Source organism: Sylvia atricapilla, chromosome Z (assembly GCF_009819655.1).
Source record: "Sylvia atricapilla isolate bSylAtr1 chromosome Z, bSylAtr1.pri, whole genome shotgun sequence".
NCBI classification, from domain to species: domain Eukaryota; kingdom Metazoa; phylum Chordata; class Aves; order Passeriformes; family Sylviidae; genus Sylvia; species Sylvia atricapilla.
In genome coordinates, this window is record NC_089174.1 from 52,075,651 (window position 1) to 52,219,829 (window position 144,179).

Here is a 144,179-nt window from a genome sequence, read left to right on the forward strand (position 1 = left end):
ACAAATGATTATTCAAAATGCATGTTCACAGCCTGGTTAAACTGCTCCTTTTAAGAGCGTCAGACACTAGGAAATGCTGCTTTCAGCATTTTTTATCTTCTGTTCCTTAGTGTAAATGGCAAACTGCAACAGGCACCTGAAAAATAGCGTTAAAATGCACTGCAATATTGGCATGACACTGATAAATGCAAACAGCCTGTTGGAAGGCATATCACCTTCATTTAAGTAATCTGTTTGAAAATGCAGAAAAATTTAAATTAAATATTAAATGCCTGTTGATATCTTAAGAAGAAAAACACTCCTGGAGATGATTCTGTAATTAAGAGTCCAAAAACCTCAACTTTTTATCATATTATAAGGGAATTGTGGAAAATTCTTCTTGTGGATTGAGTTACTTTTTTTCCAAAATTTTATACAAAAATAAGGCAATGTATATTTCTTCCTTTTATTAAACAATTTGATTTTATTAAATGCAAACTCAATTGTAAAATTGACACCATATTAACTGATTCAAAATTGTGCTTTAGCCATTTTGTGGATTTTCTTTCTTACAAGTCTCTCTGTCCATTTCTGGGGCTATATGATTCAGCCAGGTTGGATTTTATACCCATGTTTTTAAATATGAGACTCTGTTCTTCCACTTTTTCTCTTCCTCTGTATACACAAGTCTGCACTCTTACATGCATTCACACAAACAAATACATCACATATTAAAAGATGCTTCATGAATATGAAGATGCAAACCCACTGGGACTTGTGATCAGTTTATGCAGAATAGAAGAAATTACAAAAAGATTTTGGTTGTGTTTTGGTGAAAAGGATTTTTTAGTTGATATATACACTTGGTCCTTTAGCTTATTAGATGGGAGGACATGACGGTTTACGTTTATAAATAGGAAGCAAACAAGCTGTGAACTTATTTTCATCCTTGAATCTGGTTAAAGGAGAGCATGAGAATAGTTAAGACCATGTAGAGATATCTTATGTATGGTTCACGCTGGCTCTAGTCACAAAGAGCAAAGCTATACTCAGCACAAGACTAAGATTTTTGTACAGTGTTGGAGCTCATATAGGATGGTGATAAGTCTGTACTTTCTATTTTAATACAAAATTCTGCATCACTGTTTTTAGAACACAAGATATTCTTTTTACGCACAATTCTCTCTTTTCCCATTTCAATTACTCCTGCTGCCTATTTACTGGTGAGAGGAGGTAAAGATGTGTCTTTCAGGGCTGCAGAAAATCATGGCAGCACATACTCAGAAGTTTCATCTTGCTCTTCAGCTGATGCACAACAAAATGAAAGAGTCAGTGGTTCATTAAGGGAATACAAATCTTCCAGTTTGATGTAGTCCTCAGCTTTTATGAAAGAACACCAGAGCCAATAAATTCAGATATTCCTACACCACTTCACGTGTATAGTGGTGTTCATTTGGTCACACAAGATAATCACTGGTTGGCTTTTTTTTTTTTTTAACATACCAAGTAACACCCTCAGGTTTCAGGGTAAAAACAGCCATAAATATGAAACCTTGTTTCATCCAGTCTTGTAATTCCAGATTGGGAAAAAAAAAAGGCTGGCTTGATGTCTATCCCATTTACTTTAAAGGGAAGTCAGAATGTTTTTGTGAAGCTAAGAATAAATTAGTCAAAGAATTTTTTTGTTATATTAAAAATATTCTAATTCAAAATTTTGTTTCAGTCAGTCCAGATCAAAGAGTCTGTTGTTGTGTTACCACTTAAAACTACTCTTTTACATAAATCTGCTGAATATTCATGTGTCAGAGGTATTTTAAGAAAAAGGGTTTAGTCAACTGGAGCTATTATTTTGTTGCAAGTAGGTTTTGCTCAGTCATTTCTCTGCTATTTGTAAGCCCAACGTTTTACCCATGGGTATCTGAAGGACTAGGGGGGTGGTTCTGTCACTGAGGATAGGGCTGGTTATGTATCTAGTGATGCTTTCCAGTTCAGTAAGAACTTAAAGATCCGGCTACAGCTCCATGCTAAAAGACCTGTCCTTTTAGTTCAAAAAGAAGTCTGTAGTCTTCTATAAAAAGAGTCTTACAATAAACAGGTTGGATAAAACCCCCTGAGTACTTATTTTAAAGTACTTTTAAAATAATTGCTTTGGAATATTTTGGAAAGTGCCTAGATTTTAGGTTCAATTACCTGATTATTATGTGGTCTTTGTAGGAACATATTTATATTTTTCTTTCATGTCATCAAAGATGTGCTCTTAAGGGGGAAAAACAAAATTCATGTAACCAAACTGTTCTCCACAAACACTACTTAAGATTCTTCTTCAAAATATATGGGTCTATGCTCATATTGGTTGTGGAAAAGATTTAAGATGGAACTGGAACTGGAAACATGCCAAAATACAACAAAGAGGCACAAACCTGCTTTGCAATTAGTGGTCACAGCTAGGTCACTTCCAGTGTCCATTCTATCTCATTTAGAGATATGTTATCAACTGTGTGCTGAGTATTTTGGTGAAAACTGGTCCTTGAAGCACTTCTGCAATGAAAAAACTATTGTGTGATTGCTTGTAGTTTTGCTGACTTCCCTTCTGGAATAAGGGTGTAGTAGTTCAACCCATTGCAATGGGAGACTTGCTCTAATAACCACAAAACAACCTTGAAGAACTGAAGAAATATAATTGGGTGCTAATGATATATTAGTACATTTTTCAACGAGCACACTTAGACCTCCACTGGAAAAAAAGCAACTGTGAAAACATTGAATTTTTCATGTAGTTGAATTTTTCATTTTCCATTTACAACTCCTGAAGTACAGGAATAGAAACCATACTTTATTGATTGATGCAAACTGCTAAAATGGCACTAGCATGACAAGATAAAGTACCAACATGAGAGAAGACCAACAGCAGCCATTGGGAACACTCTTAGTTTTCCACAAAATACAGGGATAGCCAATAGGTACACCAAGAACAGAAGCTTGCTTTTTCAGAAGAAAGTGGTGTTGACATTCATCTTAAAGGAACACTGCCAGTGGTTGCCTTCTCCTTGGGGTCAAGGGGGATGCTATTATCAGATACTTTAACCTGGCAACTGCATTACAGTGCTTTTGATGTAGAACAGCTCTGTGCATGTTCCTCTGTACTGGCCCAATTCATCTACTTCATGAAAAATTTGGGGTGTGTAGTCAGGTGTAACCACAAAGATACCTTTTGGTTATATCAGGGTTTTAGTCAGAAATTCATAAAAGAGGTGCAACTGAAAAAATAGTAAGAGGCATCTGGTGTACCCAGAGATCTAGCAAGTAAGCTATTATGAGAAGACAGAACTCCAAGCAATATGAGGCACAGATTTGTGCTCTTAAATATATCTAATAGTGCTGCAGTAACTCCAAAGGAAAGGAGCGATATCCACAGACAAATGGATTTCATGCTAGCCACCAAGAGCTAAATTGATAATGTGTGGTCATAAGCCATGTCTTCTATCTGGTGGAGTTTTTCCTAACCTTTAGCAAACAAAACCCCCAAACTTCAAAACAATCTTTTGCTGGAAGCCATAGCAGTTTGGGGAATATAAGCAGACATGTCTATACAGAGTGCATGGTTTGGTTTATGTGTAGTAAAAAGCTCAGTTTTAGCTATACTTAAGTGATAAAAATGATGGAAAGTATGAAAAATTGATCAGTCTACATTTAAAATCAAATATATGTTGAGCTTTCTCATAAACAGTAAGTCACAAGCATTTCTACATGTTTATATGTATATTTGAAATAATAAAACTCATTTAATGTGATTCTCTTTATGCTGTAGTTCAGGTCCTACATTACTTACAAAAGTAACTTCTGGATTTTTTTTTTCATGGTAGCCATTTTATAAATCCTGACTCAGGTTCCTAAGACCGGTGATGTATCTTAGTGAGAATTAATTAACTTTTCTTAAATAACAACAAAATCCAGTGAGTTGCTGTTATATGGTAGAAGTCAGACTAAATTATCTTTCACTTGAACAGTACTTTATCTACCATGACACTCTTTTGAATTTCTACCTGTTGTCCTTCTTCATCTAGCTTCTAACATCTGAAATGCAGTATACTGGGGAAAAGCAAAGACCTAGTCTGTCCCTAAGAAATCTGACTCTTTTTGGTGGGCAAAAAACCCTCCTCTACCAATCACATATAATACTTCCTTAGGACCTTTTTATAGTAGTCTTGACTGGAGTTAGTAAATTGGTCAACAAATGGTCACAGCTTTCAGCATTCAAAAATCTTGACTGTGTTTCCTGCTATATTATTGGTGTTATCTCAGATTTACTACCTCATCTTTCAGAAATTAACTTTCACCCTCTTTATTAAAAAAAAAAAAAAAAGAAAAAGAAAAAAAAAACCCGACAAACAGAAAACTGAACAATACCAAATCAACCAGTCAAACCAAAACCAAGAAAACCCCCCACCAAAACCCAACAAAATGGCTTAAAGGAGTTAAAGGAGTGCAAGTGCCTCCAAATTGATAAGACACATTGAAGTTCTGCATCTTTGTAATGTCGTTGCTTCTTTTTAACCATGCTCCCATGATACCTACCAGCATATATTAACATTGTGAATCAAAAGCACTTATAATTGAAAAAAGTATTCTAAAAATATCTCTTCTCCTTAAGAAATTTTTTATTATTATTAAAGTGGTTTGGTAAATGTCTCTGAAATTTTTTATATTACTTTGAGTTATCATTGCATGTAAGAACCATTGATGCACATTCATACGAGGAAATACCCAGGAATGTCTTAATAGCACAGAAAAGTTGTGAAATCTACTATGCAGTAGCCCAAGAAGAACACTAAACTGTTGAAAGATCTACAGAATTTCAGAGGCTAAGTCTTCTGGAAATAAATATCTTGATTGGAAACACAGGTTACTTCTGTGTCTTCCATACATTCTTGAAGGGTTTTTTTGCCATTGTTCAAGGTTTCCAGTTGAAAGATCTGCTTGCTTGAAGCTTGGAAAAGAAAGCTCTTTCTCTGATTTTTCCCCCTTCTTATTATGAGAGGAAGGAATTATTAAAAAGCAACAAAATAGCAAAGCAAGGTATTTCTGAGAAAGAACGCCATACTTCTTTTGTAGCATGCTATATTCCTGCCTAGTAAATAAGGGTAAGACTGTGGATGTAGTCCACCTGGATTTCAATAAGTCTTTCAATTCTGTGACCCAGAATATTCTCCTGTAGAACAGGCAGTCCATGTCTTGGATGAGTGCACTCTTTGCTGGATAAAAACTGACTGGATGGCCCACATGATGGGCCCAGAGTGTTGGTGAATGGGGTCACATCCAGCTGACAGCCAGACACTAGTGGGGCTCCCCAGGGCTCAGTGTTGAAGCCAGTTCTGTTTAATATCTTTATTGATTATCTGATGTCATCAAGAAGATGTCAGGTCCATCATCAAAATAAAAAATAATCGATAGTTTTTTATAGTGCTGGAGACTATTTAAGAGCAGTATGTACTCAGGCACATGGCTAGCAGAAAAACAGCCTCCGTTTTTTGTGGTAGATCTATCAGATTGCAACTACTGACCAAGGTGATGAAGTGGTCTCTCATTCAGTTTGCAGACAACTCCATATCAGGTGGGAGTGTTGATCTGCTGGAGGAAGGAAAGCTGCAGGCTAGAATGGATTCATGGGCTGAGGCCAATGGTATTAGGTTCCTAGCTTACATCCATAGTAACATAGTGTGGCCATTAGGGCTAGGTAAGGGTTCATCAAGGTAAGGGTTCAACACAGGATTCAAGGGTGAGGCACACCTTGAATCCTGTGTTCAGTTCTGGGCCCCTCATGACAAGAAACATGGAGGAGCTGGAGCACATCCGTGAAAGGGCAATGGAGCTGGTGAAGGGTCTGGAGAACAAGTCTTGTGATTAGGCAAAATTGCTTATTTGGAGGTTTTGTACCTGAAATTTCTGGTCTAAACTGTTTGCTAGAGCAAGGAAAATAATTATATCTCAACTAAAAGAGAAATATCCACAAGTGGACAAACAGGTGCATGATTGCTCGTTCAAAACTTGGAGCATGGATCACATTCCTTTTTAATCAGTAGTGTACCTAAAACAATATGGGTTATTATCCAGATTGTCAGCTTTTATCCTTTGTTTGTGGAATGTGTGATTTGAAGTTTAAATAGAATATTTTCTTTCAGATTTTCAGATGGTGATAACTAAGGTATAATTTATCTTACTAATCCTTTCAGGTGGCTCTGTTTACATGCCTAGTGTTCCTGCACCATACATATCTGATGTCAACTCATGGCTCTGTTGTCTCTTTGTCTTCTCAACTAAGCTTAAAATCAATAAAGAGCTTTTCTATCTTTTCAGTTTTGCATTTCACCTTACATGCTATTCAGCTTTTAGAGGGTGTGTGAAACTCCTTTGGAAACAAAGTATAATTCATGTTTACCACTCAGTGAAAGAATTACCTGTCTCTCATTTCCAGTAATCACTTCTGAAAGTAAACACTGTTTTACTGCCTTCATACAAAAAGAATTAACTTTCTTGCTGCTCAAAGATTTTTATTAGTTATAATATCTCTCTGTTTGGAGAGGAGAGGAGAGGAGAGGAGAGGAGAGGAGAGGAGAGGAGAGGAGAGGAGAGGAGAGGAGAGGAGAGGAGAGGAGAGGAGAGGAGAGGAGAGGAGAGGAGAGGAGAGGAGAGGAGAGGAGAGGAGAGGAGAGGAGAGGAGAGGAGAGGAGAGGAGAGGAGAGGAGAGGAGAGGAGAGGAGAGGAGAGGAGAGGAGAGGAGAGGAGAGGAGAGGAGAGGAGAGGAGAGGAGAGGAGAGGAGATGTCACTTGCAGATGCGAAAAGAATTGATACAAGTCCTCTTGTATTGTCCCACCTTCAGAAGACTAATAATGTACCCCTTCCATTTATATGAAACACCTTATTCAAAAACAAAATATAGGAAATATAAGAATACTTACTTCAGTGTATTATAATGCTAAATGCTACATGTGCACGTCTATTCCTGTATGCCTTGTGCTGCTTACTCTATGCTTTTTTTGGTTTATATGGCTGAGATTTGCAAATATTTTATTGCAAAATTATTTAAGATATAACGGTTTTAATAATGAGATTCAGTCTGTTCCCAAAGTACAATCTACTGCCAGTTTTAGGGCATAGACACTCTCCTGAGTTATGCTCTAGGGTCATGTTGCATTGAGATTTTCTTCTGCATTGATGCTACTTAACTCAGACAGCTGAGCACCTGAGCATGCATAAGCACATTAACAGACAAGTAAAACTACAGCAGAAAATGGTAGAGGCTAGGTAGAAAATGTCTTATTACCAAGCATTGATATATAATATACTATACAGTAGTAAATTAGGACTATGTGCCCACTTTTAATTGCTTTTGAACTCAGGCAGATAGATGGAAAATCCTTCTTGTGCAAAAGACATACACAAACCAAACCAAACCAAACAACAACAATAACAACAAAAACCAACAGAGACCTGAAACAATGAAACACAATCCATCCCTGCCCGCAACATCCCCTCCACACCCAAGCAATGTTCAACATTGTTCACTATTTCTCTTGTTTTCAAAAGGTATCCTCTAAATGATGATGGCTGCTCTCTCCCCAACAAGAAGTATTAACTCTTCAGTATACTTTCTTACTGCCCTATATTCATATATTTGAACTGTTAACCATGATTATTCTACCGTCTGTGTAATTATGATGTGGTTTTCTGCAATGGAAGATATATCTGTATTTTAGAGGCAGTAATATGTAAGTAGAATTGAACAGCATAGATCTAATTCTTCATTACCTTCCTAAAACTTTTTACTGGGTGATGCCAATGATTACAAGCATACCAGAATATCAGAATAGATGGATAGTTCCAAGACACGCCTTTTTGATTGGATGCTTCGTGTGGTCAATCACTTGAGGACTGAGTAGATGATACAAATTAGTGATAATTCTATTTGTATGTCTAATGGTAGAATTTATTATTTCATATTTGGAAAATGGATATACTCTATTAACAATCACAGTCATTACACGTTAGCCCCTCAGAATATTAACTGAGATTCCTGCATAGAATGTAGTGGAAGGGCAGTGTAAGTAGAAAAACACAGAGATGGACAGTGCTGGATGATTCAGACAGTTAATTAGTTTCTTTTTATACTGTGAGCAAATGTTAGTGTTTACAATCTTACCTGAAGTTCAGTGGTGTTTTACTAAGGAAAATTCCATATTTCTTAAGAACTGCATCACACTGGTACTGAAATGTTCCCTCCTGATTTAATTCCTCTCCACAGTTCTCCTTCCCTATCACTACCATCACTATCCTTATGCACCAACTTCTTTCACATAATTTCTCCACTTCTCATTGGGTCCTAAAAGATGTATTTTTTTAATTCCATTCCCACAAGAATACAGGACTCCAGAGCTTTCAGAGCATAGGAAAAGTTGGAAATAGATTTAATGCCTTTTTGCCACCACTGCTGGAAGAGCATCTCCATAGACATTGCAGCTGTAGCACCCCAATGTATTACAGCATCTGCATTATGAAGAGACAGCAGGACAGGACAATCTGTTCCCATCCAGACTCTACCAGACTGAAACCTGGGGTCGGGAGTAGGGGGTTGATAGAAGAGTAGCCCATACAGTGATTATAACCTCAGTAGGCAAGAACCTCTTCTAAAGGACTGAGAGGCAGAGGTATTACAGGGAACAGCTGCCAAACTCCAGCCAATTTTCAGCTGAATCTGCTTCCTATGAGAGCCATGGTTTCATACACAATATTTCTGTACCACATCTGTACTTTAAAGACTCCTAAAGGCTGCTGTTTTCATACATGGAGAACAGAAACTAGGGTAAAGGATAGGACTTCATGTACCTTAGCAGTAGCAAGTTGCTGTTCCTAATCCTGAAATGCCAGAGCACTTGGAGCCAATCTCTTCCTCTCAGCCAATTCCTTTCTTTGTACAATGAAACTTCCATCAGACATTTCAACAAAGGTTTTGGAAGATAATTCCACAAAAGCATTTGCCTCAGCTATTTCCCCTGTGATTTTAAGTCTAAGGGTCTTTGGTGATCTGTGCACTCTTTCTAATGTTATTGACAGCTTAGAGAAAAAAACCCTCCTATTAATCCTGTCAAAAGACTATATATATGGAATCAAAAGAGGATGGAAAAGTTTTAGTATTTTGCCAGGCAAGCAAAACTAGTATACTATAACTAGTCCACTGAAGTGCAGTGATTAACTGTACGTTTGTGGCAACCTTCCCTTTTAGGTAGCTCCAGAAAAGGGTGATAAAACTTCTACACTTGCATGGCATCATTGGTAAAAATACATGTGTTTTGCACATGTATGTCACACACAAACTACTATTCTGTGTGCTTGGCCCTGATCTGGTGAAATCTACATAAAGACATCTTTTTTCAAGCAAGTATTGTCACAGACTTCAAAGGGACTATTTCCAGGAGTAAAACTTTGTCGTGTGTGATGACAGGATCAGGGAGCTGGTATGATCATGCCCTCTCATTTACTGTACAAAATATACACACACTGCTCCTTTAGTTGTCACCTCCTGCAATGGAGGCCTCATTCTGCTGTGGGCTGAAGTGTGATACACTGGCAAGTGGTCTTTATTAGAAAGGTCATTGACACTGTCAAGCATCCTTTGAAAGGTGACATTGCACCTAGAAGGTTATCAGGCCAGAGCCATGAAGTCTACAACATTTTCACTGTCAATATTGTAAACAGGTAATACATCTGACCTCTTTTTGCACCTAACAAAACACAGATGATTAAAGTTCTTCTGCTTCTCTTTTACCCTTCTGTCATCCATGTATACACATTCCCCAAGCTTTGTCTTGAAGTACCCTGCAGAAGTACAGAAGTTGAGAAAAAGCTACTTTAATTATAAGTACCTCAGTAATGAATTCAAGTACACTTATTTATCATAAAGGGCTTCCCCATCTGTCTCTAAAGTATGCTCAAAAATGCTGTGTATTTGATAACATGAATGCTGAGAACTTAACACATTTTAGTTTTAAGCATTACATTTTGGCTGGCTTTCTGTAAGATTGTACAACTGAATTTTGACTAAAGGAGCAGATTGGGGGCGGGGGGGGAAGTGTGTGTGGGGAGTGTCTGTGTGTGTGCGTGCGTACATGCGTGTGTGTGGTCTCTTCCTAATTTATTTGCACTTCAACCCACTGGGATCAAGCTGCAATCCCTGTAGGCAAAAGAAGATTAGGGAAAGCGACTGACTGTTTTTTCCCAGACACAGAGGGAAAAGCGACTTCTCAAGTACCGCAAGTTTTTCTGGCCACTGTACAAATTGTTCCTTAGTATGGAGAGTTTCCAAAAGACCTAATTAGCAACTCGCTACAAACATTTCTTTGCATTAGCTAATGATCCGGCTACACTTGTAAGCAAACAGTACCAACATATCTAATCAATGCAGAAAACCAACAGAATGCCTATTAAACATCTGGATGTAATTTTCTAGTTAGACTTAGACCAAAATGAAAACATATGCAGGTTTCTTTGATCTATGCCTCAACAAAGAAATTGTTGATAAAAAAACCCCACACTGGCCAGTCAATGTGTCATTTTCATAAAGCCTGGTCATTTCTTTTCAAATGTTCCCAGTTTAATTTTTTTTGGTTTCCTGCAATCTCTAATTTTACCATATTGTGTGAAGGCAAAAGGGATTCTTTGGATCAGATTCTATTTGAGGTTTTACTGCTGCATGATCTGCTACTGACTTGTTTTTTTTTTTTAATTCAGCTCAGGGACTTTTTAAGGGTGAAGGAATGGGGGAAGTGAATACAGTCATGATGGCAAAATGACCTAGTGCAACTTTTTGAACATTCTTGCCTGCAAAGAAAGCTACTAATTAAAAAGAAATCAAATTACTTAGAGGGTATATGATGGCTATTAGCCAAAAGACAGCAAATAATTAGAAATGTAATTGCTTTACTCTGCTCACATCATCTGCACTTCACAAATAAATTAATATTTTAGAAGTGATATTGTTTTGTATGCCCTTATAATAATCATTATTTTTTCAACTGTATAGACAGTCACTAGAATACCACATGTACTGTATCATTCAGGGTTATTTTTTTCTATTTCACCTGCACCACACTGGCATTAAAAACAAACCAACCAAACCCCAAAACAAACAAACTAAATAGAACAACCCCTACGCCCAATAACACATACATGTTTCTCTTTCAGTTGAAAATCCAGTAATCTATCTAGAACTTTTAAAGTATAAACTCTATTGAATACTAGAATTACTTCCTCCATTGACTTGCTCTCACTGTATAGAGAGTAGAAGAGTGGGACAAGTAACATTGAATTGCTTAATGCCCACCTGCAGCTAACACCTAGTGATTAACATCATCAACATCTTTGTTTTATGTGCAAGTTTCCACAAAGTTAAAAAATATTGCTTGTAAATAGTACTGTGAACAGTGAAGGGGAAAAAAATGAACAGTGCATTAAACAGAACATCATACAATACATAGTTTCACTAAAGAATGGGTTCTACATCTGAAACCCTTCTGAAACCCTTTCAGTATAATTAACGTACATTTTGGACTCAAGAGTGGTTGGTTTTGTTTGTTTGTTTGTTTTTGGGGTTTTGTTTGTTTGTTTGTTTGTTTCTCTCTTTCTCAAAGCTCCAGTTGCTTCCAGTGTGAATTTTCAGTACATAGCCAGTTTAGGATTAGGCCCTTTGCTTTATGAGGTAGGAAGACAACACTAAAATTTTTACAGTTAAAAAAAACTGATTTCAAACAACAGAGTAAAATGGATGACTGGACAGAACAGTTGAGGGGGTTAATGCTGAAGTAAATATATTTATTTTTGAAACATGAGACAGACATTTTTAATCTAGTTGGAGAACTGTTTAGACTATATACAGCATTGTGGCAGAATGACCTGGTATAAAATGCTACCTACTAGAATGCAACATGATTAGCCATATCTTGCTGCCTTTCTGTGGTGTAAATAGTGAATATTGCTATGGAATGTGAATTTTCAGTTTCCTGGAATAAATCCAGATTTTTACCCATCCAACAAAAAGAAATTTTTTATGCTTTAAAGAGCCAATGGTGATGCATTATAAATTAGTTAAACATCAGATCATGTTGGTTATTATTTCTGCTATGTAATGTCAGTAGGCCTCATTTGAAAAAAAGCCAGCACATTTGATTCTGTTTCTGCTTGTACAGCTCTTCTATCTCAAATATAATGGATAAGATTCAAAATGCCCTTAAGTCTCTGATTCCAGATTCAAAGAAGGTTAAAAGCATTTGCTAATAATAACCAGGAAAACAGAGCTTTTCTCTTTCTGTTAAAACATGTTTTAGACGTTTTAATGTTGACAAATACAGGTAACAAGACATTTCAACTTTCATGTAGGTGAGCAATTAAGAAAAAACCAAACCCTTTTTGTTTATGTTCCAAAACACAGTGTTGTTTTAATGTCATATCTATCAATATCTCATTAACAGTTTGTGCCAGCAGGTTAAGCAAAGTACAGCGAAAGTTAGGTAAGTGTTACATTATTATAGACTCCATAGCTACTAGGTACACACACACAAAGTATATAATCACAGTTTGTATTTTTATGGCACCTTTCATCTGAAGATCTAAGTACTTTAATAAGCATTAAGTAATTAAGCTTTCCATTGCCATGAACAGAGCAGTAAGTTGGCTTGTCCAAGACAAGAAGGGAAGAGCTGGGAACAGAACACAAGATTTTTAGCTTTGCTTATGCAGGTGGAACACCAGACAAGTCTTCACTCCTGTCCTGGGAACCACAATCTATCAAAGCTCACTATCAAGGGTATTTTGCCTCATCTCTTAAAAACCATTAAAAGCCCCCATATTTATTTATGTGTTCCCCAGGATGTATGCACATATGCACCATATACATGAACACACATACATATGTACACCTACAGGCACAGAAACTATTACATGCAGTACACAGACATGCACATAGCTACAAATACATCAGTGCTCACTGACAAAACTCTGTAGTCATGAAGTCCAAACTTTTCACTGCAGAAGACAGAGACAGTTTCACTCCGTTTCATGTTGGATGTTTCTTAAGTAGAACTGGGAATACAGAATATTCTGAGAATAACAATGGAAAATTATCACTCTGAAGGAGTAAAGCTTTATCTTGATATTGCAAAACATTAAATTTCCTATAAAATTTTTAACACAGACTGCTTTCTTTAGGATACAAGATGAAGCACAATCCACTTCTAAGAAGCAATCAGCATCTAGTAAAGTTAGTGAGGAATTTTAAGAAAATGCAGTCTGTAACATTACCCTTACTGTGCTTAAATAATGCGATTCAACATTCTAAGAACTATTTTGAGGTAGCACACAACTGAACACCAACAGCAAAAGTGTGTGTTAAGGCACTGTTTTAAGCCCAAAGGTATTTCACACTTCATTGTGGAATTCTGCTATGAATAAGGTGCCTGCTAATAGAGGATATATTTTGAAGTTTACTTCCCACTGCAAGCTATGTCACCATTTGTCATCTCCTCAGCAAGTACACACAGCCACTGGAATTTGTTTGGCCCTCGCCTATCTGAAGTGGGCCTATAAAGCAAAGTTACTGACAGCTTTCCTCTATCAGACCCCTCTAAGGGTCTTTCCCCAAAGGACAACTTCCGTCTGATCAGAGGGTCACTCCAGTCAACACAGCAGTTGGCCTGTCCCGGGCCCTGCAAGCACGCGGGAGGGCTTATATCCTTCTCGGTGTTTTCTGTGGCGCGGTGTCAGCCGGTGCCCCGGCCCCGCCGCTGTCGATCGGCGAACGGTGCTAGCACGGGTGGCCGGGCGGTGCGGGGCGCGGTGGGGCGGTATGGGGCACGGTGCGGGGAGCGGTGTGGCGCGGTAGCGCGCTGCGTTGTGGGGCGCCGCGGGGCGCGGTGTGGGGCGCCGCGGGGTGCAGTGTGGGGCGCCGCGGGGCGCGGTGTGGGGCGGTGCGAGGTGCAGTGTGGGGCGCCGCGGGGCGCGGTGTGGGGCGGTGCGAGGCGCGGTGTGGGGCGCCGCGGGGCGCGGTGTGGGGCGCCGCGGGGCGCGGTGTGGGGCGGTGCGAGGTGCAGCGTGGGGCGCCGCGGGGCGCGGTGTGGGGCGGTGCGAGGTGCAGTGTGGGGCGCCGCGGGGCGCGGTGTGGGGCGGTGCGAGGCGCGGTGTGGGGCGATGCGGGGCGCGGTGTGGGGCGCCGCGGGGCGCGGTGTGGGGCGGTGCGAGGTGCAGCGTGGGGCGGTGCGGGGCGCGGTGTGGGGCGGTGCGAGGTGCAGCGTGGGGCGCCGCGGGGCGCGGTGTGGGGCGCCGCGGGGCGCGGTGTGGGGCGGTGCGAGGTGCAGCGTGGGGCGGTGCGGGGCGCGGTGTGGGGCGGTGCGAGGTGCAGCGTGGGGCGCCGCGGGGCGCGGCACTGCCCGCACCGACCGAAGCCGCCCCGCGCGCCCGGGCCCTGGCGGAGGCGAGGCGCGCGCAGGCGCCGCGCGCTCGCTGCCGCAGCCCCGCCCACCGGCGCGGCGGCCCCACGTTACTTTGATGGACAGCTCGGCCTCCCCGCTCTCCTTCCCGCCGACCTTCCCTGCCCCCCCGCGGCGCCGCGCGCCCCGCGCCCTCCCATTGGCCAGCTCCGAGCGCTCCCGCCGCTCCTCCACAAAAACGCTTCCCAGCGAAAGTCGAGAGGCGGCGCGACTCCGGCTCTCGCCATTGGTCCGCTGAGCCGCTGCGCGTCACGGGCCCACGTTGGCTACGGGGTCGGCGATTGGGCGGCCGCCCCCCTCGCGACGGGGTGGGCGGGGCCGCGCGGCTGGTTAGCCGGCGGAGTGTGAAACCGCGTGCTAATGTAAGCGGCGCGGGCGAGCTCGGCGTGTCCATCTCGGCCACGGCCGCGCTCAAGTCACGCCGAGCGCCGCCCGCCAGGCCGCCGCCTCGGCTTCCCCTTGCCCTTGTCCAACGCGGAGGGGACGGGGCCAAGGAAGCCGGCGGTCCGCTCGGGTTCGGATTTTTCATCTGAGGAGAACTTTATCTCGGGTCGGCGAGGAACGGCGGGCCACCGCGGAGGAGAGCGAGGATAAGGATGCTGCTGCTGCTGCTGTCGCCGCGATTTATCGCGCTCGGTGGGCTCTGGTGAGACGCGCAGCTCCCAGATACGCGCCTGCCTGTAGGAGGCTGTAGTGGTGCCGTTGCACGAAGGAGCTTCCCGTCTGATTTAAACCTAAAACGGACGCTTTTTTTTTTTTTTTTTTTTTTTTTTTTTTTTTTTTTTTTTTTTAATTTTCCTCAACGGGGCTGGTTGCTTGGACGCTAACGCCAGCGAACATCTTGAGGGGTTTGCTTTCTTTTTGTCCTAGGGACGTCTCTGCAACTAACGGAAGAGTCTGTGCTGCGTGTGTGGTACCCTTTTTCCTCTGCCCTCCAGCGTTTTGTGCATGTGCTATTGGAGCTGCTTCGATCGGGGACGGCTGTGTAAGAGCCCCCGCCCGCCTCCTTCCTCCTCCTCCTCCTGCTCTCCTCCCTTGTTCATAGCTCTGTGTCTTGCTGGTGGTTTGGCCCCTGCGCCGACGCCTGGGAGCAACGCGTCCCTCCCTGGAGACTTTCTTTCGTCCCGTCGGCTTGCGACGGCCCCGCCGCGGACACTGCGAGCCGCTCGCTCAAGCTGGATTTCCCCCTTTTGACAAAGCGCAGAAGTGGAGAGAGGATTCACCTCTGCTCGAGGTTTCCGGCCCTACAATCGCATCGACCACTTGCGAGTCCGTGAAAGGGATTATTCGCTCCCGCTCAGGGGCGGCCGTTGCCTCCCCCCTGCGCCCCGTCGGGTCCCGTCCCGCCGCGCCCGGGCGTTGCGGGCGCCGCCCGCCGGTGGAAGCGCCGGCGAACGAGCGCTGGTGACCGTCCCAAGCGCGGCCCGTCCGCCTTTCCCGGCCACCTTCAGCCCTCCTTGGAACGACAGCAACAAAGGACGCCGCGGTTGGGGGATGTCCCCGCGGCGGGGTCACTGAGTCGCGCCTCGCCCCGCTGCTGCCCGCGGCGGCGGAGGGAAGGCGGCCGCCGGGTGTCGTCGCTCCTGTCCCCTTGGCGCACCGGGTGTGAAGCCGGGGCAGGGCGGGGAGTCTCGCCGCGAGAACCGCGCTGCGAGAGAGACCCGCCGCGGCTGGAGCCATGTTCCCCCAGAGCCGGCACCCCGTAAGTACGGCTTGAGCCGCGGGTCCGGGGAGCGCACCTCCGGCTCGCTTGCTCGGCTGGAGCTCGGGGGAGGGAGAGGGAAAACACCCTGAACTTCAGTCCCTCCGCGGTGGAGCGGCTGATCCTGCCTGCCGGAGCGGCCTCCGGTACTTTTTGTTGCGTGGGCAACTTACTTGCCTTGGGAAGGACGGCGGGGGGGTCGCCGCCGGACCAGGCAGCATTCGCCGAACACAGCTCCCGGAATGGGACAGGCTGCGCCTCCGCGATGGGGGTCGGCGGGGAGGAGCCGGCACGCCCCGCTTTCGTGTAAGACGGCGGCTGTAGGAGCGGGTGGGTCGGAGCCAGAGCACGGTTAACCTCGGCTCCGCCGCAGATGAGGGACGGGAAGGTGGGTAACAAGTGCGCAGCGCCCCGGGGCGGGGACCGATCGGGCTGGGCGCTGTCTCCATCCCTCCGGGCCGGCCGCGATAGGCAGCGCAGTCTCCTTTTCCCCGCGGGGCGGCCGCGCAGTGTCTGAACGTGCATCTCTCTCTCGTGCCGCCACCGCGCCAGACCCCGCACCAGGCTGCGGGCCAGCCTTTCAAATTCACCATCCCGGAGTCCCTGGACCGCATCAAAGAAGAGTTCCAGTTCCTCCAGGCGCAGTACCACAGGTGAGCGCCGGCGAGTCGCCCCGGGACCAAGGAGTAGCTCACGGTCCCCGCCCGGGCGCGGGGGGCTGCAGCGAACGGGCCCGCCCAGGCGGTGGCGTGCGGCGTCGCGGCAGAGCCCCGCCGAAGGACCGCGGGAGCTCGGGGCAGCCCCGCTCCGCGGCCGGGCGGGGGCTTACGCGGGGGGACGGGGCGCGTACAGGGAGACTGCCTGGGCAGCTGCCAAAGCTGAACTGTCGAAACTGGAGCGTTCGGCGCCTCTGTGCATTTGAAAAAACACGGTGTGTCTGGGGAGTCCGTATGTGGAGGGCTCAGTGTATCAAGAGAAAACCTGCTCCAATTCTGTGGCACGGTCCGTTAAGGAGGCTACTTCTGATGTTTGCTCATTTGTGTGTGGCGTTAATGCAAAAGTTAATAAAACTCCAGTGTCCTGTGGTTAAGAGCCAGGGAGGACGGTTAAAACACACAAGTACTTAAAGTAGCAACACAAAGTTTACCAGAATCCATGGAAGTTGTGGAACGTGCTCCTCGTTGCTACTCTGCCCTTCAGAAGTTTTTTGCGGTTGTGTAGTTGCTGTTGAAGTCCGTTTCAGAGATTTAGGGTACAGGTTTTTTCTGACCGTGGGTATCTGGTCTTCTTTGATTTTGTACTTATGTGCACGTGGAATATTTGGAGGGAAGTGAAAGCTTTACAGGTTTCCCAGTCAGAAATCGCTTCGTTTTAGTTATGCTTCCTCTTCCTTTACCTATGATTCTGTAGTCTTACAAAAAAATTATTAACTTGCTTAAGCTGTTTATTGCTTAAGAAATACAATGTAAACTGTAAAGATCCGTTTTTGTAGTTTTAAGTGAAAAATACCATTTGTGCATTAACTGTTCCATAGGATGCTCACAAGTATCATTAAAAAAAATCATTTTGATGGAAAACAAACGGAACATTGAAGCTCTTTGTGAAAGTAGTCAGTATTGTATCGCTGTGATGCAAGTTTGTGCAAGTGACAAATGCAATTTATTTTTGTTTATGAAAACAAAAATGGAAAAAAAAAACCTTGCCAGTAAATGATTGTCAGAATTACCAGTTTTCAAGCGCTGGGCAAGGTAACATTTGCTAGAATGTACTTAAGGTAAGAATTATAGTCAAGTTGTAACTGTAAAAGTGAGTGATAGTACTTAGCAGTCATTTACTAAATGGTGTATAGAAAGAAATGCCTTTATTTTAATCTTTTTTTGCTCCTGAAAAGTACTTCAGGAAAATTCAGATCCTATTCTAACTTACAAGTTGTAGCACTTAACAGCAGTTCTTTGTCAAAGTATGAAGAGTGGATATGTTTAGGTTCTGTAGACAGTTCAGGCCTCACAGAGCACCCAAGAAATGTTCTGTAAATTTCTTCTTTGGCCTTTTTATTTCAAGTATGAATTAAATCTTTCTATATTGCAAGTTAGTTTTTGAGATTTTTTAAAATTGGCAGCTTCTGTTGCAATACAGATAGGGAGGGTAGATGTCAAAAAAATGTCGTGTTACATTAAAACATGATCTATTTTGTAGCCTTAAATTGGAATGTGAGAAACTGGCAAGCGAAAAGACAGAAATGCAGAGGCATTATGTGATGGTGAGTATATTTGTTTTTATCTTTATTTCAGTAAATATCTCCTAATACAGTGTAAGTCAGCATAAGAAAATAATGTATGCTCATTTATTTGCAGTACTATGAAATGTCGTATGGATTAAACATTGAAATGCACAAACAGGTAAGACACTTTGTTTTCTAAGCCGCAAAATCTGCAGTCTGTCTGGTGCATTTAAATGTAGCTGTGCTGTTTATGCTCGGAGGACTGTTTTGTGTCTGCATCAATAGTCTGATTTGTAGCCTGATTAGTAGACCTTTGCCTACCTCCTGTCAGATGAGGTGTAGATTAGGTTAAACAGCAATGCCTTTTTTGGAGTTGGTCCTGAAAGACTGTGGCATAAATAGGAAAGATCTTGTTATCTGTGGTTTTAAAAATGCAGTTCAGTACTTTACAAGTTTGGAGTTTTTTGCATTCGGTTTTTTGTTTGTTACTGGTAGGGGCTCTGACATGTAGAACTGATCCTATGTCTGTGTAGCATATGTAGTCATAGTTACTCAAATCTCTGCCTTATAAAGGTATGAAGAGATTAGTGATCTGGAAAACTCTAGTTATGGCTATGAGTTTGCAAGTTCCCATAAAATTCACACTTATGGCCACTATAATGGTGAATAAAAAGAGTATTGAACTGGAACAAGACACTGAGGACCTCATGAGAGAAGAAAAGCTAAATGATTGCACAGCCCAGAGGACCCTCAATTGAGTAGTCATTGTCTGCCAAATAAAGCATTAATGACAGGGTGTAAGTATTCTGTAGATATGCTGACATTCAGTTTTTCATCAAGATGCTGGTACAATAAGTCTTTCAGAAATCGATGGCCTCTTAAAAAAATTATCATTAGATGAAGTTGCACAGTTGGACACATTTCAAAGTGCAACAATACAATTCTTTCTTGATGTGTATGTGCTATTTCATCTAAAACTCTTGTTTCATTAAATTAAAGAGCATGGCTGACCGGTTAGGGCACAGTGAAGAAATTGATTAGTTCAGGCTTCAGATCTTCAGTATATTCAAAGACATTCATTAAGCAAGAGAATTACGGAGCTGAATTTTGCTTTTGTAACTCTGAATCCTTTGAATTTTTTTTTTTTTGTTGTTTGTTTTGTTTTCCCCTAAAAATATCATAGTTGGTAAGGTGGCATTGTAATTCCATGATAGCTTTCTATCTGCAAATCTGGGTAGGTATTCTTTAGGGCTTTGGAAGTATGCTTGTTTCAATTCAAAATGCCATTAAAAGGAGCTGTATTATGGCAACCTTTTTCAAATTTTTTTTTAAAATAATGCACCAAATAATGAGATGGAACAAGAAGCTTAGTATTTGACTTGTTCTGTACTGTAGCTTAACTAATTTTCTTGTGGCTTGTGCTTTAGGTTTTCTGTGAGGTGACTTAACATAGCTTTATGATTTTGGAATTTTTTCTTGTATTTTTTTCTCTTCAACAACTTCTTGGCGTACTGTAACCTGTGATGAAGTCAGTATTTGTGTATAAAGCTCATTTGTTGCAACGTAGATGTTATTTTCAGGACATCTTTAAAGAGAATGTATGATTTTACTTAGTGTACTAGGAATTAACTTTAGGTAAAATCAATTAAACCCACAGGATTAAAGTGGGTGAGAGCTAAGGTTTCCACTTTGACCTTAACATATGTATAAAGGTTTAATGTTCTGAATCTATGGCAATTAGAATTATGTACCCAGTAGGCAGTGATACTTCAGAAGCTTTTAAGATTCACGACAGAGCATTATATCTGTGTTAGCTGTAGTTGGGGAGGGTAGTGCGCACTTGCTCTGTGTGTGCTGTTAAGAAAAGAATAGGCTTTTGAAGGTATAAATACAATTTCTCTGTATGTGAGTCTCAGATACTATGCTTTTACATATTAAGTAATTCTAATTTCTGGTAAAAGTAGCACCTTCATGTTCAAGTCTATTGATTCAGATGCCTGCAGTGATGGTGCCAAATGGTATTGCAGTTCAGTATGTAGGTGGCCTTAGATTACAGGAAGAAAAAAAAAAGCCTAACAATAACATTCTTCTTAATTTCTACTGCTAATGATAAGTTCTGAGGAGGCTTTTGACAGATAGTAATCATAATTCTTATTAACTGGTGACGTCTACCCTCAAGGGTGTAGCCAGGCTCAAATTGATGCTTTTTGCTGGCTGATCACCAGCATGGCCTAAGTGCTCATTATGTTGTAGAAAGGGCCTTTGGAGCTCTCATTACGTTTGACAGGAATTCTCTCTAGGGGGAAACTGGGCAGTAGCTAGACTCCTGACAGGCTGAAATTATTCCTGCTTTATGGCTTATAACGAAATGCTAGCAAGGCATCATCAGGGGACATGAAAAATTGTCATTTCTGACAACATCTTTGTTACTGGAAAATGCAGTGATGGGGAAACTTTCCAGTGAACAAGCTTTAACATTTTTAAGGTCTTCCTCCTGTTTGGATGCTGTACTTGCTGTGTGAAACTCTTCAGACTGCTTGGGCTGCTGTTAGAAAAACAAAATTACACTGCAGCAGAGCTTGTTTATGGAGTGTGGTGTGTACATCACTGTTAAGGTAAAGTCACTTAGATAAAATGAAGTAATTGCAGTTAGCCTGAATGTAAATGAGTTTGAGTTCTTTTACTGATGGATTTGTGTCAGCAGTTCTGTCTTCATTTAATTTAGTAATCTGTTATAATTTAACTAAAATAAAGTTAGTCAAGACTTGAATGTTGTTATAAATAGACTTAACTGAAGTAAACTTTGCATACACAAACAGCTGTATTGGCAGAGCTTTTCACTTGAATATGTTGCATTTAGGTCCAGAAATGGCCATGGTAAGGCTTCCCTCACAAATCTAGCTTTGGCCCTTCGCAGTGTTTAACTGCATGATGTGTGCTTAAATCAAGGTGTAGCTGCATTTCAGCCTGCTGGCTGAATAGGGGTTGGGAAATAATCTTTTTGACACATTTGTGTCTGGTTTAGATTTGGTTTTATTTGTTTCCTTCTTTTTTTTGTGTGTAGGTTTTTAAACTTCTCTAACTTAAGAATCCCTAGTATTTTTTCTTAAGAGCATGTTTTATGTAAACACTTACGCCATAGTCTTAATAACTATTTTAAGGTGAATAGTTACTGACCAAATTTTGCGTTCCTGAAACAGAAACAACCACCTGAGGATTTGTTTAGGTAGATGTGGGTTGATTTAGATGTTGTTTTCATATGTGTCAAAACAGAATGAATAAGAACGTTGTGTGGTCTTCAGTTTCTTTTCTGTGTTATACTGTCCAAGTGACATTTTCCTCAGTGTGACATCTATGGCTGGCAAGGCAGATGAATCAACTGCTAGTGCCAAGATGAAGAGTTGGTTGGGTGTTAAAAATCCTGCTGTACTTACAGTTGCTGCCTTTGGCTCCTAGGGCACTGTGTCTTTATTTTTGCCAGCTCTGCTTGTCATCTTCGTAAGTCCGAAAATAAGGTTTCCTGTGCATTTAATGTCTAGATTGGTGAGGTGCAAGATTATCTTTTGTTCATTGGCAGGCAGCCACAGGAAAAAAAATATTCGTCAGTGCTGAATCAAGTGCTAGATTTATAAATTACAGTATCTGGGTTTCTGCTATCCCAACAGTTATGTCAAGGTTTCCTTCTCTTTGGGTGGGTCTTTTTGATCTCTGTGAATTGCCTGGAGGCAGACCTGTCATTCAGTAGCTTTCCTGGTATAGAAAAGTATACAGACTCCAAAGCTGCACTGTGTTAACCAGTTGTTACATGTTACAGAAGGTACATGTCCGTTTTATCCTGGACTGTTCTGTGGAATAATTTCTAATGTTCCATGGCAAAGGACAGTCTTCTAATGATGTCTCATTAGAACATCAGTCTTCAGGAGAGGGTTAAACAGGAGGGAATTAAGGAGCTTAGTTAGCTCTCTGCAGCTCTTGATTAGGATGGCTTTGCTGTTGAAAGGGGTTTAAAGATAAATTAATTTTCTTCATTTTCCCTACATTTTAATTATTGGAATGAAAAACTCTTTAAGGTTTTGGTGGTGTGCAGTGAATATTTCAAGAGCATTTTACAGTTGGCACAGCCACAAAAGACATGTTAAAATTGTTTTTCTTTAAAAGAGAAAATGGTAGGATTGATTGTGACAGTACTTTTCTCTCAAAAAAAAAATTGTACTTATTCTGAAATATTTGATTTCTAAATGAGTACAAATGTGTCAGCAGCTTAGCCATTTCAACCACAAATAGAGTTGCCAGTTTGAAAGAGGGGAAAAGACTAGAGTAATTACCTCAACTTTAGTGACTTTTGAACCATGTTGCAAGCTTGAGGCCAACATTATTGTGAAGGAGTTATCTGACAGATTCAGGGCACTGTGAAGTACATCTCCATGTGGCTTTCACATAACCATGTTGTCAGATGCCATCTATTATGTTAGCTCCATATAGAACTTAATTCAAAAGTGTGTCACAGTGTAAACAGTGTACATACGTTAAATAAATAGTGCCTGATTGTATCTCATTTTAGACTCCAGCTCTGTGAGGAACCTGAAATCTGGTAGACTGAGTGAGGACCAGTATTCCTACCAGCTACATCGTTAAACTTCCCTTGCATTGCTGGAACTCGCATTGCCACATCTGTTGTGTACCTGTTCAGTTAAAAGGAAGGAAAAAAGTCCTGGTAACTTTTGAGGTAGGGGGAAGAGTAAGAGGGGAGATGCTTTGTGAGTGTGCAACATTATTTTGTCATAACAGATTCTATGGGGAAAGCTTAATGGTTTTCCTCCTTCTGCTGGTCGTTAGACCAAATCAAACTGAGCATTTGAATTACCTTTCATCCCTCTCTACTTAAGTTTTTGCAGCAAAGGGCTAAAATTGCAGTGTCTCCTGTGCAGAATGGAAAATTAAGATCGTTTAGGTTTGATAGATCACCACTGGCATAGAGTAAAAGCCTTTAAAACCAATTTTGGATAAACTTGCACTTATCAGAAGACTGCACAGTACCTACTATAAAAATAATAACAGCTTTGAATGGAACTGAATGAATGAATGAATGAAAAATGAAAATATTTTTCCACTTGGGGTAAGATTTAGGGATATCTAATGGCAGTTTTGTCTAACAGTATTATTGTCATTTTTTGCATCACACTTTTTGGTTGGATTCTTAAGTGTAAGTAATTGAGCAATAGTTGCTAACATAATTCCTCTCAGAACGGATAAAAACAAAGACAGGGAGAATTAATAATTTTATCAGCATTCAACTGTCAAAAGAGCTAATTTAATAGATTAATCCTTATGATTACTTGAAGGCTATGGCTTTTAAAGTTCTTGCAAGTTGATTCCATAGTGAAGCTGAATTTCCAACCTGTGTTCTTCTAAGTATCAAGTTTCTACTTAAAACAGTTTTCTGGAGTTAATATTGCATGACATGTCGGGGCAACACTTTCTGGTGTTTGACCTGCCCTTATTGTGGAGAATTTTATCCTTCACCAACTGGGAGTTTGCCTTTCCGCACTGGTAACCATTGTGTGCCTTTTGTTCTTCTATTGTGCACCTCCAAGAAGGAGCTGAGATTGTCCTCTCTGTAATCACTTCTTTGTCAGAAATGAGGTCTTCTCTCCCATTAATTTCTTCTTGAAGCTGATCAAGCTTATTTTCTCCCTGGTATGATGTGTGCTCTGATTGCTCGATCATCTTACTGGTGACACTGAGAGACTTGCTCTGGTTTAGCAATATCTTCCTTCTTGCAAGACAAGGGAGCAGGAAGGGGAATAATTTCAAACAGCCAGTCAGTTGCAGTCATTCTCCTGTGTCTTGCATGAGTGTAGCCTTCATCAGCGTGTGACTGTGGGGCTGATGCATATTCAGCTTGTTCTCCAGAGCCTTTCTCTGCAAAACTGCTTTCTAGTGTGTTTCCACCATTGCTGTGCTGTTGTGGGGAGAAAGTTGTTCCTGGTTTAGGACGACCTCCTACCTTTGTTTGCTTTGGACCTGGTTTCCACTGTCTTTATTTGATGGCCACAGCTTCTCAGAAGCTGTTGATACCTAGCTGCATTTTCAGTGGAGTCAAAATGTTATATACCTCATGCAGACCATCTTGGCTCCTTTTCAGGTTGGGCAGTCCCAGCTTAAACAGTTGAATAGCTTTCTTCGATCACTTTCCTTGCTTTTCACTCAACCTTTTTAATTTTTAACTCAGACTTTTGGAATAAGGAAACTAGAACTATATGCAGTTCTCAGGATGCTGGTGAACCACCTTTTTCTGTTTTCTGGATGTTATTTGTTTCTTTTCTTAATTTTTATTTCTTCTTTGGTAAAATTTCCAAGTTTTTCCTTTTGACTGCCATGAAATGCTGAACTACTGGAGACATTTCACATTTGAGCTCTTGCTTGTGAATGATAATTGTAAGCTCAGAAACCATCATTTTATGTGGCTAGAGATGTCTGCTCCTAGTGTGGGTAAATTTTGTTTATGGACAATTGTTTCATTGCCCATTTACTCCTGTAAAGTCTCATTGCAATTCTTTAGCTGTTGCTTTTACTGTCTTATGGACAAAATGTATTTCTATTTCCTTTCAGGCTTTGTATTTACTTTCTTTCTAATTTTTTTATGGAGCAAGTTCTCTTACTTGCCGCTTGCTGTCTTTTCCAGGCTGTGCTGCTGATCATATTAGTAAAACAGATTGCAGCAAAGGCCCCTGTGAAACTCCACCAGTGAACTGTTTCTGGCATGTGCTGGAGGTGACAGAAAAGTGGATTAGAGCTTGCTGAAATTGAGTTTAATCTTAGCTGAACTCTAGTTAAATCAGGTTAGACCTAAAAATCAGTTATTTCCTGAGATTGTCTCTTTTAAGAAAGAAGCCCTAGTGCTGCACAAACAAAAACCTCCAACAAAACAAGAACTTAAAATATTACATCCCTGTGAAATAATGCTATAAGCCTTTTTTTGTTCCAATTTTACTTGAAAGTATTGTGATTGTATTTTCAAGTTAAGAGATTTTAGTATTGTTTCCATAGGTTTGTATGAATCTTGACAGCACCAAGGTGGGCTGTTCAGGTTTCTTTTGTTTTAAGTGTTGAGTCTTATTTCAGTTGTTAGCAAGCCTACTTATAAAATACACTTAATTTGATGAAATCGGTTTAGGAAATTAATATGTTTGGTGAGTATCCCTGAACTTTTTTATAATGATAATATTCTGTGTCTAATGAGAAATTGCAGAGTGTATTAGATGAATGCAGTGACTAATTGGGGATTGCCTAAATCACTCCCACCTTTTCTTTATGTTCTTCAGAACATTTGCTCTTTGTGAACAAATTAGCACTGATGTTTAAATTACAGCTTGAAGTTCTTTGAGGGCTGAAAGGTAAGCTTTGTGTCAGGGCTGCCTGTCTGAAAGTATTTTGTACTTCTTACATGATCTGAGGAGCTAACTAGCCTTTTTGGCTAGGTGAAAACAAAACAGAAAACTTGGGCTAATTTATGTTTTGGTTTAAGACTTCTTAGTTTGTTTGGGTTTTTGGAATTTTCTTTTTTTTTTTTTTTTTGGTCCCACTCCCTCAGCAACATGGATGTTCTCTTTTTTCTGTTTGGTCTTTATTTCTTTGTTTTGAAGCTTTTTGATGTTTGTGTAAACGGTTGGTCAAAGCAGCTTACTTGTAAGGTGACCAGTCACTGCATTGACAAGAACAGACACAATAGAAAACTGCATTAGGAGGCAAGCTGTTGGGATTTGCAGTAAATATATTACAGAACACAAGTGCATTGCCGATACTGCTTGTTTAGCAGTTTGCAAGGGCAGTGGTAGTATGGATTTTTGAATTAGAAGGGAAGGACTGATCTTTCTGTGTGCTGGAACATCTAGTTGATGGCTGAGGATAAAATTGATTTAGAGAACAAAATGCTGCCATCTCTATTTGTGCCATTTTAAAGGCTTCTATGGATTAGCAAGTAAAAACAAAAGATAGCTTTCATTTTGGAGAACGGGAGCAAGAATGGGTATGCTTACTGAGCTGCATCTTGATAAGATATTAAGTCTATGAGAACCTGCTTTTCTTAGATCAAGAAAAAGAAAGGGCATCTGAAACTGGGTGGGTTTTATGAACTGTGAAAATCTGCCTATTTATGGATTTTTTTTTTTAAGTGTTCTAAATGCCCTTGAAATGCCATGCTCTCTGCTTCAAGACATGATAATCTCAACTTCAGGTACAGAAATTTGAATTAAGCTGGGGAGAAGGGATGAAAACCCTACACTTTTTTGGGAAAAATGACTTACAGAAAGGTCCTTCTTTTGTACTTTTGTTCCAACAGTTTCTATTTACAACAAAGTTTTTTGTTCTGTTAAAAAAAGGTAAAACATTCTTCTTTCTTTAAGGTGTAAGAGTGTAAGGACATTCTGAATTTCTATTGTTGTAAGGTTATAAGATTTCCAGCCATTACATTTCAGACAGTAAACTTGGCTAGCTGTCTGTGGCCTCAAACAGTGACTATAAATTGTCAGTTAAACAAATGCAAAATTTTCAACAAGATTTTGGGTTGCTTCAGGTTGTTTTTTCAAACTGAAATATGAGCTGAAATATCACATCACTAGCAGGGACCTAGTGCATCCCTGTGTCCTCCTAGTAGGATCAGCTATACCAATGTCATTGCTGATAGGATGCTTGTTCTATCTGTTAGCAAAGACTTCGACAGTAGTGGCAACCCTCAAGCTCTTCAGATAGCAGATTGCTTTTATGTCCTTGCTGTTGAAGTGCTTCTTCAGTTACAATTTCAGTATTTTCTGTTGTAACTTCAGCTCTTTACTATACATTTTCTTCACCCTGAATAAGGAGAGGAAATCATTCCCGTGCTTTCCAGAACCATGCTGCATACCTCTGAAGTCGAGTGCTCATTCTCTGAATGGTGTTGCCCAGCTGAAGTACAGTACTCCAGGAGAGGAAATGCCATGCTGAGTAGCATAGAAGGTTTGCTTAGAATACGGCTTACTGTGGTGGCAGCCTTTTCTGAAACAGCCTGCTATTGACTTATGTTCAACTTCTGATCCTCTGTGACAGAGGGATTCATTCCTAAGGCCCATTATTTCCTTTTCTTTTATGTTCCTGTCTAGGCATGCTATGGGCCTTTATCCTTGTCCTTTTTACTTTTCAGTCCATTTTTCCATTCACTGTAAAGTGAGTTCTGAAGCTATTCTCCAGAATATTCTGTATTTCTCAGCTTGAAACTCTTTGCAAATTGAGGATTAGGGTAAATGAGGAGATCTTTATGCTTGTTAGTGGGAAATACTAAAAAATACTGGGCCTACCATGAATGCAGAACTTCTTGGTTAAAAAAAAAAACCAACTGATTTTATCCATACATGGTTTAATAATAAAGCACTTTTGTCCTTGTTGCCATTAAGTTTCTCCTGTGCTGCTAGTGTTGTTCCTAATAATGCTATGACTGTGACATTCTTAGCAAAGATGTTAGCATCATCTGCCTCTCTTATCTATAATTACTTCACCTTTTTGGACTTTGCATAATTCTGATGTTTTTCTGCTGAAAAAATTTTCTGAGCTGTGGCTTTTTTATGTTTCACTTCAGTTTTTGTGGGTAAGAGGCTTTTTAATGCCTAAAGTTAAGTAATTAAGCTGGAGTTCTTTGCTCTTTCACTTGCTCTGTTTTGTTAGGCACTGTCCTCACAGTTTCCTGTCCATTTGACTTTTGAGGTTGTGCAAGGTGTCCACTAGCTGCTCAGTCTTGGTGAACTGCTTTTTGTATTTCATCAGATCTAGTCAATATGAAGATATTTTACTTGGAAATCTGTCTCACATTTCTTTGCTTTTTTTGATGCCTTGGAGTGGCTACCTAGAATAGGGGCTAGACAAGATTAAGAGAATAAAAGTGGATATTTATTAAAGGCCTTCAATAGGTGGACAGCTTCGGCAGTCAGAAGCCTCCCAGAGGGTCTACAGCTAAGGGGGACTATGGTCATGTGTTTTTCAGAGAGGTTTGGCCCATTTATATAGCAGGGGTTAATTGTCCAATTACAGCTTCAGGAAATGAAGTCATATATCTCCAGTTTTCTCCCACCCCCCCAGCTCACTTTTGTTTGTACTTTTCAGAGCCTGAGGCAGTAGGGTGTCCTTGAGTTTCAGGCCTAGAGGAATTGTTTTGTCTGACCAAAATGTGAAGGCAGTAACTAACACTTCATATGAGATTTAGAGTTATACACTAAAGTAGTACAGGATTTGAATAATATAAAAGCTGAAATCCTAAGGCATCAGTTTAAGCTACACTGTTGACCTTACATAACTAGCAATTTATAATAAATATTTTGTAATGATTCTAATATAGTTGAGATACATGCAACAAAGCTTGGACTTTCTGGCCTTCTTGATGTGCCTTGACCATATATTCTCTTGTCTAAATGAGAGGCTCAAACCTAACTATTCCAATATGTAAGCAGAAGCTTTACTTTAGCTGTTTCTTACTACTGGCATATACGCTTTTGTGCTGTATATGTTTACACTGCCTCGCTGGGTTTAATTTTCACTTCATGTATGCTTTCCTGTTTGCGTGAAGTCAGTGAAGAATCTGGGATTTAGTCTCTTGGCACAATTCCATCCTTCTCGGTTTTCCTCCATGTCCTCAATATTGTTTCAAAAAGAAAATGTCATCTCTCCATAATGCCATTTGATCTCCCTCATCAGTAGCAGGTCCTATAAAGCTGATCTTACTGATTGGGATGTGCTTTTCTGAAGTTTTACTTAGTTTTAATTTCCTTCCTTTCCCAGTCATTATAAATTGCAGTGATTTCAGTCTTAATAAAATTTGTTTCTATTTGGACTATTTCGATGCATCTTGTCTATTAGAATGCAATTTATATGGTCTTTTTGCCATTGTTTCTTTTCTGTAAGCAACAGAATATATTTTAAAAAAATAATAAAATGGTAAGGAGTTTACTGTTGCTTTCCCAGAGTTTTGCTGAAAGATTTGCTAACCTTTTTCCCCACACAGTGAAAATATCCATTATGTTCACCTTCTTTGCAAATCCTATGTGGTGGGTAGTTCCTCTAGTTACTATCAAAGGAGTTGTCAATCCCTCTTTTTATTCATTAGTGAGTCACCTGATGGCACCTGAGGTGTGTATATGAATGAGTGTTTAAATCGTTTTTCTGACTTGATAGATTTTTGAAACTGAGCTGTGAATATACTAAGTATTTGAAAATGGTGAAACTGCATTTAAAGTAGAGTAGTACATGTGACTTACTTGGTATGCTTAATTTGGTTATTTCTAAAGTATGATTTAAACGTAGTGATTAGCTCCCCCCCTAATAGTTCAGACCCTTGTCTTAATATTTCTCTTTTGCTGGAGGCATGCTCATTCTTCTAGTAGATAAATTCTAGTCCTACTGCTGTTACAGTCTTACTTGAATGTTGATAAGGACAGAACCCAGACTGGGAGCTTTGTTACTGACTTGCAGAGTATAAGTGTATGTGCTTGGTTTGAGGAACTTTATGCTCTAATTTTTTAGAAACTGTTATTCCAGGTACTTCTCAAGCTGTGTAAGAGCTTTTGACTTTATACTGCCGTCCCAATCAAGTGGCTCAGTGTGACAAGTATTGAAAAGATGTTTGCAGAAATTCCAACATGGCTTATGGGAGTGAGAGCAAAATAGAAAGTAGATTTAAAGTAACATCTAAACTAAATGAAGAGCCATTGGTGCTCTTTCCTGGTAGAAGTGTAGCAGTTAGAGATAAACTTTTTATGCTCTTTTATCTTTCTGTTCTCTTTGTCTCCTCCTTGTTACTGTGTGGTGCAGTGTTGCTGAGTTGTCCAGAGTGAATCAAGTTCTTAGTGACCTTAAAGATAAAACTGCAAAGTCTGTTGGATAATTTTGGAGACCATACTGCTCATAGAGCACCATAACAACTTGTTAAGAGTGTGGTCAGATGAGAAGGGGGGAGCTCATTGATAGCTTACATTTCTCCCAAAAACCTCTGCTCTCATCTTTGTTCTCATGATACTTAGGGCCGTTCTACTGGATGGATGCCTCCTGTGAGTTTGTTTAGCTCCCTGATGTAATGGTCTGCTGAGCTGGCCCTTTCCCACTTTGTATTATAAGTAATGTTTTCTGCCTGACTAGTTGTTGAGATATTTGGCAGGTCTCTAGATGTCTGCAGTATGGTTCAAAGAAATTGTGTCCCTGGAGGCAAAGGTGGCAAAGACCTCTTCTGGATTGGAGTCAGCCTTTGATTCGCTCAGCATCTCTTGGAATCTAAATAAAAGTGGGAACTCTGTGTCCTGGAAAACAGCTTGAAAGTAGAACAAAGCTGTGTGCTCACTTAAGAGATTTAAATACTTCTGTATGTATTTAAGGTTAGCTTAGGCTTGGAAACTAAACAATGGAACTAAAATTTAGATAAACACACCTTTTGTAGTTGTGAGTGCTTAAGCAACATGGGCTGAAGTTAGATTAAAGGAGAAATGTGGTAACTGCCCTCTTTAGCCAAGTTTAAGAAGAGTCTTGACATAGTGAAGATATGTGAAAGGAGCACTTTGACATCCTGACAACAGATTCATTGTTGCCAGTTGGCTTTGTTTCAACAGGATTTACAGCTGTAAATGGGATGGGCAGTTGTGTACAGTGGTTCATTGAGAGTTACACAGAGCCTCTCTCTATTATTATAAAACATTGAAATTACACATCTGAAATATATCCAGTCACTTTACAATTGAGTGGGATCCAAATCTGTGGTAGATATTTGGCAAGTGTAGCTGTTGTCTTGTGCATCATATGTAGCTTATGTTTAAATTAATGTGATCTTTCTGTAATTTAAACGAACATCAAAGAGGATTCAGATGAAAGTAGTTTAGGTACTGAATTAAAGCCCTCTAATTTCACTTTGGAAACTGTGTAGGATTCTGTGGCTTTATAATTTTGAATTTTTATTCTGTTAATATTTCTGCTACTTCCTCCTTTCCTCACTCCCACTTATGATAGGATGGTATTTTGGTTTTTTCATTTCTTAAAATTTTTCATCCCAGTCTTCTGGGATTTTAATATGATCTTGTGGGTGACTGATCTCACAATTAAAATGTGGGGCAGAAGGAAAACTGTATTTATGATTTGTTTGTCATGCTAAACTGAAGTTTATGCCCAAAATACAGAGATTATTTCTGTTGCTGAAATGAATACTACCCATTGCTTCTTGTCAGATTGAATATCAAGTATCTGTTGAGAATAAACCTTCCCATTCCTTCCTGTTGGTGAGAGTATTAGTGATGACAGTGTTTATAATTTAAAATACAGTTGGAAGGCCAGCTTCCACAGTTTGTCACAGGTTGGTTAATACGGCAGTAGAGGGGAGATGGATGTGGCTACTTGTGCAAGTCTATTACTCAGGAGGCCTGTAAATTTGATTGGCTGCTGCAGTTCTTCCAGAATCATTGGATTTGAGAGCAATAGAAAGATAAGATATCCAATTACCCAAATGATTTGCAGGGTTAGCCAACGTTGTCTTGGAAACGCAAGTTGGAACAAATTAAATTTTAAGCAATAAAATAATCTTAAAGCACGTCTGGGAACAAGAAAATTTGGCAGTGGCACTTACCTGAATTGAATCTTAGCTTGACATGCTGTTGTTTGACATTGATATACTATGGGGGCCTAAACTTTTAAATGGCATGTTGCCTTTATTTTTTTTTTTCTTTTGCAGCCATTGCCAAAATGGAATGTAGTGTATTAATTTTAAATAAAAGGGCATTCATAATATATGCATATCTCTGTGCTCAACCTGGATTCAATAACTCATGAATAGCAAAGTTCACAGAATGCTAGCCTTAATCATTTGAAGCTTTTGAATGTTTAAGTTTTGAGATTTAATTATAACTCCAACATCCCCTCATCTCCTGAACTCTTAGCAACAGAGTTTTGGAGGTGCTAGAGTCTTGCAATAGCAAGTACTAACAAAGCATGCAGAAAGCTAAGCACAGTGAAACATGTCTTGTTCTGTAATTACTCTCTGAATATGTGTGTTTTCTGTTGTTTTTGAAGATCTTGATCACAAAAAGAATAGAAGCTTTGTCATTTAACTGCACTGCTTGTTTCAATGATGCTGTTGGAAAAATTAAAATATTAAATGGATATTAAACTTCAATACAAGACTAAAATATACAGTTTCTAACTGTGTTTCACAAGTATTTGGGTATTTGAGTTCTGGCTTGCAGCATGGATTAAAAAAGTGTGGTTAAGCCTGTCCCATAAAGAGGGCTTTTAGTCATATGCCTTATAGACAGGTAGAGATGAAAACTGGGCTGAGGTCAAGCCATTTGCAGTATTCTCATATGCTTCGATTTTCTTCTCATTCCTACCACAGATAATCTCAAATGATTCAGTAATGACCAAAAGTGCAACACTGACCTTTCCTCCCCAGTGGATTACTGTGTTACATGTTGTAAATGGCAGGAAGTCCATTTTGTCCTTCCAGGAGGAATTCAGTATTTTACTTGGCTTTCTAAGTCTCGGAAGTGTGAGGAGAGGCAGAGTGCTTAAGAATTACCTTCTTAAGCTTTTGTGAATCTGTTTTAACAGTATATTCCTTTCTGCACAGTAAAGGTTGATTCTCTTATTCTTTTGCTTGAAGGGCATGAATTAGGTCATGCTTCTTTGGTATTATCAGAACTTTGGAATTTTTTGCTTTAATCATGTTGTTCCTAAGCTGCATTTTTCTGAATTTATTATAATTTTTATTTTCAAAATAGGATCAAAATAATAGCTTAAATAAAAATTTAATAATTGAGAATACATAAAGCCATCCTTCAGAACAGGCGATAGAGTGCTTTCAGGTCTGATCTAACTGTGTGATTCTGGAAGTTCAGTGCAGGTAGAGTAACAACCTTCTGACATAAAATGGACATTTTTAGCTAACCATTGCTTTGTAAAATAAAGTCTGGACAGTTTTGACGAGTCTCAGCAATAATAATGGAGCAGCTGTTGCAGCACAAATGATTGGTAAAACTAATGTGTTGTAAAATTTAATTTTTGTCTTAAATCACCATGGATGCTATAACTGAAGTTAGTACTGGGATATGTATCGGTAGAGACTGGTTGGAGCAAACCCAAAATTGCTTGCATTGAAACCTCTGAAGCTGAAAGAGGAAGTCTGGGTTCTTCACTTAGAAGTTAAACTGCTGGTTCCCATAAGCTAGGGCTTCTTACATTAGAAACTAAAATGCACATGGGTGTTTGTTATGCTGTGAAATAAAATTTTGATACTTGTATTATATTTCCTTTTAATTTCATGTAGTTTTCAAGAAATTATGGTGATTTAGGTATGATACCTTATGTGGAGTTTTGGAAAGTAACAGGCTATCAAAGGGCAAAATTACCTGGAATAACTATTGTAAAAGAAAACAGAAAAAACCTTTTTTCTACCAAGGCAGAAGTGAAAAAAATTCCATTATACAGACAAGCTTAATTAAGTCTGTAGTAAAATGCCTTATTTAAATAAGTATTATATTTAGTAAGTAGTCTGGCTGCTTCGTTCTTTGTCATTATGTTGAGAATTCACTTTAACAAGTGAGCAAGACAAACTTAAGTACAAACACTTGAGTTTGGAAATAGTTAGGTCAAAACATTAAGTCCTTAACTAAATGGAACAGAGGCAAAAAAATTACACAAGAGAAAAAATCCATTGGATTTAATTTTACCAAATGCAGCTGAATTCCTTCATGTTAATTTTTAATGATACTTCAGAAGAGAGGGTAGCACTTCAGTGAGGGGTCTGACAAGCTAGTCATTTGCAAATAAATCAAAAGACAATCATTACAGCAGCAAGAACCAGTGAATGATGTAGTTTTGTTATTCTTTGATGGGCCTCACACTCAAGTTCTCTATTAAAAAATGAATGTATTCAAGAGGCTCTGCATTAAGAACACAAACAATTAGGGGTACTTCAGATGCTTTGCTAAGAGCTGCCATAGAGCTCAGAGGACTTTGATGAGAGATGCAGGCTTCTGTAGCCTGCTTTAGCAAGGAGCCACAGGACATGGGCAATTAGTCGTGTTTGTCTATGTTTGAGCAGTTTTCTGCGAAGTTACCTTTGTTTATTCATCCTTAGGACCTCTCTATATCTCTCAAGATTAGCAATCAGGTAATAGTTATATTATATTCGAAGGCCTCTAGAAACAGGAGATAAGTACCTTTATTTTAAGAGTTAGAAATTCATGACCCCCAGGTCAGGGGGCTTACTCTAATGACACCAGTTACTGAAACTGTCCTTGACCCATTCAGAAGGGGGTTTTGCCATCCAGAATGAGTGTGTATACACTTTTGGCACACGTGCATGCATAGTCAAGGGTCATTCACCTTAAAAAGCAAACGCACATTGTCTGTTGGACTGTTGCAGTTACATTTAAAGCAACGAATGTCTCTTTTTCTCAGTTCTGAAAACAACCACTTGCAACTCTTGATAAGCAAAATTACGTGAATTGTGCTTTAAAACCTAACTTTCACAACTTGCTAGAAAATGAAAGTTTTTTAACTTGTTTGTGAATGAAAATATTTTTTACTTAATATTATATGGCAGCAAACAGGAGGTGCATGAAATTGCGTAGTAGATAAATAATTTAAGTATTTCAAATGTATGAAAACTTAGACAAACCGCATATTAAATGCAAGCAGATTTTTTGTGATTATATAGAATAGGTATTTCAGTTTTCAGTGTAGATATCTCTTAATTGTCACTCATAACAACAGCAAGAAATCTCAAAATAAGCTTATTTCATGGCATGTACATTTAAGTTTATCTACCACTGTAACTGCCTTAAGGTTGCTGTTTATATATCGTCATCAATGATGCCTAGCTTTGGTAAAGACAAACTAAGAATAATACACTTTTGTTCTTTTTTTTGTTCTGACACTAAATCAGGTGTGATAGTACTGGGACAATAATTTTAACAGAAGACTGATGTGGAAAGGATGAAAGCTGATAATTTTAGAAAAAGAATAATTTTTTAGAAAATAAAGAAAACATCTAGCGAACAATCCACCTTCATTGGAAGGCGATTATAACCTGATGCATGTGAGACTGCATTCTTTTATTTTACTGCTTGATATCATGCATGCTAGGTTTTTACAGGGTAGCTCAGATATTTTCGACAGAAAAATTAATAATATGGACAACTTGCATGTTTCACGGACTCTACTAAAAATAGGATTGCATTTTGTTTCATTATAGCAACAATAAGGACATTTGCCTCAGAATAGGGAGACTCCTGTGTAGACCATACAGGCCAAAGAACTTTTCAGTAGACACTGAGTGAGTTCCTTATTTTACTCTTACTCTATCCTCTCTTGTCACCTGCTATGATTCATACTTGCCTAAAAAACAAAGTTAATCCCATTGGTCTAGGCAATTAAATCTTTGGATCTTAAACATCTTAGCTAAACATTAGCCAAACAGATTGTTCTGCAATAGAATACCTTTCCATGATGTGTCCTGCTTTCTGGGGAGCTATACTAGGTATGTGGAAAAATGCCCATTAGTACATGTGTGGTTGTTTTTGGTTTTGTTTTTTGTTTGTTTGTGTTTGGTTTTGTTGGTTTTTTTGTTTGTTTGTTTTGTTTTAATTGGTTTTTTTCTTTGTTTGTTTGTTTTTTCCTTTAACAGAGAAATGCCAACAGTTTTGGTAACAGTTAAGTCTGATAACCAGTAATAGTTAAGCTGGTAACTTCCAATTGTTGTCTTTGCTATTCTGTATGTAGTACCAGTACTAAAGGCTAAATGTGGAATTATAGATGTTTTATGGTTGTGGCCCAGACAGAATGGAAAAAACCATTGTGGTACTCCGTGAAATTATAGCTGTTTCGGTTGAGAATATTTTACCACCTTGTTGCAAGGAGTAAAGATTTCCTGTAAAGTAGCTGTCACTTCTTTGCCCTTATTTTGGAGAAACCTTTTAATCCTAGGCAGAAACCAGCCCAGAACTTCCTTGGAGGCATCTGCAAAACTTTATAGAGTGAGTGTGTCAAATACCAGGCTTTGGTCAGATGGAGTGCTTCTTGTGGAGAGAGAAAAAATATTTTACAGGTCTAGATGCCATAATGAATTTTCTCTGTGTCTGACAGAGGTTGGGAAGGAGGTGTTAAACTTGCTAATTATATGTAGATCCCAAATTGCTTGCGTCCTGAGACATAAAACTAGCCCGGTGGGTTTTGTATCCCAACTGTTATGTGACTGATGTATAAAGATCAAAGTATCCCAGTGTCTTCTTAAAAAAACCTCAGAATTATGGGAAGATTCAGGAAAGGACTTGGCAGAGAGTTAACAGTTTTAGGGTGACTTAAGTGATTATTTTATTTTTGCTCAGCTTTAATATGTGTCATTTCATAGAAGGCCTAATGATTCACAGTAGTGACCACTTCTTTCTTGTGTCTTGAAACATAAACACCCCCACGCCCCCTCCCCCCACCCCCAACTAATCAAGAAATATCTTTAGGGGTTAATTGTATGACAGATTTACAGGAGCTGTTTAGTGTCTTTTACATAAGCTGTGTTCTTGTCTTGTTGCTGATTTTGGTTTTGTGCAACTGTGCTACAGTGACTGAAATAGCTGTTTTTGAAGACTGAGGAAATTCTATAGGGACCTTGAGGGTTAATTATAATAGTGGTTCTGAATTACAGGCAGATGTATAGGTCTGAAATGCTGTAAACACAGGTAATACTGAGTAATGAGAGAAAAAAATCCCTTTACCACACCAGGAATTCAGTGTTTAGGATGACATGCCAAAATGGGGGATACAGAAGTATAAGATAAATGAAACTGTTGAAAAGTGGGACTCAAATTCTTTGTACTGCTGTAATCTCTGTTGATCTCATTGAAGGATTGTTCTGCTCTTTACTGATTCCTAATTTTTCTGCCTTGTTCTCCTGCTGCTCATGGTTTCACAAATTTACTGTTATAGACTATCACATTTTCTCATACGATTTTTTCCACATTTGCATTATTTTAATTATCTTTCAATATGGATTTTAGAAGTCTGTACTTTTTGTCTTCTTTCTTCCTCGCTTCTGTTTTAGTATTTCTTTTGTATTCCCGATGGTATGTTTCTGTCGTTTTACCTTCTAATAGGCAGATCAAATTGATCACGAAAAAACATTCTTCTTCTATGCCTGTTGCCTTCATGTTATGCTGCTTGATAATTTGAGTAATAATAAATCTACCTTTTAAAAGGCTTCATCTTGGGAGTTAATGGATTTAAAAAATGCTCTGCTTATTAAAGAACTATATACAAGGACCAGATTTGTGCCTAAATGTGTATACAGATTAGGTACTTTAGACATGGCAGATGTCTTAGAATAACTAACAAAATCTCCTTCCTTGTCTGGGCTTACATATTAAGTATTTATATTTGCAGTTGTATGAAAAACGGGTAATTTTTTTGTTACTTGCTTCACTCTCTGAACATAATATGATCTTGTGTACTAGTTAATGTATGTCAAACCGCCTAAAATGCAGTTTTTAATAAAAATACTTTTTCCTCTGTAGACAGAAATTGCCAAGAGATTGAATACAATTTGTGCACAAGTCATCCCGTTTTTGTCTCAGGAAGTAAGTAAAACTGTTCAGCTGTTAAAGTGCAATTATGTTGTTTTTCTGTTTGCAAATTAGCTAGTTTTAAGATGTTAATTTTATCACAATACACAAGTGTAAGGAACATCTGTTGTAGCTGAAGTGTGCAAACCCCCTGCTAATTGATCTAACAAATCTGAGTTCAAACTAGTGACAACGGCTCAGCTTCATTCTTTGCCTGAGGAGAGTGGGAGTCTGTAAAATAGTAGTGGTACAAGAAAATTCTTTCATTTCTAATCACAGTGATTGTTTATTAGATACTCAGTTGTCGAGTGCAGATCTAGTGAAATAAGCATGCTTATATTCCCCACATACTTTATATCAAAGGTGAAGGTTTTAGCTGATATGCAGAACATTATTTAAGTTTGTAGACCTACATTCAGTCAGAATGACTGATTTTACCATGTTGTGGGCAACTGGTATTCTGTTTTGAAACTTAGTATTTTCAAACCCTACATTTGTACAAAGAGTATTTGTAATTCTTGATTTCAGTTGGTTTTGCTATCTGGGCATAGAGTCTATAAATGTTAAAATTGAAACTAATGTAAAGTTGACATTATTATCCTGTCAGCTCAATTAAAAATTATTATTCATTTGCCAGAAAACTAATAATGAAGGGATGTAGTGTAAGAGATAGCTGCCTTCAGGTCTCTTCTTTCCTTTTGAGCAGCTGAAAAATAGGGCATTGTTACCTTTTATCTGCATGAGATGTCTTGTAATGGATAGCTGTGGGCTTCTGCAGACAAACTGGTTATTCAAGTATTTGTGATCCTGGTTTGATATGATGTGCTAATACCTTAACACAGATTCCTCCTTATACCTCTTCTTCTTTCAATAGCATCAGCAACAAGTGGCCCAAGCTGTAGAACGTGCCAAACAAGTGACCATGGCTGAATTGAATGCCATCATCGGGGTACGTGGCCTTCCAGGTCTACCTCCTACAGTGTGTATAACTTGCTTTCATATCTTACTGCTTTGCTATTTTTAAAATAAACATAATGTTTTTATATCTAACACTGTTTTTTATGCCCAGTGTTGCTGAAGTGTTTTTGGTTTGCACATATTTTAGCAGAGATAAAGGTAGTAGTTCACTTTGTTAGAACATAATTTTGTCCAGCAGTGCTGCATGTAACAAATTTTTTTTTCTGCAAGAAATATAGTTTTAGGAGAGTTGCTTGTTTATTTATAAGTACTGTATGTCAGTTGAGCTAGTTACTTTTTCCTCATGCTTTTTGTGACACTTGAGTTCTTGGACCTTATACAACTATTCATTCTTCTTTCTTTTCCTTTCTTGTGAATCTTTCATGAATTTTAAATTAGCAAGCTACTGAATAGAAACTTCACTTGCTTTTGAAGTAGTATTAATTGTCTGACACAGTGTTCTAATAGCCTTTCACCAAGAATGTGCTTTTAAATATGCTAAAAAAGTTAATACTACTTGCTTGTGACTGGTTGTCAATCACAAGTCATTTGCTTTGTATTAATGAACTTTTTGAACCATACATTCCTTCCACTGTATGAGTTCATTTCCCCTGCCACTAAGTCTGGAATATTTCTCATGTTTTCTGCCCTTCCGACTAAGTGAAAGAAGTAGCTGAAACAAGAACCTGTCTTTTCTGATTTTATTCATATGTGAGCGCCTTGAGCGGATTCAAATTACTCATTTATCAATTTATGTTAATTGCTTGTGAGAAGATGCCCTGCTGGTCTTTATAGTTCCCTCAGACACTTTGTAATGATAATTAGACATGCTGCTGTACGGATTAACAGTGCCATAGTCCAATGACGTCTACAGACAATGGAACCAGTTAATCCATCTGTGCTTAAAATTACATCCCAACTGGAGATGGAAAAAAAAAAATAGGAGTGAGGGAGGATTAAAAGAATGAGCCTCAGCTTGAAAATGCTCCTTTCATCAGTTTCTCAATTGCAGATCTGCAGTCGGGTTGCCTGTGGTAAGCTATTGGCAGTCAATTAGGTGAAATAAACTGGGAGGGTGACCTTCATTTCCTTTTAATAGCTTTTCCTCCCTGAAATGGGGAGCTTCAGTGGATTTTCAGCTTAAATTTTATTCAAGCTGCTTTATTACACTTGACAGATTAGCTTTGCATAAACATACTCCCCCTTCAAATCTGTGCTGTTTTTCCTTCGTATGAAATTTTGACTGTTATTTAGTTGATTTGCTAATCACATCTTAGAAACCCACACAATTACATCTGTATTTGTCAGAATCTCCTCTATGCTTTGCTTGTGTAATGAATTAGTTTATGAATACCTGATTTGATCTTTGAAATACACCACATGTGCATTTGTGGTATTTGATTAGCAAAGATTAGAGAACCGTACTTTCTTGCATTTTTTAAAACAAATTGCTTCTTAAGGATAAAAATGGTATGAAAAGCCCTTCGTTATGAACTAGTTTTAACGAAGAGTTTATGCAGTAAAAGGAAACACATTAAAACAGATTTTGGAAGATTCTTACTTGCCTAAAAATAGTGCTACTTAGACAAACCAAATTTTGCCATCTCAGGCATATGATCTGCTGCTTTTTAAAGTCTGCACAGTACAGTCTTAAAAGCTATAGGATCTGCAAGTACCACATGCAATTAAGAACTTGAGGATTTTTGGGCTAGCAGGGAGGGAAGCTCTTTGGAAGCAGGAATAGTAGGCTCTACTGTTCTTGTTTTATAATTACCTAAGATTTACCTGAAGAAATACTTTCATGTGTCCCATGAAAGACTTCTGAATGATGCCATACAAATCCAAAACGGTGAATGTGCCCAGCATGTTAATTGTCTCAAAATTTGTTTGACCACATAGATGCATGCATTTACATAATGCCAAAATCAGATGTATGTCCCAGTGATCTTTTACAGTCTTATTAATCAATAGTTTGTGCATGTGCTGCACAATAAGTTTCATGCTCTGACATATGCTTGGTATTGTTTGAAAGAGATGGTGTATGTCCTGGAAAATCTGAATAGCATAAAATCAGGCTGACAATTCAGTAGACCTTTGCTCCCCCTCACTGAGCACTCAGGGTGTCAGGCCCTTTCCCCAGAGGGGAGGACACATCAAAAGCCTGTCTGTTCCTACAAACGGCAGCTGCACTGAGGGTGAGCACGGCGCAGTTTGATAGCAGCTGTCAGTATTGTTCAGGGGCCCGACTTAGTGTAAAGAACAATGGAAGGGCCATGCTGCTGAAGTGCAATGTCTTTCAAGATAAGAAAAGATATAGTAATTTAACGGTTTAGACACCTTTTATGGGCATGAAAGATCATCAAACTTCTTTTCAGGCTGCAAGTAGGCTGGACCAATCTCTTAACAGGAGAAGATACAATCAACAAGCTTCTGGTATCACGCAACCTAAAATGCATGCATATGATAGTTCTTGAGGATAGGAGAGAAATTTCATTTTCCTAGCTGGTACTGACGTGCCTGGTTTTTCTTGAATAAATAAAACTTGCATTTTTGCCAAGATTTGCCTTTTTTCCCCCCTCTTCCTTTCTGTCCTTAAGCAACATTGCTTCCTGACACCAGATGATTCAAGAGTTTCCCAACTGGCTTCCTTTAATTGGAGAAATTCCTGTTTCTCCAGTGCAATGTGTGAATTCTGGAAGGGAACAAAGACTTTTTAATTACTGGGAATAATGCTTTGAAATACAAAGTGTTTTTGAGCTATATTTAGTTCATACTTTTTATTTCCAGTTGAAAAGAGGGAGGCCTATTAGTGGACAGACTATGAGGATAGAGACTTACGGTCTCACAGGAGTGGTATTTTTCAGAGAATTTGCCTGCAAAATCAAAAACTGGGCTTTAGAATAGGTGTATATTAAGCATGTACAAAACAGAATGATTAAATTGACACATTTTTTAAAGAAAGTAATATAGTTGGACTCAGTGAGCTTTTAAGCAGTGCTAATCCTCTGTGTTCATTAAAAATTCTTACTTCAGGAAAAAACCTTGAATGGTTATTAACAGTCATACTCCTGGCCTTATCCTACATGTTTGTGAAGGTTTTTACTTTCAGCCATGGGATAGCAGTATGGCTAAACAATATTCCTTAATATTTTTTAAAATAGCACCATTTAATATTTGTTATATTAGAGTAGGATGAAGTAGCAATTTTGCTAGGTAAATAATGGGCAAAGCAGAAACCCTAATAAAAAGGATAAGTGCCCCCATTAACTCCTTGGCATTGCTGTAGGCAGTGTCCACTTCTGCAGTTAAAGAAGAATCTAGACCATGGTATGAAAGACTTAGGTAGATTATTATGGTTTAACTTAAAGGGTTGTTTAGACTTCTTTTTGGGTGGATTGTTGGGGGTTTTTTGGGTTTTTTGTGTTTCATTGTTTGCTTGGTTTTTGTGGAGTTGTTTTCATGAGATATGTCTAGAAAATAAAAGGTTTGTGTTAGGGAGTAAAAGGAGCAGTTAAATTGGCATGTGTAAATACGAACAATGCGAGATTAGATTTACTTTCTAATCAGTAAACTAATTTTATGAGTAGAATATTCAAATATCTGAATGAGAAATACAAGCAGCAAACTGGAAACTCTTCAGCACTGTGTTTTTGATGCATGATTTCAGCATATTACTGAGAAGCCAGGCATGTCTAATTTTTCCTGTTGAGGTGAGTTGCTAATGTTTTAGTGAAATATATGTCTTTTGGACTGACAGTGCTCCTGAGACAGATTGAGTTGTTAGCCTCTGAGAGGCCTCTCCACTGTTGCATGAGGTGATTGGCTAAAGGATTAGCAAGATGTGGGATTATTTTTTCTCTCTTGGCTGTGGTTGCCAGCTATCTCTGGGATTGTAGTGTGTGAAGCTTAAGAGGATGAGGTTAACCTCTTGAGGGTTTATTCTTATGAGTGTGTAGTTAATCCTTAGAAAGCCTATAAATAACTAGGCTGTATGTTTCATTATAAAATAGAAATACAGACTAGAGCAGAAATGAATGCAGAATTTAGTGCAAGGGAAGAGCTAAGCAGCTGTAGCATTACTTAAAATCCTTCTCAGCCATGATCTGCATTATGTGCTGAGGGAGGGGAAATTGCCTAGTGCTTTTAAATTAAATAAAATGAGATCTAGTGAGCACAAGACACTCTCCTTACTTTTAACATTAACTCCCAGTAACTCTAGGTCTAAATTACTGAGCTCTGGCATTAGGAGCTCTGTTGTGTAGCAACATCCTGGGTTATTCTTAATATTTTAGAACATATAGAAATTTTGCTTTTATCCTAGGATTCATGGTAACTACTTCTAGAATACAAAGTCTCCCGACGTAATTTACCAATTTAAAGTAGATAGCAAGGGAGGAAGGTATTTGTCAGCATTATAGTCAGTATTCTCAAAATACCAGTCCCCCAACAATGGTCAGAGTTTTATTGTTAGTGCCACTAAGCTTGGAGGAAAAAATAAGAAAGTGGTATTGATGTGTATTGGTGACTTGGTCTACTCAAAAGAAAAAATCTGGGAGAAGGTGTGCAAAATATGAAAGAGTGGTGTTAACCAAACTTGATTTAATCTTGACATTGCACCCCCACACACCCACTCTCTGTGGACTGGTGGGAAATGAAGAATCTTGGAGCAGCAATATAGAGGAAGGTAGTATTGAAACAAGACAATTTTCAGTAGAAGAAAGTGTTCTCAGTCATTCTGGAGAGGGCAAAATAGCATCCAAAAGTCAAATGAAATTGAATTGCAGGCCAGACCTCCGTTGTCTTGCAAGGCTTCATGTGGGGTGGGTGGAAAAAGCTTCACCTTGGATCTTGCCCAAAAAAAAGAGCAAAGGAACTTCAGGTGGCTCTCATCAAGATCTAGTATCTAAACTACAAGTCAAAGGTGAGACCAAGTATGCAGTTACAAATCTGTGAAGCCTAAGAGCTTTCAGGAAAGGAGTGGAAGTATGACAATTGAGCAAAAATATTGTTAGCTAGTGCTAAAACATAAAGATAAGCAGCTGAACTGTGAATACAGAGAGAAGGTAGATTCTTATGAGATAGCATGTGAAGTACCAAATGTGAGTTGGTACCTCTTACTAGATTCCTTTTTGCTGAGAGGATGTTGGGAATACAGCATGTACACTTAGAATGCTGTAGATTTCAGCAGATGTTTGCAGCAGAGGTGAATGGTAAGTTTGGAAAAATGTGTGTATGATAACAGTGAACAAAAAAATTCTAACTGGAGTGTGGTTTCAGGAGGGGTTAGAAGGATTTGATAGAGTTAATTGATTTGATTTGGATTTATTGAAGAGTTGATTGATCTGGTTTGGACTGGTTTAGATAGAATTGTTTTGGTTGAATATAAGAAACTGAAGTTGAATACAAATGCTAAAATAGTGCAGTTGAAAGCAAGCATTTGCAGAATGTGGTTGGAGCAGTATGTGTCTGTACTCATATATGAAATTGTCACAGAGACTAATTTATCCTAGAGGAAAGTATTACTTCCTCTAAGAAGTGATTCAGCTCGCCTCTCTTGATTCAAGTGTATAGGCAGAATAGCTTACCTTGTTTGAAGATAGTGATAAAGTGGATAGTAGTCATAAAAGAAAGTTAAGTAAAAGGAGACAAAATGAAGAGATGTACCTATTTTTTGTCTTACAGGTGTCTACTTTGCTTTCATATATAGTAAGATATGTGGGGGAATAGGAGTAGAAAAGTCAGTAGGGTGAGATAAAATGTGATGTAACCTTCAGTACTTGGAAGCTACTGGAAAGTAGTTGGAAATATGGTACGTGGAATATTTCCATATGGTATGGAAATATGTTTGGAGGAGGAAGGAGTTGGATGGGAGAGGTGAATTGGTTGATGCAGATGGAAGAAAGATTCTGTTTGGATTGCATATGAGGAGAAATGAAATGTAAAGAAGTTCACTAACTTTACTTGAGGAAGGACAAAGGATGCTTATGTTCATGGAGTTGTCTCAGCCCAGCTTGAGTAGGAGTAGAGAAAGTTGTTGGGAGTTAGTATATTGAATGATATAGAGTTGCAGGTTGGCCTAATTTACAACGAAAGTGCTGCAAAGTATGAACCATACAGATTTTGAGAAGGAAATGCTGATAAGCTGATGTGAACCAGTTGCCACTGTGCAGGTGGGAATGATGCAGACTGCACAGGCAAAATACACCTCTAACTAGGTGCCAGTGTCAGCAGTGGAGTCACTGAGAGGAGGCAGATGCTGGTGGAAGAAGATACAGGGGGACACAAGTAGTATTGTTCTGAGGTGACTTCATAATATTTGTACCCCATTCATCTGTTTAGCCCTAGAGGGACCCCATTTGAAGGTTTCCTCCCAAAATTTGCCCTAAACCAGGACAACTGTAAATATAAACATTGGAAACGTACCAGAAAACAGCAAGCTGCTTGCCGTGTTTTTCATGGAGGAAGAGCAAGACAGACTTGAGATAAGGACTGTGTGGGAGGACAAACAAGAAGCTTGCCTTCCTTACTCTTTCATAGAGAGAGGCTAGCATAGGCAGTTAAGATAACTTCAGGAAATAGTAAAGACACAGTTTTCACAGTATTTTGCTGTAACTCTTCAATATGCATAAGAGTTTGTTTCAATTGCAGGGTTTCTGTTATCTACTAACTGCATTATTTTTGAATTTTCAGAGTACTTGCTGAAGTATCAAGTTTGCTATCTTGTATAATGGTTAATTGCCTGAACTTAATATTCAACTGCCTGAAGCAGTATTTAGTACTATTTAGAAAGGTGCTGCCTAGCTAGCTCTTTAGATTGAGTACTTACAAGCAGCAGTAGTGAGAAAGTAAAGGCAAGAATTAGAAAAAGTGCTTAAATGCATGATCAGAAATAATTATCATTTGGTGTGTCAAAGTCGTTATGGAATGTAGAAAAAATGTGTAAGATTCTGGTCCTGGCTTGGAACACTAAATAATGATTGGTGTAATGCTTTTCTTATGACTGTCATATTTATCATTTTTTGGTGCCTCTGAAATATTTTTGTAGTTAGTAGTAGCTGGGACAAAAGGGTAGTGAGTATAATTTCAAATCCTCTATTTAAGTTCTGGATTTTAATTTACCAAAAAGCCTTGCTACTTAATAATTTCGGTCATGTTCAGCAAGAGTTAAAATTCTGGAGACTAAAAGAGCCTGGAAGGAAAATAAATACTTTTTAAGATAATCATACGTCAGTAATAAAACCCTCTAGAGTAATATCTGTAAGTCATTTCCAAATTGGTGCATGCTTAAACTAGTTGTTTTTGGCAGCTGTGCAGTAGGAGCATACTTTTGAAGTGTTGTTGGACGGTGGTGGTATGCTAACAGTAGCTAAAAAGGCAAATACATAGATTAGGGGTTAGAAGGTGAGTAATAGCAGGAATTTATGGTTGCCACAGAAATGAAATGTGCTGACAGTTTCTGCAGAGCAGAAGCAGTGTGTGCTGACAGCTTCATTCTAGGGACTTAAGGCTTGCATCTGAGTCTTCAGAGAAGGTGGTATGTACTTGTCTAAAATTAAAGAAAAGCTTGTTCTTGAACTGACTTTGGCAGTGATAGAGAAATGTGAATGTTTTCAGAAAACCAGCCTTTGTCTTGTCTGGACTGGGAGATTTTAGGGTCATCTTCTGTGACTTTTATACTGTGGTTCTGGATTTGTTACTTTCTTAGAGAATCTGGGAAATCCTTTGGTGGAGACATGTTTTCCTGAGCGAGGATCATTTTTTCTGTGGTGACTCTGACTCTACCCTTCCTGTCCTGTGGCATCTGTTTTTCACAAATTCTTGTTTGGCTCTTCCATTGTGGCTGTCCTTTTCTCCCAGTTGCCTTCAGCTTTGCTGTTTATCTCTTATTTCTTCAGAATAAAGCTTAAGAAAAGAAAAAATGATTTTATCTAAGTTAAAAACAAGGTAAATAACATAAATAATGCAAGGCCCCATAAAAACATGATCTTCTGAATAATTTCTGCTTGGTTTTGTTGTTTCTTTTGCTATGAAGTGTTTGAGACAGGAATTGTTCTTAAACAGGTCCTGGAGTACACATTTTTTATTTTTACAAACACACCAAAGATCTATATTTTTATGTAGAACTATAAGCAGTCAATATATAGATAACATACACAGAACAATAATATATATATATATAAAATATGTATATATAATATATAGTATATGTTGTATTTAATGATATATTAGTGACACATTAAGATTTAAAATGTTGTGTATATGTCATATAAAATCTGGTGTGTTTGTACATACATAAAAGGTTTTATTACCAAAAGGGCTTCTTTAGTTTGTGGGCTGCTTTTTTGTGTTTTTCTACTCATGCTTCAGTGGGCCTGCACGTGGTACAACCTACAGAGTTTTAGGTTGATTTGCATTGCCTAAAAGCACAGAGGAAGAAAGAAAACCCTTTTCTGTCGGCACAAGCCTTTGCGTGGATGCATCTGTAGTAGTGGAGTGTTTAATGCACCTTGGGGAGAAGATGTCACTGAACTGGAAGAATTCCATCTGCTGGCCAGTGCCGTGCATCTTCACTGCAGGGCTCTGCCTGCATGAGGTTACTTAATCCGTAGAGGTTCCACAGCGTAGAGAGGCTGTGAGAGCAGATCTACTCTGGTGAAAACATCAGTCCTGCTGGCAATGCTGTATAATTACTCTGTCTATGATAGTGGGAAATACTGCCATTTAAGAACCATTACTAAAAATTTGTTAAATACTTAATTGCTGATCGCTTTACTGGAAAAACAGCTGATGGGCTTATTCGTAGGGTGCGGTGGCAAATCATTTGGGTGGGGTCACCCACACCAGTCATGTACTGCTTACAAAAGTGATCTGAAGCGTATTATCTCTTATCTAATTCTGGTGCTTGTGCTTGCCCTGGAAGATGCCAGAAGAAAAGGCAGTGAAACCTAGCTTTTTTACAGTAAGACAGAAAGACACAGTGAAGATAAGAAATTTTGCTTCTCAGATTTGTACTAAGGGAAAGATAAGAGTCCTTTCTCCCTTGAAATGTATAGTGATAATGTGGAAACAAATCAATGGTTAATAAGTTAGCCTTGATTATTAATTTTTAAATGCTTTTTGAATTTTATTGGGAACCACTGAACACCTGTTTTTTAGTTCTGTAGGTGTAAAACTAACTACAGTATTAAAATTTAAGAGTGGGATCTCATGATTCAGAAAAAGTACTGGGTGTGTATTGGTACTGCCCATGTAATTAAGAGTAGCCCAAGCCTGTCTGGCATTGGAAGACTTTTTTTCTCTTCTCATTGAAAAAGTTCAAAATTTCTCATAAAAGTGGAAAATACTTTAGAATGCAAGCCAAAGAATACATGTACAGAATCCTAATCAAAGAATGAATAAGGTTGGAAGGGACCACAGGGGGACATCTGGTCCAACCTCCCTGCTCAAGCCGAGTCATCCTAGAGCACCTGGCACAGGATTGTGTCCAGATGGTTCTTGAATATCTCACTTGAGGGAGATTCCAAAATCTTTCTTGGCAGACTGTGCCAGTGCTCAGTCACCTGCACAGTAAAGAAGTTCTTCCTCGTGTCCAAGTGGAACTTCCCTGCACATCAGTTTGTGCCCACTGCCTCTTGTCCTATTGCTCAGCAACCCCGAGCAGATCAGATCAGTAGATCAGATGACCTCCAGTGGTCTCTTCCAGGGTTATCAATTTCATGATTCATGAACAGCAGAATCACAGAATGCCTGAGGCTTTGAGGGACCACAGAAGGACATCTGATCCAACCTCCTTGCCTAAGCCAGGTCATCCCAGAGCACATGGCACAGGATTGTGTCCATGTGATTCTTGAATATTTCCAGTTGAGTGAGACTCCACAACCTCTTTGGAAGATTTGTTCCAGCACTTGGTTGCCCACAAAGCAACCTCGTGTTCCTCGTGTTCCAGTGGAACTTCTGTGCATCAGTTTGTGACAGTGGCCTCTTGTCCTATTGCTCGGCACCTCTGAGCAGAGCCTGGATCCATCCTCTGACATCGTCCCTTCAGATATTCAGAGACACTCATGAGGACTACTCTCAGTCATCTTTTCTTGAGGCTGAACAGGCCCAACTCTGTCAGCCTTTCCTCATACATGAGGTGCTCCATCTCCCTAATCACCTTAACTCCATTAGGTGAAGGCTTCACTTGAGCTGAATAGAAGGACAGGATCACACCCCTTGTCTTGCTGGTAATGTTCTTTGTGATGCAGCCCAGGACACCATTGGCATTTTTGGACACACTGCTGGCTCATGGACAGCTTGTTGTCCACCAGAACCCCCAGGTCCTTTTTCACAGAGTTGCTTTCCAGCAGATCAGATCCCAGCCTGTGCTGGTGCTTGCGATGATTGCTCCTCAGTGCAGGACCCTGTATTTGCCCTTGTCAGATTTCAGAAGGTTCCCCTCAGCCCATCTCCAACCTGTTGAGGTCCCTCTGAAAGGCTGCACTCTAGGGTATTGGCTCTTACTCCCAGCTCTGTGTCATCAGTGACCTGCTGAGGAGACATCTGTCTCTTTATCTGAGTCACTGAAACAATACTGCGGTATTTTGAACCTTGGGGTACAGGCTTCCTTCCAGCTAGACTTCATGCTGTTTTGAAGTAGCTTTGTGATTACTTTGAGCAGATTGCTGGACCTTCTGTATCTTATTTTTTTCTTTTAGTAGTTAGAGTGACACAAGGGTTTACTGTACTTAGATTCATTGTATCAGTGGATCACTGAAATGCAACTCCTTAGTTACCTTAGAGCTGAAATTAATTTGTGAAAAAAGGACTGTTTGGGGAATATGTGTGGCCAGCTGCCTTTATCCCAGTATAGCATCAGTTTTCTGTTTTATGAGAGGCAATTTATGCAACCCTTTATTGCTTAAAAATGTTGTTGTGCAATTGATACTTATTAGTGTGGTTTCTGTTGTCTGAACAAGCAAAAACAGGAAATGGGAAAAACTTTGAAGATCTTTCTGTTTAGAAATTTAACAGACTTGACTTAGATATTCTTTCTGTCTTTACTTGGAAAATTCTCTTCCCGGTAGAGTTGTGGGGTTTAATTTGCTTTTTTCGTGGGAGTGGAAAATCTGTGTGAAGACTCCAAGACACTAGTCTATACATCTCCTTTAATATGCTTTAATAAAGCTTGAAAAAGGAACAGGATTTTACCCATGGCACAGCTGAGCTTTTAAATAATCATGCCACACAAATTCTGTATGTGTGAAATACATGACTTTGAATAGCTTTTGCCAATGTTGTCCTTTTATGGATTTAAATTTCTGTAGTACAATGATATTTCATGTGGTTTATAGATGGAAGATACTTGCTGAAGATACTGTTCTTTGTTTCTGAAGGGATATCTCTCCCCACATTAAGCACTGTGGCTTGTTCACTTAAGGGTAATTTTCAAACGATTTCTACAAACCCACATTCTTGGCTCATTGGCTAGACATGCAGCGGTGGGCACTTTAAAATTAGTTTATTGTCATAGAGTGTGCATTTCTTCCTTGTCAGAATGAAGGATTTAGAAGACAAGGAAGCAAGGAAACCAGATTGACCAAAATTCAACAAATATTTCAAAGGAAGTAGTTAGAAAATTAAAAAATTATAATAGTACCTGCCTCATTTTTCTAAAACTTGTTTAAACAGGGGAAGCAACTGTAAGCAGTAAGAATTAGCACATGGCATAGTGGCAGGCCTGTCACTAGCAGGGAGGCTACAAAGATGATTAAGGAACTGCAGTATCTCACTTATGAGGAAAGGCTTACAAACTTGGGCCTGTTCAGCCTCAAGAAAAAATGACTGAGAGTAGTCCTCATGAGTGTCTCTGAATATCTGAAGGGAGGATGTCAGAGGATGGATCCAGGCTCTGCTCAGTGGTGCCGAGCAATAGGACAAGAGGCCACTGTCACAAACTGATGCACAGAAGTTCCATTTGAATATGAGGAATACAAGGTTGCTTTGTGGGCAACCAAGTGCTGGAACAAATCTTCCAGAGAGGTTGTGGAGTCTCACTCAACTGGAAATATTCAAGAATCACATGGACACAATCCTGTGCCATGTGCTCTGGGATGACCTGGCTTAGGCAAGGAGGTTGGATCAGATGTCCTTCTGTGGTCCCTCAAAGCCTCAGGCATTCTGTGATTCTGCTGTTCATGAATCATGAAATTGATAAGGCTGGAAGAGACCACTGGAGGTCATCTGATCTACTTGCCCCTCCTCAAACAGGACCACCTAGCGCCAGTTATGCAGGACCATGTCCATACATGTACATGTCCACGTACATACAGCTTTGGAATGTGTATAAGGATGAAAACTGCAAAGCTCCCTGGGTAGCCTGTGCAAGAGCTCGGTCAAAAAATGAGTGTGTTGTAATGTCCAGGAGGAACCTCCCATATTTTAGTCTGCATCTATTGCCTCTTGTCTTACGGTTGGGCCATACAGTGATGGGCTATAAAGGTAAGGGTCTGGGGTATGTCATAAGAGGTGGGGTTGAGAGACCTGGGACTATTTAGCCATCTCTAGACATATTGCTGGATGCTGTCTGTCTTTGTTCATGTTTCTTGTAAGGAGAAACCCAGAACTGGATATAGTAATCCAGCTACAGTTTCAACAGGAATAAGTAGAGAAGGATACCCTAGAAGGAGGATCCCCCCTCTCGACACCTGTTGGCAAATACTTTCTCTAATGCCGTTGGCAAATACTTTGTCCAATGCCGCTCAAAATGTCATTCACCTGCTTTTCCACAAGGGAACATTGCTGCTGGCTCATGCACAATTTGGTATGGAAGGACCTTTTCTGTAAATTGACTTTCTAGCTGTCTGGACCCATATATGAGTTTATGGCATTGTTCTGCATGGTGTAGGGTGTTGCACTTGGCCTTGTTGAGGTGTCAATGCAATGTCATGAGATTCCTGTGAGTCCATTTTTCCAGCCTGTTGAGTTCTCTGTGAAGGTTATTGCAGTGGTCTAGTATATCAGCCACTCTTCACAGTTGTGTACTGTCAGCAAAAGAAAGCAAACTCAGACCTTCGTTTTGTAAATTGATGCAGTAGTAATGAAGATAAGAGTTGAAATAAGTCAGAAGGGAGTGTTTCATGGGTCTCCTAACACGCTTTGTGTGATGATATTATCAAGTAAAAGGAAACATGTAGAAGCATTGTCTACATATTTTATTTTAAGAAAAAAACCCGAACGCTTTATATATAAAGATCACAGTAAGATGTCCTTGGAGACTACAGGCTGAACAACCCCAGCTTTGTCTTTTTTCTTAGGAAAGGTGTTACAACCCTCTTGTGGGCCGTTACTGAACATGCTGTAGCAGGTTAATATCTCTTGCACTGTGGAGCCCAGAGAAGGGCATGGTACTCCAGTAGGCATCTCATGATGTCAAGGGAAAAAGAGGGACACAATCGCTTTGTTTGACCTGCTGGCTGAATTCTTTTGATGCATGCCAGGATACCATTGGCGTTCTAGGCTGCTGATGCAATAATCAAATTATTTATCTTTTAACACCCGCCAGTCGTTTTCAGCAGGGCCATTCCCAAGCCCTTCATCCCCCAGTCTAGGAGTTGTCACAGCTCAGGTGCCAGACATTGCATTTGGCATTGTGGAACTTCATGAGAACCTTATGAGATGGTCCCACTTCTCAAGCATGTCAAAATCCATCTAGATGCCAGCCTTTCCCTTAAGTGTACCAATTGCACTGTGCCGCTTGGTGTCATCTGCAAACTTGCAGGGGGCACAGTCAGACTGGGTGAGTGTGTTACTGATGAAAAGGTTGAGTAGTGTTGGTTACATTTTGCATTCCCGAGGGACACTGCTAGTTACTGTTTTCCACAGAGGTGTGAAGCCATTGGCTCTTTTTGGGTTAAAGTTTCATTCAGTCTTTAGATGCAATCATCCATCCAGTTCATACATCCGTGTTATAATCCATCCCTCAATTCGTTATTTCTTTGATTGGCAAGAATTTTGTGAGGGATCATATCAAAGACATGCCAGGAGTCTTAAGTAGATGGTATCTGTTGCTCTTCCTGTGTCCATGGATGCAGTCACTTTTGCAGAAGAATTGTGGATATATTCTTCCATGCAATTGTTTGTTGTACTGAAATATGTTCTTCCCTGTAGCTGAAATACTCTTTGGAAATTACTCTTTATAGAGATTTAAATATAAGTGTTAATTAACATCTTAGAATCTCTATTGAGTTTCCCCCTGCTAAATTTGACTACTGGTACAGTAGGTTGTATATGCAGGGGTTTTGGGTTTTTTAGGATGAGGGAAAAAATTGGATCTGACAGAAGCATAGTCTTAAGTTACTTCCTTTTTTATAAGGTTGTATTTGCAATACTGGTTTTAAGAATATTTCTAAACAGTAAGGGAAAAGGTTATTCCTTGATGAACTCCCTGTATGTACTCAGGCAGTGGCCCTCTTGTGTTCATTGGCTGCAGATATTTGATGCAGGCTCTCACTTCCTTATGAAATTCAAGGAAGCAAATGAAAAACCAGATAATGTCCCTTTAGAAAGGAAGTGAATGTGATAATGAAACTGAGCACAGTAGTACATGTTTGTCTCTCATGTCTTTCTGTCTGCTTGAGTTGAACAAAATCACATTTCTTCTGTTTCACAAAAGTGGACATGAAATAGCATCCTTAACATTTTAGCTCTCTAAATGACTAGTGTTTTCCAGATATTTTTTCAGAACACATCTATGGAGCTTGGAGGCAACTGTTGATTGTATTACTGATGCTAGTGTTGATAAGATTTTGGAAATTTTTTTCTGTGGTTTTTTTTCCAAATGTTTATTTAGAGAGGCACAAGAGTGGACAACTATTGTAGTTTGGGACAAAGCATAACCTTTTTTCCACTATTCATTTACAATCACATCTGAATTTTTAATTCAGTGCTTTTCAGGAGATATAGAAGAGTACATCATACATCTGTTTAAAAACAGAATTCTCTTAAGTGCTTAATAGTAAGGATTAAAAAATATATTTAAGTGAAAAAGGTATTAAAGCAACTCTGTTGAGATCTCAAACACCTGATTTTATTTTAAGGTGAGAAGTGGGGTTGTAGGAGCTTGTTGTCTATGAGCAGAGTGCCTAAGGGAGACCTGTCACTGTTTAATTATAGGAACTCTGTTTCACAGAGACATACTGTCTCTGTCCTTTGAAGTCTTTGTCAGAGATTGGAAATATAATTCCATGTTTTAAGTCTTGATTAAAAATCTCTTCATAGCTGGACTTTGCTTAAAAAGTGGGAGATAAAACGCTGTACTGCCTTTAAAGTTGTTAGGAGATGCTTGATTGGAGCATTTTGAACAATTTGAAACATTTTGAACAATTTTGAACAATTTGAAACAGCATACATGAAACAATTTGTTTCTTGTATGCTGAGTTTTGGGTATTTATGGTTTGGTTATGGAGATGCTGGGAAATAAAAATCTGAGGCAGTAAAACCTACATCCAAACAGTACAGTAATATGAGTTTGTAGTTCCTTTTCTCCCTTTGCAAATATGAAGAACAACTGGGTTTGCAACAAAATGGTGGGTGAACTACCGATACTTTTAAAATCACTGCTGTGGCTAATTATCTTAGTGCAGTCACTTAAGAATGCATCATTGCACTCTTCTCTACCTTCCCACTTTCCTCTCAAAGTGGACACAGCCTTTGCTCTCCAAGTAATGATAATAATTGGTACTAAGGCAGACCTGTTACTCATCCTTTTTTGAGCACATTTCTTATGGCAGATGTCTAGTTTTTAATTAACTGCTAATGAACATGCCTAGTAGACCATGATACTGCTGCCAACCTACTCCGTTTTATATCTCACTGCTGCTAAGCACTTGAAAGGTTACAGAGCAGGCATTAGTGTCTTTGAAGTGATGGGAAAGTGATTATATGCATAACATAATTGTTTGTAGGATCTACTGTGGCAAATGTTTAGTTACTAAATGCATCTGGAGAACATTGCTGTTATCTCTCTCTGGTCTTTATTTTCTTCCTTTGTGTGCAGCACATTTTATCCCTTCTACAAAGATAATACAATATGCTTTTAAAAACTGAAGTTTTTTAAATAAAAAGAATATGAACTTCTGGAAAGGATCATCTTTATGGATGATTCCTCATCTCCTAGGGAGAACTTCAAACCTATTATGAATAAATAACATATAAGCAATAAATCAGTATATTAAAGTCCTAAACAGCAGTGAACATCACATAATAAGCATGAAATCATGACATAACGTTGGTGGCTTAAAAGACTGTGATCAGGATTTCCGTCTTTAATCAGTTTCATGTAGTGCTATATTTACATATCTTTGTGTACCATGCCTGTAAGTAACCTTTTGCAAAGCTACAAAAATGTGCAGAGCAGCTTTGCAATGCACTTGCAGCTCTCACACTGCACCTTTTCAATTGCTCCTCACTGTCTGTGTGCAATACCACCAGCGAACACACAACTTTTCCACTCACAGCTTCAGAACCTTTTATAGAGCATTAATTTGTTCCTCATTTCTTGGACTTTCATGATGCGTGGTATGCAGGCTACAAACCAGAGCCTGGTTTGGCCAGGTAATGTGCCCCTAACATTTCTTAAAACTTTAACCTATGCTTCCTGAAATCAAGTGAGTTAACTTGCTTGTTAATTAAACCAAGCAGGAGAGGGATGAATAAGGGTTGTCTTTGTACACTTCCCAAATGGTAGGGACAAGAATGGAAACAATTTAACTCCTGTTCCCTGTTTCGACCTTCCTGTGATCACACTGCAAAATAAGCTAATTTGAGCTAGCTTGTTGGAAAAAGGAAGAGGTTTTTCTCCATGAAACCAGTTCAGAAAGAATAAATTGCTTTTTATTCTTAGGCAGTTGCAGACCAAAACTAGGTAATGTGGGGTGATAGTGCAGCTGGGGACAGGTAAGACCAGTGCCAACAATGCTGCACAGTTCTGCTGATTCATGTTGCCTCAGGGTTAGAATGCAGATGACTGACCTGGCTGAAGTAGTCAATGGGGAAGGAGGTGACTAAATTATCATCTCTGAGGGAGGCTGCCAAAATATCAGGTTTTGAGGGAATGTGCTGGAAACTGCTGAAGTTGTGTTAAAGTCTGTGTGGAGAGGAATATCATATGGTTCTTTAGAGAGAGGCTGGATCCAAAAAAACAAACAAAAGCCCCCAAACAAACCTATGTAGTCCTGTCAGACCTTACAGTGCACCTAACTGATAGTTCTTCAGTTAACTGAAGCTTCATTAGGAAAAACTGATTGATGTTGTAGAAAGTGGTCTACTGTGTTAACTACTTAAAAATCAATGATTCCTAATACTTCCTTCAAAATGTTGCCTTTTGTGTTGTTGTAAACTCATTAAATTAGAAGAATAGGAAGTGCTTATCTTTTACCTTGTTTTCTAAACGTACTAAAAAGGGTGGTGGTCAGATGCATGTTTTGGAGTGTGGACTAGCATGGCTTTTTTATGCAGCACTCAAAACTAAATTCCTGATACATGGTGTGAGAAAGACTTGGTAAATGTGTGGCTTTATAGAATTGAGTAATGTATTGTGGTAAATTTAAAGATTGTCTTGTATATCAAAATAAGTAAATGATTGCTGCATAATAGTTGGGACAGCAGAAAAGTGAAAAATTAGCAAGTGCAGTCCAGAGTTCTTGAAAGTCAGCCCTGGTGTCTGCATAATTTTATAAACAGATCAAGGCATGCCTTTGGGGGGGGTTATGAGAACAAAACTGTAGGACTTGAGTAGTTATATATATAAATAATAATAAATAAATTCATTCATATGCCAGTAGATGTTATACAGGTATTGTTGACAGTTTGTCTTGAAAAGTCTCCACACCTAAAGAAACAGATAAAGTATTTCTGCATTATTTTGAGTTGAGGTTTTTTTTTTTGAGCAATTGGTGAAATATTGTAAGCTGCAGTCCAGGTATGATTTCAGTAGCTGCCAGCAGTACTGTAACAATTTTACATGCTATTACAGGACTACTAGCATTCACCTGGTGAAACTTGAGTTCATCCAGTTCAGATATATGTTTGTTTCCTTTTTGACCCATGAATTAGATGGCACTCTAGCTTTTTCCTGGTATATGCTTTGAGCAGAGGGACAGTGGGGAGTCGCCAGGGTGGAAAGGATTGTTGTGTCTTCTATTCATGTACCCAGACACAAGGAAGCAGGAGAGAGAGGCAAAATATCTGTTAACTTGGAGCAGATTATGGGAGCTATGACTAATCTAAAGGTGCTTTTGAAACTTCATTTTCAAAAAAACCCTGTGTTGAGCATTTTGGACAAATTAAATGGATAGCTGAACTTGGTAAACAATAGTAAAACTATGAAAGTTTTAACTAGAAAATATCTTAATATTTAAACTATGGGGAAGACATTCTAATGGAAAAAATTCTGTTTCTAAAATTGTTTATTGATTATTTTAGCATGTTAGTTACAGGGTTGCGTAGCAGAATTTCTTAGAGAGTGAGGGCATGAATTATATTTATAATAAGGTTTGAACTACCCCAGCCTGGGCCTCAGATTCAAGCTTGTGAAGCCTGTGGTGCAGTTAGAAATTATTTTAAGGTATGGGCATGGGACTGTGTTTTTTCTAGGTATTAATAGGTACAGTTTGTATGTAAACACTTTAGCCATCTTAAGAATAAGATAAACAATATTTATTTGCATTTTTCTTATGCTGTATACCAATGAGAGAATACTTGTAACTGTAAACTATACTGCAGTGTACAAAACCTGCCATTTCAGACAGAATAAATGGAGAACGTGCGTTAACTGTATTGGTTGGATCTGCGTTGCTCTGTTTAGCCTTCCCATGTTTTAAGGGGTTCCCAGTTTATCGGGTTGTATGTCCACTCGTGATTTTGATCTTGCAAGCTCCTTTCAAAACAGATGGAGGTATTCATTAATACCATGCTTCTTGTTGAGAATTCCATGATGTTTAAAATACCTAGGTTTTCAGCTCAAATCTGGTTCCTGAACAGAGTGTTAAGTCATGAATAATTTCCCCTCTTCCTCTGAAAACCTTGGCCAGAATAAAATGCAAATTAAATTTTACTAAATATAAAATTCAGCATATCTTTTACATTTTTTATTATTCAAGGTTTATTGAATGCACTTGCTGCTTTCAAATTGAGGAAGGAGAGGGATATGAGTTTAAATCATTCTTGCTGCTGAAGCTTTTTTTTCAGGGCAATGATAAGGCTTTCTATAGAAAAGGAAAGGTGTTTGATTCTTCCGCTGCTGTTCTTTGTTTCCAGAGATGCTGTGGCAGGCAGTAGCTGCCCAAAACAACTTAGAGTTGCTTAACTTACTCGTTGGGTTGCAGAATAAGTATCCGGCTAACTTTCTTGGGACATGAGAAGAATTGTCCTCTGACAGCATGATATAATGCAGTGTATATAGTGTAGTGGGTTAAAGGAGAGGGGTTAGATTAAGAAGAAACAAATAAATGTCAAAATCCACTATAGATTCTCAATAATTTACCAAACTTCTGCCTTATCTTTCCCAAACTATGTGCTACACGTTGTTCTTCTGGGGATGATGGTACCTCTGGGAACAGCAGCAACAGTTGCAGGCTCAGCATCTCTCCCATGGCCATGGACCTCCAGTGCCTCTAACGCCGCATCCATCGGGACTTCAGCCTCCAGGAATCCCTCCACTTGGAAGCAGTGCTGGCCTTCTTGCCCTCTCCAGTGCTTTGGGTGGGCAGTCTCACTTGGCAATAAAAGATGACAAGAAGCATCACGATGCAGACCACCACAGAGGTGAGAGGCATGGCAGGCCTGATTAGGACATTGTCAGATTTTCGCATTGCTGCAAATTGTGCGCATCTCTAAAGAATTCAAGTTATATAGAATGAGAAAAAACTGTTGGCAAACTTTAAAATGTCTGCATATAAACTACTGAAGCAAAATTCAGCTTGGAATTTTTCAATACTTTAAAGGGGATCACTAGGTGTCACCTGCTCTACATTTTGCAGGGCCTCTTGACATCCTGGTAAATGCTTAGTTGTAATAGCAATGGCTTGCACCATATTGTGGAAAATTGTTTAACTGCATAACGGTGATTTTTTTCAAAATGAGTAATGTTGTGAAATGGGTGGGTGGGAAGGTAGGGGGAACAAGCTAAATTTTGAAGTGAATGTGTTCAAACAAAAGTTTTAAATAATTGCATCTGTTACTTTAGTTTCATAACCTTAAATTCTAGTACTCAGTTAAGTATTGGGCAAAATTGCACTTGACTAATTTTGAAAAGAAAATTATTTATTCTGTCATGAAATAAAACCAGGCTTTGTGTACGGTTAAACTGTAAATCATGTTTACAGAATACTGTAATTTTCAGGAAATCACTGTATTAGGAATGTGCAATGACATATATAAATAAAAGCCATTTTAAAACTGTTTGTGGCTTCTGTTCTAATTTTTTTCCCCCCTTTTTTATTTCTGTTCTTGCCTCTGTGTCTGAACGGGCATGTCTGTCCATTTCTTGGTTACTGCGGGAGCAGACAGAGAGCCAGGCACAGTAAGTACCAACATTCCTGCTAATGTTTCCATTTCCAGTAATGTGATAATCGATATTGTGCTGTTTGTCTGTTTTGTCTTCCTTTTAGTTATTTTCATAATACAAGACATGTGTTTTCTGTTAAGATATGTCTTGGTTTATGCAGAACACCATATAATTTCTTTAATGGGCTGTATTTTTTTCTGAGCAGAATGCTTTTAGGTAAACTTGAATTTTAGTTTGCTTATTTGAGGCAGGAAGGGGGCATGAAGCTGCAAATCACAAAGAATATTGCAAGTACAGAATTTTTAATATTCAAATGTTTTAGTTTCTAGTATTTTAAACTAAGATTTTTAGTCTGTAGGATGTTCAGGAATTAAGAGTTGGAGACCAGGTGAGAATTTTAAATGTGAGAACTTTAATTGTCTCAAGATGGTGTTTGGCCCTAAGAGTTGTTGTTTTTTTAACTGCACCTCTTTAGGCCATACTAATGTCATTATTGCTTAATTTGTGCTTCAGGTATAACTCCTACAGCATTACTTTTTCCCTGTAGGCATAAGCCGTACTAGAACTAGCCTTGTCCGAAAAGGCCTCTAAAGAGCTACTTGCTGCTTTTCATGCTGTTTTGTTTTGAATGGTACTGCTGTATCAATCTGTTAGACATGGTCATAGGCAACTTAATGTCAATTCAAGTAACAAAGCTCATTCTGCTTGTTTATGTCAGAGGTGAATCTGGGCCTTATTTTGTTCCTTTTCTCAGTTAAAAAAGACAAGAACTAGGAAAAGTTATTTAACAGGTAGTTGTACAGTAGTAAACTTCTGACTTTTATTGCTGCCTATTTAATAAATATACAAGGCTTCCTTAACAGTTTTTACTGGAAACTATCTGCATATCTTTTGCAGCAGTGTTTTAGTTTTGGGTTACTAAGCAAGAAGCATGTATTTCAGCTTGCTTACTGTTATTGACAGTGTATGTGCAGAAATAAATGTAAGCTGGGTTTTTATGAAGTCTCTGACTTATTAGGGCCTTCTTCCTCTGTGTGGGACATAGTTTGACAGCTGTTAGTTGACTGCAGGAATCCCTGGCTAGTGATTAGTCTGTGTTTTGATTTGATGTTTTCTGTCCTTGCCCTGGTCCTTGCTTCCCCTGCCCTGTCTGTCATGTCATGTGGTCAAGAGTTTGAATTTAAAATATGATGCTTAGCATTGTGAAGTTTGAACTCTGAATTCATCTTGTAGCTGAGAATAGTTTTTGCCTATGGAAGGAGAACTATCAAAAATCAAACCTGGCATTTGTGTTGTGGGAGAGTTGCAGAATCACTTGCTTAGTTTACTGTAGATGTAAATTTTACTAAAACTGTAAAATTGTTGCTGCAGTTTCTTCTGTATCCATTCATCTAACTGAGAATTACTTGCTTGTTACCTGAAGCAGACTGTTTTTATGCTGGGTTTATCAGTAATTAACCTTTAAATAACCTGAGACTTTATATCATGAGGGAATTTTGCCATGTGGATATATCGAGTTTTGGATACTACACTATGGTAATTTTAGTGGTGTGTTTTTTTTTTTTTTTTTGGTTTTTTTGTTTGTTTGTTTGTTTTTGTTTGTTTGTGGGGTTTTTTGTTGTTTGTTTTTGGGGTTTTTTTGTTTGTTTGTTTTGGTTTTTTTTTTTTTTTGGTCTCACTTTAGGATAACACTGCATAGCTGACTTGAACTTTAATAGCTGAATACACGTGAATTTGAACTTAAAATTGTTTAAATAAAGTGTTACATCAAAATCTTGACTTAATAGTAAAAGACACTTTCAGTGAAAGAATAATTCAAGAGTTAAGTTCAACTCTGACTAAAATGATCAACTGGGAATTACGGGCTCTTCAAACTTTTCTAATTCTCTTGTATTTTTAATGTATTTTTCTTTAATGTAAAATATATTTTTAAGGATAATAGGAAATGGGTCTCAAGTACACAAGGGATAGCAGCAGGTCTGTTTGGATATTACATATGGTTGAAATCACTTTATAACATCTGGGTAATCAAGATAAGGTCAATTTGATTTTCAGAGTAACATTTTAAAAGTATTGGTGCTGATAAAAATCCTGACAGGCATGTTTTCATCATCCAAGACACCAAACCCCGTGCTGTTTGTAAGTTACCTAAATTCACCATGATGTTTGGTATTAGTGTGCAGTATGATTTCCATATCAAATATATCTAGCATGACCTTCAAACTCTATCAGTAGAAGCTAACAGCTTGAAATGTTGAAGTTGGAAGAGTTAAAATTTAGTGCTTGTCTATCGAGTTTTGAATTGAGTTTTTGTTGCATAACTTGAGTTAAAACATTTCGTGACAGATCAGAGTATATTCATTTTTAAATTAGATTTGATTTTTTTTGTTAGTTTCCTTAGATAAATAAGCAATCATGAGCTTTTATGTATTGTATGTCTGGAAATACACCCAAATTAATGAAATTCTTGTAGTTATAAATTAATATAAAGATATGGTTTCATTATTTTTTATTTTCACCAATTTAGCTACTTTTGTTATGTCTAAATAGCAAGGGCTACATTTTTCTTTTATAGATTAGCTCAAGTTCCAGAAAGTAAACTGAAGAAAAGTTTTTTGATAAATGCACATTTGTGTAATGTGCAACATATAAGTTAGTAATAGCATATTAGCTACACAAGTGCTAAAACTATTTTGTCAGATTTAAATTGCGTGCCTACATGGGTAACAGCTGGTGGGTTTTGGCTGATCTGTATCTCTAACAGTCCTAAGCCTGGGTTGTGTTATTGTGCAAATGTAGGCATCCCTTCTAATGTGGCAAATTGTGGCTACACGTAGTGAATCCAGGCAAAAAAAGCAAGTTCTGCAACTGAAATTAAAAGCTTTGAGAGATGTCAATATAAAAAAAACTTTGTCCAATTTTTTTTTTTTTTAGGAAATATACTTGCAGCATTTTTAAAACTTGATGTAGGTGTTCATTTATCTCTTGTCTTCCTGCTATTCTAGTATCCTGTTTGGATAACACTGAAATCAAATGTTTTGATGCACTGTGTTTTTATAGTAGTAATTTTCAGACAGTGAAGTCTTATTTCATTGTGTGCTTAGCATTTACATTAGTTGGTGGTTTTTTTGTCTCTTTTGTCCTCATGAAAAATACTGAGCTTATGTTCTAAGACCTAGGAATTTTTCATTAATTTTCGCAGACATTTTTTGCCTTCATTTTTAAGCATTAATGTTGCTAGTGTTTTATAAAGCAAATGCTCTTTTCCTATAGTAGAAAAATACTCTGTGCCTTGAGCTCTCTATCCTATTTTTCATCTCCCAGTCTTGGAGAAGGGGACATGAACAACTGAGTGCTAGTTTTTGGAAGATATTATGTGCAAGCTGTTTTTGTTTTGTGTTTTAATTCTTTTAATGGCGGGAGGAAATTCATAAAAGTTGTTCTATGGAAGTTTAGGGTACTGATCAGCATAGCACAAGTATGGCTCCAGGCTACTGCAGAGGTTGCTCATATGTAACAGCTGTGGGTTGCTATGTTGCAGTAGCTGATAGAAGGCAGCATAAGTTGATGACAGTGGGATTGAGGTGGTCTGGTAAAAAATTTACCAATACCTTGATTTTGACAAAACAGTAGCTCAAAAATACTGATTACCTTATTAATGTCTTCTGATTGTAAAATCAATGTAACTTAAAATGGTGCTTTAAAAGAAGGTGAAGTCAAATGACTTTTCCATCAGGAGGAGTCTGACACAAAACCTGATGACTTCAGAGGTCAGCTTTTGGGTTCTTGACATGAGTGTTTGCAATAAGCATATTGAACAAGTTGAAGTTAATGATTCTAGAGTAGAATAGCTTTGAGTGCAATCTTCTCAAAAGAGGTCATCACTAGAGAAGATCTTAACTGGGACCAGGTGTAGTTGAATCATGTGCACAGATGTTATGTAAATCATGTTTTTTAATTGCTGTAATGATCAGCATAAAGTCAGTTGTCAGTCCTGTGTGTACTGTTCTGTATGAATTGTTTGTGCTGTATTATAAGTGAGATTACGGGATAAATGAGATACTGTGTGCCCTCAGCCTGCCACATATAGTTGAGGTTTGGAAATGGTTCCTGTCGGCAAGAGTATGGCAGTCAAGGAGGTGCATTTGAATAATGTGCATTATGTTCCTAGTGGGGCACCTGCCTTCCTTCTTCCTGTGCATCACGACTAGGTTTTTTGTTTTGCATTTGCCTTCTGGTGGTTTCAATATTTAGCTTTTGCTGGCAGCAAAGTTGCTTTAGGACCACAAGTGGCCTGTTACATAGCATTTATGTGGTTTGGTAGTTCTGACAGGAAGCAGTGCTACATTAATCTTTTTATTTTCTTTGGGGACTTATTTAAAGAAAAGGGCTTCATGTGTATAAAGCAAATGATCAAAAGAAAAGGAAAACACATAAAACTGATTTTGACCACTTGCTCTGATCTGAGCTTCATGATTTGCAAATGTTGCATTGACCATCCTTAATAAACTGAACTCTTCTAAATATGAAAACAATATCCTCAGTCATGTGTCTAATCTGTTAAAATTAAGACAAAATAAAAATTGGTGCCATGCAATATTTCTTTAGTATGTAAACTATTCATATATGTATCTTTTTGTCCTTTTTGCATAAGCTGATTATTATTGAAGATCTATTCCAAATGAAAATTTCTGTAGAGTTATTTAAAAAATTATAACAAAAAAAAATTCTTGTCCTACTTTTGAAAGTTGTTAGTAGACCTAGTAAGAAGAAGTAAACAGATTATTCTTCTAAAGAGACAATAAGGAGACTCTAATATCATGAGGCTTGTTGCTACTGTCTTCTGTCTGGCCTTTTTTGATAGTGAACATGCAGCAAGTATAATCTCTCCCAGAGCTGAAATGAGGAAAGGTGGCTTTTAGTATGTGATCCTCACTGTTCCCTGAACCGTAACATTACAAGAGTGAGAGAGATCATTAGCCCAGGGCTCATATGATCATCTCTTTACCAGTTGTTGTTTGTATTTTCATTTTTTTAACTTGTTCTTCAGTGTTCTGGATTTACTATCTGCACTACTTTGAAAGATTCATATTTTCAGTTTGTTGAATGAAATCTTATAAATTTGATAGTTTGAATTATGGTAGCAGTTTACAGTAGCAAGCTGTTTTTTCTTTACCTCGTTTTAGTCACAGTTAGAAATTTCTTGAACTTGTATGTGAAACAAAACAGGAACTTTTTAATTTTTTTAGTTTACTGATAAATTTTGCCATGAAAAGAGCACAGTCTTAATGGCAATTTCTGATGTAACTGTTGGGAAATGAGCTGCTCTACAACAGCATCTAGCATGGATACTCTGGTCACAGAGAACAGCAGTTTAAATTAATGTGGTAAGTTACAGAAAAAAGCTGTAAATATGACCATAGGGGATATGTTTTGCAGGATACACTTGTGATACAATTACATGCTCGTGTGAGAAACCATCAGTCTTTTGGAGAAAGAACAAATCCAATAACCTTTGTTTGGCGTTTAGGACTCAGTGGGAGTGGGGATTTCCTATGTTACATTTTGCAGTTTTGAAATTCTGCAAGACAAACAGTATAAAATAATGTCAGCATTGTCCAGGTACACTAAACTAAAAAAGAAAAAGAAAATCAGCTGTTGTAGTTACACCTATAGGTTGTCAAATTTTGTAAGCTGTAACTCCAAATAGCAGTTTCGTTAATTTTTTTCCAGATGTTGCCTCTTTGCCACCTTTTTGGTGTTCACACTATTTTTTTAGAAAATTAAAACAAGGAGCTGACTTAATTCTCTTTACTACATTTGGTTTAATCTAAACTCTTCAGGAATCTAACAGGTATTTTTAGTTATTTTTATTAAGGAAAGTATCTCATAACTAAAATACTTTCTTCCTTAAGAGGAAAACATTTCTGGTCACGTTTGGATTGACACCTTCCTTCTTAAGGCAATTCTACTGCTTTTTAAAATGTTTCTACTGCCGCGAACATGATGAATTTAATATTAAAACGTTGAAAATTAGTTTTAATGGTTTTCAGACTAGTGAATCCCTGAATATATGTGCCTCTGGGAGGAGATAAGGGGTTAAATTCCAAACGTATTTGTCAAAGCAATTAGTTCAATGATCCAACAAGCCCACCTTTTAGCTACAAAACATTTTGGTAAAGACATTATTTTGAGCCTCTTTATACTGAATTTCAATAGACCCTCCTATATGCTTTATGTAAGCCCTTTGGCATTTGTTTAGCTTGAATAGTCATGAATAAAAGAGCTTAGAGTTGGCTTTAAAGTGCAGCTTCTGAATTAGGAAAAAGAGGATTCAGATTGCCTTATGTACCCTGTTTCCTTGTCCTTCTCCTTGGGGCTAAACATTTGTGTCTGAGCAAAACTACCTTGATGTCTTCAAGTTTCAAAGGGGAAGCTATTCAGTGCACAGTTCACTGTCTATTTGTATATGTTTATGATATATTACAAGCAAATATCTCCGTCTCTTGGGTAGATCTAAATCTTTGAGGGCTTACACTGAAGTACATGTTGGTATTAGACTTTGCTCTTGAGCGAGTTACATGTATGGATGTGAATGCATGTTTACTTATATGTTTATGTGAGCCTGTATTTATTTATCTAAGCATGTACTTGGCTTTTAGGATCTAGGCTTACCAGGTCTTTGTGAAAGGAGATTTTTTTCTCAACCCATTCAGTATTGTTCACGGCATTAACACATCAGTGAACAAATTGCCCTCTTGCATATGCTAATCCTGCACTTAAAAGAACTCATTGTAACACATTTTAATGCTTTAGCTGGAACTGAGATGGAGATGGGAATCGGGAATCACAGGCATATCAAATTGTCATGTGACTGAAAAATGTCTGAAATGCTCTTTGGGTCAACAGTTTGTACTTAGCATAACTTAGCATGAATGAAAGCAGTCCATGTAGTTTGAGGAAAAGATTAGTCTTTGCTTTTGTCTTTTGTGTGCCTGTGTTGACCTCAGTTTTTCAGATCAAGTCTTGATTAAGCAACACTTTAGCCTTAATTTCACACTAGTAGTGAATGTTATGCTTGAAGGAAAAATATTTGATCTTTGTTTGCAATACATTTGTAGAAGGAATCCAGTTGGAGTTTACTCCAGCTAACAATTGATTACTGCATAACGGTATTCAGCAAATACTTGTTATTTTAGGCATTAAAGGCAAGCTTCTGTTTGTGTCCATACCTGCAGGTGTGCATGTCAAGGCCTCATCTGTTTATGTCAAGGCCCCATCTATTTATGTCAAGGCCTCACCTATTTATGATGTTCTAAAAGTAACTGGTCAATCAGATTGTGTAGTAAATCACTTTTATTATATGGAATCTGAATATTAAAAAAATAAGAAAATCGTTGTTATTTGCTCATGAATAAACTGCAATCCGGTTTCTTCTCCTAAACAATAAATTCAGTTGAATTAATTAGTTAAATAGATGGTGACTGACTAGTGAAACTTCTGATAAGTTGAACAATGGAAAGCCAAGCTTCTTAGAATGCGTGAAGCTGTACATGTTTGCCTGGAGGACTTTGTTTTGAATTAAAATGAATTAAAGACTAAGTAGGTATCACATTTCTAAAGCATCTATCACATTGATTTGAGTTTTTAAGAGTATATGAAGGAATCCTATAAGGAGTTTTTATTTATGTTGTTTTTTGTCTTTACAGAGTAATTCTATGTTGGTCCCAGACAGTCTACGAAGCACAGATAAACGCAGGAATGGCCCTGAATATACCAATGACATCAAAAAGAGAAAGGTGGATGATAAGGATTCCAGCCACTATGTAAGCAAATCTGTACCAAGGAAAATATTTTATTTGCACATACTGTGCTTGTTTGAGGAGTAAAAAAGCTGTGAAGAACAAGGCAACTTCCATGAATATACGTGCCAGAGAGTCACAAGATTCAGACTGTGGGAGAGCAGTGACTCAGTAGTTTGGGATATTGTGAAGTAATAGTCGTCAATAGGAGTAGCTGTTTGGGATACACATGTGCTCTGGGGCATTTTTCAGAGTTTGAGTGACATTCTTTCTGCTCGAGAAACTGCAGGTTTGTTTGAAATGGAGGATTTTGTTATTGAGAGGGGTTTGGAAAATTTTAATTATAAGTAGCTATTACTGTACTGAGTCATAATTACCATTACAAAGTGCATATGCTGTCAGGCTGTACCAACTTACTGAAGTTTACTTTTGGCTGATATGGGGATTTCAGCAGAAAGCAAATTGAAATAGTGAAAGTTCAGAGTTTTGTGTTCTGCATTTTTGACTAGCTTGCTTGTTGCTTGGTTTCAAAGAGACACTTCAGTACAGCACTATGAACATCAGAAGGTTCACATAGGCTTTTGACTTCAAGTCTATATGCTCAGCCAAAACACAGGATAGCACTTGCGCAGGAGACTAGGACTGGTGTGAGAGAGTACTGAAAAGCAAAATTTAAAGCTAATAGAACATACTGTACTTTGACATAGCAATAATGTGGCAAATTGTTCGTTTTATGTGATTCACATCACTAATTAGTTCTAGGTTACTGAAACCTAGGAGAAAATTAGGTGCCATTTTATTTTCTCAGTATTTGTTAGGATAATATTAATTTCTCTCTACTTGGACAATATCTTTGAGCAGCTGTTAGATATTTTAGTGCTGCTAATGGTTTTATAAGTTGTATTTCTGCCACTTTCTAATAATAATGTTTTGATTACAGAAGGGTTTGGCAAACTTCCCAATGTCAGTCTCTCAACTTTAAGGGTTGGATACTCTGTTGGCATTTTTCATTTTAAATATTTGGAGATTAGGCATTCTTAAGTTATTCTTTATATAAAATGAAAGAAAAAGCTTAACTTACTGTTTTTCTTGGGTTTCTACCATAAAGGATGCTATTGCACAATAAAAGCAGTTTTTAATCCACCTTTTAAATGTGTTTCTGCCCACTGTTTGTTTGAAATGGATTTTATAGCTAAAGGTGGCATCAAATTAAAAAATGGAGTAAAGCAAGGATATTTGAAAGCTCCACATTTATTCTAATCTCAAAGATATTTTTTTCTTTTTAAGGTTGACCAATTAAGCAAATACAAAGCTGCTGATTTTGAGCTCATTTTAGATAAACCCCTTGTAGGGACAATGAAATCTGCTTTTGTCAAAGGGGGCATAAATGAGCTGTAGGACCTGTAGCTTTTGGAATAAGAATGAAAAGTGAATTTTTTTCCCCTTTTTAACTTTTGACTGATTTTCATATTAGTACCTATGTAGCTTCAGTGTTTGACTTTATTAGTGAGGCAAATCTTCTGATACTAGAATTTACAGGAGATGCCTTTGATAATCCAAGGAAATTTCTATTCATTAAGATGATAGAGTCAGTGGGGTTCACTTAAACATTGCTTTGCAACTGATTTTGCCCTTCTCCAGAGGAGCATTTCTGGCAAACAAGTCTCCCACGTTCTCCCACGTTCTCCCACGTTCTCCCACGTTCTCCCACGTTCTCCCACGTTCTCCCACGTTCTCCCACGTTCTCCCACGTTCTCCCACGTTCTCCCACGTTCTCCCACGTTCTCCCACGTTCTCCCACGTTCTCCCACGTTCTCCCACGTTCTCCCACGTTCATACTTCTCAAGAGGTGGTCCTTTGTTTGCACCTGTTGATTGGATAGCTTCCTGAGTAGCAAATAGAGTGACCATTCTGTGTCCAGTGGTACTCTTGTATACCTAATATGTTTGTGGTATTTCTTGGAGCAGGATTCAGCTGTTAACAGAAGGGAAGGGCTGAAACTACCTGTTTGTTAGGGCTTTTTTTTCAGTTGGATTTTTGGGTTTTGGGTTGGGACTTTTTTTGTTGTTGTTTCTTGGTTGTTTTGGGCTTTCTTATTTGGTTAGTTTTAGGTGGCTTGGTTTTGTTTCCTTTTTTTTAAAGCATTGTGGCCTGAAGTGAGAGAAAGGATTTAGTGTTACGTGTGGAAGCTCAGATACTTTGAAAGCAAGAAATGGAGCACAGTTTAGCAATCTTGTATGTCTGGTTTGTTTGCATACAAGCTTTTTAACTAAGAGTACTTTTTTTGGAAATGTCAAGCTTATTCCCGCAAAAATTTCAAGTTTTAACATTCACTTAATTTCTTTGATTTTGAGCCAGGAGTCGCCTTCTGATTGAAACACTCTGTGGTACTGTGAAAATCTCTAGATTTCTGTGTATCAGAATGTGTCTATTGGGGCATCCTGGCCTCTATTAATGAGAGGCACTAGGAGGCATGACAGTAACAGGCATCATTAATAGAGTAGCTCAGGTGAACCTCTAAGTGGAACAGTCAAAATGCAGCTTGACAAGGTGCAGTAGATCATCTCTGTTTAGGAACATGCAAGTATTTTGGTTTCCTTGGACAGAAATGTTGAAATGCCTTGGCGTTTCTTAAGTTTTTTCTTCCCAGAACTTTAGATTTCAAAACTTGCCTTTCTGAAAAGACAGGGAAAATGGTGCTATCACTTTAAGGAAGATAATTCATCAAGCACGCCAAAAAGTTCCATTTTCTTGAGATCTGTTTTTTGGTGTTTTTCCAGGTATGCACAAGCAGTACTTTCTCTAAATTAATGTAAGATTAGTGTATGAACAGAGTACATACACCTCTCTTTTAGGACTAGTGATAACACTGCTTATGATGGTAATAAGGAGGGGTTTTGGACCATCACCATGGTGAGATCCCCATCTTTCAACTAGTTCTACCTTACTTGAGTTTTACTATTGCAGCAGAAATAAGGTGTTCTGTTTCTGTTTTAATTGTTCTCCCTACTGCTAATAACTTAATGAAAGGCTGTTTGCTTTTTGTTTAGGACAAAAAGTGTCCGAGTAGATGCGTGATCTTTCTGTCTGGGTTCTTATTGTTCCAATTGAAATGAACACTATATTTATTTATTTATTTATTTTTAATAGGACAGTGATGGGGACAAGAGTGACGATAACTTGGTTGTAGATGTATCCAATGAGGTAACTTTTTACATTTTTGTAGTCTTGACATTTGCCCAAAGGTGAAAGGAAAAGTACATGTAGTTGTTAGAAAAATAATCTTCTGTGTGGATATGTTAAAATATTCACAGCTTCTCCTTTTTATCAGTCTGTGTTTTCCTCTGAGCTTTATCTGGTTGCCTTCTCAGTTTTTCCTTCTGCTGCTTTGTCCAGATCTCTTCCTTCTGCAGTAAATGTTCTGACACTTCACAGCTGCTCTGTAATGCAGAGAGTTGTGGTGAAATACATGTGGAAGGCTGAGGTTTCCAAACTACTGTCTTCGAATTAAAAACGAAGACATTATCTAATGTTGTATTTCATAGTAAGATTGTTATTTTAAAAATTACCTTAAAATTGCTTATATTTTAATCTCCTACATTAAAGACATTTTCCAGAAATGTTTTGTGAAATGAAGTTAGTTTAGAAGATTTTCCAGAGATTATAGACACTTTTTCTCCAGGGCTGATATTTGGTAATGGCATCACGGTAAAGGCATGGGTCCTCCCTTTTCTTCATCTTTTATTTCATATGACACACAGATTTAGGAAGCCTGAATATAGTAGTGAGGTTCTTCCAGTCTGTGAAAAGCACAGGGAGAGAAGCTGGTAGAGAAGTGCCCTCAGTAGCTCCAGGTGTTTAAATGATGCCAACCAAGTAGAAAAATCGATGTCCAACTAGTGATTTTAGTAATCTTTTCAGAAGGTTGGCTCACAATGAAACTGCTTAATAATCAGTCAGTAGACTTACTGCCCTTTTGTGAGGTGTGATTTCTCCCTGGTTGTATTCTTATGAGCCAAAGGAGCATGGAGAACCTGCTCTGATAGCATTGTAACTCATGGTGCTGGCTATTTCAAGTTAAAGAAAATGCAGAGTGTCTCTGGAACAAAGAAAAATAATCACCTGAGAGGTGATTTCAGTTTTCCTGTAGATATAAGTGGCAAGGCAATTACAGATTGTGTTTAGCAAAAATGTGACAGTTATTGTGGCATATAAAGATCCCTGTATGGGCCATTTCACTTAAGAGTTGGGCTTGATGATCCTTGTGGGTCTGTTCCAGCTCAAAATATTCTGTGGAATCTGTGAAGGCATGCATCTATGTGTTCTTCCGAAGGTAGAGATGAGCAGGGTCTTTATCACTTAAAAAAGGTTATTGAAATATTTACTGCAACAAGCAGAGAATGGAGAACATACATGATAAAAACAGTGTCAAGTTACTGCTGTTTCTGTTGGTTTTCTTTGCTCTCTTACCACATTTTCTGCACTTGTTTTTCATTATGCTTAGGTATACTTTGCAAGCTCTGTGCTTGAAAACAATATTATGATTAAATGTAGTGTAAAATAAAAACAGATTGCTTATTATTTTAATAATAATGCTTATTATTTTAATATTTTAATCATTTTAATAATAATGACTTTACTGACTTCTCTAGGCTGATGAAAGAATTTCAGCTTTCTTTTTCTATAAAGATTATGAGAACATCTTTTGCACTTACTGATTAAGTTCTCCTAGCTTTTGCCTTTGTTTTTTGGGTTTTTTGGGGGGTTTTTTTGGGGTTTTTTTGTGTTTTTTTTTTTTTTTTTTTACACCCCATAGACTCCTTAGTGGTGTTTGTGTACCAGTTTATGACACGGTTCTACACTGTTCTTCCCTTCCGATTGTTTCAGGATCCTTCTTCCCCAAGGGCAAGTCCCACCCATTCACCACGTGAAAATGGTATAGATAAAACCCGCCTGCTGAAGAAGGATGCCTCCAGCAGTCCAGCATCTACAGCCTCTTCAGGAAGTTCCACTTCCCTCAAATCCAAAGAAATGGGTCTGGTAGGTAGCAGTCTGTGGTCTTTCTTGTAAAATCTAACTCTTAACTCTTCTGCAACTACTTGTGTCACAGATTACCTGGCATGACACGTTTGAGGCTGAAATTGACCACTGTATTTCCAGATCTTGAAATTATTATTGAACCTTCCTCCTCAGTAGTATTTTCTGCCTTGTTTTGATTTCTTGTTTTTCCTACATTTCTGTCAAAGCAGTTGCAAATTTTTTGCAAGGATCTAGAGTTGCTTTAAGCATTGGTTTGAGATTTTTTGGGAGCAATATCTTAGGGTTAACATGGCCTGTATCCAATCACTAAGAAATTCTTCAGGCTTTTGTTAAACATTTCTAAATAAGGTGTTATTTCTTGTAGACTTTTTCTTGTAGGATCACTAATAGTTTGATCTGATTCTCTGTAATTTTTGTGCCATGTCTTTTTGATGCTATCAACTATTGTGGTACTTTGTTTTTGTAGTTGGATTTTCTGTGTCCAGTAATAATTGAGATATCAATGATTTCAAACTAAAATAGTTTGGTAATGCATACTGTATTTTCCTGAAGAAAAAAATGAGCTCAGACCTTCCTTTTTTTATGTCAGTAGAAGAGGAAAAAATAACTTTCTACATTTCTTATTTTAATTTTGGCAGCAGTCAAAAAGGTCAACATTTCTCTCTCACAAGTTAATGTTGTCAGCATTGTGTGGATTTATGAAAATTGGCTGAGGGACTAGGTAGTAGGTGCCCAGCATCCCAGCTGCTGTTGTGATAAATTGTATAATATGGCCTGGATTAAAAATAATACTCATTTAATTTGTTTAATGATACCAGCATGAAAAAGCCAGCACGCCTGTTCTGAAATCCAGCACACCAACTCCTCGAGGTGATGTGCCAACCCCAGGCACTAGTGCAACTCCAGGACTCCGTCCAGGCCTCGGCAAACCTCCAACAATGGACCCTCTGGTTAACCAAGCTGGTAAATACATTACCTCATGTGTTTTTATAGTTCCAAAATTAATCTTTTTTTACACATGTGGCTGTTAACTAAATATATTGCTTTGTTCTTGATATCAAGAGAGGGCTTGATTAGAAGTAGATGTTTGGATTATCAGGAGTTTGAATATCTTTCTGTCTGTCAGTCTTTGTTTACTTTTGTCTTTATCTTTTTTTCCAAATAATCCAGAGACTGATTGCAATATAGAAAGACTTCTCAGAAGTTTCTGGTACATATTCTGCATGCAATCTTTTCTACAGTCTTTGTCTGAATCTACTAGTATTTGCTGCAGTGCACAGCTTGACAAATGCCTGGGGAAGTTTACTTTTGCTATTCAGACTGGTGCACACAGTTGCTTCAGACATGAGCTGTGTAAACCATGTCTGTCAGCCTTACTGCTTAATTTGGAAAGAAAAAATTAATGTAAACAGGGGAATATTACAGGAATGGAAATAGGTAATGCCAGAAGAGATTACTAGAAGTAATCATCAAGTTCAGACTTCAGTAGATGTTATTTGTACTGAAAAGAGCTGGTGACAGATTATGGCAATGTTTCTTGACAGTGTGTGAGAGGGGAAGGTGAGGTGTTTGAGGGGAGGAAAAAAAGGACTTTTTTACTGTATGCAGGGATACATAAATAAACCCACTTAATTTCATTATTCTGTAGCTGCAGGTTTGCGGACACCATTGGCAGTACCAGGACCATACCCTGCTCCGTTTGGAATGGTACCTCATGCTGGCATGAATGGAGAGTTAACCAGCCCAGGAGCAGCCTATGCCAGTCTGCACAATATGTCACCCCAGATGAGTGCTGCTGCTGCTGCAGCTGCCGTGGTTGCCTATGGAAGATCTCCTATGGTAGGCCATACGCTGAATGCAATCGCAGTCCTGTGAGTTGTGGTTCACTGAGAAAAGCTCCACGCTTCATTTAGCACTGCAGAATTCCCAACTCATAACAGTGCCAGGGGCTTGACAGCTTCACTGCGTGCTTCACTGCATGCTTCACTTTGCTGTGTGGCTGAAGAAGCAAATTTGCACCTTGAAAACAAAGAATTTCAGTGTATTAATGTATGTTTGCTTTTTGTCCTTCACATTCATCAGTTCTATAACTGATGAACAAATGCCAAAAAATTATTTTGTGCTGCTGTATATGAAAAAGTAGTTTTGGTAGACATTAAGTCTTTCTTTCATTGTAGCTGTGGACATCTGCTTTTTTGTTCCTGAACCACACTGGTGTTCCATATAAACATAACAAATTAATCTTGAAGCATGTAGAAGTCTTTTTATCTGGGTCTCTGTCCCTGTATTTTGTTGTTTTCTTGGTGAAAATCAACCTGAGAAGTTGGTCAGCACCTGTTTAGGAGCTCTGAGATCAGGTGTCTTAAGAATAGTTGCTGTTGTGGGTGTAAATGGAACCCTGGTAGTTACAGTAGCTTGTCACACAAAGTGACTTAGGGGTCTGATTCTGCAAACATGAGCTTGATGGCAGCTTTCTGCATAGACAAACTTACCTACTTGTAAATTTGCAAAATTTGATTTATGCTTGTCAACCTTTCATCACTGTTAGTATGACCATTTTTTTTTCAAACTAGCAAATAGGACTTTTATGTGAAAATGCACAAATTTTAAATAGCCTACACCCTCCATTTAATGCAATAAAAATGCTTATTCTGGTATAATGTTCAGAAGAAAAACTAAGGTTTTTCTGTCCAGAATTTCTGCTTGGATTATTTGATAAACATATTTACTCAAGATATAAAAATTCAGTAGAATCGCAGCATGTAAAAAGAATTTCATTTTTTTAAGCTGTGGACAAGCTTGTTTGCACCCCACGACATGTCTCTGTGAGAGATCTCAGCTTCTGTGCCCACACAGAAGGCTGTGGAGGCAGTGAGATCCTAGCTGGGGCCCAGAACTACTTTCCAGCACCACCCTTTGTCAGCCTGAGTACCTGCCAGCTCTCTCAGAAGTAAAAGCACTGGCATGGCTTGGTGCTGACGGGGATTCTAATTCCAGGGCTAACACAGGACTCTCCCTGCTAACCGGGACTGCTGAGTTATGTTCAGTTGTGTGAATACATGATAAATTATTTTCTGCTTTCATATGAGTGCTTCTATCAGAAGTATGCTCAGGGAAAAGGTCTGGATTTTGCCTCCCAGTGGAGGGTCATGCAGTTATCTGATACTGTGGGTAAAAGCCACCTTTTGGTTAAATGCATAATATGTTGGGAGTGGAGAAAAGAAACTTGCTGAGAAATGGATGAGAAATTCCAAGCGTGAGATTAATTCACTTTTTGTTGTCAGGTTGGGTTTGATCCTCCTCCTCACATGAGAGTACCTGGAATCCCTCCAAACCTAGCAGGGATTCCTGGGGGAAAACCGTAAGTAACTTTTGACATTTTGGTAATGTCTGCAATATTTAGAGGAAATGAAGTCATATTTGTCAGTGAACAGGGATAGTGTCTGGTTGTTTTTAAGAGGGTGTTTTAGACCTCTCCAAGTAGAACCTACAGCATAAAAACTCTCAAATAGTAGTTGTCATATCCCAAAACAGGTGTCTATATACCTGTTTCCAAGGAAAAGTTGTTAAAGGTTTTACTTTAAGGTGTTTTAAATTTCTTTTTTCCTGGAGGAAGTTAAGGGGACTACAAACTAAACTCTAAATAGTGGTAAAATGTGTTAGATAACAATATATTTGAACTAGAATTTGCACTACACTGAGGATAAACGTGTAGTGCAAGCTTGCAGATTTCCTTGTCTGGCACTTATTTTATCAGGCATGGAAGTCTGCAAGTGATGACAGTGGGTATCTGGAACTGTTACTTTAGCAACAGATTACACACACCTTGCATAATATAGCAAGCTATTTAGAACTTTAATGTGAGTGCAGCTGGAGAGCAAAAGGATGATGATGCAGTTGTGGAGCAGGTGGTGCATAGATGTAGAAAAGTTTCCACAGTAAGTTCTTTTCATTTAAAAGTTTTGGTTATTGGTGAAGCAGTTATTAAATAAAATACTTATATGATTCTGTGACTTACTGATGTTTCAATAAAATAAATTCAGCAGCATACAGTAAATATTTCAGTAATTTGGCTTTAGTAGACTATTGACCATGAACTTAACCAGTGCAAGTAGACTGGTGAGCGTGTATGACCTCTGAAAATATGCAAGTAATGTGTGGGTATTTCTGGACAAGTAGTCTATGCAGAATTAGAAAACTAAAGTAGTTTGTGTTGCTAACAGAGCAAATTTAACTCAGCTGTTTCTCCGGAGACAATAGGGCAGAGAGAACTCTTTAACAGTTTTTTCAGCAGTCTGTTAGAACCTGTTCTTTGTTCACACTTGGCAGTCAGTCCTGACTTCTCTTTCAACAGGACCTTGTAATTAGAGTAGTTTTTCTCTACCTAGCTACTTACAGAATTTTGAAACTTATTTATCATGTTGCATTTTCTGTGCAGGATGTTCATGTTACAGAATGTCAATTTGCCAGTCTAAATGTAATTTTTCTTTTTGCAGTTTCAGGAAACATTTAGAAACTATTACTTTTAGGATGTTAAGTTGTCAGACAGGCTGTGGTGAAAGTTTTCTACTCAGTTATATCTGTTTGCTTTGATTTTGGACTCCTGTTAGTAACTAGTCATGTCAGTCTTGCAAACATCCTTGAAAGGCTACCAGATTGCAGGCAACAAAGTGTGTATTTTCTTCTAATCTTTTCCTTTAACAATAGGAAAGTGGCATGCCGACTTAGTTTGGAAACCCATCCTGAATGTGTTTTTGTGGTTATCCACCATGCTCCTGGGAACAGGCTTAGGTATCTGTTGACAGTGTGAGAAACCTGTTAAATCTTGGTTGTACTTAAAAGTTGGTAGCGTGTTGACAAGATTAGTGAAGTGAGTGCTCAATGAGTTGGTGTTGTGTATCAAATGTGGCATATTTAAATTTAGTGCACTAAGGATCTGGCTTTGTGCTCAAAACTCAGACACATTCTTGCTGACTTTCATAGAATTTGGCATGCTTTAGGGAAATACTTTTGGAACTTGCATAATTGTAAAGTGGCTCTAAGTTTTTTACTTCTAAACAACTGTATTCATAAGCTTTCAATAACATATTTCATTATTAATGACTTGCAATATTTTATATTGTAATTTAGTGAAACCTGTTTTTGTTCAATCAGAAATTTTCTGTGGCTGAGTTCTAGTTGTTACACTGCTCAAGACAAAATGACAGCATATGTATACTGCTCTACTTTGAATCCTGGTAATTTAGCTAAATTTCTGTTGGGGGAAGCTGTGTGGGCGCTGCTTTGGTTTTTTAAATGTTTTTACCACTTAATTCACACTGCTTCAGGTACTGCATACTTTGATACATACTCTCTGGTCTCCATTTAATGTGTTCTGTAAATTTTTTTGTGAGGCGGGGGGTGATGTTGTGGTCATGTTACTTGTACATTTCTTCTAAAATTACTTCTTTGCTTATCTTAGTGAAGCAAGCCTAAAATTCCATAAACTCATGCAATTGTCTTTCCATTGACAGCTATAGAACAATTTCATGTTTTAGTCTTGATTAGCTAGATGCTGTCTGCTGCCTGCAGCTGTTACGAGTATCTCTCTCACTTCAGGTTTTTCTCCTGTATTTTCTGTACAGAGCAGATATAATCATGCAAACTGATGGAGTAGGCCTTGTTTATTTTCAAAGTCAGCCTTTTTCTTGAGTGCAGATACAGTGACACATGGAATTTATTAGATGTGAAACTTTAGTGAGTCTTGTTGCAAGTGGTACAGAGAATTTTTGGATTTAACTATTGAATCCCCACTCATGTGTGTGCATTTAAATATGCCTTGCACTATAAGGTTTTGGTGAGTTGCTCTAATAATTTTTTTATTTGCTTTGCATAGTCTTTCTAACAAGTACTTGGCTTTTAGTATTCTGTATTTGCTAAATTAACGTTCTTATGAATTTCTGGTTTATTTGAACCGTGCCTTCTAGTACTTGGATTGTGGACTAAGTAGAGTTTCAAGATTAGTGGTAAATTTATGTCCACAGTAAATTTATGTCCCTGGTGTCTAAACTTCTGAATTAATGGTAGTTTTGAGGACAAATATATTTCTCGGCGTGCTTTCCTGGACAGTGAAAAGAGCTGAAAGTATGTGTTTCTCATTTGAGTTGGAAAGGGAAACTTTAGATAATAAACGTTAAATCTTTCTTCTTCTACTTATAAGCTGACTATCATTGTGATCTTGGATAAGTCTCTTTTGGAATTGCTTGATTTCAGTTCTGTTCTTCAGATCTTCATACTTTTACAGTGAATGCACAATGAGAGATATTGTAAAGAAAGGCTCATTTTACTGTACTATAGGAGATTAATTGCTGTGGGCATCCCTGCCATTTATTTCTTAATAGAGTTAGTTGGTGACATATATGAAGATGAAAATTCAGTCATTTCTCTACAAATACCTCTATCCTTATTTCTTGGCCCTTTTTTCTATATGATGAAACAACACACTCAGACATTCACTGTTTCTTGCAATAATTACTATTAAAAATGAGCTGCAGTGCAAAGAAAAGCTGAAAGGAAAATGCAGTCATGAAAGGAAGGAACTTTTTGCTTTTGTGTTTAGCTGTTTGAGGTATTGTTGTGCTAGTTAAAGAAGTCTGCTTGAATTGAAGGGATAAAGTGGAAGTTTTTGAGGGATTTTTTTTTAAAGGCATGGTACTATAGTAGGCAGGAATTATGTGCATTGGTACATCAATCTGCTATATTCTTGGGTAGTGAATTAATTATCCTGAACTCTCCTCAGCATGTCAGATGATACTTGCTGTATACTAATTTGGAAATTGGAGAGTTAAGCTTAAAAACTGGTTTGTGTTAGCATAATTTAGTTCCATGTTGCTGTGCATAGGAACTGTGCAGGTTCTCAGTACTTACTGCTTTGACACACTTGAGAGAAGTCTCTGTATGCAGTTAATTCAGAAGATTTCCATTATTCAGAAATAATATAAGTGACAGTATACTATTTCTTAGAACTCTTCTAAGTAAAAGGCACAGAAATTTGTCTTGTTATTGTTCTTGTCATAATATTTAGTTAATTAAAAGTGTATATTTATGTATTACTTGATATGTACATAGCTTATTTTATATTAAATTTTAATTGCATTTTATAAGATAATTTTCTTTGTTTGTTGTTAGCCCAACACAAGGAAGGACTCTCCTTTGACCAAAGAGGGGTAATTGTGGAATCCACGACAGGATAGCCATCTTTTATACAGACATAATGCTCTGAGTGAGACAGAAAACTCTGCTAGTGTGTCGGTTTAGCACAGATGGTGGGGAGCAATTAATGATACCATCACGTTTAGTCGTGAGACTAAACAGCAGTTTCTGGCATACATGGTCAGTTCTAAGAGAAAAATGGGTGGTTGAGTGATGCCTGTTAAGAAATCCTGAGCTTTATGGAACTCAATAATTTCCCAGATTTTGCTAGCTGTTGACTCTTTTGAGGTTAGATAATGAAAATTTTTGTCATTTTTGAGAACTGAGGCCTGTGAGTATGTCTAGTTCATTAAAAACTGAGTCTTCTATAGGTGTAGAACTGTAAGTACAGTCCTTCCCAGAAGCAGCAGGATCTCTCTCATGGTGACCTGAAGAAGAGGAAGCCAAGGGCTGCAGCAGCTGAGCTGCAAACAGTCATTTGCACTGCTGTGTCCGGTCCTGCATTCTTCTGCCGACAGACACTTGTCCAGGGAGTGTCAGGAGTGTCAGTCTGGCAAAAGGATGTAAGCCTTTTCAAGGTTAAAAGGTATTGTCATTAAAGTTGTACCATAATATCTAGCAGATACAAGTCACTTTATTACCATACTGTAAGTATGCTGGCAGTGGTGATGTTAGCATTACTTGCCACATGCCACAAGCAAGCAGGAACATGTACTGTTTTAAGTGCTTGTCTTGGCAGAGGAATTTGGCAAACTGTAGCCATTTCTTTCTACAGTGGATTGCAGATAACTTGCACTGTTGAAAAAGCTGTCTTGGCTTGTAAGAAACTGTCACTGGGGTTCTGTTTGTTAGCCATCAAACTCAGTCATCCTGCGTGCTGATCAACCAGTCTTAGAAGCAAATGCTAAAAAAGCGTGTCTGCTTCTATGATTAGTATAGCCCCACTTTAAACATAGACATACTGGTAAAATTCTACATGATTAAAAATACACTGGGTAGGCCTCTGATGTTTCAAAGCATAAGAGTCATTACAATTCTACAGTAAACAGGAAATGCTTGAGAAATATTTCTATTGTCACCCTATTCACACGCCATCTCAGCAAGAACTGAGAAGCTCTGTGTGTGTACCTAAGCATTTCAAACCACTAATTATTTAGGTATTTTGAATTGAGCAGAACATTTAAGCTGCAACCTTCAAATAAAATAAAAAAAGTCATGATCAAGTAAATTATTCATCTTGGACATGCTGGAAAAAATTGCCTAATACATGCTTAATGTTATGCTTCTGTCCGTGATAAAAACAAGAGCGGCCTGAAGCTTCAAAGTTGTACAGTTCTGTGTACTCTTACTGCTGACAAATACTCTGCAACTGACTTTGATCTGGATCCCAGGATGGGTCTAAGTTTTTCAGTGTCTTAAATGCTATGACTTATTTGTTGGATTCTGTAGATGAGCATGAGCAGTTCAACCTCAAGCAGTCTTGTTGCCACTCCTGTTCTGCTTCCTCTCCCATCCTGTGTCTGATCTGTTTAGTGAATAGCTACTTTGGGACAATCCTGTCTCTATTCTTGTTCACAGAGAGGAATGGGTTTTTAGTTAAGCCTTTGTCATTACTGTAATTATTCATACAAAAAGCCAGAAAGGATCCCATATCAAATACATTTGATGTTTTTTTGATATGGATATTACTGATATTGATAATACAAAATACAAGCCTGTGTGCCTTGTGTACATGTGGGAGTGAACGTTGCATTCCTTTATCTTACTTTTCCCATTCCTGACATTTGTGAACGAAAAAGATGTCATCTTTTGCACTTGCTCCTGCTCTATGTCTGTGTACTCTCTGAACAAGCTTTCTGCTTATATGTCCAACCATGAAACATGAATGAGACAGGACTTGCATAGATATGCACTTTCAGTTTCTCCTCTGTTTAAGAGCAGTTGCTGTTAACCAGTTTTTACCCTTCACTTAAGAAAAAAACGTGATATTGTATGGGTTGACTGTTTTCAGTCTTTCTGTATGAAAGAGCTGTACAGTTCTTTCATCTCCCGTCATGCTTTTTCAGAGGAATATCTTATGCCCAGGAGCAGTGCAGATTCAGTTGCTCTGTGATGTCTGTTCATCAGACATCAGATGGAACCAGCCATCTTCCTTGTTCCTTCATTTCAAACTGTATGATACTTGGGAATACGACCTTGAAAATACTAGCTTATTATTCAGAAGATTTAATAGAAATATCTATTTTTGTTCTTGGAAGATGGATATGATACTAATAGTTGAGGTACAGTGATTTAGATTTCGAAAAGAAAAGGAAGTTCTGAACAAAAGAATATATTAGAAAAAAGAGTGTTTCAGTAGGGAGATGGCAGTTTATTTGTGAAGAAAAATACTCTCACCATTTTTTATCCACTTTGGCCTCTTGAAGGATGCTGTTGATGTAACAGCAGTAGCAAAAGCATGAGCTATGGGTCCACTTACAACAGAAGTAGCAGAAAAGGAGCTCACTAGTATAACAAAACCAGCCTTTTACAGTAGTATTTTCATTACTAGTTTAAATAAACAAACAACCCCCCTTGCACCTGAAACCTTTTTCAGTTGGCATTTGTGCCCTTGTCCTTGAATAGAGCTGGCTTCAAACTTTTCAGTGACCATGAAAAAGTAATTTCATGTACTTTCCCTAAAGAGACTTTTTATTCAGTGCTAAGACGTCACTTCCTCAACTATCAGTTTCAATAAACTTGATATCATGCAATGAATACAAATAAAAGGTATTTCTGAAGTGCCAAAAGTACCTGGAAAACTGACCCTTTAAGGTTCTTCAATGAACTTACTCAAGAAAACATAATTATGAGAAGATGATATCAGCTTTCTGATGAAATCTGTGTGCAACCACTTGGTGTTTCTATTTTCTGTTTAAAGCACTACTTACAGCTAGAAGGAGGAGTATATGAGCCACTGGTGATGTTAAAGATGAGATGCAGGAGTCAAGCAAAACTTTGGCTTGTGGTACTGCAAGGCAACAGGTGCAAGCCTCATGGAAGGATGGGAGTAGTGCCTGGTGAGGGACTGCTGCTGTAGGACTTGTGGTGATAAGACTTGGATCTGCTACCTAGAAACCAGGAGCTGAAAGGTCTTTCCGTTACCTAAGTGGCTGAGGGACAGCAGCCATGACCTTGGTCTGTAGAGTTAAGTGTGGAATTTAACTTGCTTCCTCATTACACAAATACTTCAGCTGAGGCATACTGAAAATTTCTATTGGGAATCATTCCATCCTTCTGAGGTTTCATATGCCTGTATTACTTGGCACTGTAGCTCTGGTTTTTGTGAGATGATTGGCAAAGAAGTAAAATTAAGAATACTGTGGTTTTTTTGCATTGCAGTTGTGTAAAGGCTGATTTTTAAAATTGTTTTGTCTTCTCTCTTTCTCTTCCCCAAAAGAGCCTACTCCTTTCATGTTACTGCAGATGGTCAGATGCAGCCAGTTCCCTTCCCTCCTGATGCCCTCATCGGTCCAGGAATCCCTCGCCATGCCCGTCAGATCAACACCCTGAACCACGGGGAAGTTGTGTGTGCAGTTACCATCAGCAACCCCACGAGACACGTGTACACGGGTGGGAAGGGCTGTGTCAAGGTCTGGGACATCAGTCAGCCTGGCAACAAGAGTCCTGTCTCTCAGCTGGACTGCCTGGTAGGGGAAAGAAGAATTTATGCACAAGGGTAGCTTCTCCTTGAACACTTGAGAGAAAAAAAAAAACAAACAACTGTCATTGTTTAGATTTTGCTCATATTAGGAGGAAATAGCAGGCAGATCTGTTTCTTGGTGTCCTTTTTTTTTTTTTTTTTTTTCATACATAGTGGTGTTACAGAGAATAGTGCTAGTTTGTTTAGTGATAGTTACCACTAAGGGTCAAATAACAGATTAGATTAGATTTCTGGACAGAATGTGTACGTCATGTTTTGAATAAAATGTGATTTTTTTTCCCCCTTTTTAGTTATACTGATGATTTTGGGGCATGAGTTTGAAAGGAATGTAGATTGTTTTCTGCAGCGCTGCAGAGAACCTTCCTTGGTCTTTCACTCACACAAGGAGCAAAAGCCTCATTTTTGTAAGATTATAGCAGCCACGTAGTGAAATAATGTGACACAGTACCAAAGGTTACTTTAAGTTTTGCAATGATTTTTGTTCATGATCCACTAGTTATATATGTAGGCTGGTTATTTTCATATATGCAGGGTACAAAAGGAACTGGGTGCAATAGTAAAGGTAGCTGAAAAGCTAACTCAGAAAAGGTAATGGCTCAATAAGAGATGCTTCTCACTAGAAGCAGCATAGAGTTTTGTGCAGTGTTAACTGAGAAGACTTAATGTTGTCAAGCACAAGCAGTATCTATTGTAAATGAAAACTCCAGCTTCAGTGTTGATCCAGTTAAATGTGGTAGGGAGTTTTGGGTTTTTTCACCCTTTCTCCTTTCTTTACTGCTATCATTTTGTAACTGTCTAGTAGTAATAGTGAAGTTGAATAGATATTCTGTTCTGTGGGAGGTATCAGTCTGGATACAGTGCCTTCATTTTAGTTATGGAGCAGTAGTGACTGTTAAGTCAACATTTTCACTGCCCTACTTTCTGCTTCTTTGTTGCAAATTTTTAAAAAAGTCATAGTTGGAATGCTGTTAACTAATTCTTGCAGTGTTTTTTTCTATGTCTTGAGTTACAGATCTTAATCATCAACTTTGCAAAAAACTATTGCTGGTCAAGCAAGGTTACAACCTTAGGAATAAGGAAAGGTAGAAATGTCTTCTGTCACTAACTGCCCCTCAGTACCTCTCAAATCAACAATAGTATCACAATTGAGAGATCAATGTGTACAAGAAGAATCACGTTGAACAACAAAGGACCAACATAAATAAGGACCAACACAAAAATCCTTAATCTTTCAACTTTATTACTGTGATTGCAAAATAGTATTTGAAAGAAAAATTCAAAAATCTGAAGGGCATGAAACTAGAACGACATTTTAATATAGGGCTGTTAAATGCCAAATGAAAGGTCATTTGCTTTAATATTTCTGTTGTTGGTGACCTTCACTGATGGAGTACATTTGCAGAAAAGCAAGTTTACTTTGGCTCTGTTTTCATGTAATGAGATAGAAAACCTGCCATTTGTCACGTTTGAAACAGAGTAGAATGTGGCAACAGGAGTCTGCAGTTTCAATTTCTGCAGCTGCAGTTTCTAATTAGTGATGAGGAGTAGGTGTTTCCAATCTTTTAGGATCTGCTGGTTCGTCTTCAGTACTTTGGTAATGGAAAAAGTACCAAACTGTTAGAAACTTTCATGCTGTCAGAACTGTATTAGTGGTCATTACTGGCAGGCATGTAACTGAGGTGATTTGTGTTGTACAGAACAGAGATAACTACATCCGCTCCTGCAAACTGCTGCCCGATGGATGCACCCTCATAGTTGGCGGAGAAGCCAGCACATTATCCATATGGGACCTGGCAGCTCCAACTCCTCGAATAAAAGCAGAGCTGACATCCTCAGCACCTGCCTGCTATGCTCTGGCTATCAGCCCTGATTCCAAGGTGTGCTTTTCCTGCTGCAGTGACGGGAACATTGCAGTGTGGGATCTGCACAATCAGACATTAGTCAGGTGAGTCATTGTTTACAGAAAATTTTAATGGAAATTACTCTTTGGAGCTGCATAAATATTTATCTGCCTGAGCAGAGTGTATGACAGCAAAGTAAATAGTGTCTCTTACTCAAAGAGAGTTTACACCCAAGTTAGGCAGAAATTAGTTTTGGTAGCTTCAGCCTAGTCTTGGAAGATGTGCTTTCAGGGTTGGTCCATAACCTGCTGTAATCAATGTAAAAGCTCCTGCCGGTCTCTGTTATTTGGGATTGGTCTGCAGGTTTCTACAAGCACCATTCTTGCTGGCTTGTTACTGATGTGGACTCAACATGACTTTTAGGGAACACTTTGAGGTTTGTTCTTTTCCTTTAACAAGGTCTTAAACCTTGTTAAGTAAAAAAGAGTATTTTCAGTTCTGATGCTGTGATTGTAAGTCATAAGATTATTTTACAAGTGTTTGAAAGCATGGATCCTCTCAGTTCTTTAGGAAAGCACAGGAGCTTACTATAAGATAAATTTAGTTTATGTTTACCAAAGTAGTAGTGGCTTACAATATTTTCAGAAGAGAGAGTCTAATTTGGATCTGAGCTATGACACCTTGAAAATTCTGAACACAAAAACTAAAGAAATGCTTAGTCTGCTGTGTTTCCATTAAACTTCTTGGGTATTCATAATTAGCTGAAAATTACAGGCAGAGAGTCATGTTAATTCTGCATGCAAATTTTACTTTCTGTTGAACCTTTGGGTCAACAATACAATTTTAGTTATATCAAGTTTTCTCTTTGTCATGTGCGTGCTTAGTCCCTGTAAAGGTGCACTTGGCAACATCTGTACACATCTATGAATGTCTTGCTGTTTAAATGTTTGCTGTGTACGTTCCCACCACTTGCACACTGATTTTGCTGTTGATAACACATGGAATTTTGAGGCCAGAGCTACTAAACAAAACATGCCGTGTGACCTTTCTGTGGCAGCTTGTGGTGATTCATACCCTTCCTTCCCAAGCTGGTTGTCTTCTCCCCACCCGCCCTCCATCGTTCACACTGAGGCATAGGACTTTGCTAAAGCTTTGCTGATGAAAAACGCAGGAGCCTCAGAATGCTTTTGCCAAAGGATTAAGAAAAACGTGAGATGACCTTCTGGTTGCTGAAAGCTGCGAGTTGCTAATGAGAAGGTTATAAAACAATCTGCACCGTTTAGATTTTTCTAATCTCCTGCCACAGAGAATGCAATTTTGTGACTCAGCAATGCTCGTGTTTAACTATCTGGATCTCTATCTGGATCCCTTTCTATTAATATATCTGCTTGTTATTTATCTTCTTGACTTGCAGCCAAAGAAAAATACAGAAGCTGTTTTCTGAAATTAGAGGTTTTGTTCTCTGACTGCTTTGATTTAATCCGAGTTATGCTTAGTGGTTTTAACTGTAGTTACTGTGCTTAAATATTCTCACAAGTGGGTTTAGGTTTTTTGGGGTTTTTGTTGATTTGTTTTCTTTTTTCAAAACCTGCTAGGAAATATTTGACTTTATTCAGCTAGCCATGATGCAGTTCATTTCTCTAGCATTTGTAAAATGTTTTTGTAATACTGGTATTTAATGCTCAGTGAGAGGGAGGGGCTGATTATTCCTCATCGTCAGACACAGAACAGATGACACATGTACAGAGTCCAAAACTAACACCACAACAGTGTTTACCTTGAGCTCCGGCAGGAAATCATTATTCAATCTGGTTTGTTTTATCAGGCAATTCCAGGGCCACACAGATGGAGCCAGCTGTATTGACATTTCTAATGATGGTACCAAGCTCTGGACAGGAGGTTTGGATAACACTGTCAGATCCTGGGACTTGAGAGAAGGGAGACAGCTACAACAGCATGACTTCACATCACAGGTAACTGGATTTTCCTACAGCCTGTGGCAATGTGTGGGATGGGAAGGAAACCCTTAGGATCAAAGGTAAGACTGAGCCTAGGAGAACTGGCAGACTGTTCCCTCTCTTCCTTTTGGCTGCTCTCAACACAATATTATGAATTTTTCTTATGTGCTTAGATTACAGAAGAAAATTAACAGCCTGACACTACTTATTCCTATTTTTTGAAGTTAATATGTGAAAACAGGGGTTATTTAATTACTTGAATTTTGAACTGCACTTTTGCTATAGAACTATGTGAATTTGCCCTTCTCTCTCTGTCTCCCTCTCTCAAACAATTTTACCTGCAGAAAAAATTGTCTGTAGGAAAAACAAACCCCTAAAAGGTATAAATGTGGCTTAATTTTCAGATATTTTCCCTTGGTTATTGTCCTACTGGTGAATGGCTAGCTGTGGGAATGGAGAGCAGCAATGTCGAAGTGCTACATGTAAATAAACCAGACAAGTATCAACTGCACCTTCATGAGAGCTGTGTATTGTCACTCAAGTTTGCTTACTGTGGTAAGTTGCTCTGAACATAGATCTGGAGGTCAGGGCTCTTAATTCATGTTTTGCTGATTAGTTATTTCATAGTCATTAGTTATTACATCTCAGTTTCCTAAGTAATGCATAAACATCTCTGCTTTATGAATTCAAATGCACTTATCTACAAACAGCCATCTGTTTGTCCAGAGGCTGCTGTGAGAATTGATTCATGTGTAAAAAGCTATTTCTGTTTGAGGAGTTTAGGGATTTCCTAGCATGTAACACACGGCTGATGTGCTGAGCATCCACACTGATTGTATGCAAAAGTACTGTGTTGATTAGTAGTAAGAGGTTTAATAAGGGTAATTAGTTAACAGATTTCGTTTATGTGAATTGAAAACCCAAAATTGGTCAGATGTCTCTTCCACGTTTCTGTAATCCTTCTGGTTTATATTCTAGGTAAATGGTTTGTGAGTACTGGGAAAGATAACCTTCTTAATGCATGGAGAACTCCTTATGGAGCCAGTATCTTCCAGGTGAGGATGATGTTGCTTTTAATGAAAAAAAATAAAACATGCAGAGTTCCAAGAGTGGATTCAGATATCTCCACGTTCGTGATCTACCTAAAATAAGATGATGAAATGAGGGTAAATAGACTTCTTTTTAATAAAGTAATGTATTTCTATTTTTCTTCTAGTCCAAAGAATCTTCATCAGTGCTTAGCTGTGACATCTCTGTGGATGATAAATACATAGTCACTGGCTCTGGAGACAAAAAGGCTACAGTCTATGAAGTTATCTACTGAAAAATGTGATGGGGATATTCTTTTAGAGGTTGAACTGGGCCAAAATTGTTTGTAGAAGCGGAAAGGTTTTGCATTTTTTAAAGGAACAAAAAGTGTTGAGGTTCCAGACCTTGCCATGCAACTGCTCCGATTTTTCAAACTAGAAGGCAACATGCAACAACAAAGCATTGGCTATGGGACCAGACGGAACACAGAGGCGAGATGGACAGATGTAGCCTAGGTTTTTGACATAATTTTTAAAAGCCAAGTCTACTGAAGAATGTTTGGAGCCTTTTATTTTTTTCTTTTTGTGACCTCATGCAAATTTTTCTCATTGCCTGAATATGGGGGATAAACACCTTTCTGTTCCTTGCAGTTCAAGTTGCATTCTGTCCTGTGTAGAGCAGCAGTGTCTCAGATGAACTTGTTTCCTGGTTTTGCATCTTGTGATATGTTTTTGTATTTTTGTTGAAGGTCAAACATTTGTATAAATTGTAAATATATTTAGTTTACTACAGTAAAGGCTTTAGTACCAACAACCAGTCTTCCCCCTTGCCCCCTTCCTGCTTGCCCTGCTTATTTAAAATTAAAAACCTTTTGGGGATATAAGTACCTTTTTAGGAGTAAAAGCAAACACTATGTATAGTTTGAAAATGGTGTCTTATTCTTTATAACTATTCTTAGATTCCTTTATCATACTTCAAAGTAGTTGATTTGACATACTAGGGTATAAAGTCCAGTAGATATTGTCTTGTTCTACAGAAACTTAAACGCAGTTTTGTACTAATTATAGTGTAAATATAAAAATCGAACATTTCATAAAGCTGTGCAGTTTAAATTTATTCTGATGTCCCATGCATATGTTCTTTAGCAGATACAGTAATACATGCCTGATTATAACTCATTTGGTCATTTCTCTAGAAGAGGAGGTGACTTGCCTGTCCTTTCTTCCCCCCAGCTGAACAGATTTCATGTGAGACTGTATTTCAACTAAGTACATCAGAGCCTTGATTCGTTATGTGAGGATGTCTGTGATTAGATAAGCTAGATAAGTTGCATCATTCATGTTTTACAGAGAAGCGGTAGTTAATGACCATTTCCTTTTTAAAGTCTTGTCTATACTTAGATACTCAGGTAAATTTTACTAAATTACCAAAAGTGTGAGTTTTACAGGGGATTGCTTAAAGATATTAAATACTTGCAGGGTTGCAAGTGAAGTGAATTAACGTAAACTGAGTTAAACTTGCTTCTTAATTTCTTGTGAGAATATTGACAAAGGAATATTTTGATTTTTAACTAATCCACTCTATGAATTAGAATTAATTTTCCTGAGTGTCCCATGTTTCACAGGCCTGTAGGCTCTATGTATTCATGCTGAGCAATCTTTGAGTCCTTTCCATTGTCACATCACTGTGGGACATCCATGAAGAGACATGATAAGCAGCCAGTTACCAAAGCTATGCATCTTCAAGTTTTGGAATCAGAAATTTATGCATGTGAATGAATTTAATCACAATTGTATCATATATTTCTTAATTGCAATTAAGAAATTAATTCTTTTCCCCACATTATATCTACTTTATGCCTTGGGTCTAAAAATTAGTGGATGCATCTGAAAACTTCTGGATGCATCATCCATACTTGTGGATGAGTAGTTGACTCCATTTGTTGTTTCAGATTTCACTTAATGTTATTAAAACATTGTGAGTTTCCATTTGTGAGACAGTAAAGGATACTCTGCTTGCAGATGTAATTTTTAATGAAAAGATAGATTTGCTGAACTCCTAGCATGTCTGTCTATTCAATTCCCTAAAAGATGTAAAACTTGCAAAGCTTAAAACTTTTGTAAGTTCTTGTAGCCCTGTGTAAAATAGTGGGTGGAAATAATTGCTTATTGAATGAAAAAAACAGACCAACCAAGAAGAGCAGGAACAGAAAAGGCACTGGGAAAACCATATGGGAAAAAGAAGTGCACCAGTAACTATTGTGTAGGTAATTAATTTTTTGGGGGGAGGGGATGGGGTGGGGTGGGTGGAGGGTGTCAATTTAATTGCAGTCCTAAAAGATTCCATTGGTTAGCCCTTTTTGGTATAGTCTTGGTGTGCTGGGTGGCCTTCAGTATTCAGAGATGTCTGAATGCCACTCTGGCAAATGCTAGTGCTAGAATAGAAGCAGGGGGTCCTTACAAAAGACATTTTGGATGTCAGCGTAAACAATAACTGATGAAGAGGGGATTTGTTGTAATACCAATTCAACTGAACAAAATCCTTTGCCAGCTTTAATATGTATATTTGGTATATGTGCATTTGGCATAACCCTTCATAAATTGATTGTGCAGAAAGTCATGATATCATTCCACACAATGTATTTGTCAGTGTGTCAGACTTTCTTTTTTATTATAATTCCAAGCAACCATAGTTCTCCATGTTAGTCCACAAGACACTGGTACCTGAGATAGAAGTTTCATCTACATTAGTTGATGAGGCTTTTGTTTCTTTAAAGGAAAGAGGAAGTACTAAATGCTCTATGATTTTCATAGACTGTTATAACAACTTATTTTTAATATAAACATCAAGGTAGAATCTGTCATTAGTCTCATATATACTTCTATGTATGAGTGATTGACCATAATTTTTGGGTCAGATTTTTGCATTGGTGATACAAGTAGAATTTCAGAAGCTTCCAAGTTACTCAAGTAACTTTAACTCAGATTGACAAACTGATTTTTGGTTTTGGTGTTTAATTCTTGATAGGTTTTTTTGTTTGTTTGTAATTTTGTGGAATGACTGGCCCACTTTGGTGCCTGTGGGATTATGTAGTCTAGTTAGAATGGTATTTCATATTTTCTATTGTATTGGTGCAATTTTGAGTTGATGGGGAAATTCCACCTTTCTGTTAATTAAGAAAGGTGGATTTTGAAGTTTTGGGTAAGGAGGAGTACTGACTTATGATTTCGCACTACTGATAAAGTGTTTACCCCTTAAATCACTTCACTGGATAATCTGGACTGACTCCCAACTCTGCTGTCTCCTTGAAGGGTTTTGTTTTTTCTTCTACCACAAGTACACAGAATTTGAGAATGTAGGTCGATGTAAGACTTCAGTCAATTCATTCTGTCCTGCCAGACAGACACACTTTATTAAATAATGGTGAAGGTGAAGCAACTCTGAGTTGAACCTGACAAACACTAGAATGCAAAAGAGTTCATGACAATAAATTCATGGACAGAATCACTTCAGTTAGAAAAGCCCTCCAAGATCATCTAGTCTAACTTTGACTGAACATCACATGTAAGCTAAACCTCAGCATTATGTGCTGCATCCAGTTATTTCTTGAACACTTGTGAGATGGGTAACTCTATCATCTCCCTGGGCAGCCTGCTCCAATGCTTTACAACTTTATCCATGAGAAAATTCTTCCTGAGGTCCAACCTGAACCTCCTCTGGCTCAGCTTGAAGCTGTGTCCTCTTGTCCTGTGGCTGAGAGGAGAGGCCAAGTGACACCCAACTTGCTACAGCTTTCAAGGAGTTGTAGAGTGATGAAGTCTCCCCTGAGCCTTTTTTTCAGGCTAAACAAACCCAGCTCCTCAGCCAGTCTTTAAAATACTTGTGCTCCAGACCCTTCCCACCAGCTCCTTTGCCCTCTCTGAACACACCTCAATGTCCTTGTCATGTGTGGTCTGAAACTGAACAGAGGACTTAAGGTGCATCCTTTCCACTGACAAGGACAGGGAAAATCCTAGTCCTGCTGACCACACTATTACTGACACAAAGCAGGATGCCATTGGCCACCTAGTCATACTGCAGGACAAGGGAAAATGAGAACACAGAAACACATACATTTTAGGTGTAATCTAATTGGCGATCTACGCAATTCACCTAGAATGAGATTTCAGTGTGCAATTTCACTGACTTCTGTTTCTCTGTAAAACTGTTCAAATGTTTCTCCATAGTTATTCAAGGACACTTGAATTATGTGTTTGAACTGCAAGTGGACATTTCTTTGATATCCGTAAGCATCTAATCATCTCATCCTAAGAGGAGAGAGAGTTAAATCGTGGCCAGTTCTAAAAATTTACCATTACCTTTTATTTCTGTAGCACAAGATCTGCTTCCAAGCAATTGATAAGCCAATTTTTAGCAGCATGCTCCCAAATGTCCCATTGCAACTTAAGTGCTTAGTGCAGTGTGGTAGATTTTGCTAGGGAAACCAGACATGTAACAACTGGGTGCTTGAAAAATCTGCCCTATGGGTCTATCTTACTGACATTTCTGAGAAATTTACCCAGAATTTTTGCTCAGCAATATAGGAGAGCTCAAACACTCACTGAAGCATTTTCTAAATCAGCAAAAAGTGTGTATTGCACACATTTTAAGCACAGGGGTGGGCTCAGGGTTTTTTTGATTCGGTTTTTTACTATTTTCTGTTGATTTATTTCTTTTTTCTTCTGACATCACTTTAAAAAGTATAAATTAAATACAACAAGAAAAAGTGAAGGGAAATCAAAAGAATGAAAAACAGTCTTCAAAGGGTGGAATGTTGTAGAAGATGCTGTATCTCAAAGCAGAGAACCTACTGCTTCTGTGATACATTAATTCTTGGGAGACCTGGATTTCTATTTCCTTGAGGCTAAAGTGCTGCTCAGAAAACTGAATAGGAAAAACTTTCTGTTGTGGGGCAAATGCTAGTTATCATTTTTGAATCCCAGCAGGGTTTTTTGTGGGGTTTGGGTTGTTTTGGGGTTTTTTTCTCCATATTTCTTAGATCTGCATCTCACAGTTCACTCTGAGAAGCTGAACAGTAGCCTGTGTCCTTTCTGGCTCTCTGCTCTACTATGCATTAGTAAGAATGCCAAGTTAATGATATATAGCATACAGGAAAATCTGATTGAATATTTTAGTGGATACCTGCATAATTATATTGGGCAATGTCTGTTGTAATGATTTCCCTTAATAAAACAAGCACACATAAGATAGCTGCATTATTCTATAACCATGCTTTTGGCTCTTCCTAGAAAAATTCTCTGGTGGTTTCTGAGGTAAAACTTAAAATTACGAGATTTTTCCTGTCCTATAATTTCACATGATTTTGCCCATAGTTTTAAAGTTATGTTGATTCATAGAGGAGATGCTGCAAGGAACACTAGACCTTTCTATTGTGTACAGCTTGGCAACAATTGCCATTACTATGTTCACAGCACAGAGAAATATCTCAAACCCTATTTCTGTCTGTTTTCTGCCAAAAATGAGTTTCAGGTGAAGATAACACATAGTCTGGAGACTAAGTAATCAAACATACTGTTATCATTTATCTCTTTTGTATACTCTGTCATTAACATAGGAAATGGAGATGATAGCCTGTAACTGCAAACAATAAATGCTGTTTTTCCTTCGAGCACTGATTTTAATGTCAGTTTAAAGAAGTTAACAAGCAGAAGGAAGGGGTCATAAATGAAAGTTAACCCATAGTAGTTGGAAACTGAGAAATCCTTGTTACTTTCCTAGTAGTGAGCCTAATTTGTTTAAAATAAAATCCATCTGCTCATTTCACAGTCTTTGTCACACATCCTTCAGTGATACACAGTGGATTACCCCTTTACTTTAAAAACTGGCTGCAATTATGAGAAGCTAATAACTTTTATTTTGTGGTTTGCTGTAGCACAAAATTTAGCAGACCAATGAAGATGTCCTTTATTCTCAAAAAATAGTCAGCTATTGGGTTTTTTTTTTGCAGTTGGACATGATTGTTTTTTAATTAGATTTCAAATAAATATAAATTTGATGGCTTTGCAAATTCAAAGTGTTTTCTAATTGTTGATAAATTAGCCAAACACTGCTGTTAAGTATGTAAATGTCCTTAATGTCAGCGTGGTATTTGCCTAGCATGCCATGCATGCAACAAAACTTTGGAGTGATTCAACTTTTGCGGCCACCTTAAATTTACTTACTGGAATAAGTTTCCTTTTTCATACAGAAATCAGTTTACTGCCATGCTCCTTTGTGGTTCCTCCTGAATATACATTAGATCTCTAGAGATGGTTTAATGAGTTATACATACATTATGCTTCTTATTTTTCTCTGTCTTTCTGATTGTTAATTATGTGAGATGTGTATTTCTGACAGCAGTTGAGTGAATATTCACAAATACATGATATAATTGAATTTTTAAATGTGTACTTCAAGAAGTTTATAGACTTGTATAGATAAATAATTGATTTTAATTTGTCAAATTCAAGATTTTCAAGTCCTGATACTCTTGTATTTTTATCAGTGAATCTGTTTAAGGAAATACTTCTGAATTTTGAATGGTTTTCATAGCTTTTTTATTTGTTTATGTAGAGACACTTCTTTGTTGAGTACAAGTTATTGACCTGGTATTCTATTTATAATTCTTCCTAGTTCTTCAGTATTTTATCTAGCTGTAACTTATTAAAAACCACAAATATGAAATGGGGATATTAATGACAAGTGGTTTAAATGTGAGAGTTTCAAAATGCATGTTAGAATATTTCCACACTTTGTTCACTGTAATTTTACATTTTTTCATTACTTAAGTAATTAAAAAAAATCCTTAGGGTTGAATTATAGTAAAATTTTATACATCTCAGTACTAATTTTGTCTCCCAGTGGACAGCAATAATTTAGATGGGATTGTTTTTACTCTATCTAATTTATTCTTGGGCAGGGGGAAAGGGGAAAAATATCAACTTTTTGCAAATTTTGCTAATTATAATAATTTCATTACTATTGTTTTTAATAACCTCCATACCTTCAGAAACTTTCTTCTATATTTTGAAGAAAACATACAGATATACAGGGTTCTGTAATAGAATATGTTTACAGTATTTATCCCCTGGGTTAGCTATAACAGTAAGGGGAAGTACAGTGACGGTTACCACTTGCAATAGTTGCTAGTGCTATGTGCCTTTGAATCATTTTCTTAAGTTATTAAATTTTTTGTAATCTTAGGTGAGGTGAGCCACTTTAAATCAGTTTAATTTCCATCAAAGTGGATATAATAATACATTCTTAGAGTTTTACTAGTCTTAGTAATTTTAAATCTGCAAGGTAAATGGTTACATGGATGGTTTTGAACTGATTCAACTGTTCAGATTAACTTCTTAGATTTCAAAATTACTATAGTAGAGGGAGAAATTATCAGTCATATTTAAGGGGGGGAGGGTTTATTGCTTTCATTTTGTACTGTATATCAGTGGGACTTTCTTACCCCAGTAGGTGTGCTCACAGTTTTAATGTTCCCATAGTTTACTCAGTTTCATTGAATTTAACTTACAAATTAATCTCTTTCCATAGGTGTCTGCTTTGTACTTTAACAAGTATTAAAATAATCAAAATATCACTGTTTGACAGAGACACTGTATATTTCCCTGTTTCTGATGTGGATAGCATTTAACAGGGTTTGCCTAGTTAAAAGGCAGTTCAAACAATAATCACACATGATCTGTGTCTATCATTCATAGAAAAAGTGCAACAAAGTGATATGTGGTGATTACAATTCTGAAGGAAAAGAATATGAAATTCAGATAGCAGCTTGAGCGATTTGCTGTTAGCATGGGGCCCAATAACACTACAAAGCTATAAACTCTGTCTTTCTAGATTGCCCAGTTAGGTGGCAGAGATGCAATTTGTCTTTTCTGAAGCCGCCTGCTGCTAGCTAGCTCCATCTCCTGTCACAGCCTATTACCTCCCCAAGAAAATTGGTGGGAAATTGCCTGCAGATTGTAGGAAATTGCATCTCCAGGCCCTGGAAAAAATGTAGGATAGCACAACACTGATCCTCCCAGAGCAGCTATTAATACAGCAGAAGCTGACCTTTGGCACGGTGCGAAACGACTTTGCTGAATAAAGACTGTATTATGTGTGGTTGAAGGCGGGAAGGAATTATTATTCTAGCTATGCTTGTAGTCAGCCTGTTCCAGGAAGCTGAAGCATTAGCAGTAGGTTTTGCTACCCCCTGGCTCATTCCCATTGGAAGGTGGGAGACAACATGTTAGAGCCTTATACAAAAATTTCTTTGTATGGATAGGCAAAAGCCCATTATGTATTTAAATTATGCTAGTATATATCAAAATCAAAGGTTTAGTATAAAAGCTGAAAGATAATTCATGACACTGATTATTAGGGCTTCTACTTGGTCAAGTCTCGGTCAGACTAGGAACACCTTTTTGGCTATTTCATTCTGTTTGTAAATACATATTATAAATTTTATTTTGGAGCAGTTACAGTGAAAAGGAACTGATTTGTTCTGTAACTGTGAACTGTAAAATGTCATGGGATACATTACTTATCATAGATTTTAGCATTAAATTCCTTGCTGCTAGGCAGCTCACTTCTGTCATGTTTAAACCGATTCCCATGTGTTCTTTTTTGGCGTGATATACGAGTTTCATCCTCTGTCATTTCTACAGAAATGTCTACATTTCTACATTTCTACACTACCTTTCTAATTTTGTACTTAACCTCAGTTTTATAGGGCCTTTCAATAAAAGATTCCACTTTTTTGTGAATTCTGAGAGAGGGGGTTATATAAAGTTAGTCTGCAACATAAAAATAAATGCCAGCATTTTCTTTGAGCTTGCAATTGTACTTAGTTGATTCAAAGCCTCCTGAGGAAGATGCGGTTGTGATTCAGAATGGTGTATTGATCAGAAGCGAGTATGAGGAGGGTGGCAGCAGCAGGGAAGAAGTCATTTTGCAATCAAGAGCATTGCTGTTTTCAAACTCAGACATGATCTCTTGGTAACTGGCAGCTGCCCAGGGATCTAAGTAAAACCAATAGGTGCATGTCCTGTTGTATTAGTGTCCACTGTTGTAAATGAGCTAACAGGGCTTACGAACACTCACACCACTGATTAGAGAAAATTAGTGGCCCACCTTATGGAGCTCAGGCAGAGGCAATAGGGCAAAAAAGGAATTGTGCATAGTTCAAAGCACAGCTGAAGGGGATCAAGAGAACTTCATGTTGTGGGGCTCTCTGGACCACTGTTTTGAATTCTTGTAGTCATGAATGCACACATATGTCAGTCTGAAATGCTAATTTGTTGAGGCATTGCTTTTAATTTTAAATTTTTTAAACACCTTTTATGGAAGTAACGCAGTGTAGTGCTGTGTGTCTTTTCTTGTAAAACACAAATACAGGAACAGAAGAGCTGTGGTGCTTGGGCCTTTATTCTGTATTTACAATAGCTGTTCATCTTCCAAGGTATTACATATTAATTGAATTCTCAAAATAAACCTTTCCATTTAGTAAGAAACTGGGGGGCTTTTTTATAGCTCAATACATACATTGGATGAGCAAAGAACATTTAGAGGACAGAGAAAATCTTCCCTATTTAAAGGATACAGAAAATCTGCCCCATCTAATCACTGAATTTGCCTTCTTGTATAACAGACAGACAAACTATATTAGGTGATAAAGTATTGAGAATTTCATTTCTTCTGGCTGATGGAACTATGTGCACTCTTACTTGCATGCATGCAATGCCTATTATTCTATGGAGAGCAAGGAAGTAACAAATTATTCTGTATGAAAAACAGAAGCTTTCTTTTCATAAATTCAAAGCTGCAAGCTCTTGCTTTCTTATGGGAAGAACCAAAATTTACACTGGGCTGTGAGGAATTTGGAGTGCACAAAAACCGTGCTGTGGATGATTGGTTTAAAAGAGGATTGGCGGGGGAAAAAACTGACAAACCAGTTCTCAGCCAACACTTAATGACTGGAAAAGATGGGCAAACCATAAATAGCACCTTTTATCTTGCAACAGCTGACGAGCTCCAGCAAAAGACAGCGGAGTAAACTGTGCTTGCTTCCTTTTTCTGTAGTTAGTTCAAAGAGAGTTTGTTGTCAATCTAACTTCTGGTCAGACCAAGTTTGGTCAGACCATGTTTTTCATGATGCATAATTACAGCCAATAACAGATGAGAAAAACACACTCCAAGTTCTTTAATCAGCCTGATTTTATTTTCTAACTATGCCTTCCTAGGTAACACTTCTCTCTCGCTACACTATGAAAGTGCAGTGCTTTTTTACCCAATACTGTTCAAATTTCCAACATTGCAAGTGCAGAACTATGAAATAGTTCTAGTTTACTGCAGTATGCTGGTAAACATAAATTTTTTTGCTAATGTCATTTTTTCTGGCCCCCAGCAAAAATTTTTACTTAATTTTTTTCAACTGTTCATTGTACCTGGAATCATATTCATTGTCATTCATTAAAACAATTCACAACTTTTTCCAAGTTCTCCATCAGTGGCATTTACTGGGTATTTAATTTTTTATGAAAAAATTGCATCTTAGTATTCCTGAACTCTTAAGATAATATCCTTTCTGCTGCACCCCATACTTTTCTTATACTCTAGCTCAGAGTAAGCCATTTTTTCTTAACAATCTGACACTGTGGAACAAAAATTAGCAAAAAAGCTATTATTTCTGTGAACTCTCTCAACATTTTTATTTTATATTCTATCAAAGATTCATCTTTCTGCTATAAAAAGGCACTAAGAAGGCATATAACATAACTACAGCCCTTCTAAAGGCTTTTTGTACTGGGATGATGTAGGGATAGGTTGAAGTAGGGTGGAAGGAATGAAGAGTAAAGACTGACTTTTGGATCCATTGGACCAAAAGGTGGGAGAGACCAGTGGCCTGTAAGACAGGGCTAGCCAAGGTTTGGAGCAGCAGAGGTGCCATGTTCTGGTGGACCCCTAGTAAAGCTGGGCCTGGGGAAATGTTAACAATGGTATGTTAACCAGGGTGGTAGCTGTAGCCTGGGCTTCCATCTTGCCCAGGTAGCCCCAGTGCTGCTGGGGATAGGGCTAGGGTTGGAATGCTGGGCAAGGAGCTGAGGGATGGGGAGGTGCAGGAGTGGAACCATGTTTGAGGCCTGCTGGGAGAAGGGTTGCTGGGACAAATTTAGGGGAGGAGCGTGTCAGCAGTAGGAAATGAGGATAAAAAGACTGCATAAATCTCTTGTGAATGAGAATAAGCCCCAAAATTTCTAAATAAATAGTTTACAGCCCCATCAAGTATTTTTTGGGGTCTGGACTTGTCCAAGATGGTCCAGGGACAAGTGAAGAAAAAAAACATGAGTAGTAAAGGGGTTTGTGGGTGCCACCAAGTCTTTGGCTGGTCATGGCTGCTTCCGCCTTGGATGTATCCACTAATAGTGAACTTCTCATCTCCCTCATGTCCCTGCAGCAAGCTGCTCTGCAGTGGATTCAAACCACCTGAGGTGAAGGAGTTGCATACCCTGGCTCTGCTGCCTTTCTCCATCCAGGGCATAGGACTTTATCTGGGGCTTTATCAAGAAGGTAACCATGGATTGGATTGGAAAAGAACATTGCTTTTCTGCCAGCAGGGAAGACTTTTCCATATACAGAAGAAATGGAGATACATTAGAAGTAGTATACATGAGCAGCAACATCAAAAAGGTAAGTCAAGACTCTTTACTCAATTGAAGATACTTGGGTGGAATATTACATTTGTTGAACAAAATACGGCAAAGTTGGAATACACTGTAGGTTGGTCTGAGTTTTTCTTAATAGTCTCAGGAAAGAAGGTAGTAGAAGAACAAATAACCAAGCAAATGTTTATCTGTGTTTGGTAAGTTCCTGAGAAATGGTCTTATCCAACTAAGCAATGGCTACCAACCGGGTTAAAGTGCAATCTGTTTTGGCAGAGACTTCAAAATTCTCGTTTGAAACAGCTTGATTGCAATTGTTCTAATGAAAACAAGCTGTATGTAAGTACCATCAGAAATTGTCTGTTCCCAGGAAAACAATCTTACTTGTAAGGAATTCCACCTTCCTGTTCAGGAACACAATATCCAGAAAAGACTGAAAACACCCAGCATGTATGATGATTAATGACCTCTGAACAGTCAAGCTGGAGACTTTGAAACCTGCATTTAGAGCGACAAACAGAGGAGGTATTTGCCCAGATGAAGGCTCTATCTTTTTTATCATGACATAACTATAGTATGACACTACAAGCTCCTGTTATGATGTAATACAGACCTATGTCACAAAGTGCTGAACATTGTATGGCATTTACCTCCAAATTATAAAATCCTTTGGTAATCTTACTAAAAATTATTAGCTCTCTAATTTTTTGAAATCTGGCAAATAGTACAGAAAATCACAGGTATTGTTCAAAATTATTGTAGCTTTTCTTGGTCTGCTACCATAGAAATCCTTGAAAGTCGGTTTTGTATTTATGTAAGTTGTTACTCTCACGTGTAGTGACAGAATAGTGTTCTGCCATGTTGCTTTGAAATATTCCACAATATGTACTATAGCAGTGTCTTCCCACTACACTGCTTTTGGAAGTCAAATACTGATAATAGTAATTTCCCATGCTTTCATCCAAATCCTGAAAAATACCTCAAGCAAGTCATTCAATCAAAAGGAAAATTTTGCCAGCTATTTGACTTTCTGTCCAGCTCCTTGGAAGGCAGCTTGCTGCTACATCAGTGTGAAGAAATTTATATTGCAAAAGCAAATGAAAGAAAACAGAAATTAAACAATAAGAGCAGCTTCAGTTCTGAGCAGATGTCTGAGTATCCCAGAGCAATCAACTTTTCCCTTCTAGAAGAACAGCTTTAATTTGATCTTACTTTCACTGATTTATTTTCTGCTTCAATTTAGAGCTTTTACTAATTTATTTTCTGCTTCAATTTTTGAGCTTTTAAAAGTAAGTGTTTCCTTTTTCCAGTGTCTCTAATTGGAGATTTGAAGGACCTCTCCAACATCTGTAACTATTCTGCTCTTTTTTCCTCCTTGATGAGTGTTCGTCTTTGGGTTGTAGATAAGCAAAATATCCAGTCCTGAGGAATCCATGTGGTGAATGTGTTGATTTGGGCTGCTGGACTATTCTGCACAAATGGGTAAATTAGCACTAACGTCTTTATATGAAACTAGTTAAAAATGGTTTTAAATCTCAATCTGCTGGGTGTTGGCAGCTTAGGAGGCCACAGTGGGTAGTATTTGGTTGTAATGGCAGAAGGAGCTTTTTTGTCATTTCTGCTAGCTTTGTAATGACTGTCATTTTGTGCAATCAATACATGCTCGATTTCCTGCTGTGGGTGGAGGGATGTCATCTCATAACTATCAATTCAGGCATCCAGCAGGAAATTTATTGGGGAAAAAAACCCACAACAAAACCACCACAACCAAACCAAAAAACTGACTGGAAAAAAGCCTTTCTCTTTAGACCTACTTGCTCCACCAAGGGGAGGATGACACATTCATAGCCACTGTAGGTCTCCTCTACTATACAACTATGCCAGTCTTTGCTAAAATCTATTTAACTTTCAGCCCATTCTCTTGTATTTGTCCCATAAAACTACCTCATTTATTTAGTGTAGGCCCCTATCTCCATATATTGTTCTTGCTCCCTGGTGTCTATTCATTACTTCAATAAAACCAAGGAGGAAACATAATCTTTATGCTGATATTTGTCCTAAAGGCTTCTCACCTCCTGCCAGCTCCTTTTCAAAGCTGAGTTGCTTAAGACTTGTCCAGTTGGGTTTTGCCTAACTCTGAGAATAGAGTTACCAGAAGTTTTCTAGACAACATATTTTAGATATTCACATTATAGCTTCCCTGTTTTCTGGGGAGGATTTCTTGCTTGAGTTTTTTGGTGTTTTTTTGGTGTTGTTTTTTTTTTTTTTTTTTTTTTTTTAATAGAGCTGTTGGAATAAGGACTGCTGCCTCTTTTCAATATGCTGTGCAGACCAGAAAGATGTGTCCTGTCCTGCCCAGCAGAAATAGTTTGATGGGGAAAATGATTTGTGGACCATTCTTTCTCCTGAGTAGGGTAAAAAATTGGTAATTTTAACTCCTCCTTGGTTATGACTCAGTCTTGAGTGGGCTGTAAAATCGTGTCATGTTTTTTTCCCCTTTAGTTCTATGAAGAAAGAATTTTTAGGTTAAAAATGCCATTGTGGTTTCCATCCTTGAAAGCTGTTAAAACTCTTCTGTTTATAAGTCATTCCCTCCTATGCAGCAGCTGAGATGACTACCTTAACTTCAAACACAGCACTGGCATGCAGCATGGGCTTTATGGAGAAGGACTTATTCTCAGGTGGACTGCAAAGGCACTAGAAAGCTCTTCTTGTGCTGAAGTTGTCCTAAAAGGTATAACTTGAGCAGTCACAGGAACATTGAAATGAACTTGGAACACTGGAGTGGTCTTGGCTAGTGATAATAATGCAAAGTGTGGATTCAAAAGGATAGCAGTGTTTTCATAGTTTTCTTCTGGGCATGCTTAATGGAGAAGACCTGGGAGTACTCAGCTGTCAGATACACACCTCCAAGATGCTGCATATGAGGGACCAAAGGAGATCCTAAGAGAGCTTCTTTTCTGCTCCTTATTCAGCTATCTGTAGCTTCAGCTATTGTAAAATCCATTGTGTGTTGGTCTAATTAGACATCATGTACTCTACAATGGCATTGAGATGTACAGATTACATTTGCTAGTTGTCAATTGTAAGTTAAAGTTCCTGTGATGCAGAAACACTGCCTCTTCAGTGTAATAAGCATAGAAAAAAAACATTTGAAGATATTTGTGGTAGTGTAAAATGTGGCCCACCAGATAAAACACACTGAATAATGTGGCTTGCAGACACAGGTAAACAAATTGCTCCAGGAGATTCAAGGTTCACTGCAGTGCAAACAGAAATCAGGATTGACCTGTTCTGTGTTCTCAAGACACAGTAAATACATTCTTCTTGCCACTGCTTACCTTTTGCCGGGTCAGGTATTTTAATACACTATGAGATTCCCTCTTTGGGAAAAACTCCATGTCTCAACTTCCTGTCTTTCAAACAGGATCTCGTTTTTTTATTCTTGAAAATTTTAATTTAAGTGTGTTTCAGTCTTTGTTTAAGAAAATGATTGTAACATTCATGGATTTAGCCGCCAGCAAATTAATCTCCAAGTTCCAGGGCAGAAAGTTTAAAAATTTTTAGACAGATGAGCCCGACTTGGGTATCAGTTGTACATAATTTTGTTGTGCTTTGTGAAGAGCAAGTACATTGTGCAGAATGAAGAACTGGGCTACTTCAGTAGCTGTTGAACTTCTAGTTCAGGATTTCTTACATGCTGTCTGTGTAATTTTATTTGTTGGTTTCTGTGCTGTTGTTTGCTAATTCTAATATAACAAGTATAGCTTGTCTGTGCCTCCTTTCAAGTGAGTAGGAACATCCATCTACATGGAGGAGAAAGGAGAAAGAGTGATAAATTCAAAGAAGCTATTCTTAACTAGATTTGTTGCTAACTAGATTTGTTAACTAAATTTGTTGCACTCCTAGGAGCTCATGAATAACATTGATCTTATGGGCAGGTACTATTTCTGTGTGTGTGCAAAATACTCATCTTAGACACTAATGGCTTGGGTCTCTGTAGATGCTACTGGCTGAGTATATGTTATGACATCATAAAAAGAAAGAGCAATAATAGTGGCTGTCTGCAGGAAAGGAAGCTACCAAATGAGGCTTTCCTTGTTTGCCATTTGTCATGATGATTACCATTCAATTGCACAATTTTGGAGCAAGTACCAGCAGGCTTTCAAAAGGGCCATGGAGCCTATCACAGATTACTGCTCAGCCAAAAATGATGTTGCTAGTCATATATGTGAGACTGAAGGAAGAAAAATACTCAGCAATCTGCCGTAACTTAATCCAGATGGTCAAGTTTATGTTTTCTTTAAAATGCAAACTGTCTCAAGTGAATTCATTAGAACCATATTGTAGCTTTCTTTTCTAGTATAATTTTAGCAGCTAGGTTAAAAAGCCTTGGTCTGCCAAAGTAATCTCAAGTGTCTGATTATTTTATTTTTGAAGGATTTAAACTATTCAACTAAACTTTTTCTTTCCCTCTCTTTTTCCCATCTCGTTTTTCTTTCTGCTTTCTATTTTTTTTTTAAGTACACCACTGTACAACACTGAGTTATTGGCTTAGGGTATCTAGAGATAGCTAATACATTGTGTTTTGTCTGGGATTAATCTAGATGTTTGAATAATAGGGACCTGTAATTGTAAAGCATTCATCCAATGTTGCTGCCTTGTTCCTACCACAGCTACATCAGTTTACTGAATAAGAAACATTGGTCCTAAGTAAGATAGATGACTTTACCCATGCTTCCAGACTGTTTCTTCCTATACTTTTGTTATTTTGGATTTCCTTCTTAATTTATTTCAAAGATTTGTCAAAAGTACCCAAAATTTGGGTACTTATTTAATTGTGTAATTAAAGTAGACTAAAGCTGAAACAATTCTGAGAATCTAAATTAAATGTTTTTATGTGAGTTGATTTTGATAGAATTAAATCTTCAAAGACACTCTAATAGCTACTACTAGTAGAGGAAAAAATTCCATCTGAGTAAAAGACCCCAGGAAAATACCAAAGTACTATCACTAATGCATGAGTATGCCTGTGGTTTTTATCATAGGTATTAGACAATTATTAAGCAAAGTCTTTTCTGTTTCCTAAGATGCTTCCATCCCTGCAGTGAACTTGAACTTTAATATTCAGAGACTAGTGTTTGCACATGAGTCAGTAAGATGCAATCAACCATAGTAATGTTTGCACAGTGTTTGCTGTGTCTAGAACAATGGGCTTACTTATTTTGCTGACATGCTACTTTCAGTACTGAAAGTCCAGTAGGAATCAGCATTTCATTAGGCTCCACTAGTTGAAACAAGCATACCAAAAAGGCCTCTTGTGCTAAACACTATAGGATCTGCTTTAGAGTAAATTAAACCTGGCAGAAAGGTGAGGTGGTAGACCAGGTTAAGCACTGGAAAGTGGGGGGTGTTTGTGAGTTTTGTTGTTGTTTTAGGGGGGGAGGGGGGGATTTTATTTGTTTTTATTTTTTTTCTTTTCTTTTTTTTTCTTTCTTTTTAATTGGAAAACAAAATAAACAGAAGAGGTAGCCTTTTTATAACATAAGAGAAATAAGCACTGATGCTTGCAAGGTGTTTTTAGTTGCGAAGTACCAAAACATTCAAGGGAACATGCCAGTGTTGGTCCAAGAGAGTATTGCACAAACAAGGGATTGTGTAATGATATTCATATCCAGCCTGGGAATTTTTGTCTTGTGTGAGAATGCAGCAAGAGTCAGAGATTGGAATCAAGATGCTTAGACCTGTTCCAAAATCTTTACAAATTCATTTCAGGTATCATGGGATAGAAGGCTCTGAGATGCTGCCAGGAGACCTAGGACCACAAAACAGACACCTGGTATGGATTGCTGGAATCATTACAGAAAGACACATTCCCAGAAGCATGTGGGATTCAAACTTTGGACTCACAATAGAAAGGTGGAGGGGTTTTGGTAAGCTTTTGAAAATATACAGACATTCAAACCTGCAGAAATGCTGTCATTGACTGCAGTGAATCTGGAATTTCATCGCATTTTTCTATGCCATGTTTCTAAAAGCCAGGTCTGCATGACAAAACAGCTGTATCTATTTTATTTTCGATATTTCTTCAGGAGTCTGTGGAAGACCTACAGGAAATATTCATAATTACATTTTAGAGTTGTGTAAAAACACATGAGAAACTTTCTTCTTTTGATGGATTTCTTTTTGTTGGTTTGTTTGTTTGTCAGAAAAGGTAATGCTTTGTTATGATTAATTACCTGAGGTGGTTTAAGCTGTTGGAACTCTTGTCAGCTTACCTACCTAAGCTTTCAGTATCCCTTTATTCTGGGGATGCCAGTATTTCCCAAGTCTCCTAGGAAACCTGAATCATAAACCAAGCTTGTTTCCCTCTAAGTACTACTTCTAATCTCAACAAATGACTTAAACACAGGTTTTGGACAGAATTTCCAAAAACCAGTATGTCCTTTGGTGAAGGATTTTTCTGACAAAGCCCAAGGAATCCTCCTCTGGGAAAGCTGCTGCTTTTAGAGGAACTGTCACCAAAAAGAAGCTGAATAAATACTAGGTTTAGTGTATGCCAGGAAATAGCATGCCGTAAGTAGCATGAGTGATTTTCCTCAGTTAATGGTCTTCAGTTTTCTGCAATTCTGTTGTAAAACAACAGCATAACAAAGACCATGACAGCACAGCTAGCACTTTTAACTTACACTGTAAAACTTCGTCCTTCTGCTTTTTTTCTCTTCTGCCAAGAAAAAAAACCTGAATAGGCAGAATTAGTGCTCCTTTACTAGCAGTTCACTTGCCTAGCAATTTTATTCAAAAAACGATGATTCAGTATGTGAAAGAAGGCTGGTAGGGACCTCTGTGTGAGGTTCTTGGAGAGGTAATCGCATTCCAAAAATCTAGGTGGCTGGAATTCCCTCTCCCTCCCCTTTAATACAAATCCTTAAGTGTTAAGTCAGGCAGAAAATGAGTCTAGTCCACATTTATTTTACTGAATGGCAGTCAACTCCCACCTAATCTTTCAACATATATTTGTTCAATGGATCAACAGATTGTGTAAGCAGCATGACGGATGGGTTTAGAAATGTGTCTGCTTATGTTTGGTTTGTACGTAACCACTGACCATTTTGTGTGTGAATTCATCATAAATTCCATCTCCAGGTTACTCAGTACAAGTGAGGAAGGGAAATCCTTGTTCTTACTGTGTTGAAAGGCATCTTACATAGCTGTCAGTCTCTAGAATGGAAGCTGAATCACATCAGTACAACTTTAGCTCTGTTTTTCCAAAGATGAATGGGTATGGCTCTGCTTTCACAAAGTTTTACTAATTGCAACTCTACTGCTCTTTGAAGATAACATAAGGCAAAGGCAAGAACTGTCATTGTGAAATAATTGTGTACTAATTGGAGAACAAGGATATGATAACAATTGTGTATGTTATTTTAGGTGCATTTGACAAAACCAAGGCTAAGTTACACCAGAAATCTATAAGTTTTTTAAATAATGAAAATACATATTAAAATTTCATTGTTACAACAAATGCAGAAATGACCTGATGGATTGTATTTAGTAATATGTGAAAGCCAGCTAGGTGGTTGCCACTCCAAGCATCAACAGGAATGTGGAGTGTGTAAATACTTTGATTATGTCTTCCTAATCTGAAAATTTTTTTTATTACACTCATTATGTGAGTTCTGCAACAGTGGAAGATAAGAGAACAGGAGGAAGTTCCAGGAAGTTCCAAGAAACTTCTCTTCTGCTATTAGGAAGAGCTTGCCTGAAAATGGCCAAGGAGTAGGGGACATGGAAATTACCAGAGTCTGCCATGCACCCCTTCCTAGAGGCCAGAAAGCCAAAATACAACATCTTCCACTTTTGGTGATTACGTTGGATTTGAGCCACTGCCTACCCAGAGAGCATAGGCATGTGGCACAAAGCTTCCTTATCCCTATGAATCTCTTCACAGGGTTGGGTAAGGACTTAAAAAGGAAGAGAATATGAATAAAGGGTCACCCCTATTCTTGCCATCCATTCTCATTTCCATCTAAAAGTTATCGCTTTGGAAATAATTTTGAACATGAAAGAGGCTTTCCTTATCCTATCTACGTTTCTGGAGGCAGTGAGCCCCAGAGGTGACTCCCTGCAGCCTGCCTCAAGCTTTAGCCAAACAGGTTTGAGCTAGAACTAAATGGCTTTGGAAAAGAAAAAAAATGTGAAGAGAGCCATAGAAGAAGACAGAGGACTAAGTTTCTTTATCCAGGCAGTGGGGAGAAACTGAAGAAGAGTGATGCTGGCAACTTTGCTCTTTTAGATGGTTATGTTCTCATGAAGGCAAGCTTTTGATTCATGTGGGTTTTTTGTGGGATTTTTGGCATCCTCTTTTTTTAGTCTCTTGTGCATTGAGATTTTTTAGGATAGGTAGGAAATTATTCATTTTTTTGTTGTTTGAAAGGCTAGACTTCAATGGGAAGCATGCACTGAATGGTGTTTTTTAGAAGAAAGCACAGGGAAAAATATTTTTGGCAAACAAAGTGCACATAATTGTTTTAATTGAATTCTTTTATTTTGCAATGAAGAGTAAACTTGTCATTTTTCTATGGAATAATGTTTCCAGCTTTCAGTTCAGCAGGAAAATAATTTCTTTCTGATCATGTCTAATAAGATCTGAAGAACTTGATAAGTAAAAAAAACGAGAAGGAGGAAAGCAGCCTTGACATTATGAAGAAGAAACTAAGAATGAAAAACTGAGCATATTTATAGAACAAGATTTAGGGCACAGAAACAGAAATGAAGCTTGTAACTGAGAGAACAGCATGAATGCTACCCTGTGAGCTTGAAACCACTTTTTCTTAACCATCAGGCTCTAAGAAAAAAAAAAAAAATCTAACATCTATTCGGTGTAGTAATCCCTGGAGTTTCATTTTGTAATTTTACTTACTGTATTTCTTTTGTATAGGTCATAATACAGAAATTTCCCTACCCTCTTCTGTCTTGCTAAGATGTTAGGGGGCTTTAGAAACTGCTTCTAGAATACAGTGTTTTCCAAATATTGGCTCAGGGAATAAGATCCCTGCGAATGCCTGCATTTGCTGAAATAAATAATCCTACACTGTCCTTGTGAATACTTTTGTTGTTTTTTCCACTCCCTTTGTTTAAAAAAAAAGTTGAGACTGATGGTTTGAGTACCCCTTTATGTACCATTAAAGGTTTCAAGTATTACGTTCTTTTATCTTTTGTTTATTTTCGGCTCTTCCTCTAAACAATACAGAGTTATTTTCTTAGTCAAAAAACTATGGTATTATTTCCAGTTTCTTAATTTTGAAGGAAATCAATTACATTATTAGATAAAGACAAAAAGCTCTTCACTTTCAGGAACAAAGGCATGAACTTACCAATGCATAAATAAAAATATCAATACATATCTTTAATACTTTTTTTCCATCAACTGCTTAATATAAAATACTGAATACCCTGCCTACGAATATAAGTGTGATATAGTGAATGATTCCACTTTGTCCGTGCCCTTGTGTGCATATATACTAAATATCAAGGTTGTGACAGAATTGCTTGGAAATTAAAATTCATAATTTTCTCTTAGCATGCATTATTTGTCAGGCCAGCAAAATTAAATTGTAGGACAAGAAATATATTAATCAGTTCATTTGAAAAGTAATTCCTTTATAAGTGTATATTTTTTCTATGTCACTGTCTAACTAGATAATTTGTTATTTGTTGTTGTGATGATTGATTATAGAAAATCAGTTAGAATATCTGCTGCCCCTCTACCAATAAAAAGGGAGTTGCTCTTTGTAACTAAGTCTAATTGAAAATCCAATTTCTTTTCAAGAATTATGTTATCTTTTACAGAGAAAATCTAATTTCTTCTGTTCTCAGATGCTGCAGCCTTCTGTATCCTTAGGTTTTTCTTTTTCCTAGCACTCAAAATTCCTGATTGGGTTTCATTGTAGGGATGCTGGAAGGAATACAACCACTCTCAATACAAGTAATGCATCACAAGAGAATACGGGCTTACTGGGCAGATTTATCTACAAGAAGAATATAGACATGAAATCTTCAAAATAGAGGACCTATATGATGTGATTACGAAACATATTTTTAAAACTTTTTTTTGTTCTGTGAAAGTTTATCTCCATCTTGCTCCTTTCTTCATAACTTTGAGTAATTTTAAATGGGAAATACAAGTCCTATTTTGAAGCCTGAAGTTGCCATGCAAGTCCAACAATTCAAAAGTAGACCTCAAAATGTTTTTCTTTATGAGTGCTGTACTGAAGGTATGCAAATTACAATTTATTCTCATTCCAATTACTTTTAAACCATATCATATGGCTGAAGTAGCATGAATCCACTCAAAGAGTTGAAATAGATTTCAAGAGAGGATAAACAACAGAAAACTTACCATGTGTCACACTGATCCCTTTGCCAACGTTGGCAAATATTTAGTTGTTGCTGAGACAGAAGATGCGGTGCTGAGGCACACACAGGTGTGAATGGTGTTAATGTTGCAGTCCTCTCTGAGATGCCTTCTAAGTAGTCTTAAAACATGTCAGACATACAGAGATTCAGAGATGCTTAAGCATGGTCCTCTATGAATGTTACGCATTTGCTTCCTTCTGCAAGTAACCAAGAAATTCAGGTTTGGATATGTAGCTCTGCTTCACAGATTTCTCTTTCTTGAAACATGTAGTTGAAATTTTGTTTATTCAGACTTTTCCCATGAATGTTTTAAAATAATTATCTTCTAAAACTTTTGGCTCCTTAAAACTAGGAGTTTGCTATTTTTGCCACCTGGTTTCTAAACTAGCTTTGTTTTATTCCATCAAAAAGATGTTTGAATGTTTTTTGTGTCTGCTGCTTATCCTGCTTTTTATCAATGTTAGAGACTGTGGGATTAGTAAAAAAACCTTCAGTATTCTTTAGTGAAGGAAGATATGGTACAGCACTGCAGAGTAGAGTGGCTGGCTAAGCACCAGCTTGTTTTTAATCATCTGCTAAAGAAACACATTGCAGTTTTAGACGGTTACTGACATTTTCATATGGAAGAATGTTTTGATTAGAGTCTTTCTCTGCTTTTCAAGTATAAATTGGGAAGGTTTCAAGTGGTTTCAACAGCAGGATCTGATTTGAATAGAGTCTCAAAATATGGCACTGGAGTGTGCTAGAACAGAAAAAGCACTCCTGGTGAAAAGTCCACTGAGAATACACTTTAGGAGAAGACAAGCATGCAGAAGTGTAGTCTTGCAAGGTGCCTTGTGCCTTGCCCTTACTCTTTTGCAGCATCAAGGGTTCAAGATCCATAGTATGGCATGGAAACCCTAGTCTTTGTACACGTCTCCCATGTTGTTTCTTAAGTTGTGCTGGCAGGCAGGGAGAGATCATTCTGACTCAGGATGTTACTGAGTCCTGTTTAAGTCATCAGGAATAGTTTTCCTGATCAGCCTCTTGCAGGCTTTTTAACCAAACTGTCTCTCACTCTTACTTTTCTGCTGAATGGCATGTTGTTTACCATCTTCTGTATTGTGCTTGAGATTCATATATAAAATTCCATGCAAAAGCTAGGTAGCACTAATCTATAGTGGCAGCTTGTTAAAATGTGGTTTCAGTGATGCATTTGTAACCACTCTAACATAAGATAAATGTGACAAGTGCTAATTCCAACACCCACAATACTGAAACTGAGAACAGCTTAGCTAAAGCACTTTAAATTTTCTAAGGACATCTAAGGTCTATGGTTACAGCATCTCAGTCTGCTTTTACCCGAGCATCTCAGGTTGCTTTTACCTGAAAAATGAAAACTTTACATTAAAGATTCAAGATTAAATGACAAATGCTTGTTGCAAAAGAGATTAGGGCAGAAATGCTATATATATGTTTGAAATCTGCAAACATTTCTTATTCTCCAGACAAAGTGAAGGAAATTATAGGGTAAGAATAGGTTGTTCTCCCCATGGGAAGAGAAAATAAGCTAATACCCAAGCACTAGGACACCATGCATTAGCACAACTTCATTTGTGAGCGTCCCTTTTAACGAAATTTTCCTGAGTCTGTGTGTATCTTGTATCATGGACACAAGATATCCTAATGTGAAGAGGAAGCCAAACTGAGGGAGGAAAACTGTTCTTCAGACAACATGTTATCAGAATGATGTCCTTTTTTGGTTTGAAGTTCTGTAACAATAGTGCTAAAAGGTGGCCAGAATCAGAGTCCAGTGAAAGCAATGCCAATTGCAGGGATTTGGAAATTCTCATTTAAAAATGAGAAAGACAGAAAAAGTGAAATTGCATCATTTTCAAATTACTTTTGCCTATGGGATTTCCATGTGGAAGATGTTAAAATAATGAAAAACCTCATGTCAAATTAGAAAAAAGTGCAAGATGTCAAACAAGTCCTGAGGAATCACTGAACAAACAAGTACCTTGCAAATACTAGTGCCTCCAAGAAGATGAAAGGCCCTTGTATGACAGACAACAAAAAGTGCTTGGGGTAGTGGTAATATTGTGCAGCTGCAGAACAAGCATGGGATGTGACAAAGAGAAAGACAAGAGGTGTGTGAGTGGTCTGCAAACCATGAGGCAGGGTCTCAGCTATACTGTGTTGAGTTTGGAGATTAAACCATGGTTTGTGCATAACTGCTGGAAAATAGCACAGAGAAAGCTCTTTCACACAGCAAAAGAAGGAAGCTTATAATGGGGATGTGTATGTTTTATCATGTGATGCTCGTTTGGAACAGTGGAACTGTGCAGAAAGAGGGATTCCTTTCCCGTCATAAATCTTATATTTTTCATCTCCCAGCAAAAACAACGTAAGAAGCTTCACTAAATGGACAGTGATTATGGTAACTTTTCCATTGTTCATTCTCGGTTATTATATTGTAAGGTATTTTTCCAGAAACTATTTTTCTCTGTAGATATTCAAACATAGTAAAAGTTTCTGGGTTCCAGATCACAAACAATTAAAAGTTGTCTATGTAGACAATAACTACAAAGAAGTAGGGAGAGGGATAATGAACCTTTTTCATATTTGCCAAAATTTCATTTAGCCTTGAAATAGATTATTTATATTTCTCTCTTTCTTTCTGTCTATCTTTTCCTTTTTTTTTTTTCCCCTCTAGCTCTTAACCCCTGAAACTATCCTAAAAATGGTGGGCTTTTTAATAGAGAAAAGTATTTTTCCTTTGCTTTTTAAATTTTTTTCTTCTGAAGTATGTGATGCAGCTATTCTGTATACTTGGAGCAATTTTCCCTGACACTCCAGCTACATCTTCCTTTGGTTTTTGTTCCTTTGTATGAAATATGGTTCCTTTATTGAAGTTATAATGAGCTTATCTTCATGAATCACTAGAGATCAGCCATGCTAAACTCTCCGCATTAGAGTTCACCCAAGAGTGACACTATTCACTGTAATCCAATGTTTAGATGAAATATCTCCTTATTATACAAACCAAGTGCAATAATAAGTATGTAAAAATGACAAATCTTCTAGTATAATTTACTTATTTTTATCATGGAATCATAGACTATCTTAGGTTGGAAGGGTCCTTAAAGATCATCTAGTTCCAAACCCCCTTTCATGGGTACAGGCACTTTCCACCAGACCAGGATGTTCAAAGCTCCATCCAGTCTGGCCTCAAACATTTCCAGGGATGAGACACCCACAGTTTCTTTGGGAAACTTGTTCCAGCGCCTCACCACCCTTACAGTAAAGAATTTGTTCCTAATATCTGATCTAAACCTACTCGCTTTCAGTGTGAAGCCATTCCTCTCTGTCCTGTTACACTGTATGCTCTTGCAAAAAGCCCAACTTCCTTGGCACTGGAAGGCCACAATTAAGTCACACTAAAGTCTTCTTTTCTCCAGACTGAACAATCCCAATTACTCAGCCATTTCTCATCCTCCTGATCATCTTGGTGGCCTTCTACACTCATTCCAATAGATCCATGTCATTCCTTTGCTGGGGAACCCAGAGCTGGATGCAGCACTTCAGGTGGTGGGTAGTGTGGCTGTAAGATTAGTGTCATAGATGGGTGGTGTGGTGTGGTGATTGGCTTTCATAGATGGGGAATGGATATTATGTGTGTTAAAAGAAGCTTTGCTGAGGTTTAAAGTTCTTTTGGTGTGTGACTCTGTTGTAGGTTGGTTTTGGACCCCTTTTTTTCTCCCTTTAGTCCTCTCTTCTCCTCTGTATTGTTGTCGCCAGACAACCCTGGTGGTCAGGGTTGTCAGACACATGTGGGGAGGTCTTGTATATGTGACCCTTGCCAGAGGCAACCGGGGATGGGGGAAGCTTGTCAATGGGGGGACTTGGTATGACAACGCTTCACCTCCAATCAAGTTGCAAGAGGGTCTCCACCAATGGACAGTAAAGAAGAGTCAAGTGGCAGACTTTGGGACGGGCCAGGAATATTTAAGGAAAATGTCTGTACATGTATGACTGTTTGTGAATAAGTATTTGGCTGATGCCACACCAGGGGTATTAAAGATGGAGCTGCCATTTTGTGGATGAGCTTCTGGCAGCCAGCCATGCTCCTAACCACTGGCCGTCTTGCTTTGTGAATTTTTTATTTGTTCTCAATAAAACTTTTATAACTCATTCCCACTGGTCTGAGCCATTTATAACAGTCAGGGAGTGAAAGCTAATCTGACTGCATCCCTATTTGCTGACAAAAAGTTATTTAACAGTAGTCCTTGAATTTTTATGCACCTATATGCCTGTCGGTGTAGGGAAAGTGACATAGCTGTAAACCCATGGCCAACATGGTTTCTAAGTGAGAGAGAGGGAGGGAAGCTCTGGGGCAGTTCCACAGGCTGCATGGAGACAGGAGTACTGATGAGTCATGTCTAGGCAAGGATGAAATGTGTGTATCTCCCTCCTCAAACATGGATTTATTTTTATTGTTTGAGGCTTTGCAATAATCTTGATCTCTCTCCTTTTGGCATGGCTTGTACCTCTGAGTAATGCCCATCACAGACATATGATCATCAACACCAAAATTATCTTATGACTGAATCTAGTTAGCCCTGAATCTTTTCATCTTCCCAGTCATGTCCACGACTGGATGTAAATCAGCTTAGTGCCAGCTGGCAGCTGTGTTGTCCCCTCTTGGATGCACAATGGACAGCAGCAGTGGAGCAGCATAATTCTTTTGCAGAAAAAACCTGGGATCAGAGTATGTAACTGGGTGTCTCTGCCTCATAGTAAGGTGATCCATGCATGAGGTGACTGCTGCCAAAAATGCCTCTTTTTAAGGTTAGTTTGATTGCATCAGATTTTTGTGAGTAGCTGTGGAAAGCCTTGAGGAGAATTCCCCTCTTTTTCACAAGGGAGAATCAGCAGTACAGCCAGATGAGTTAGATATTTCATTCTTCTGAGAGCTGAGCTATGCAAATCATCTGCAACAAACCTTGGCTGAGATGGTGTTGCTGGCAGACTCAGTGCCAGCTGCCTGAGCTGCAGCTGGTGCTGCTATTGGCCTTCCTTGAGCCAACTTGCCAAAACCTGCCTCTGCATTTGCACACAGGGCAACAGGTCAACAGGTCCCAGCACTCTTGCATAAGGCACCTACTCATGTCTTAGCTGCCTTCACCATTCAGGCAGCCTTTAGAAGGAAGTAAAGCATATGGCAAGGGTGTGATCTGACCACTATGTTAAAATTCTAATGTTGAGAACATCAAATGGACCCATGGGAGAATACAGGAAAGTGACTTGCACAGAAAATTTTCTTTCATAGTGTTCCTTTTCTTATGATAATGATTTGTCTACTTCAGATATAAGACAGTAAAACTAGTCCAAAAATCAAAATTCTAATTTTTGAAAGAAGAAGTAGATATTCCAAACTTTCCTACAGAAAGAAAAAGTAAATATCTTAAGGCTGGGGCTTTTTCTTTTTTTCTTTCTCTCAGGGTATTTTTCTTCCCATTTGTTGCACAGGAGATGATGAATGGACAGTATTGGGAGACAAAAAACATGGCTGAGTGTCTTCAAATTCCACTCAGATGGTCCTGGGGGTGGAGGGGGGGAAGGGGTATGGTTGTAGCAGTCTCTTAGCTGGGGAGTGAGCTCTCTTGCTGGGGGATTTCTCTTGGGAAGTGCAGCAATACCATGAGATGTTGGGATCTAGCCAAGACTTGGCTGGGGTTAGAAGCTGGGCTCAGCACTTTCTCCTCACCGCAATCAGAGGGGAGAGCAGCCATGTGTGGTATGGGAAGTGGGTGCCTGTTCTTCCCTTGACAGAGCTGAGTTGTGGTTTGATTCTGGGGTCTATCTATTTCTTTTTTCTGTTTCTACTGGCTGCCGACATCGAGTGCTGCTTGATTGGACCTGCCTGCCTTCACCATTGCTGCCAGCTGCCAGTGAGTGATGCCAAGATCCATTGCTGACCAATTGGACCTGCCTGCCCCTGCTGTTTCCTGCCACTGCTCTGGGGTCTTTTGCGACACTTAGCTCAACTTCTCCCAGCACCTGGCTCCCACAGTTTCCTGCCAAGGAAGAGCTGCACTGAAGTTTTCACTACTCTTGAGTTCGACCCATCCCCAGGGGTCCATCCGACCACTGTTCCTGCTGCTGTGCCAAGGTTATTGCTACACTTTAGTTTGCTGCCCCGGGCCTGCTCGCCTCTGCTGTTCCAACCCATTGCTCGAGGTTCTTGCTAGAGTCCAGCTCGTCACCCAGAGTGGCATTGAGACCGGTTGCTCCCCACGAGTTTCACAAGGGAAGCCATCTCCCCGTGCCCGTCCGCCATTGCCGCGTGAGGGCGCCGCGCCACAGCGCCCCCTGCCGGCTGCGGCCGTACCCGCCCCAACGGGGACAGCGCGGACAGAGCGGGAACAGACTCCTGTGGGATTTCTGCCCTTTCCTTGTGTCGGCACGGCCGTCATGTGTTTGACTGGTTATACACAGTAGCAAAGAACTGCTATTCCCTTTCCCAAATCTTTGCCTGAAAGGCCCTTATTTCAGAGTTTGAATGATTTGGAGGGAAGAGGGTCATATTTTTCATCCATTTTTCCATCAGAAAGGAAGATTTTATTCAGTAGATTTAGTGAGAATTCAGGGGGTCTTAAGGCTGGGAGGTCTATTCTCTAGTCCTTTGGGTAGATATTGAGAAGAATTCAGAAATGGCCATCAGTTTTAATAAGTGGCAAGAAAACTGTTAGGTCTTTTGGTATTTTGTCGAGCAGAAAATTATTCAGGAAATTTCTGAACTAGACCTACCATGCAATCTTTATTCAGAAATGATCCCAAACAGTGCAGATACTCATGAAAAATAATGTACTTGAATACGATGAATACTCGTCATAAAGATATATGGCAGTTACATTTTTTTAGAGAAGATTTAGGCCTGTCCCTGATATGCAAATTCTGAGCAGGATTGGAGTTAGAATTAAAATTAATTACACTTATTTTAAGCAATGATAACACACCCTTGGGGATGGTAATGTGAGAGAATTAAACCTCATTTCTTATCTGAGCTTTCTTTGCTATCCTTATTTGTGCTTCTTCACTTCACTTGAAGTACTAGAAAATAACTCATGTGGTGAGGTGTAGCCTTCATGTTTGGTTGTAGCACTGCTTTTACAGGATGCCATGTCGAAATACCATGCCAATACCATGTCAGCTACTAGAGACTGGGAAAAGGCTAAGGCTTGTAATCCTTTCTTTGCCTCAGTCTGTAATAGTTAGGGTACCTAGGCCCCCAAGCTGGAAGACAGGGATGGTGAGTAAAAGGCCCCATAGTCCAGGAGAAAATGGTCAGCAACTTGCTTGCCCAGTACATACTCCCAAATCTATGGGGCCAGAAGAGATCCACATGAGGGTACTGTGGGAGCTGGTGAAAGCACTCACTTAGCCATGCTTATGTGGATGAGTCTACATGGACTTCAGTAAAATCTTTGATACAGTTTCCTGCAGCACTGTCCTGGAGAAACTGGCTTCTCATGGCTTGGATCAGTGCACTCTTCACTGAGTTAAAAACCCCCTGGCCCAGAGAGGATTGGTGAATGGTGCCATCCTGTTGGCGGCCACTCACCAGTGGGGTTTCCAAGAGCTCAGTGTTAGGGCCAGTTCTATTTAATATCTTTATCATCAACCTGGATATGTCCCTCTTCAGTCAGCTTGCAGATGGCACAAAGCTGGGTGGGAGTGTTGATCTGCTGTAGTGTAGGAAGGCCCTGCAGAGCGATCTGGACTGAGGCTGAGAACAACAGTATGAGGTTCAACAAGGCAAGTGTGGGGTCCTGGCCTTCAGTCACAACAGTCCCAGGCAGCCCTACAGATTTGGGGCAGAGTGGATTAAAAGCTGCCAGAGGAAAAGGACCTGGGGGTGCTCTTTGACAGCAATTGAACATGATCCAGTGTGTGTCTAGGTGGCCAAAAATGTCAGTAGCCATCCTGGTTTGTATTAAAAATTATGTGGCTGAAAGGACTAGGGAAGGGTTTGTTACTCTGTATTCAGCACTGGTGAGGCCACACCTTGAATCCTGTGTCCAGTTTAGAGTTTCTCATGACAAGAAAGACATTGAGGTGGTGAAGTGTGTTCATAGCAAAACAATTGAAGTGGTGTGTTCAGAGCTGGTGAAGGGTCTGGAGCACAAGTCCTATGAGGAGTGGCTGAAGGATCTGGGATTGTTTAGTCTGGAGAAAAGGAGACTGACATGAGAGCTCTAAAACTACCTGAAAGGAGGGCGTAGTGAGGTGGTGGCTGGTCTCTACTCCCAAGTAGGAAGCAACTAAATGAGAGATGATGGAGCCAAGTTGCCCCAGGGAAGTTTTAAACTGGATATCACGAAAAGTTCCTTCACAGAAAGGATTGTCATGCAATTGAACAAGCTGTCCAGGTAGGTGGCTGATTCACCATCTCTGGAGGTATTTGAAAGACTTATGGTGCTTAAGAGCATGGTTTAGTGGTGGACTTGGTAGTGCTGGCATAATAGTTGAACATGACAATCTTAAAGGTTTTTCTAACCTGAATAATTCTATGTTGTATATGTGTACTGGTGGATATTTCTGAGCAACACAAGAAGGGGTTTGGAGTATTGCTGAATCATCTGAAGCACCAAGAATGAACTATAACATTGAAATTATATTTACCTGTTGCTGAAGGCGTTCTGAGAAAAGACAATATTTATAGATAGTTGATCATACAACCATGAAAGCTAGAGACAGAAAAAGTAATAAGAATATTCCTACTGCTGTAGAATTATCTTTTTCCTTTGGCAGATGTGGCTGACTAGCCCCTTCTTTTCCCAAAACCTAATAAGCCTTTCATTCAGCTAGCATGTGAGAACTAAACCAAGTAATAAAAATATACGTTTGAGATCAGTTTTTAGAACTAAATTAAGTTTCCCTATCTTACCCACCACATACAAGTACACTTACAATTTATATTGTGGTTCATTGTCTCTGAATTACATGATTCTGTAGTTCTGTGATATAGTGATTTTTATTGTAAATGGTCATTGAATTTGTAATCTGGTGGATTCTTAGGTAATGGGCCATAGCTATGTGAGATGACAGCTTTCTTAAATAGGCCTAGCAGTATTCGTTGTTTTACTGAATTTCATACGAGTTTAATCAGGAGAATTAAGTAGATGGAGAGACAATATTCATTATGGATTAAAAACCCCACACAAAGCCAAGAGTGAATCTGAGTGATGCTGATATTGTTTTACTGGATGGAAAAGAAGCCTTAAGAATGATTGAGACTAAAAGAACAGTCAGACATCTAATGCATTCACTCACACTTGCTGATATTTGTTGTTAAATCCTATAAAGGACATCAGGTGTCATTTTGCTGGAGGCACAGACCTGCCTGAGCATATTTAAATTCTGAGAATCAGATTTTAGATTTTTTTTTCAGTGACTAGAATGTGAATTATTTTGTACCTGGGGCTGTATTTTTCAATGATTAGGAGGAAGAAGAATTTTGTTTATGTTGCTGATGTTGCAAGAATAGTGGTTTTTAAAAATTCACAACTCTATATACCCGCCATTTATGCACACAATTATTTAATCAGCCAAAAAATAGTGACAACCATGAAACCATAGTCAAGTACATAGTGATAATGAAAATAGAAAAATTGTAACCTTTATTCTCCTACAAACAATGCAACTGCAATACCTGTTGTGAGTATACATTTAACACTGCAAATGGATATTTCTATCCTGGCAGATGTTTTTGATTGCTCATCTTTCTAGTCACCGCCACTGAACTAACATCTTGGATAGCCAGAAGACCAAAGATATCTCACTAAAGGTTAACACCTGAAATCCAGTTTTGACAAGGTGCTGTGATGCCATGTTCTATCCAATCCCTCCTTCTTTTTCTCTCATCCCAGGAGACCTCTCAACTGTGCAAGCCTTTGTAGTGTACTGGGGCCAGAGAAATTTCTGCAGGTTAAAATAGATTATTTGTTACTCCTATTTTATGCTATTCTCTCTTGCATTCCTTCAGTTTTTTGTGCCCTAGGAGCACTCTGTTAGTATTTCTATTTGCATTCAGGTGAGAGGAATGGTTGGTCTGCTTCTTGAAGTTTAACTTTCAGTAATGGAGTATATATGCATGAGAACTTGAGACCCATTTAAATTGTGAAAAAAAGAGAATATTATGTATGAATTAAATCTTTTAAAATTTCTATTACTAGTAAGGATAAGCAGAAATGGTCCATTGTGTAGGGCAAAAGCAAAATTAATTTCATAAGTGGAACTTGAGAATTTTTTTTAAATAACAGGGTTGTTGTACTTACATGCCTGGTGAAATTCATTATCTTTCCTAAAAAAGACTGAGAGACAACTAATCACGTTAGATAAGAAGGTATGATAGCTTAAGCCAAAAACCTTTTTGCAGTGAGAACTATGAATAAGGTGGCAGCATTACCTACAGGTGATCCTGTCATTTCTTATAATCTTCTCCTTCCCACTAATATATAAGAACCAATGCTGGTTTCAGTGCCTTCTGAATCTAGGTTTGTCTTCTGATGTGCAGTATAACATCTTAGAAGTGAAAAAAAAAGTCATTGGTTTGGGATTTGATGTCTAGTGGACCTAGGAAGGCATATAAGAGTATCTGCTAGAGCAGACTCTCAAATCCTTCAGCAGAGAGCTTTTAACAGGCCTTTACTGCTCATTCAGCATTGAATAATTCTGGTTTTCCACCCACTTGGATTTTTATCACTCCATATAGTAGTAGACTTTGCAGAAGTATTATATATGCTGAACAATGACTTGTGATACCACAGTAGCTGTAGAGAAGGAGAAAATGAGGTCTTTAAACTTGAAGGTGAGGTACTGCATGCTTTTTCTTGTTTCTATAAACTTTGCTATTTAACAGATACACACCCTATCTAGCAAACATGAATCAGACATACTTGGCCTGACGAACAGTGAAGATGGTCACAAAAAAAAAGTGCTTGCATCTGTGTATCTTATTCTTTGTAGAGGACTTTCTTAAGCATAAGAAGGCATCAGACCTTGAGAATGTTGTCCAACTGAGCAGTGAACTGATTGTGTGAACATGCTTAGTACCCTGTGATTTGAGGCAGATGGAGGACTCATCACTTTATCATTTTTCAGGATGGCTTGTAAATTTCCTCTGGCAATTGCTCAAGTGGACGCGTCTTAAAATTGGGCATTTATGTCACTTAAACGATTTTAAGGAAGTCTACCAACATGGTGATAATCAGCAGGAGCTGTGCTGTCAATTCTGAGTTGTGCCATGCAAACCACCTTCCCCTGGGAAAGTCTGTTCTAAAGAGGCACACCAGAAACCTATTGATAAAAAGAGCACTGAACTTTCTTATGGTACAAATGGTTGATGATTATTTAATCTCAGTTATACTGTGCCCGATCAACTAGGAGAATCTGGACCAAGAGAAAGACTGTGTTTTATGCAAGGGGACTTTTTGCTATGACACATTGCAGGAGTTGCTTTAGAAGGGTAAAGAGGACTCTTCTTTCTCACTTTTGCTGTGAAGAACATCCTACATTTTCTACGACCAGATTTGCGTAGTACAGAGGTGAAATATGTTATCGCTTTATTTTTTGGGTTTTCGTTGCCAGAAAGTGAGATGACTCAAAAACTGAAACTATTTTTGCTAGAAGAGTCAGTTGAATATGTGAAGCTGTTCCTTCTAATCCCTTTTCAGAAATTTGATAGATGGACAGTAATGCACTGAAGGGAATCCTTGGTAATTTGTCTAAAGGAATGAAACCCTTTACTTTATTCTGTAATGTTAGGACTTGAAATATTTTATGCTGTACAATATTTAGAGTGGCTGCCTGAATACAGTATGTACTGTATAAGTTATTCCCAAAATCAAAACTGGAATTCTTGGCAAAATCTGAAATGTAGAAGTTCATATCTTTCTAAAGCAAGAAGGAACAGTTAGATCATATATTTTAATAGGCACCAAATGGGACACTGGTGTTTTCAACTTTTTCTATACAGTTTATTTGTACTTAAATATTCTAGAAGTTTAGAAGGGCGAGAAGATAAATGATCATGAGTTGATCTTTTTATAAAAGCAGCATAGCAATCATTTGCTTGATGAGATACTGCTAACTTTTAAGCTTGTCTGTAGGTGTAAGTGGATGTGAATTTATGTTGACTGTAAATAAATGTTACCAGAATAATGACCTACTGAGACAGTTTTATATTATTCTGTAAATTATTGTACATGTAAGTTGTCTGATACAGCAGCCAAAACAGGTTCAACACCAAATCACATCCTTAAGAAATTTCTAAATATATTAATATTTAAAATACTAAAAGTCTACTGATGTTTTTATTTCTTTTTCTATGGGAACATATTTATGTTATACATAAATGGCCAAATTGTCATGCAAATCTAGGAAGATAAGTTTCAAATAGAGATGTGGCAGAATAGAAGTTAGATATATTGCACAATGGTGCACAGAAATGACAGTGAAAGTTTTTGCTTCTCTTTTAAAAAAAAATTACCTATCCTATGTGATGTGATAATGCTTGCTGCAGAAAGTATATTTTCTGCTGCAGGAACTAATCAAAATTTCTGTTTTCCCGACTTAAAATCAATCTAGTTTCAGTGTCATTATTATGTGTTAGGTTACAAGTTAATACCAGCTCTCAATCCCCTACACTCCTTCCTGATTTAAAATCAAAGCTACTGAAGTGAGATCAGACTGTGCTTTCTGCAAACATATGTTGCTTTCACTGGTCCTGCTATATTTACTAGAAAACTAAACCCCTCACTTTAATTCTGGCAGTTGGTTGATTCTGACCTTGCATTAGAGTATCTGATAATTTCACAAGTTAACATGATTACTGTGTGAAATGAGATTCCATCCACATTTGTTGTTATATTGCTTTTGAGAAGACAAGATGCCTAGTAAATGCCTACAACAAATCTTTGTTCTCAGAACTGTTATAGTGCTCTACATGGACATCTTATGCAATGCTGGGTATGCTCTGGAATTTATGAATGGCAATGTAACTTAGGGTATAAGAGACTCTGGTCCTTTTCCAGCTATGTTGATAGTTAGGCAAAATATAATATTTTTTCTCCACACCATAAACTGCAAACACAGCTGCATAATATACACAGTCAAATGCCAAGGACCTAATAAGATTTTGCTTTCCAGAAATATAAATAATTTAATCAGATTAATGACATTGTTCTACCTGAGGGATTCTATAATTAGTAGATTATTGAAGCAGCACACAAGTTATCTACCATTAGCACCTGGAGGAATTCCTGTTGTCTTAAAATGTGGAATCAAATTATATGAATATTCCTGTCATGCAATCTGTAAAGATAATAAGCCTCTGGCATTTTGTAAGCTATATAAATCCATGGATTTCACATTAAATATTTAAAGCATAGGAGGTGTTATTTGTTAGAATACTGATAAAAATAGTTCAGCCATTACAGCTGCCTTTCACATTTGGTAAATCCCTCTTTGTTTGATTTGCTTTCAAGCCTTTTTAATTTTCTGGGGGGTTTTGGTTGTTTGGATTTGGGTTTTTTTGTGGTGTTTTTGGTTTGTGTGGTGGTTTTTTTTTGATTTTTGTTGTTGTTGTTGGATGGTTGGTTTGGGGTTTTGGGGGGTTTGTTTGTTTGTTTTTGAGGTTTGTTTTTTTTTGTTTGTTTGTTTGTTTAAACTGTAATATAGAAGTGTATTTTGGACTTTGTATGATGACTCCAAATATTTTTTCAGACATTTTACCCTTTTGATAGAGAGAGCACATTCAAACCAGGGGTATAAACACATGTGAAGCAGGAAGATCTTTTCTGAATACCAAAGAAATATTGCTTGAAATATATTGAAAAGGGTGCCTTTATTTTGATTATATTTACAAAGCAGGAGCTTATTCTTTAATATGTGCTCCATTCTAAGAGTTTGTTTGGGATAATACTGAAGATGGAACTCATCAAGGTCAAATATACATTTACATATCATAATGAGGGTGTTGAATAATTCTTGAATAATAGAGGCAATGGGGAAGATGTTTGGTGCCTTAATAGACTTCAGAATTTAACAGAGGATTTTAAAAATGATAAAAAATATTATGACTATTTGTCTGAAAGTGACCTCTTAACAGTTTCAGTCATCTGGCAATTTAAAGTGAAAAACTTTGTTGGTAAAAGTCTCTCTGTTTTTAATGGATTGCCATGTCAGGCTGGAGCTGCAGTCAGGATAACTAATGACCTTTGAAGTCCTTAGAATAAATTATGATTTGTGTGCAAGAGATGATAATGCAGTTAAAAAGATTTATGTAATAGTTCTTCAAAGAGCTCAAGGAATTAACACAGGGTCATAAATTAGTAGGATTTACAAGTAAGAAATTACTTTACTGGGAGAGCCCTTTTCATCCCATGTGGTTTTGCCTATAGGCACTTGCTGATGTTTAAATGAAGAGATACCTGATGAACCCTCCAGGCAGCTGTGAAATTACAGGGGCACCAGTGTTGTTAACAATCCATCCAGCTTTAATAGCAGCCAGGTACCTCCCCTGTAGAGACGTGAGCTTCTACTTGTAGGACATGTGTCATAATCTTGTCACAAAATATTTTTAGACCTCAGGCCAAATGACAAGCTTAAAGCTACTTTTACCCTTTTTCACTTTATGTGTGGCCTAAGTAAATCCTTTCTAGCTGTTCTAAAGTGCATTAGCACTCCACAGGACTTGTCCCTATCAACACATAGACATTTCTTCAGCCTGCAAAAAAATTCCATACAAAATTTTAACAGTGCTGTTCAGGAGATGCTTGACACCTATGCAACAAATGCTTGACCATTTTTAATATTACCACTACTGATAGTAGACAGTTTTCAGTCTTTAACTAGAAAGATAGAGATCTTCAAGGACAGGAAAGAAAGGGCCTTCAATAATGGTATCTGAGCTGTATTGCTACTTTGGCGAGAGGAATTACATCCATCTGCTTAGCACAGTCTTACCAAAAAAAAAAAAAAAAAAAAAAAAAAAAAAAAAAAAAAAAAAAAAAGGAAGGGTGTGTCTTTCCTTTCTGCCCCTCACCCCCCACATTTTAGCTGGAAAGTGCTCTGCAATCATTTCACAGCTTCTTTCACTGAGGAAATCTGTCTTAGAGAATGCATTGATTTTCTAGTGAGCACAGCCACACGAAAGCCTAAAGCTTTAAATGTTCTGAAGTCTGAGAATTATGTTTTGGGTTTTAGAAGACAAGAGAAGCAGCCATTATTTGAGAGGTCTGGATTGATATTCTCTATCAACTGTATTTTCTAACATACTTCAAAACATGTATCATTCTACCTTTTTTTCCTTATCCTCCCTATTTAAGAATAATATTGTGCATAACCCTATCTCTCACCCTCCTTCCTAAAGAGCACTACAGAAACTACTATAATCTCTCAACCAAACTTAATTCACATTTTCATGCGTTTACAAACTATTTGTAAAGAAATGAAGTGAAAAACACCACCTTTTGCTTTCATAAGCTATAATTTACCTCTTCTGGGTCAGCAGGATGTCTAATGCAACTGTGGAAGAGTGTGAAGACCATGAATCCTGATGATTTTGGATGCTGATAATATACAACTTGTTTCTCACTAAAAAGCCTGAAATTTTGCTTCTGGAAAAATAAAAATTGAGGGCAAATTTAAAGGAATATATGTACCTCATTAAAACTTATTTCAAACCTGATACAGAGAGGATGAAGTTTGGGGAATGCCAGCTGTTTAATCTGGACAAATTAGATGATACTATTTAATCAATGCTTCTCATTGCAATTGAATAAGCTTTGGAGTGGCAATAGGCTCTGATTATCTCTCTTAGTTCATTGCTACACCACTTGGGCTTATTTTCATACTTGTTAGATAAGCCACTCTTGTTAGCTCTACAGCTTTCATGCAACTACTGGTTTTCTTTTCCTCCAGTTAGCCCAAGATTGTGATAAGGTATTTTATGCTGTTCTCCTACTCTGATTTCTAAAACTTCTAATCCTCATTTAAGACTTTTAAGACATTATAGGAGAAAGTAAATTAATTATTATGCTGTGGCTATTTGTTTGTATGTTTGTACCTGCATGCAAGGATGTATTTTTATATTGTCTTTTTTCTTAAATTTTTTCTTAGCAAGTATGACAGCCTGATTATTGAAGAAGAGACCAGATTGCCATCAGGCCTTATTGGAATATCTGTTTTTATAGCAACAAATTTGTTGAGAAAACTATCCTCAAAAGTAATTGTGTACCTGTAACTTTTTTGTGCTCCAATCTCCAGTCATCTAGGCATCCCATTTCCTGTCAGTAGTGGATGCTCTCATTCACACTGACAAAGATACAGGGATACAGCACAACATGCCTGTGATATGTGTAATGTTGTAACCATGTTATCAAGCTGATTCAGGGCTGTGGGGGCAAGTAAACTGTGATGCCACTTTCAGACATTAGCTCGTACACCACAACACCACTAATACACATCACTTAGCTGTGATACAATAGTTTGCAATTTATTTGAGTCTGGATGCTGGCTTTGGGGCCTGAGCTCAGTGCTAGTTGGAGTCTTTTAGAAATTGCTGGGGGAGAGAGGGCTGATGCTTTTCAGCAGCACAGTCACATGTGTAACCATCCTATGTAGTTTGTTGCTGGGCATAAAAGTGGTGTCTGTATTTTCTCTTCAGCTGTTGAACAGTTGAAGCCTGTTGTTGATCCAAGTCCTTGGCATCTGTTCCTGACCTCTGACTTGTATCTTGGCTCTGGCTCACAACCCTTCGATCGTATCCTGGCTCTGGGTCCTGCCTCTTGGCAGCTTGTTTGGTTCCTGTCTTTGGCTTCAGCCTTGGCTTGTATTCCAGCCCTGGCTCCAAACTCTTGGCTGTTAGGTGAGTTCCAGAATTTCAGTGTTTATGCTTGTTCCAGGCTTTGGTCGGAATTGGCTGTGCCCTTGTCTCCTGCAGTGAATGGTCTGCAAACATTTAATAACACTGGGATTGTGTACAAGGGAAGAAAATGTAATTGTTGAGGAAACTTGTCTCTGGATGGCCACACTGCACTGTCTGTCCCTGATATTCACCAGAATCAGGTCTTGCAAGGAAAGAGATGCTTTTCTTATTTAAGTTGAAAATGGACAAATATTTTTCCCTTGTTCTTTGAAGCGTGTCAACATACCCAGTCTAAATGCTGGTTTACATATATAGGAAAGGTTCATGTATATAGAGAAGGTGGAAATGACACTTTTGGTGTCTTGGAGTATATACTTGGACCATAAGCATTTTCTAAAAAGCAGAGATATTGTAAAAAGAATCAACCAAACAACCAACAACAACAACCCCCCCCCCCAAAAAAAAAACCCAAACCAAAACAAAACAACAACAGCAACAAACCCCTACAAAAACACAAAACCAAACACAAAACAAAACAACAAACACAACAAACAAACCCCAAAATAAAACACCCAAAAAAAACCCCAAAAATAATTTCAAAAACACCAAAAAAAGAGAGGAAAAATGAGTGCTCACTTGTAAGATTCATTCTTGAATTGTCCAAGTTTCTTAGCTTTTTGATCCAGAAGACAGTAAGAGAAACAGTGAAGGGAAGAAGGTTTTTTGATAGAGAGGATAACTTTTGTATCTCAGCAATTTTTCTTAAAAAAACCTTTCTATTAGTGAGATGTGACATTTAACCTTGGAGGGCTAGATCATGTGAACATGGATCTTAATCTGACCTGACTCTGAAGGAATGATAAGCTGTGATAGAATTCTGGTCTTCAGGGAATAGACTTGCACTCTAATGTGTTGAGAGGCAGAAGTCAAGGACATGCAATAACAAAATCAAATGCTTAAGGAAAATGGACAATACTGACAAAAATCTACCTACTGGAGTTTTTTCAGAGCCTGTCTGCAGTGTAAGGCCTGATTTTGATTTCTATTTGTGTATCAGCATGACTTCACATTCTGAGGTCATCCAAATCAAAAATAGCCTAATCAGTCAAACTGTCATCTTCCAGGCCACTCAAGATCTCATTTTCACATATACAATGCACAGCATAACTGATAATTATGTTGGAGATTTTGATTGCACAACAGATGTGCCCTTATGTAACCTCTTATAAATGTCCAACACCAGCAAGTCTTCTTGCACTCATTGTGTGGCAGTAATGTATTGTCTTCTTCATAGCTGCAGACTCAGCCTCTCTAAGCTTCAGCCACTCTCAGTTGTTGTAGCCAACTGTCTTTTAGAGGAAGACACAGGGGAAAAAATAGCAGTCATGGTGGGCCTTATTTCAGTCTTGTCACCCCTGTTGAGAATTATGTAATTGCCTAGACATAAGGCCTGGACTGGGAATCAAGCTGCACCAACCAATTAGGACTACATACCACAGCCTCCTGGCTGGTTTTGTGCTGAGCTGCTTTGCTTTTTGTTTGGGAATGTTGCTTATGTTGATGGTTTGGGATACAGCAGCTGAAGAACTAAAAGACTTAATCCCTTTGAATCATTGGTTCCATTTGAGAAATCAATTCAATGGCTTTACAACTGGATCTGACTTTCAGCTTCTTTCAGGCCATGAGATTCAAGCCTTTTGCCGGCTCTGTTAGGTCCAAATAATGTTTCTTGGGATGCTCATAAATGGCACTCAAATCACTTCTACACCCTTGTTTCTGCTTTCCTCTCTCCATCCTGTCCCATGCATGCAATGAATTCATCATGTCTCCATCAAATCTACCAGTCTCTGTTCCTTACTCCTTGTTGCCTACTGTTTTCCCTCTTGTTTTCAAGCTTGGTCAATTTTCTCACCAAAATTGAGGCACTTCCCTGTAAATTAAAGGGACAACAATTAAATTAACTGCACAACATGCTGTTCTTGTAAGAAGAGCAATGCTTCAAGGGCAAGTCACAGAATGAACTCTGAAGTTCATATAGCTCAAACCCCCTACTCAAAGCAGTGGAGTCCTTTCCTCAAAGGGGATTAATCTTGCAGATCAGTCTGTTGTCTGTGCCTAACTTGTACCAGGTTTGCCCACACGAGCCACTAAATCTACCATTGATCTTCAACAGGTTCACGTTTTTAAGATTCAAATCTTACAGTACTGGGCTTGTATTTGGCTTAGTAGCATTTTTATATCAAATTGTGCTGACTGTTATCAACCTATTTATCCTCAAAAATCACCTTGGCCAAATTGTTATGCTTAACAGTGTATGTTAGCTTAGCAGAATTTTTTATGTTCCTGTTTTATCTCATAACATTATGTTTTCTACTCTCTCTGTTTTGTTTTGTAAGGAACTTCAAAAACGCTAATTGTTTCACAAGAAATCTACACATTTAAAAATAATTATTACTTCAGTATAGCTACAAATTATGTTACCATAACAAAATTTGCAGTTCACAAAACAATAAAGGGCATGCTTGGGAAGAGTCTGGGGTCAGCCATTAGACTGTTATTTTTTCATAAAATAATTTTTCCTGAGATTCTAAAAACCTGTGAGTCTTTCATTTTAAACAATGTACTGGAAGAAATGCTACCAACATATCATCTAGTTATGTATATATTAGCACCAGCTGCCTTTGTAATTTGAACTGCCTGGATTAATCAAGCAGCTACCTGATTAAAAATTGGACTACAAATGAGCGAATAAATACTTAGCTGTTTTGAACAAGTCAGAGTTTGGGGGGTTTGTGTCAGCACTCTTGCTGTTTTTTTGGCAGCTATATTAACGAGCAGCTTTTCTTTCGTTGTTCAAATAAAAGCAAAACAGTCTTTGAATTTTGTACTCAGAAATTCCACTCATTTGCCTAATGTTCTTTTTTTAATTAGAAGGATACACATATGACTTAATTAATCAAGCCTGTCTTAGGGAATTATGTATTTATTAATGGTTTCTTGCACTCAAACACATTATTAAGGGATTTGTGCTAAGTACCTGACATAAAACAGCCTAATTTTGCTTGCTTTGCCTAATGTATTGAGAAACGGCTTGTTGATCAGATTTCAAAACATTCATGCTCAGAACTAATGTCCTATTTAGAATGTTTAAAAATGCAGCAATTTGGCAACTGAGTACTCTACTGGGTTGTATTTAAAATGAAGTCAGTGCCAGACATAAAATGAAAAGGATGGAACTTTTCTGACCATAGTGAAGATAGAAGAAATTTAAATAAGAAAGACTGCTTTGCTTTAGGCTATTCTCGCTCCTATTTTTTTCCTTTTATTTTTTAGAAGAAATTAAGTGGAATAAACATATACTTTCATCTGTTCATCAAGAAATGGAATCTGTGATTGGTTTTTCATTTTCAGTATGCACCTTTGAGTTCAAGAAACATTTTTTCAGTCCTGCTTCATGACATTCCACATTACCTGGAGTATGAGAACACTTCTCCTGCAAGTGCTTAACTTCAGTAATATTCCTGTGTCTCATCCTAGGTAGGGACTAACTATCTTCATTTTTTTTGTATGTGTACCATTTCGGTGCCTCATCTATAGAGGAATAACAGATGCTTGTCTTTAACAAAAGACAAGCCATTTGGAAGCCATTAAGATTTGTTTAAGATTGCGATGCAGATGAATACACACTTTCACACTAACCTACATGAAGGTAAACAGAAAAACTTTTCAGAAAGAAGAACTTGTGCTGATATGGTTAGAAATAAGGTACCACTGTATAAGGAAAATTTCAATCTTTACGGACTGTCTTTCAGCAAGGCAAGCTGGCTTCTATCCATTTGGGTCTGGGTCTGAGTCTGAGTATGTTCAGTTCTTTGGGGCACTATATTTTACCCTCCTCAATGTCCTGCCTGAGATGAAGACACTATTATCTCATTTTCATTCTGCTGATCTAGGACAGCCAGATTTGCTTAAACTGGTCCTTCTCCCAGCTGCAGTCTGTAAGCTGCAGTTCACCTGCCTGGGGAAACGTGAAGGATCCCAGTAGAAACACAATTATTACACTGTGTAGCCCCATGCAAAAAACCCTCCACTTTCTAAAGTGTTTAAAAAAATCTTCTAAAGATAACTCTTCTCAGTGTTTTAAAATATTTTAAGTTCTATGTATTTAAGATTTAGGATTCTGTCACACCACTCCCTTCTCCACTCCACTGCTTTGCATTCTTACACTGGACCAGCAATTCTTTACTCCACTGCCTAAAATAATGTGTGACTGTGTGGGGGTGGGTGGAGCCCCGGCTGCTTTGCCCTGGAGGGGGCCAAGCTGAGGATGTAAGAAAGAATTTCGCAACTTCACCCAGAGCCCTTAAGAGAAAAGACCTTCTAGTCACGGCGACCTGTCCGGAGACCCACAAGCCCCCTCGGGATTTTATGTAGATCTGTTACAATTGATTGGTTCTGTACCCTTCTCCTCCCACCCTGGTGTCCCATAAAAACCCCTGGGTTTCCTCTGGTTGGCAGAGGTACCTCGTCCCTGGACCCCTTTCACTGGCACCCTTTCAATAAAGTACCACCTGCGGAAATTCCACACAAGACCTCTCTCTCTCTCACCACGGCCGGCTAAAAAAGGGGCAAACTCACAAGGGCAGGAGCTGAGAGCACTGAGCTGAAATCACTGAGAGCTGAAATCACTGAGCTCAAAATCACTGCTCTGCCTGCCAGCTGAGAAGCCCCTCTGCCAGCTGAGGAGCACCTTGACCCCCCAAGGAGCTGTTTCTAGCGAGACATCCTTTGGGGTGGCTGTGGCTCTCTGGGTCCCAAGCGGCGGACCCCATCTACTAGCTGGAATATGAGTGCTATTCCTTGTAACCTTAGGCATGTTTGTCTCTTTTTGGGTGATTTGTTACTGAAAAGTTCACCTGGAACTCCCAGACAGTGACTGCTAAAATTTGTCCAATGGTATTTTGGGTGAATAGAAGCTAATCCTGACTCAATCTCCTTTGTTAGTTCAGTTAAGTCTACAGGAATGAGGCACAAAGAGTTTGAAAGTAGTTTAAGTCCCACATGTGTACTTTAGGTTTCATAAAGTGTGCATGGACAGTTTTTCTAAATTTAAATGAAAACTTGAAAAAGACATAGTTAATTTTGAAGAAACAGAAAAGTGCCTTTTCGGTGTCTGGAAGGGAGAACAGGAAAGGGAAAAAAAGAGAAAATTGAATTATTTTCTAAAGGTTAAACCAGGCATTTTGAATTAATGTTGAAGTCTCATTTCCTCCTCTCTGATGGTTTTCCTGACACTGAAGAGGATTAAAGCTATGTGGGATCTGAATTCATGTAAATGTTAATGTGTTGACCTTATACTGCTTACTTCATTCTTCTGCTTCCCATGGTAGTAAGACTTATACTCACACACTAACTCTTTCAAAATGGACTCCTCTTCCACATTATCCACATTCTTCAAAGAAAAATCAGGATGAAGCCTGGCAAGGTGTAGAGATGTTTGATGAGCTAGATTTATTTCCAATCTTTGAAAATGCTCTTTATTTGTGGGTTTTTGGTTTTTTTTTAACTACTAGTCTATAACTATTTAATTTTCCTTTTTAAATTCATGACATTTCTTATACAAAGTTAGTGAGGAACTTGGTACAGAATTCCACTGCGAATCTCATGCGCATGACATGTTAGTCTAGAACAAAGTGCTGCTTTGACAGTTTCCTTGTCAAAGGAATGTAGTTTTCTGACAGTACTGGTATGATGCATCTGTAGTTCACATTCTGAGCAATGATTTGTGGCTTCTTTAACAGTAAAGACATAGAAATGTTGGACTTCACTTTTTTGTTGAAAATTATAGTTTTAATCTGGAGGCAATTTCAAGAGCTTATTGCCAGAGGCTGCAAAATGTTTCACAAACAGTAGATATGTAATTAAAATGTTCACAACTACAAAAATTATGTAAAGATTAACTAAAATATGGGACCATAATTCCTTAGTTTCAATCATCAGAAATTATTTTGAAGATGTCTTCTTAGAAGACTAGAAAACTTGTGAGCTATGATACAGAGTGATTGTTTATAAATTAAAGTTAGTTTTTTCTATTATAAAAATGCATTATACTGCTAGAATAATTGATTCAATATGCTTCTAGATTATAATTTTAGTAATGGAAAACAAGATATATTAGCACATTGCCTGGACACAAAAATTCTAATTAAAATGAAAATGACATATAAGAAACTCAGGAATTTTTGGAGGAAGTGTAGGGGAAAGCAGTTACAATAAGTGTGAGAACTCACGGAAGACAAATATTGACAAAATTATCAAAATTTAATGAATTCATAGAATAATCACAGATTGGAGTTGTTTACTTTGGAAAAGAAAACAGTAGTGAATAGCCCATTCAAAACCGACATATGGTAAACATGAGGGAATGGTAGAGCAGTAGCAGTTAATGTAGTAGGCAGGAAAAATGGATTTGTTGTATTGGAAGCAAATGACCCATAAATTGCAAGGAAATTATCAAAGTTCTGGTCTCAAATGGGTTTTCAGTAGGTTTGCAATGTATCGTGCACAGGTCAAAACCATTTGTTCTTACCTTAGATATATTTAAAGGTGGGACTTATATCTTCCAACACTTTGTATTATTTATCCTTTTTTTTCTCATAAGCTGCTAGTTGTCCTTGCAGAAATCATTCAGTGGTTGGCTACCTCCAGACAAGCTGATATATTCTTTGCTGTTCAGCCAAGCCAGACACGTCCTCAGGTTGTACCATAGCTCTTTCTCAATCTATGCTCCTATTGGTGTTTGGTTTTTTTGTTATAGTTTGGTTGGTTGGTTGGTTGGTTGGTTGGTTGGTTGGTTGGTTGGTTTTTCTCTCCGCAGTGGCCTTAGTAATGTATGTGCGACGTACTTGTACTGCGTCTTGGCATTCTTCCTAGGACCACACTGCCCTAGGTACTAGAAAGTGCTCTCAAGTCCTGCATGCAGTTCTGAATTCAGCTTAGATTTTGGCAACAGTTTCTGCTACTTTTTTTTTTAGATGATTTAGTTAACAGTGCTCTGCATTCAAGATTTTACTAGGTAACAAGTGGGTCTGTGTACTGTGTGGCAAATCAAAGGTCTTGGTCTTGTTACAGGATAGCTGAGTCTTAGGCTGTTCATGTTAAGTAGTCAGCTGCTTGTGCCTTTTCATCAAAAGTTTTAACTCCAAGCACTGTATTTGGACATACCTTTACCTGGGTTTGCCCATATTAGAAGCACACATATTAGAGCACATATATTACTATACCTGCTGTGGGTTTTGTTTTCCTCAAAGATCTGCTAAACTGTCCCATGTTCGTATGTTCACAATATGCTGTAAGACATGGTGCATGTTCCAAAATAACCTTGTGGACTCTCTTGGCTGAAATTGAAACTTCAGCAGGCATTTGTCCCACTGGGAGCACTAGTGTCTGATGCAACTTTTAACCCAGGGTGTCTCATTTTTCCCCAAGAAAAGACCACATTTTTGTGGTGTGTTCTAGGCCTCCATAGCTCCTGTCACAGAGAACCTCCAGACACAGTCTTGTGGCATCTATTGCAGTATTCTAAGGGGAGAAGCAAAACTAGGAAAGTGTTTAATGATTTTAACTGTTTCACTAGTGGCTGCAGCCTCTGAAGACAGCTCTCTTTCTTTCTTTCCCTTGCTTCCTTTTTCAGAATAGCAGTGTCCTGCACTGGAACCAGTGTCTGGCTCTTGCTTCTCTCTTCCAGCTGTTCCTGCAGTCATCCAAATTCATCTCTGCAATAAAGTCTGGACATTTGTGGCAGCAGTTTGGAACAGGGAATGAAAGCCAGGGCTTTGAGGCCTGCCAGCTCTCTATCTAGTGGTCTGAAGCCTTGCTGTGCAGTACACTCCCAGGCTCAGAGGATGGCTGCCTCTGGCTTCACAGCCTTCCTCAAGCCAGCACTGCTCCTGGCTTGCTCAGTGCTGTGTGGTGGGGAGCACAGCCTGCTCTCACAGCCACAGTGAGGTTCATCAGCCTTGGAATGAAGAGGCAATGATTTCATCAGAGCATGATTCTGTTTGGCCTTAGGGAAAGGTATTTTCACTGCTGCATGCAAAAGTACAAACGGAAGGGTAAATAAGACGTGTGGCTCACTAGATGTGCTGGCAGTTTCACAGGGCTGAGTGCAGACAGAGCCAGTAGACCAGGAGTCCACCAAGACCCACAGCTAACCACCTCTCCCCTGGTCTTCAGGAGAGATGGGGTCAACATAAGCACAGCTTCCTTTTTGTGAAGGTGCAGGCTTGTTATGGTGTGTGAAATTTGTGCATGCTGAATTTGCTTTATGGGCAGAAATTCAAGCACTGTTGCTCTTTCCCAGAGTCTAGCTGCTCAATGAACTGTCAAGCCCCTTGCTTCAAATTCTTTCTATGTATACATCCAGGTACATATTTCAACAAATATAAATTGGCAAATTATAAACAAACAAACAAAACCACAAAAAAACCCAAAACAACAACAACAACAACAAAACAACATGTGAGAAGTATTTTTATTTTTTTTCTCTAGGCAGCAATTAGTTTTTGCATGTGTGTGTACAAATACAATCATGCTGGTGGATACCATTGGAAACACCCCTTCTTTTCTGATGGGAAAGTTCTAGGTGGCCCAAGTGAAACTAAAAGGGTTTCAGAAATTGCTGGGGCTGTAAATCCATATATTTGCTCTTCTCTGTCTCCATCAGCAAAGAAGACTGTGAAGTATTTTATAGCCTTCTACAGATTTTGTACATTTCAAGGCACTTGGACAAGAAATGCTTGCTACTGATATCCCACACACTTTGCTTGTATTAAGTGGATTAGGGAAGTACATTTTCTAAAAGGACCTTTAAATAGTGTTACCATTTTAGCAGGTAGTACTAATAGCCTAGGTTTGCTCATATAGAGAAGACAGATAAACACTTGAGACAAGTGAGTTTCTGAGGTATGAATGATGGGTGGCCTGCCTCTGTACCTTTAGATGCATTTCAATCGCTGTAAAAGAGTGTCAGACTAGTATAGGTGCATATTACTGAATTGCTAATCAGACCTGAATTATGAAAATGTCACTGAACTCATATAATCAGTGCTAGTTTTGAAGCCCTGGATTATTGTGCTCTTTTCTCCCAGTGGCTTCTCTTTGTGAACTGACTTACATTACCTTTTCCACTTCCTTGCAGAAAAAGTGAAACTTTTAAATGGAAGAATAGTAAAAAGCTTTGTAGAACATAGTGCTTTCCTATTGCACAAGTGTCATTGCTCATGTTGAGAAAATGGATACTCTGACTACAGGTGTTTGTGGAAATAAAAGAGTGGTAAAGACATCTGACTAAAAAATAAATGTGACTAAATTGAGTGGTTCTTCCTTCTAAAGTTGATAGTTGCAAAAAAATACTGAATGAAATTCAGCTGAAATTACCGTACAGTCTACAGCACAAGATGCTCTTAATTGTTATAAGCAACTAAATTATTTACCATTTCTGTAAAAGAAAACAAATCCGTTTTGTTTTAAATGCACTTATATTAGGTTCAGATTTCACAGTGTATCATTATATTAAACCAGTTTTCGTCTGAGAGGGCAAAGTTCAAAGCTTTTCAGTTGTATTTTGAATGACTTTTAGCTGGTGATGGAAAATTTTTGCTTGGGAATCCATTACAAATCTTAGAGCAGCTGCTAAGGATGTTTTGTCTTCTCACATGCTAAAATGTTGTTCAAGTGTAATGTGTGATTAAATTTATATGTCCTCTCATGCTCTTCACAGGGAAAAATACCAATTTAGTGCACACACATGTTCTTCTGGAAACCTTTTGCAAATGCTAAACTGTCTCTGTACTGTAATGAAACAAAGTTACTGTATACCTTACTACTTGTTGCTGTTGTTGAAAGAAACATTTGGTTAAATTGCCAGGACTTGATGGGGAAAGAAACAGCTGCTTTTCTGTGGACAGTGAAATTTGTCTCTTAATTTCCTGATATACTTGGCAAGTCTTTTAAATCAATGTTAAACAGAAAAACATCCTGATCAGCTGAAAAGCCTTGTGTTCTGAAAGACATTTATAAAATAACTCCTGACTATTTCACAAATAACTGAATTCTGCATTTGCTGGAAGTGTGTACCATATGTTTCCTTGGGGATTAAGCTTTTACCTCTAGATACTGCAAAGCAAATAGAATTGCTTTGAATAAAAGAAAAGGCACAGAGAAAAAGAGAATCTGGGTACCACAACAGCTTTCACAAAAAGCATATTGTCTGGAAATACAGATTTTTTTATATGGCAAGCATGGGACAAGGGGTAGGAATCCCTGCAGGATGACAGTAGTGGGCTGGGACTCAAACTGCAACAGACTCTGGGGATCTAAATTGCTCCATTCTGAGGATGCTTTCCAACAACACACCTGCCAAGAGCATTTTCATTCTACAGACAAATCAATTGGCAAGAATAGGTTAATTTTCTTCTCACATTAGAGGCAGGCAAACTTCCTGATTTGTGAAGCACACCATAGCTGCAGACCCAAGTTCCAGGCCTCTTTGTTCCAAGTCTGCTGCCGTCACCCACTGGGTGCATCAGACTGGGACTTTCTTGCCCATTCCTTCCACTGATAAACCTCTTCTATTTCTCCTTTCAACTTACCTTTTGCTCTATTCTTATTAACTTGGAGGAGTAACAGAAAAAGTGGAAGTAAGTGATGAATTCACACTTGGCTGTTATGCTGTGGCAAATTTGTCAGGCTGAGGCTGTAAACCTTAAAATTTCTGCCAAGCTATTGCACACTGTATGTGCCCTTACAAAAAGGGATGATGAAAGACTGTGAACAATTCTGGGATGGTATTCTGGCCATTTCACCATTTCAGGTTTTTGTTAAACTGATCTTCCAGGCTTTCTGCCAACTGAAAATTTGATATGAAAATCTAAATTGCCTAATTGAGAGAATAAGAGGAACACTCAACTGTTTCCTCATCAATTTGTCTTAGAGGTAAATGGTGACATGGTGGGACATGTGCTGTACAAACTTGAATTTGTACACAGAAATTGGGCCACAGAAAGATGTAGTTTGAAATAACTAAAGCATAAACTATTTTCTCTCTTTTCTGATGCAATGTAATTGTTATGCAAAATATAGTTATTTCACAGACATATTCTTCATTGGGGTTTTTTTTAATAATTAAATTAGCTGAGCCACCTATTGCTAAGTTGTCACAAAATTAGGACATTTTGGCAGCCTTCTCTCAGGCAGTGGCACTATATTAATGAGTTGTAAAGTTAGGGCCCAAACCAGTGACTAGATATCAAAGTAAATTTAGGTATCCTGGATCTCTCTATATTGATTCTATTTAATTTTGTGATATTCCTGTGAGTAAGGAGAGAAGACAGGAGAAGAAATCTCTCTTGAGATGTTCTTGCTGCCTGCCATTGGTTTTGATGTAGTCTCTGCAAAGAAACAACCCCTTTCGGTAAGTGAGACATTGGCTGTATTGCTCATCAGTACAGTCTAGAAAACTCAAAGTATAGTGACATATTATTGTGGATATTACACTTTTAATAGAGAAAAGTATGAAATTCTACATGTAGTTATTGTGATAAAAGGCTTCAGGCTTCAGATAGATAAAATGTGTTGATCTACAGGATGAATGTTTAAAAAGTGCATGGGTATCTGCTTATCTGGACATTTTCTGTAAGACCTTAGAATAACTGAATTCTGGATATCCCTCATCCTTTCCATCCTAAAGTTTGATTTTAAAAAGAAAATTTAAGAATAATTTATCTGCCAATAAAATCTTTACAGGGTAAAAAACAAAACAAAATGAAACAAAACAAAACAAACAAACAAACAAACAAACAAACAAACAAACAAACAAAAACCAAAAAAAAAAACCAACAAAACCCCCCCACCATTACTGCTTTCTCTCTTGGACTAAAGTTATTTTGAGTATTGAGTGTTTCACTACCTCAACCTTACATTTGAGTACTTCAAGAAGAGAAATATTCTGGCAGAGTCACAAGCACAGTTGGTTCTCAGTAACATGTTGTATTTGTGATAAGTGATTCCCAAGCATGGCAGTGTACAATCTCAATCACTGTATAAGTGAGTAAAGAAGATGAAGGGAGGTTCATAGCACTTGTTTCACAGGACACTTTTTGTGTAGTCAAAAGATGTGTACATTCTCCAATCACCAGCAAAAAATCGAACTGATTTATTCTTTGTTTTATTAACAACACAGGTCTTCTAGACGTAGCAGAAGAGGATGTGATATTTGTGCTTCTTTTTGCTCAATAGAGCCATCTATTTCTTTGAAAGCTGTTTTAGGCAAAATAACTTTTCACATGTGCCACAATGACCCCTTGACTGCTCAAGGGCTAAATAATATTATCTTAGATAGAGAGTAAAATTCCTGTGGGGTATTTTCTGGCATATCTCTGTGGAAATTATTGAATAGCTAGAGAATTATGTTAATAAACGTATAATCTTACTGTTCAAAAAGTAAATTATATATTCATAAGGAGCTTATACCTCTTATGCTGAAACTTACTACAAAACTTAACCATTTCCATTTTTCCAAAAATACTTTTTAAAAGCCCTAAAACACCTTTAAATGATACCTTTGACCTTCAATTATTTTATAAATAATGATAATTCTTAGGATTCTTAAAGAGATTTCTAACTTCTTTCTGAAGATGGGAAAACTAAGGTTGAAAGCATGTTACATGCTTTCAAAAAGAAAAATAGTGGAAAGAAAAGGGGAGATTTGAATCTGAGCTTTTGACATCCCCTTGAATAAGCTCCTTCCTTAAATGTTTGTATTAAACTCAGTATTCCAGAAGGGGCTCCCATTTCTGTGCTACTACTTAATGTACTACTAAAATAGGATTATGGCTAAAATAGGACCTTTGGCCCTCCCAAAAATCAGGGAAGTTGAGCTAGTGGTTGACAATTGTTTGGTACACCCGGACTTAAGTCCTGTGTTGGTTGGCTTTCTCAGAAAGATCTTCAGTACCTGTGAAGTAGATCTATAAGTAGGTCTAGGATTCAGAACCAAAAGTGTGATTCACAATTCCATGCATAACTGTTTAGTCATCTTTTACTTTTTGGCAGTGTACTGTGTAGTCCTTGAAGATGTGCCAAAAAAGGTTTTCTCTTGTTAGTGCAGAGGTGCTCAGTGCCTGAGTTTTGTTCAGTACTCAAGATTAAATTCCTCCAGCTTCCACAACTTTTCTCCCTAGGCACCCTCTCCCGTAGAACCTGGTCAAGTATGCATGTTTCTTACCCATCTGAAACAAACCTATGCAACTGAACTTCACATACAGAATGTTGCAATCGAAGTCCTAGTCCAGGGCCATGAGCAAGGGGGTCATGACCCTTCTCCCAGGGTTCCTGAGTGTCCTTAGCACCCACCAGACAATTGGGATAGGAAAAATGAGACTGGCTTTGCTTCTCACTCTGAGTATCAAATTTATTAACAAAAAGAGAAAGAGAGCTCAACTCGAAGGCTGGGCAGAAGCAGAGAACCTCAACAAAAGCGTTACAATGACGTATAAACCAGAGGGGGTCTCATGGGAGGGTACAAATCCTTAGTCAATCAGGTACATTTTTCGGGGTGGATCATAATGTGGTAGTTACAGTGCAATGACCAATGGAGAACACAAAGGGTGGGGAATAATTTGAACGAGCTCCTGGGGCGTTCAAGATTAGGGGATTTCCAAAGTGGGAGGAACTAGCACACGGTAGGATTGACAGATGGGTGGTACAATTGGGAACAGAGGGTGGATCCAAAGGGTGAATGACAGCTCTATAAAGGAATGCAGTAAGGACTAAACCAGCTACACAAAGAAGGAAGGAAGGAGTACAGAATAAACCATTTGAGGGATTAGAATCAGGAAAAAATACATCAACACAATGGTACATTAATGACCATCTCTCTCTCTCCCTCTTTCCCTGCTCTTCACCTTTCTGCATTGGACCAAGTATAGTGTATAGTATATGGATTGAAAGGCCTGAGTTTTAGTTTCTGTTCTAACATACAGAGCTATTTGCATATTTTTAATTCAAATTATTATAGAAATATTAATATTTATAGCTCAAGTATTACTATACAGAACTCCTATTTCATGCATATGGTCTTGCTGTTTTGGAAAACTTAATTGCATGGGACTGTTCATAAATTTGTGACATTTACTGTTACAATCAGAATAATGCTGAATGCCTCACTGCCTTTTAGTCATTCACATTTCTCTATGATAACTCTTCTTGGAGGGGATTTATTCATTAAGCTGCACAGCTTACTGTTTTTAAACTGGGGTTTTTTTTGTATTCTGGACATTAATTGCTGGTGTCTTCACTTCAGTGAACTCTCATCTGTATTTTAGTTTTCCTGCCTGCTTTTTGTGGGATTTGCTTTATTGTGAGCACAAATTTACTTTCAAACAATTCTTCTCATTGGCAGTTATCTACAAATAGCACGGAAACCATGTCAAGCTCATTTCACTGAAAAAAGAAAAATTGTTGTAGTTCATCCTTTCTTGCTTGTCAGTTAGCTCACAGAATGCATTAAGAGAAACTTACTTTTGGCTTGGTTTGGGGTATTTTTTTAATCAAAAATAAATAACATCAAACGCGTTTTAAATGGAACATTTTCCTAGCATCTGGGAAATATCTTCACTATCATTATAAACAATTTCATGTATTTCTGTTTTACTAGATCACACAAAAATTGATTGTAACTATTTTCAACTATTGATGATTGAAAAAAAATAGCTGAGAGAGTTATATAGCCAATCAAGGTACTTTATATGCAATGTTCTTACAACTCAGAAAGGTATTTCAGTAGAGCTCAAAGGTCATTTATTTCCATTCTTCTTGAAGTCCCATTCAACTCCTTTTCTCATAAGAAGAAGCTGGCCCAATTTCTAGTGTCTGAAAGAAAATAGAAGAGATCCTACTAATTCAGGAATCATCATAAATTGTCTTCTTGGGAGTAAAGTGAGAAAAATGATGGGCAAGGATTTGCAAGACATTTTTGAACACCTTCAGCTTATCGCACTGCTTACTAAACTGAATTCTTCCCAGTGATGTAATAGTGATCCAAAATGTTAGGAAGCTGAAATTGTAGATTCACTGGGGAACAAAGAGGACAAAGTCACTCAAGAAATCAGAGATTACTGAAGAAATAATACTGGATGAATGAACACTGATCTATGAGGTTTGCTAAAATCATGAGGCAGCTTGAGGTACCAAGTTAGCACAAGTCAATATGCTGTATGTACATACTGAGTGACATAATGGAGGACTCATTCTTGCATGGGGTCAATAGTTATCTTCTATTCTCCCTATACTTATGTACATAAATTTGTCAGTCTGAATTGTGCAATTTTCAGATTTTTCTTTAGGAATTTTGTCAGTCTCTTACTAGATTTGTGCAGTTTCCTTGCTAACGGATGTCAACATAAGAGAAAAATTCCCCTTTTTCATGCTTTGCAGAGATTCTTGGTTATAGTCCCTGATAGAAATAACTCCTAAGCATGATTAAATTTGAATCATTATCTGTATTGCAGAGGGGCTAAGCTTTCATGCAATTTGGGTCAAATGCTAAAAGCTAGACATTCTTCTTTTTGCTATTGTGGATTCTCCAGGAAAGTTGATTTTCTACTCCTGGCAAAAGTTTAATATTCAGACGTGGATGATCCTTAGAACTAATCATGTTCTCTGCCCATCCAGAGTAAATCTGTGTCCACAGTAAAGTATTATTACAGATAGCAGTCCTGATCCTGAAGAACAAAGCACTATATCTTAAGGAAAGAAAGAAAAATTGATCCTATATATGCAAGCTTCAAATGTAATTTTGTAGATTTTCTGTTCAAACTATGGGTGTGTGTCATTGCTTGCAATGACATTGCAAATTAAATGTAGGTAACTTTCCTGAAAATAACAGCTGTGAATGTTACCCATTATGCAAAGAACTGTAAATGCAGAAAAAAACCACCAAGTAATGTAAAATCTAAATATCATTTATGGGGTAACTCTTATGCAGTTGGTTACTAAATTTAGATTGGAATGTTTTAGGGAGGAACCTCAGGGAAAAAAATTCACACTTTGCTCATGGGGTGAGCCTGCCGAGTGTGAACATTAGTACTTTCCAGATAACCTTCACACTCCACTCCACATCCTAAGGTAAAAGTTCTCCATGACCTTTCAACTTTTTATCAAGGACTGAAGAAATATTCTTGCCAGTGTCTGAAAGGCTGTAAATAATTGGTTCTACTTTTAACATGTATCTCTGAATTCATATCAAAATATAATTTTGTATAGTAAAGAAAAGAAGCAAAGAACCCAAGCTGACACAGTCCTTGAACACCTTCTTAGCCTTCTTAGCTTTATTTAACAAAGCAATCATTATTTTACAATGCCCCTTTCCTGCAAATTTAATTTTTATTTTCTTTTTTCTATTGTTTTAGAGATTGAAAAATGTCAGCCCCAGGCATTCTGATTTCCTGCACTTTGCAAGCATTGTATTTAGCTCTTGGCAATGTAATATAATCAATGCCAGGATATCATGACCCTGTAAATAATTTGCAAGATGACAGATTTGGGGCCTCTCTTTAAATGAAAGACAGACTAAACAGGATTTTGGGCTACGAATATATTAATGAGATTGTATTGTTTCTCCTCCAATTTTTATTGCTTTAAAAGTAGGCCCCCTGAGAAAAATTTTTGGATAATTAAAATGTTTATGCAGTGGCAAACCATAGTTTTACTTCAGTGAAGGGATTTCAAAACCTTAGGGGGTCTTACCCTTTTGAAAGAAAAACTATTGAGAATTATTAGACTTTCAAACCATATTCTTTTGTAGAATAAAGATGATTACAACCATAATTTTTTCCTCATCTTTAATGTTGAAACATCAGTAATTGGGAATTTGTGGGTCCAGTGTTCAAAGATACATTTAATATTTATGTGCAAAAAATATTTGTTTTTTAATCTCACAGGATGCAGGATTCACTGTCTAAGTAAGCATATCTCTGTAT

The 144,179-nt window shown here is 38.2% G+C and overlaps 1 protein-coding gene across 2 annotated transcripts; it reads left to right on the top strand.

Moving 5' to 3' along the window:
- Positions 1-14,806: 14,806 nt before the first annotated feature.
- TLE1 (TLE family member 1, transcriptional corepressor) lies at positions 14,807-89,207 on the top strand. 2 transcript variants are annotated; one of them, XM_066339653.1, is made up of 20 exons: positions 14,807-16,213; positions 16,766-16,866; positions 18,410-18,473; positions 18,568-18,612; positions 37,997-38,059; positions 38,919-39,023; positions 58,600-58,804; positions 59,545-59,561; positions 67,256-67,372; positions 70,499-70,552; positions 72,236-72,388; positions 73,207-73,351; positions 74,037-74,227; positions 75,673-75,749; positions 83,019-83,268; positions 84,980-85,227; positions 86,949-87,096; positions 87,486-87,636; positions 88,060-88,136; positions 88,298-89,207. In XM_066339653.1, exons 1-20 carry the CDS (start codon positions 16,190-16,192, stop codon positions 88,403-88,405), a joined length of 2,343 nt encoding a protein of 780 aa, XP_066195750.1. In that variant the 5' UTR covers positions 14,807-16,189; the 3' UTR covers positions 88,406-89,207. The 2 variants fall into 2 exon arrangements, with proteins under 2 accessions (XP_066195750.1, XP_066195751.1); XM_066339654.1 differs by having other exon boundaries at positions 14,808-16,213; positions 38,919-38,993.
- Positions 89,208-144,179: the final 54,972 nt, after the last annotated feature.

Excerpts from the sequence above, each read along its gene's own strand:
- TLE1 (XM_066339653.1), top strand. The coding sequence starts at position 16,190 with ATGTTCCCCCAGAGCCGGCACCCC. Across the intron at positions 74,228-75,672 it reads CCTATGGAAGATCTCCTATG|GTTGGGTTTGATCCTCCTCC; the intron begins GTAGGCCATACG and ends TTTTGTTGTCAG. Across the intron at positions 87,637-88,059 it reads ACTCAAGTTTGCTTACTGTG|GTAAATGGTTTGTGAGTACT; the intron begins GTAAGTTGCTCT and ends TTTATATTCTAG.